The sequence below is a fragment of the Dermacentor variabilis genome, chromosome 6, assembly GCF_050947875.1.
Source record: "Dermacentor variabilis isolate Ectoservices chromosome 6, ASM5094787v1, whole genome shotgun sequence".
NCBI classification, from domain to species: domain Eukaryota; kingdom Metazoa; phylum Arthropoda; class Arachnida; order Ixodida; family Ixodidae; genus Dermacentor; species Dermacentor variabilis.
This window is the reverse complement of record NC_134573.1, coordinates 99,571,220-99,715,398: the sequence shown is the minus strand read 5'-3', so window position 1 is coordinate 99,715,398 and position 144,179 is coordinate 99,571,220. Positions and strand designations below refer to the sequence as shown.

Below are 144,179 nucleotides of genomic sequence, written 5' to 3'. Positions count from 1 at the left end.
GAATATGGCATAGGCAGTAGGAATAGCAGGGGAGAGTTATTAGTAGAGTTTGCGGAACAGAATAATATACGGATAATGAATACCTTCTTCCGCAAGCGGGATAGCCGAAAGTGGACGGGGAGGAGCCCGAACAGCGAGACTAGAAATAAAATAGACTTCATACTCTGCACTAGCCCTGGCTTCATACAAGATGTGGACGTGCTCAGCAAGGTACGCTGCAGTGGCCATAGGATGGTAAGAACTAGAATTAGCCTAGACCTCAGGAGGGAACGGAAGAAACTGGTACATAAGAAACCGATCAATGAGTTAACGGTAAGAGGGAAAATAGAGGAATTCCAGATCAAGCTACAGAACAGGTATTCGGCTTTAACTCAGGAAGAGCACCTTAGTGTTGGAGCAATGAACGACAATCTTGTGGGCATCATTAAGGAGTGTGCAATAGAAGTGGGTGGTAACTCCGTTAGACAGGATACCAGTAAGCAATCGCAGGAGACGAAAGAGCTGATCAAGAAACGCCAATGTATGAAAGCCTCTAACCCTACAGATAGAATAGAACTGGCAGAACTTTCGAGAAAGCGTTTGATTCTGTCGAAACCTCAGCAGTCATGGAGGCATTACGGTATCAGGGTGTAGATGAGCCGTATGTAAAAATACTGAAAGATATCTATAGCGGTTCCACAGCCACCGTAGTCCTCCATAAAAATTAAAGCAACAAAATCCCAATAAAGAAAGGCGTCAGACAGGGAGATACGATCTCTCCAATGCTCTTCACAGCGTGTTTACAGGAAGTATTCAGAGACGTGGATTGGGAAGAATTGGGGATAAAAATTAATGGAGAATACCTTCGTAACTTGCGATTCGCTGATGATATTGCCTTGCTTAGTAACTCAGGCGATCAATTGCAATGCATGCTCACTGACCTGGAGAGGCAAAGCAGAAGAGTGGGTCTAAAAATTAATCTGCAGAAAACTAATGTTTAACAGTCTCGGAAGAGAACAGCAATTTACAATAGGTAGCGAGGCACTGGAAGTGGTAAGGGAATACATCTACTTAGGGCAGGTAGTGACTGCGGATCCGGATCATGAGACGGAAATAATCAGAAGAATAAGAATGGGCTGGGGTACGTTTGGTAGGCATTTTCAGATCATGAACAGCAGGTTGCCATTATCCCTCAAGAGAAAGGTGTATAATAGCTGTGTCTTACCAGTACTCACCTACGGGGCAGAAACCTGGAGGCTTACGAAAAGGGTTTTACTTAAATTGAGGACGACGCAACCACCTATGGAAAGAAGAATGATGGGTGTAACGTTAAGGCATAAGAAAAGGGCAGATTGGCTAAGGGAACAAACGCGAGTTAATGACATCTTAGTTGAAATCTAGAAAAAGAAATGGGCATGGGCCGGACATGTAATGAGGAGGGAAGATAACCGATGGTCATTAAGGGTTACGGACTGGATTCCAAGGGAAGGGAAGCGTAGCAGGGTGCGGCAGAAAGTTAGGTGGGCGTATAAGGTTAAGAAGTTTGCAGGGACGACATGGCCACAATCAGTACATGACCGGGGTTGTTGGAGAAGTATGGGAGAGGCCTTTGCCCGGCAGTGGGCGTAACCAGGCTCATGATGATGATGACGATATAATATATCAATGATTGCCTAGTTACTGTGGCATACATGACAGTGATCGAGCAGACGCAGCTGCCCGATCTGCCCGTGACGGCGTCAACTGCGTTGCCGTTCGTCTTTCGAGAGCCGACGCAGCGAAAAAGCTTTCCGCGCTTGCGCTTGACCTAACATTAGCTCAATGAAATTCATACGAATTCACAAGTGCACGTCTTTCTTACCCTAGATCCTAATCTACAGCTCCATATTCCGCCAGACCTTCCACGACGTAACTGCACCCTTCTAGTCCGCCTATGGCTTGGAGTAGCATTTTCAAATGAGTACTCCTTTATTATCGGAATGGCCAACAGCCCACTTTGTGACTTCTGCGGGTGGAACAAAACAATCGTGCACCTTCTTTGTGAGTGCCCTCGTTTCAACCCGCAAGGAGCCGCCCGCTTTGCCACCCTAGACCAACTGGACGAACCCAATAATGGAAAACATACTTGGAAACTGGCCTACGCGAACATCGGCGCGAGCCGCTATGAAGGCGCTGCTACGTTATTTAAAAGACACGGGTCTTTGTGACAAATTGTGATTGTACACTGTGCGACGTAGGATGGGATGGTGATACTGTGTAGCACTAGGAACGCCTTCGCCGAATGCGCGACAGTGCCCACAGAAAAGTTCTGTATCGTGTATATGTGTGTGCGTGTGGGTTTTTAACAGCGGAGCTATTTAAGCTTTTAGTTCCGCCGTGCAGCGTTACCAGAAATCTCAGCCCAGCTGTGCGCCGCCTCGCGTTGCCTAGCAACTTCCTTCGTGTGCACCGAGCCAAGTAACCTCGTCGCACTCCACGGGCGTAGGGCGGAGTCGCACGTCACAGGAAAGTAAAAGCTCGGAACAGCCGGTGTGGCGACACACCTCTCAGTTCCTCTACTCCGTGCGTACGTGCTGCTTCCATAGGAAGACCGAAGAAAGTTCGGACGCCCGAAGAAGAAGCGGCTTACCAGGAAGAGTGCCGTACTGCTAAGCGAGAAGGGATGCGTCGCCGCCGAGCTGATCCGGAACAGTGTGCCGAAGCTGCGTGTGAGAGGAGGCGACGCCGAGTCGGGGATCCCGAGTTTCAGTCCAGGGAACGGGAGAGTAGTCGCCTCTCGACGTCGCCGAGAAGGCGATCAGGGTCTGCGACTGCTTGAAAACTTCCAGCGTCAAGCCCACCGACAAAACAACTTAGCAAAACCTAGCGCAACCTCGCAAAACCTAGAAACAACTTAGTCAAGCCTACCATAACCTCGGAAAACCTAGAAACGGCTTAGCCAAGCCTACCAACAACTTAGCAAAACCTAGTATAACCTCGCAAAACCTACAAATAACTTAGGAAAGCCACGTAAAAGCTAGGTGATCACAAGCTCCGCTGTTGACTCCAGCCTTGCACCACTAGTGCAATCTGCGGACGTTTTTTTATTATTTCATTCTCTCTCTCTCACCTATCGCATCCCTTTTCCCCTCCCCCGGTGCAGGGTAACCAACCGGAAGTTACCTCTAGTTAACTCTCTGTCTTTCCTTTGCCTTTCTCTCGCTCTCTCTTGTTCTGCAATTTACTTCGGTTATGCCTCGTCATCTGGCTCATTTTCTTTCAACGCTAGCTACCCACTATGGCAGCACAGTGGCTATGGAACTTGGCTACTGGGTATGAGACGGCAGGTTCAACCCTAACCGCGGAGGTCACTTTCCAGTTTGGATTCAAAAGCCCTCGTGTACCGTGCATTGTACCCCAGGAGGTTAAAATTAATCGTGAGTCCCCCACATCGGTGTGTCTCACAATGAGATCGTTCTTCTGGCTCGTAACACTCAGAAACTTAAATTTTAACTTCTACTCACATTGTCCATGATTATAATGTGCATCTTGACCGGACGAGCATAGAGAAAGAACACTACACATACATTGTAATCGCGAATCCGGACCAGCTAGCCCTCCAACGTGCTTTAGCGAACTCCCCTTGTACTAAAAATTTGATTCCATGATTAAGGTTGGTAGCACTCGCATCTGCTCCAAAAAGGCATTTCTGTGGGTTCACGAAGCGGCTATACTGTTGAAGGCAGTTGCCGGCCTGATCCTTTCCTATTCTCCCCCTCTCTTTCTTTGTGCACAAGTTTTCATATCAAATAATAATAATAATAATAATAATAATAATAATAATAATAATAATAATAATAATAATAATAATAATAATAATAATAATAATAATAATAATGTTGAAGGCGCTAAAAAAGTGGTGGCCTAGGGCTAAAACATGGCCGACAATGCCAACAATTCTCCGGACTCAAGCGCGTCAATCTCTCGTCTCCCCGATATCGTTGAGTTACGATTTCAGTGGCACTAAGTATGGTTTCTACAAGCCGAAGGCCAATTACACCTGCACCGGATGGCCCCAGAGATGACTCGGTACTACAAAGTGATCTCGTCACTCTCACCGCAGGTGGCCCGCGAGCTCACCGGCGTCCTTGTCCAGCCTTCAGGTCAAAAACCCCTCTAGCACCTCAAGGAAAAAAATATTAACGCATACTCTACCTTCGAAACGCAGACGCCTACAACAGCTTCTGACCAAAAAGCTCGGAGACAGACGTCATTCCCAAATGCTCCACCGGATGCGGTGGCGTTCCTGGGCGAGCACAACGTCATCACTCACGGTGCTCAGCTCTGGGAACGCTTCCTGCTGCGCCTACCCCAATCGGTTCCTCTAGTCCTTGCCGCCTCTGACGAAGCGACCTTGGGTGCTTCGCCAGAGATTCGTGCGAGGCTAACTGGAATGAGGGAACCAAAGTGCGACAGTTCAACGCCACTGTTCACCGACGTGAGATCGATGAGGTGGTCCTACCCCGCTCGGTGCACACAGCATCCGAGTCGACGGCACCCACCGTCCCAGACAGTGTCGGAGCACCCGGTGCCAGACCATAACACCAGACAGCCCGTATCAGCACCCGTGGCCCACGGCCACACGGCTCCCAGAGCGCCGACTTTCAGAGCGAGAGATAGAAGCTATTAACTTGAGAAACTCGAACCTCCCACGAGGCTTCCGTACTCATTCGCTTCAGGCTGGCCAATTCTCCGCGGGCGCTAGGCCTCACTCACCCAAGATGCAGACCACATGGCTCTCATACCGACGAATGTACTCAAAAATACTGCTCAAAAAATGTACTAAAAAAAATGTACTCAAAAAAAGGTCAAATACGCTGCAGCAGCTGTCGCCTCACTCAAGAAAGCACGCCGCCGACGCTAGCGATCACACCTACGCTTCGGGGTTAAAACAAAGGTCTCGGACGAAGCAAAACCTTTAAAGCTATCGTCCGATGCCCCAAGGGCCCCACGTTGGCTGCCAGATGTGCGGTCTCACCCGTGCAAGAGTCTTGGGACAAAGCAAAGAGAACACAGCAGTGCAAACATTCACAAAGGCATTCATTGTGCCTTTCATACGCCAATATAGCCAGCCGATAGAACATGCCGAAGGGCGCGCGACAAATCGAGGAAGTCCGCCTCGCCGCGACCGGAGGGCGAGTGAATATGTTCGCTCGCATGCTGGACACCAACACCTAATCGTTCGCGTGTACGGCCACGTGAACGGTGACACGTTCGAAAGATCGTGTTCGTCCATTCCGGTGTCCTGCTGTTGAGCCTTTCGCAGATCTGACCCATGCCTAAGAGGAACCGCCCACATACTGCCTTTTGCACCAGTGACCCCACCGTTAGGAGGCGTTAGCAGCGCAACGGTCGCGCCATCTCTCGAGCTAGTTTGCAACCACATAGACCGCCTCCGGCGCAAAGCGACGCGGTGAAGCCGGATTATAGGGGAGGGAAGCCATGCGGGGAATACAATATCAGGGGGCGCGTGAAAGTGATTCGCCCACTCTTTGGGCACAGCGGCGAAAAATTTTGGGCTACAATCTAGCATCTTCTTCCATGGATGAGATTTCAATTCTCTGTTAAGTAAAATGTTCCTTGATTGCCACCAGATTGAATTCTATTTGTTTTATTTTATGTTATTCAATTACCCTCTTTCATAAAATAATTATTTCCAATCTATTTCTTCAGATTCGGACTTACCTATTCTAATACTTCGATTTCTGATCTCCTACGTTTCCTATTTCTGACAATGCGTATTTCTTGGTATATTCAACAACTTGGTTCTTGGTGAATCCCCCATAGTGGGTATGTGCCACTAATTAGGCACCTATACATCTATTCGGATCAATAAGAGCGTGAAATGGCGCATTATGTATACCGCAGGTAACATTGGAGCCACAGATTATTTGTTTGGTAATACGGATGGAAATGGAACGCTTTGCAAAGAACACGAGGCAATTCAACACTCCTCTCTATGTCGTCACCGTTTCAATGTAGCAAAATAACAATAAAAAAAGAATTTCGGAGCTTGCCTCCCACAGACTCTCTGTATACTCGATAGATTACTCTCCTTTATTGCGGAGCCTAGCCGATTCAGCCACAGTGGGTCCACGGGGTGGCGGGGGATAAGCAGTCGGCACCCTCCCGCAACTTGCGATAATTGTATGCTACGGAGAACGTGTACTCCGGTAGTCAAAATGGTAACGTCTGGGCTGCTTTAAAAGTTGAAAATACCAATCTTTACTGATAGTCTCATTTTTGGCGCTTACATGTAATCTAGCCTTTTCACATCACTCTTTATTAGACCTAAAAGGTTATTTAGGATTATGCTTTGAAATAATATGCTATTCTTGGCCAAGCCACGGTAGCGGGAATGAACCCTACATTTAATGGGTAAGAAGAAGCTGAAGAAGAAGTGCGCAAACTCGTACAGGAAACCGAACCAACCAATCTTCTGTTTAAGTGACGTTGTCAGTGTTTTTCTAAGTGACCGCGATTGATTTTACGATGCGAGTGCGTTTCGGTGAGTAAAGCAGTCAACAACTGACAGTGAGTTGCCTCAATGGCTTTTCTTGGGTCTCTAATGAAAACTGTCGAACGAAAGCGCAACTTCAACGTAGGCACGGTAACGGTCACTTCTGTAAGACAACAGGTTATTGCCATAGTCTCACTTCTATAAATATAAAACCTACGAAGAAGGTGCGGACAACGTTTCACGTTGAGCGCATGCAGTGTTATTCGCGTTGCGTTCGCTTTCTCGACGTCCGCGGAACTATTTTAGCGCACTCTAACGAGAGTAAACCTCTCTCCACCTCGCCACCCTGAGCAACCCACTCTGCAATTTGCAGGTCACGTGTGCTTGCGCCTGCGGCGTAGAGTTTGGCGAAGGGTCGCCTTGTGCGCAGCAACTGGCATCCTGCTGCTATTGGTGTTAAACGGTAAGTTGTGCCCTTTTCTTCCGTGCAGTTTGGTCAGAAAAATGCCGTCCTTCGCTCTCCCCTCATATTTGACCGTACATGTTTTCTTAAAGGACTCTGACAACACTAACAAGCTGCAACAAACGCAGCTGACATAATACCTAACCTGGGTTTCATAAATCATCGCGCATCAAGATAGAAATTATTGCCGCTCCTTTCTCCGTCCAGAAAAAAAAGAAAAGGCCTGCGTACATCTCACCTATGGTGGGCCTATAAATTAAATTTATCGCTTTGAGTGGAATCAGATTACGTCATAAAAGTGATTCTCGCTATGGTGATGTAACCACCCGTCGGCAACAATCAACATCTGTAGCAGAAGGTTGCCATACTACGCGCATGGGTAGAAATTCAAACAAGACAAAAGTTGGAGGTTGGAAGCTGGTATTGGAAGTTGGAAAAGTGAGACAGAAGATGGAGGTCTGAAGTGATTAGGAACTTAGGGACATGGGATTTTCTTTCTTTCTTTCTTGTGCCTCACGAAGACATGTCTTCTCCGTGCCCAAACGCTGGCTTTAGCATGAATTTTTGTTTGACTGTACTGTTGATAACTTCAAGGCACCGCCTTCATATTAGCTTGTCTCTTGTTTAGAATACTACTTGTCATGTTTGTCGACATAAACATTTAAGTGTCCACGCCACGCCGCACTTCGCGAGCGCTCTGTGTAACAAGGGTACCCACGTTGTCCAAGAGCCTCTCAGCACAGAGAGAAATCAGAGTGACTGATACCAGTACTATTTGTCAAGTATACTCGGTGGCACAGCTAATGACTTGCCCAATGTTTACGTTTTGCCGCAGGGGCCGAGTTCAGAAAACTTTTCATTCGCGAGTGTTGTTTGCCGCTAGCCGGCCACTTTCACCAATATGTCCAACGCCCCGGTTGGATGGCATTACGAACAGCTATAGCTTAATGACTGTTTTCTGAAAACGAGCCCAACTCGCTGAAATGCGCGCGTCTTCTTCTACAAGTGGGAGTGGCTTGTAACAATATTGTCTTTGTTTCTGTCATTTTCTTTGAAACGTATCTCGAAACCATGCGTTTGTATACCGTCGTAGGCCTTCACTACTAGCGATACTTCACCAATAGCCGGGCCATCAAAGCAATGCTCTGAGCTTAAGCAGACCACACGCAAACACGAAAGAATGTATGGTTGACACCTCTTTCACAGGAATCAGTAGAACACGAAAGTGAAACGTGTTTTTACAGAAGCCGTTGCATGTTTATTGTACGCGTGGAATTAATTTGCACGTAGCCATCAGCGGCACCATAGCGCTGCACAGGAATCCTCCACAATGGACACGCAAGCGGAAGTGGTCGAACGACTCGCAAATCCAAGAAACATCCCCCGGAGATACTGCATTGCACGCGCCGCGGAGCGGTGCGCAAATATGCCATAAACCCCGGGCGTTCGCAAACCGAATGCAAGAGAAACCGAACGGGTTGTTAGCAAATCGCTTTGTGAACTCACGGTACGCTGCAGCGAAACGCGCACGATTCGCGGGTCGGCGACCGTGTTACAAGTCTACTCGGCGCTCGGCGTCGTGCTGCCAAGTCAATTCGGCGAAGGTACGAGCATTTCGATCCGTCTCCGTAGTGTGTTGGGCAGCCAGTTGAGTTGCGACGCCCTCAGCTTCAGGAAGACGCGCAAAGCTGCGTCACGCTAGCGTGTCTCTCGCCGGACCAAAGCGGGATTCGCCCGTCGACGTCGTTGGCTTTGTGCACCGTTTAGCGCAACAGTTTTCTTGGTTGGTTTCACCGCAACTGAAGCAGTAGGCGGAGTGGAACCACTGCTGATGCATGCTGAAGGTACACTCCGTAGGCGAGCAGGCTTCACAGGCTAATTCGACGCGAAAGACAAACCATGTGCGAAAACTGCGTCGTCGGTCTGCAGAAGGCCTACACCGCCTACACCAAGCTACACTGCATTGGAGCCTCCACTGCGCTGAAACTGGCGAAGCTTCGGAGGTTGGCAACTCTGGTCACATCTGTTACAGGAGGTAGATCGTGAACCCCGACATAAAACACTTTCGTGTTAGAAAAAAAATGCTGATAAATATAGTACCTGTTTTTATCAGCATTCTTTTTTATTTGTGCAGGCGACATTAATATGCAGGCGACAATAAATATGCAGGCGACAATAAAATCGTGCTGAATTTCATTGCAGGACATCTTATTCTTTCTGTCGCGACTTCAACAGTGCTGTCGTCTGCAGTGGCTACGGTAACCTTGCCATCGTCGCCGTCTTCCGAGACGGGAGTCTTCGAAGCCGTCGGTGCGCGCTCCTGTGTCGGGGGACCCACTGTGTACGTGGTGACACCGACATATCGGCGGGCCACCCAGGCCCCCGACCTGGTCAGGCTTTCACAGGCGCTCATGCTGGCAGAGGTTCGCATCTTCTGGGTCGTCGTCGAGGATGCCGAACGGCCGTCCACGTTGGTGAGCATCTTGCAAGAGTTGGATTCAGATGTGCGAAAGTTTGCTGTGTGCGGTTGTTCCTCTCCCCCGCTAGTGTATAGTAGCAGACCGCTAGAGCAATGGAAAGGGTATACTGTATAAAAGCAATGAATAGGAAACAAAATATGGGGCTATTCTGTACGGCAAAGAATAGCATTATAAAATAAGTGAATTCAAAGAACGATGCCTTGTTGTTAGAAGTGCAGTTTAGATGTTTGAAAGGCGTGGTTATAGCGAGAAAATTCGCTGTTGAAGACAATTGAGTATAGTGCTTGAAAATAGAACGGAGAACATTGAGGGAAATTTGTAAGCATGTCACGGTATCCGTCTACAGGTAAACGAAGACGTAGTTATCCTGTCTGAAGCGTTCAGCTTGAATATTACACATTAGGAGGAAGGTGAATGAATCTGACGGAGAATTCAGTAAAATACAGATGGCGGACTGATAAAGTGAATGTATAGGGAAGACAAAGAATTAAAAGAACATTGAACATTGGGAATATAAACCATTCCTTTTCGATGATTCGTGTGCGCGAGTCACGCATCAAAAATGTAATGCAACGTACTTGGGGACATCAATCACGTTTTAAAGGGTGCGGTAGAAAATCAACCCAGTCGTCAATCCATCCGTCCGTACCCGCACAAGTTTCTGATGCATGTGAAAAACTGTAGGTTTCGAAAACGTCTCTGGTATTTCTTCGTAGTATTATGGAGTTGAATGGGCAGGCGATAGCCGCTAGCTGAGCTGTCATGTGTTTTAAGTTCAATTGATGTTTCTGGAAGACCAAGCACACATACTCGCAAGGTGAAAATCTCCACCAAATCAAATTTAGTGACCTCGTCTGTCAAGTCGAATAAAGACGTATTCGCGGATAACGAGTATTTGGTCACTCGGCCTGTTCTGCCAAACGCTTAGGTGGTTTTCATTGCTTACACATGGGCGGCGATCGCGTCTGCCACTGCTCTTCGATTTTGTCGCTTTCGGATTGACTTTCGGACTGGATCGACTATGTGCATCCTGCGACTTTCAAGAGCCGAGAAGCCGTGTAAGAAGGGTATGAGCTCTAGTGTAGCGACAGGCAAGGGCCACTGCGGCATAATTTCAAGCGCTCTTTCGCCAATACGCCGGTTTCTTGGTAGAACAGCTTCTTCGCAACGTCACGGCTGTAGTCATGCGTACTAATATTCTGCCGTACGGAGATGTTGCAGATGTTCATTGAAGGGGAGGGTCCTAGCTGGGTGGTGGTGTCAATTAATCATGTACAAGCTTGGTCAGTGCACTGATAAATCCGGCGATAAGGCTGCTGGGACAGCCTCAAAATACGAGCGTTGTCAACGAGTTGGCTTTAGCAGTCGTACCGTGCACTCTTAAGGAAAAGTACACCCTTTGCAAAGGGTATATGTTTGCCACACAACAAGAATTGTCATCTGCCTTGCTTACGTTTCCTTTCTTGAAAACGCTGCGCCCGGTACTTTCCTGTCGAGAATGCTCTGTCATGCTCATAACGCGCATGCCGTTCGTGACTTGGAAGTGCCGGGCTCGCAGCGTTAAATAAAGGAAATGCGGACAAGACAGATGACGATTACTGTTGTGCGGCGAGATACGACTAAAGGGTGTAATTTTGCTTAAGAGTGTATGAAACGCCCGCATGACTGCCCTGCTGCCCATCAGGCCACGCAGTAGGAGTAGTATTGGATGGTAAAGAAAGAGAAAAAAAAATCACGGTAAATGTCTCACAAACTGCGGACACGTCAACCTCTTCTATGTGGCACTATGGAAGAGGAGAAGCGGCGAAAACAAGAAACCAAGAAAATAGACGTGAGAAAAGAGCTCTAAGCTTGAGTAAAATTATAGAAGAGCGCGTAGTGCGGATTTGTGCAGGGCTTGTGGACCTTCCGGGAAGCAAAGGCGTCGCGAAGTGTTGGATGGGAGCCCAAGGCGAAAATAAACACCCAGGAGTTTGAGTGTCTCGGTGGTATGTGGATGACATTGGTGGAGAATGTGTTCAGGAGTCTCTCCTTGCAGTCCAGACAGGATGGGGAGTCTACCCGACCGAAGCGGAAACATCGATCGGCCGTGTGCACAAAGCCGATGCATAATTTAACCGGGCAATATATTTCTGTGCTACAGTCTCTCGGAAGGCACGGGCTATGGCGGGTAACGTGCTGCCATTATCGGTCCAAGGTGATGGTTTATGATATGTGATGACGGATGATTTATTGAGCTTCGTCAAAAGGTGCGGCGACTTAGGATGTGAGTGTCGAATTGGGATCTTTGAGGCGCTTTGAGTAAGATATCTGCTTTCTTACTGGTGGAAATACTGGTGTGAGATTGGGTCGACTCGAGGTGGATATTCCGCCAGAAAGGGTGTGCAGCTTCGCCTATGCAGACAGGAGAGTCTGCAGCTTCACCAGTGTCTGGATGATGGATAGTGGGTGATGCACCGAGAGCTGGGTCATCTGGAAGGCCACTTTAGATACTGACAGGATAGTTGCGGAGGTCTTGTACAAATCGTCCAGGAGGAAGTTGACTGCTAGATGAATGGAATCCAGCTCTGCCATCGTGGAGGCAGCGGCAAATGTTTCACCATGGCAGCGGTGATGAAATGCGCATTGAACTTCGTGCTGCCTCTCGCTTCAACGCGAACTAAGTGGCCAGAACACAGCGTACACGAAGCTATCAGCACTCTGGACGCTGCGTCCCTATCGCCAAGCGCTTTTAAGATAGGGTACACCCGTCTCGCTTCAACGGGAACTAAGCGGTGAGAACACAGTGCACGAGAAGCTATCAGCACTCGGCGCACTCTGTCCACATCGCAGATCGCTTTCAAGAGAGCACCCGCGCGGCAGCGCCATACACGGCTACCGGCGGAGTACTGCTGATAATGATCCGACGCGGATGGATAATGCGATAAGCAACGATAACGGCTTGTAATGATGGGAGTGAGTGAGTGAAAACTTTACTGAGCTCTAGTAATTGTGTTTTTCTGCGGCTTAGACGGATTCTTCAAGAAAGTCTTCCTCCTTGTGTCTTCACTGGAGGTCTTCAACCGCTGCTTCGTCCGTCCTCTATCGCAATGGTCGGCTGCCCTCAGTCGAGGGCTCCGCTGGCTTCTGCTGTCCGTCGTGCGCGCCGCACTAGACCTAGCTGGTCTTCGCAGTGTTCGCTGAACAGCAGTTCCTCCCATTGCTCCGCGTTTGGGTGTGATATGATTGGGACTAAGCCAGGTGGTTGACATGCCCGTGTTATGTGGTATAATGTGTGTTTCTCATTGCACCATGAAGATTTGTCCTTATATAATGTGGGGTATATTACCAGCTGTGTCTTACCAGTACCCACGTACGGTGCAGAAACCTGGAGGCTTACGAAAAGGGTTCTACTTGAATTGAGGACAACGCAACGAGCTATGGAAAGAAGAATGATGGGTGTAACGTTAAGGGATAAGAAAAGAGTAGGATGGGTGAGGGAACAAACGCGAGTTAATGACATCTTAGTTGAAATCTAGAAAAAGAAATGGGCATGGGCAGGACATGTAATGAGGAGGGAAGATAACCGATGGCCATTAAGGGTTACGAACTGGGTTCCAAAAAAAAAAAGGGAATCGTAGCAGGGGGCGGCAGAAAGTTAGGGGGGCGGATGAGATTAAGAAGTTTGCAGGGACAACATGGCCACAATTTGTACATGACCGGGGTAGTTGGAGAAGTATGGGAGAGGTCCTTGCCCTGCAGTGGGCGTAACCAGGCTGACGATGATGATGATGAATGTGGGGTGCATTTTACTTCACACATTAAGTTTAGGGTACGACTCTATTTGTAGTTGTCTCGATGCGACAGCTTCTTCCCTGCTAAAACATTTGTGCGGCGGGGGGTACCGCTTCCTGCTGCCTTTGCAATTGTCGAAAATGGCCGAGTACTCTCGGCGGTACAGGCGTGGGTTCCTCGAGGCTGCCGACGTTGAACGCTCGGTAATTAGTGCACTCTCTAGCTATCCTGTCCGCCTCTTGGTTCCCTGCCACTCCCGTGGGTCCCGGTACCCATACGATCTTGTGTGTGATCGCGTCATGTGGTTTTGTGCATATCCTGTCCGCCTATTGGTTCCCTGCCACCCCCGCGTCCCGGTACCCATAAGATCTTGTGTGTGATCGCTTCATGTGGTTCTGTGCCTGTTTGTTGTTGTGTTTCACAGTCTACTGAACAGAGTATGCGGAGTGCTCGGTGACTGATTCTGTCATGCAAGTAGTTGCGCAGGCTGTTTGCGAGTCCGAGAGTAGTGTTAGCGATGGTCCGATCTGGTAGCCCTCCGCTGCCGCTAGAGCAACGGCCGCTTCTTCAGCCTCAGCTACCGTGCATTCTTGTAGCGATAATGATGGGAAAGTCATCAGAGCACCTGGCACCACCACCTGCAGTTTGTTTGCTTGCGTTATCAGTTCACCTTGCACCGCGGTCCGCAGTAGTTGGTGTCGCCGCAGCGCTGTCGTTTGTACTGGTCGGATAAAGTCATAACAATGTTTACAGAAAGAAATGAACCAACATTCCAACTATTACGAAAAAACATTTCTACACCATAACGCTGGAAAAATTACGCATGACGTCACCTGGGTAGCCTATCGGATAGCTCTCCCAACTGAGGTCAATTGCCCTAACTACCACGTAAATTGTAATGAAGTGGCTGAAAGCTCAGTGTAACACTGCACCCATGCGATCGATAACAATGCACCATGTTAAAGCCCTACAACAAATTACACGCGTTACAGGGGGCGTTTAAATGCGTCACTAAATCGTCAGAAGGACCAGCCCCAACGACTTGGCACTGTTTGAATCCCACCGATGGCAACGGTTGTTGTGGTCGCACCGCTGGTGCGATCTGTTGGGAACTCGGCGCTGACGCCCGTTGTTGCACCTGGGTCGCAAGCCCCAAGGGTAGCGTTGGCCTGGCGGCCTGGGGTACAACTGGAAGCATCCGAAGGTCCCGGCAAAGCATGAGTCGACTGGTAACAACAAAACAACTTGTTTATTTTAACATCGCAAAGAGTTGGCGGTCAGGTTGACCGAAGTAGAGAGACGGGAGAGCACTTTACTCAACAGAAGAAATCGGAGCCCTCCTTTTGGCGTCCGGGGGCAGCTGTTTTTATACTCTCGCAGTTGAGGGCAAGAAGGAACCCCTCAATAGACGAGCACGTGATTGTACAATGGGATAACGTGACGCATACTGTCGTAGTGCCGCCGGTCGGGCACAAAGACTGGGAGGAGAAGGTGACTTCTACTGTCGTATCGCCTCCGGTCGGGCACAATGGCTGGGAGGAGAAGGTGACTTCTACTGTCGTATCGCCTCCGGTCGGGCACAATGGCTGGGAGGAGAAGGTGACTTCTACTGTCGTAGCGCCTCCGGTCGGGCACAATGGCACATACACTCACACACGCACATGAAGACACGTGGCATCGGAACATGCCTGGACGCGCTTGGCGGGGAGCGTAGCGGCGACGCCGAACGGGCCAAAATGTCTGCCGCTTTGTTGCAGTCGCGCCGGCTAAACCGCGCGTCGTAGGCGAAACGTAACAGACCGCCCCGCCGGGGGAAGGAGATCCCGATGGACAGGGGACTGCATCCGCTGTCCGGAGGGATGTCGCTCGATGATGCTCATAACCGAAGTCGGGCGTCCCTCGACGTTTCTTGAGCGCAGCGCACAGAGAAGGCCTCGTTCTCTCGTTCAGGTTCGCACGGGACACTGCAAAGTGACTTCGGGAGAGTTCACATTTTTGTTCTCGTTCCCGGCAAGCGTTAGAACTGCGCTGAAACTCAACCGCTCAGTCAGCAAGCACGGCACAACCCTCACTAAGCCCTGCCAGGCTCTTTCCCCTTTTATACCACTGCCTAGTTCCTTACAGTAGTCTAGCATCACTCAGAACGCGTCCACAAATTGGAAAATTGCACTAGAAAGCATATCATCACTTTGAAACACTAAACAAAAGCAATATGTTAAAAAATCCTTCCTCAGGAAGAAAAACATCAGTAACAAACAATTTTGAGGCTGATTCCTACGTTAGGGGCTTCGACTTAAGCCATCGGCGTTACCGTTGAGACTCCCCTTTTTGTAACGCACCTCAAAGGAATATTGTTGCAAAGCGAGGCTCCAGCGCAGGAGGCGGCCATTTTTGGGAGAGATGGTCTGCAGCCATTGGAGAGGGCAGTGATCCGTCTCAATGATAAACCTCGAGCCGGCTAGATAGCATGACAATTTCTGAACGGCCCACACGAGACATGCACACTCTTTCTTGGTGGCGCTATACGCCTGCTCACGACTGGTCAGCTTACGACTAGCATACAGGACGGGGTGTTCTACTTCTCCATTTTCCCGTTGGCACAGTACAACGCCCATGCCTCGCTCACTAGCATCGCACTGAACAACGAACCCTTTTGTATAGTCTGGCGATCGTAGCACAGGCTGGCTTGTAAGGGCACTCTTTAGGGCGCTAAAAGCTCTTTCCTTTGTCTTGTCCCAGACGACTGTTTGAGGCTCTGTTTTTCTTAGAGCATCCGTCAGGGGAGCCGCGATATCAGAGTACCTGGGGATGTACCTCTGATAATAGCCGGCGACACCTAAGAACGACCGAATATCGGTCTTCGTGCGCGGTTGCGGAAAGTCTCGCACAGCGGCCACTTTTATTTCAGAGGGGCGGCGACGACCCTGACCAATCACGTGACCGAGGTAGACAACCTCGGCCTGTGCTAACTGGCACTTAGGAGCCTTTACTGTCAAGCCCGCTTCGCGCAGGCGGGTTAGCACTGCCCGCAAGTGTGCCATATGCTCAGACCAGGATGCGGAGAATATCGCTACGTCGTCTAGATACGGTAAAGCGAATTCTTGCTGTCCCCGCAACACTTTATCCATGAGGCTTGAAAAACAGTATGGCGCGTTCTTCAAACCAAAACTCAACACTTTAGGACGGAATGTTCCCATTGGTGAAATGAACGCCGCATACCTACTAGCCTCTTCTGTAAGTGGAACCTGCCAATAACCCCTGACAAGATCTAGGGTGGAAATAAACTGAGCGCTACTAACTTTCTCAAGGCGCTCCTCGATGTTAGGGATCGGATAAATTTGATCCTTAGTGATGGAATTAAGCCTGCGGTAGTCGACGCAAGGACGAGGTTCCTTGCCCGGTACCTCAACTAAAATCAAAGGGGAGGTATAATCACTCTCACCAGCCTCAATAACACCGAGCTGTAGCATTTTCTTTACCTCAGCCTCCATAATATCGCTCTGGCGGGGTGACACCCGATACGCCTTGGATCGTACTGGCTCTGGGGAGGTAAGTTCTATGTCATGAGTAAGGACAGAAGTCCTACCAGGCCTCTCAGAGAACAGACCTTGAAACTCTTGTAAGAGCTGGTGTAGTTCGGTTTTCTGCTCACGCGACAGCGATGCTCCACTGACTAAGTCACTAATGACTTGACCGGTGTCTTCCCTGTTCGTCACTGAGCCTAGTACCGGAAGCTCGACCGGGAGCTCTTTAGGAACGTTTACCATCATGCACACCACAGCTTCCCTTTGTCTATAAGGTTTGAGCAGATTACAGTGGTAAACTTGCTGTGCTTTCCGCTTTCCTGGCAGACTCACCACGTAGTTAAAGTCCGACAGTTTCTGAACAATTCGTGCTGGGCCCTCCCACTGCACGTCTAGTTTGTTGTTTAGCGATGTGCGCAATATCATGACCTCATCGCCCACCTCAAAACGACGGGCCCTGGTTGTCCGATCATAATAAACCTTGGCCCTCTGCAGGGCCTTTGCCATTGCTTCACCTGACAACTCCTGTGCCCTTCTTAAGCGTTCGAGGAGCTTAAGCACGTACTCCACCACGACTGGGTCGTCGCCCCTGCCTTCCCACGATTCTCGAAGCATGCGAAGCGGAGACCGAAGCGAGCGACCGTACACCAGCTCAGCTGGCGAAAACCCCGTAGCTGCATGCGGCGCGGTCCTTAATGCAAACATCACCCCAGGCAGACACAGCTCCCAGTCAGTTCGATGTTCAAAACACAATGCTCTCAACACGCGCTTCATGACGGAGTGGAGCTTCTCAACGGAATTCGACTGTGGGTGGTACACTGAGCTATGTAGCAGCTTTACCCCACACCTTTCGAGAAAAGTTGTCGTCAAAGCGCTAGTAAACACTGTGCCCTGATCTGATTGGATTTCCGCAGGAAAACCAACTCGTGCAAATATGGACAGTAGTGCATTGACTATCTCAACTGAGCTGAGTTCTTTAAGCGGCACTGCTTTAGGGAACTTTGTCGCTGGGCAGATCACAGTCAAAATGTGTCTGTACCCCGTGGCTGTTACCGGCAGAGGTCCCACTGTATCAATAACGAGCCGTCTAAAAGGCTCCGTAATGATAGGTACCAATTTCAACGGCGCCCTTGATTTGTCCCCTGGTTTGCCCACCCGCTGACAAGTGTCACATGTCCTCACGAAATGGTCTGCGTCCCGAAAACACCCTGGCCAATAGTACTCTTGCAAGAGACGGTCCTTAGTTTTCTTAACTCCTAGGTGTCCGGAGCACGAACCCCCGTGCGACAAGCGCAACAAATCCTCACGATAGCATTGAGGAACGATCAGCTGATCGAACTCCACTCCTCTGCGGTCTAGATACTTCCGGTACAGGACTCCACCTCTTTCCACCAAACGCGCATTTTTCCTGGCGATACCTTCCTTGACATTGCAGCGTATGTTTTCTAGGCTACCATCCTGCTTTTGCTCGGCTATCAAAGCCGACCGGCTGACTTTTAGCAACCTATCAAGTCCGTCTGACGTAGGCGCGATGAGCAAATCAGTAGATAGCTCTTCTAACTTTCCCGTGTCGGGCATTTCCTCTCCAGTATCTGGCGCCTTCAACGCTACAGACTCAATTTTATTCAGTTCAGGCGTGCTCTGAATATCGGCTTGCTGCGCCTCTGACCCTTTTTCATTGTTTGATAACGTCGGCCCTGCAACTACCGCCTTTGCAGCGAGCTCCCGAACCTTCGACCTGGTTAAGGCCTGAACGCTAGCCTCACCAAACAAAAGCCCCTTCTCGCGCAGGAGGTGATCGGACCTGTTTGAAAATAGGTACGGGTACTGGGGGGGCAGCATAGATGACACTGCGGCCTCCGTCTCAAGCGCTCCGAAAGGCCCTTCAATAAGCACTTTTGCTACCGGCAGACACACGCTATGAGCTTCCACGGCTTGCTTGATCCAGGCGCACTCGCCCGTGAACATATGGGGTTCTACGTAAGAGGGGTGAACTACATCCATTGTAGCTGCGGAATCGCGAAGCACACGGCACTCTTTCCCGTTCACGAGGAGGTCTCGCATGTAAGGCTCGAGAAGCTTCATGTTCTCGTCAGTGCTGCTTAATGAAAAAAACACAACTTTTGGTGTTGTTTCCGGACACTGCGCCGAAAATTGACCCGGCGTCTGGCACGTATAACAAACGCGCGCTCGCCTCATCTCGAACCGCTTTCTGCGTTTGGCTGCCGCCGTCTCCTTACGTTCTGTCGGACTGCTTTCACTCGCATCCGCACTACGTGTGTTCCCCTTTGCTCTCATGGGTGTGAACTTCGGCCTCTCAAACTTCGAGCCAAATTCACCCTTTTGACCGTCCTTAGCTCCGCGAGCCCGACGCGTCACAAACTCCTCGGCTAGCTCAGCGGCTTTAGCCACCGTACAAACGTCTGGCCTATCCAAGACCCAGTACCGCACGTTCTCAGGTAACCGACTATAAAACTGTTCTAGCCCGAAACACTGCAGAACTTTCTCGTGGTCACCAAACGCTTTCTCTTCTTTGAGCCACTCCTGCATGTTTGACATAAGCCTGTACGCAAACTCTGTGTATGACTCACTTCTGCCTTTCTCATTTTCCCAAAACTTCCGACGGAACGCCTCCGCTGACAGCCGGTACTTTTTTAGAAGACTCGATTTCACTGTGTCGAAATCCTCTGCCTCCTCTCTATCCAAGCGAGCGACTACGTCGGCCGCCTCGCCGGGTAACAAAGTGAGCAAGCGCTGTGGCCACGTTTCCCGAGAGAACCCCTGCTTCTCGCACGTTCGCTCAAAGTTAACCAGGAACAAACCGATGTCCTCTCCAAGCTTAAACGGCCGCATCAGGTCAGTCATTTTGAATAATACTCGTTCTCCTGCACCGTGTGCCTGACTTCCATTACGAGCGCGTTCCATCTCTATCTCGAGACGCTTCATTTCCAAAGCGTGTTGACGGTCGCGCTCTTCTTTTTTCTCTTGTTGCTCTCGCTCTTTTTGTTCTTTAAGTTCGCTCTCCTGTCTTTTTGCAGTCTCCCTCTCCTCAATGGTCTCAAGGCATTCCGACAGCTCGTCATCCTCAGCTTCTAACTCAAGAATAGCCTTTAGCAGTTCTGGTTTTCTGAGTTTGTCCGAGACATCCAGACCCAACTCTCTTGCAAGCTCCAACAATTTCGGTTTGCGCAACGACTTCAAATCCATGGCTGCTCTGAATGCTGCTTTCTCTACTGCTTACTATTGTCTTGCCGCAAACTAACCCGGCAGCAACGACAACCACAACTACCAGCTCTGTTTCTGACACTAACAAAAGCCTGGCAAAGCTCAGAAGAAGAAAGTCCCGCACTCACCAAACCTCGCAGCCAAGAGTTCAGCGCAGTCGTTCCGCTGCAGGCAACCAGTCATCACACAGGGCTCGTTGCACTGCTCCCGGATCGTCGTTGAGTTGCTCAGCATACAGTCAACTGCATATCTTCGCTGCTGGCCTCCGTTGTCGCGATCTCACCGCTGGCAGACAGTTATTTGAATCCCACCGATGGCAACGGTTGTTGTGGTCGCACCGCTGGTGCGATCTGTTGGCAACTCGGCGCTGACGCCCGTTGTTGCACCTGGGTCGCAAGCCCCAAGGGTAGCGTTGGCCTGGCGGCCTGGGGTACAACTGGAAGCATCCGAAGGTCCCGGCAAAGCATGAGTCGACTGGTAACAACAAAACAACTTGTTTATTTTAACATCGCAAAGAGTTGGCGGTCAGGTTGACCGAAGTAGAGAGACGGGAGAGCACTTTACTCAACAGAAGAAATCGGAGCCCTCCTTTTGGCGTCCGGGGGCAGCTGTTTTTATACTCTCGCAGTTGAGGGCAAGAAGGAACTCCTCAATAGACGAGCACGTGATTGTACAATGGGATAAGGTGACGCATACTGTCGTAGCGCCGCCGGTCGGGCACAAAGACTGGGAGGAGAAGGTGACTTCTACTGTCGTATCGCCTCCGGTCGGGCACAATGGCTGGGAGGAGAAGGTGACTTCTACTGTCGTATCGCCTCCGGTCGGGCACAATGGCTGGGAGGAGAAGGTGACTTCTACTGTCGTAGCGCCTCCGGTCGGGCACAATGGCACATACACTCACACACGCACATGAAGACACGTGGCATCGGAACATGCCTGGACGCGCTTGGCGGGGAGCGTAGCGGCGACGCCGAACGGGCCAAAATGTCTGCCGCTTTGTTGCAGTCGCGCCGGCTAAACCGCGCGTCGTAGGCGAAACGTAACAGCACGTTTGTAGAATATCGTCAAAATTGTTGCAGAGTATATTTAAGACTGGCCTTGACGGCTCCTAGCCCTTCCCAAATTTAACCAGGCTCAATCTGCGTTGGGCGAGAAGGTTAGATAGTTTTTAAATGACAGCAGCAGTAAGAGCGCAGAAGCCTTTGTTGGGCTATCTGACATTCCCGTCCGACATCTGCACCGCTTTAATAATGCTTCAAACTTCGGCATATGTTTATGAAGAAGTATTGTTTTGATTAATCTGTCCCAATAATACTTAGTGCGATGTCATATTTTCCCCTCCACTGGATTGCTTTTATTTGTTAGCGTTTGAACAACATACGTACATTGTATTATACGAAATACTTTTCGTCGTGTGGAGTCCTTCGTTCATGCAAGAACACTTAGTCAATCTCAGACCGACCTCTTACAGAAGCACGGCTAGTAATTAGCTTTCTGCAAGGATTGAAAACAAAACGCTCTCTGCGCAATAGGCGCGTATACCTGATCACATATTTTCGAAGCGATAACTATTCGGCATAGGATGGGCATCATTATGGCTAATAGTAGTGACATCAAGTCAACATGGACTCTTCTGGCGTAGCCTGTCGTGGAGCAGTTGAAAACCGGCAACATCTGTTTTGGAAATTTCATTTTTTGTACTTCCTGTACTTTTAAGGGGAAACGACATTTATTCTTTTCAATAACACCTTCTTGAGGGGCTCAGAAACGTCACGTAAGAATTCTCAGAAAGTTTATGATCAATTTATTCTGCTCTAAATTTTATCAAAATCCGAATAATTGGCCCGCAGTTCCATGCGTCACGTTGTATGCTGTAACTAATACATTGCGAAGTAAACCCAGAAGCCCAAAAGCACGAAAGAAATTATTGAATTTCTTTCGACACACAAACGGTTAATCAGGATGAAGACTATGAACAAATAATTGCATATCTGCAGGTTCAAAAAATAATGCGCCGGTCAGGACTTGCCGGCGTTCAGCTGGCCAGTCGGACTCCCCCGGAATTTCGTGCGCCGAAATATGGCATGGGCGTCGCCCCTCGCTTGAAGGCGATAGCGTGGCTGCGAGCCAACGCCGTGCTGCCCTCTGTGCTGTACTTCGCCGACGACGACAACTCGTACGACCGGCGCCTCTTCGCCCAGGTAAAGACGCCGCTCGCTGTGGTGGCACTTCAGATGATTGACTGTAGCATGTGCTGCAATTAGTACACTGCACTCCACAACTAAGTGCTATTGCAGGGGCGCTCCCATTTATAACGATAGCTATGCATCGACACTCCAAGCAGGCAAATTTTTACAGCGAAGCTGTGTATGACTCGGATCCCGGGATTTGTTCGTCTACGTCGATAGAACAATCGACGATTCCCCGAAATGAAGCGAAAATGGGCCTACCTCCATTGCAATTACGCATAAAATAAAAAAAAAAAACAAGACAATCGCCATATGTAACCATATTATGTAACCAGCTTATTATGAAACCAGCTTATGTAACCATATTATGGTTACATAAGCTGCAGTTGCCGGGAAGCGAAAGCGGCAACTGTAGCATACGAAGCAAAGAGTGACGTCACTACACTTTCATATGTAAAAGGAGAACCCGCCTAGCAAACGATTTCATTTGGTATTGCGATGGCGCTATGGGAAGACCACGCATAGTTAGTACTCCCGAAGAGAAGCGTGAACGTGACGACTGGCGACGGGAAAATTCACGTCAGTATGCCTACCAATGTCAGTATCAGGCTAGGCAGTACGCAGCGGTTGGTGGCCAAAGCAAGCCACGCACAGTCAGGACGCCTTTTACACTTTACCTTTTAGTTGGGTACAGTGCATTTAATTGTCTTGACGTCAATCACTTCATGTAGTCCATTGCTCAATCCCTCTAGGCTATGTCACATTGGTCCATGGAATCATGTGATGCCACAGCTTCGCTGGCGAACCACCTTCACAGCGTCGATTCAAGCCCATTTTTTTTCCGCCATCGTTGCTGTGATGTATCCCACCACCACCTAAGTAGATGTATTCCCTTACCAATTCCAGTGCCTCGCTACCTATCGTAAACTCCTGTTCTCCTCCGAGACTGTCAAACGTTACTGTAGGTTTCTGCAGATAATTTTTTAGACCCACCCTTCTGCTTTGCCTCTCCAGGTCAGTGAGCCTGCATAGCAGTTGGTCCCCAGAGTTACTAAGCAAGACAATATCATTAGCGAATCACAAGTTACTTAGGTGTTCTCCATTAACTCTTATCCCCAATTCTTCCCAATCCAGGTCTCTGAATACCTCCTGTAAACACGCTGTGAAAAGCATTGGAAAGATCGTATCTCCATGCCTGACGCCTTTCTTTATTGGGATTTTGTTGCTTTCTTTATGAAGGACGACGGTGCCTGTGGAGCCGCTTTATATATATTTCAGTATTTTTACATACGGCTCGTCTACATTTTGATTCCGTAATGCCTCGATGACTGCTGAGGTTTCGACTGAATCAAACGTTTTCTCGTAATCTATGAAAGCTATATGTAAGGGTTGGTTATATTCGGCACATTTCTCTATCACCTGATTGATAGTGTGAATATGGTCTATTGTTGAGTAGCCTTTACGGAATCCTGCCTGGTCCTTTGGTTGAGGGAAGTCCAAGGTGTTCCTGATTCTATTTGCGATTACCTTAGTAAATAGCTTGTAGGCAACGGACAGTAAGCTGATCGGTCTCTAATTTTTCAATTCTTTGGCGTCCCGTTTCTGATGGATTATGATAATGTTAGCGTTCTTCCAAGATTCCAATACGCTCGAGGTCATGAGGCATTGCGTATACAGGGTGGCCAGTTTTTCTAGAACAATCTGCTCACCATCCTTCAACAAATCTGCTGTTACCTGATCCTCCCCAGATGTCTTCCGCCATTGCATAGCTCCCAAGGCTTTCCTTACTTCTTCCGGCGTTATTTACGGGATTTCAAATTCCTCTAGGCTATTCTCTCTTCCATTATCGTAGTGGGTGCCACTGGTAATGTATAAATCTCTATAGAACTCCTGAGCCACTTGAACAATCTCATCCATATTAGTAATGATATTGCCGGCTTTGTCTCTTAACGCATATATCTGATTCTTGCCTATTCCTAGTTTCTTCTTCGGTCCTTTAAGCTTCCTCAATTCCTGAGAGCACGTTCAATTCTATCCATATTATACTTGCTTATGTCAGCTATCTTCGCTTGATGATTATCTTGGAAAGTTCTGCCAGTTCTATTCTACCTGTAGGGTTGGTTAGAGGCTTTCATACATTGGCAATTCTTGATCAGATCTTTCGTCTCCTGCGATAGCTTACTGGCATCCTGTCTAACGGAGTTACCACCGACTTCTATTGCACATTCCTTAATGATGCCCATAAGATTGTCGTTCCCATCTTCAACACTAAGGTCCTCTTCCTGAGGTAAAGCCGAGTACCTGTTCTGTAGGTTGATCCGGAATTACTCTATTTTCCTTCTTACCGCTGACTCGTTGATGGGCGTCTTGTGTACGAGTTTCTTCCGTTCTCTCCTCAAGTCTAGGCTAATTCGAGTTCTTACCATGCTATGGTCACTGCAGCGCATCTTGCCGAGCACGTCCACATCTTGTATGTTGCCAGGGTTACCGCAGAGTATAAAGTCGATTTCATTTCTAGCCTCGCCATTCGGGCTCCTCCACGTTCACTTTCGGCTATCTCGCTTGCAGAAGAAGGTATTCATTATCCGCATATTATTCTGTTCTGCAAACTCTACTAATAAATCTCCCCTGCTATTCCTAGTGCCTATGCCATATTCCCCTACTGACTTGTCTCCAGCCTGCTTCTTGCCTACCCTGGCATTGAAGTCGCCCATCAGTATGATGCATTTTGTTTTGACTTTACCCATCGCCGATTCCACGTCTTCATAGAATCTTCCGATTTCCTGGTCATTATGACTAGATGTAGGGGCGTAGACCTGTGCGACCTTCAATTTGTACTTCTTATTAAGTTTCACAACAAGACCTGCCACCCTCTCGTTAATGCTATAGAATTCCTGTATGTTACCAGCTATTTCCTTATTAATCAGGAATCCGACTCCTAGTTCTTGTCTCTCCGCTAAGCCTTGGTAGCACAGGACGTGCCCATTTTTCAGCACTGTATATGCTTCTTTCGTCCTCCTAACTTCACTGAGCCCTATTATATCCAATTTACTGCCCTCTAATTCCTCTAATAGCACTCCTAGACTCGCCTCACTAGATAACGTTCTAGCGTTAAACGTTGCCAGGTTCAGATTCCAATGGCGGCCTGTCCCTATCGTATGTATGTATGTATGTATGTATGTATGTATGTATGTATGTATGTATGTATGTATGTATGTATGTATGTATGTATGTATGTATGTATGTATGTATGTATGTATGTATGTATGTATGTATGTATGTATGTATGTATGTATGTATGTATGTATGTATGTATGTATGTATGTATGTATGTATGTATGTATGTATGTATGTATGTATGTATGTATGTATGTATGTATGTATGTATGTATGTATGTATGTATGTATGTATGTATGTATGTATGTATGTATGTATGTATGTATGTATGTATGTATGTACGCATCGTATACGAGTATAAGAAGGAGCGACCGCGCACCGTGTGCTGCGGGTGTGAGGGCAAGGTTGCGAGAGTGCGCCGATAATGATGGCGGCGTGATGCGCGCAGTGCTTGCGCGCACTCAATTTGAAGGCGTCGTGATCGAGCGCGCGGGCCTAGAGGGGAGACACCAGGTGCCACTGGGCAGGCGCCACTCTGTTATGAGCCTCTTTCACGCCAAATTGGGTGAATACAGCTTTCCCCCGTAAGCAGCTGCAGCAGCTCGAAGAATGCAAGCTTGCTGCACAGAACTACGACTAAGTGTGGCGTTCACTCGGCGCTGTCTGCACGTTATCGGCCGTAGAAACAGTTTCCGACTGCGAGGCGTGTGATGTTCCTGACACTACAGAACTAACTTTGCGCATGTGCCTGCGATATGCGCTGCAATGACTCTCACAGGCACAACAGTTGTCTAAGATACACAATCAACTTTTGTCTGAAGAGGTTTTCCTGGGAGTTTGACCTCACCCTTCTTATCGTCATATTCTTAAGGATCTCGTCAAATCTTTGCAAGAGAGTGGTGTTCATTTGCGACTTCGAGAGTATTCGCTGCTCAACTTCATTCACCGCCGTATTCGTTCCCATCATCCACGGTTTTTTTTTCTCTGCTATTTTTACGACAATTTTCCTTCTCCAATGCTGAATAGCAAGTCGAAACTTTGATTCATACCGACCTGCCAGCTTTTCTATCAGAATAAATGTGTCTCTGTCACTCACAGTGCTTGGCTGCAATACGGCTGTGCTGATGCTGCCTTAGCCGCTTTTCGCGCGCAGATTGCCCAGGTTCAGCGGGTTGGCGTGTTTCCCGTGGGAATGATAGACCACCAAAACTTAAGCTCTCCCGTGGTGTCATCCGACGGCCGGGTGGTAGGCTTTCACGACCAGTACCTGACTGCAAGGGCCTTCCGCGTGGACATGGCCGGGTTCGCCGTCAACATGTCACTGGTCCTGTCCAGCGCCAGCCCAACCATGCCCTACAAGCGAGGCTATCTCGAGAGCGCGTTCCTCGAGAGCCTTGGCGTCACTGTCAACGACTTGGAGCCACTGGCAAACAACTGCACCGAGGTATATTTTTCGGTTGCTGATTTTTCTTTTCGTTTTTCACTCTAAAAATAAAAAAAAGCTGATGTTGTAACCGCGCGCACTGTCACGTTAGCAAGCAGCTATAGTGCGCACGCCAGCACATCCTAATATGAGCGGCTACGTCCGATGGTAAAGAGCTCTTCTTTCCTTGAAACATGTCCGCGCACTGCGCATGTACGTGAAACTGTGAGGGGCTTTCTGCGCCCACGTTAGCTCTGGGGTTACGTAAGCTACACTGGTTCCGCGAGAAGTGCATTTTGGGGGAAACCGTTGTGAGGAAGTTTTAGTTAGGAGTCAACTCCGAATTACTTATTCAAATACGGATAACATTCAGGATTGCCTTTCAGAGATAACCACTGGACTGATTCGAATAAAATTTATTGCAGCTGAGATAAGAAAAAATTGAAATATCAAAACTTTAGCATGCAGAATATTGATTTAGCGGAAGTTGGTAAGTTAAAAATGCGGAAAAGAAATTCTAAAGGGGTGGGTGCGTAAATAATGAAAATTTCAAACACGTATCGAATAGCAGTGCTTATTCGATTCGTATTCTATTTGAGAATTTGCTAATTGGAGCGCTTGAATATTTGTTTCGTTTCGTATATAAGGAATAAGAACAAAAACATCATATTATTACCTCATGCACATTGTCTATCTGATAGCATTTAACCTTCGAGAAATCGTGATTGAACCTACACGCATACAAGACACAGTAAAAAAAAAAAAATTCTGGACCTTATTCTTTTAGGCTAACACTTCCCGCGAAGTGCTATCAAATCAAATATTATTCAAGACATCTCAGACCACGATATATCGATACGCACTTTACCACTTAGCAGCAGAATAACGAATCGCAGTGAAGTTTCTTTAATAATCAACTTTCACAGAGCCGATGACAGCAATGTGCTAACACACTTAGACCATGAGTTTCATAGCTTTTCATAGCTGGCGGCTGACGCATGCTATGTTATAAATGTTCTTTAGATTACGTTAAAATTGATTACATTTCTTTATATTGATAAGTATATTTCGAAAAAAATAATGAAACAGCAAAGCTGTTTCATTATTTTGGATCACATGAGAGGTTATTCAGTCGAAGTGCCGAGTTAATCGGCTTCGTAAAATGGCAAAGAATAATCCAAGCCAGTCGACAACTTAAAAACTTCTATACGCCACAGCAGACCTCAGGAGTAGAACCAAGGCAGTAAAAGATTATTATTTTAACCTAACTCTTCCCAATTTCCTTACAAATAATCCCCATTGGTTCTATAGAAGCGCTTCAGTAGAAACGTAGTAAAGACACAACTAGCTGCAGAATAAAAATTAATAAAGGCTGATTGATTTAATGATTTTTTTCCAGTCAGTATTCACAGTAAAAAATGAGACTATACCCTCGGTTGATTCATGCATTACTGTGAGCATCGATGACCTAAAGATCCCAGATGCTCGTATCTTGAACCTGCGGTTGAACATTGATTCTAAGAAATATAGTGGCTTCGATGACATTCCAAACGACTTTCTTAAAAGGTGCGCAGAATGGTGCCGAATATATGTCGGCTTAATTTTCAGGAAATCTTTCCAATCAACTAACTTGCCGTCAGACTGGAAAATAGACAATATCATGCCAGTACGTAAGTCCGGAGATAAAGGTATGGTATCAAATTATAGGCCCGCGTATCCCTCACTAGTACATTGGGTAAACACCTAGAACGCAAAATATTTAAACACATTTCAGTTTTCCTTGAATCAGTAAACTTCCTTCTTCTAAGCAGTACGAACTCCGAAATGGCTTATCAAATATTACTCCATTGACAGAAGTTGTACGTGGCCTTGCGCTTAGCCTGAATAACCGTAGCCGAACAGATATGATTCTACTATACCCATGGAAAGCATTCGACGGTGCATGCCATAACAAGTTCAGTGTGAAAGTAGAAGCTGTTTTATGTAACGGGGCCCATCACCTGCTAGATTAAAGATTGTTTGTTGAACGGGAAAGAATTTGCATTCTTCGAACATGCGACATCAAAGACTATTTCGTATCATCAGGAGCACCGCAAGGATCAGCCCTTGGGCCGTTGTTATTGCTAATCTTTACTACTGACATTGCAACGTACATCGATTTTAACATTAAGCTTTTCGCCGATGACTGTGCTATTTACCAAGAAATTAACAATCATGCAGACCGTCTTTCTCTGAGTGCGTCCCTTAACACAATATCTGAATGTTTTGAGCAGTGGCCGAGGTCATCTAACGTAAAAAAAAAAAAAAAAAAAAAAAATCCGCCATATTCACTGCGACAAGAAAAAAAAAAAAAGGACACTCACACTTTATTTACGCAATCAATGGCACAGAGCTAGCTAAATTAAATGAGCATAAATATGTACATAAATATCGCGCTTTCTGCGGCCCTCAAATGCAGCTCGCACATTGACAACATTACCGCACCAGCCCAACACGTCAATTACTCTTTCTTAAAAGGTGCCTAAAGCTAACGCCTATTCCCCTTAAATTGCTCATATACCATACATTCATAAGACCGATCTTGGAATATGCAAATGTGGTTTGATTCCCTCACACAAAGACTAACTTAGCAAACGCGGAAGGGTTGCAAAGGAAGCCATAAGATTTATACATAATAAGTACAGGCGCACTGGTTCACCCACTCATCTTCCAGCTGTGAATGACGCTGTGAGATGGAGCGAAAGAAGCGCGCCTAAAGTTTTTGTTTTAATACCGTCCAGGTAGGCTAATCGAATATTCCTAAAAAATGCATTTAAACATTTTTTTTAGTAATTAGGCCGACCAAATTAAGTGAGATCAATATAGTTTGGTATATACGAAAATATGTTTTTTTTGTGCGGCTGTATTTCACACTTGCCTGCCACTTATTTGTAATAATTCCGGGATGTCCGTTCAGCGACTTGCTAAATAAAAAGTCGGCCACGTTGGCCACAACTGATTATTTTATGTGCTCGATGGCGCCTGCTGAAACCATGCTGCTTTCCGGCCCTTTTCACGCAGGTACTGGTTTGGCACACGCATACTGCGCAAAGAGACTTTCCTTCGGGTGATGCAGTTCTTGGCCTTAACCTTACGTCACCGAACAATTTACCGCTACTGTACCAGAGCATTTTAGAAGGAGTTTAATATATGCGTGTATCTACGGTCTTGTTCCTCGTGTGAAGTTTTTCACTGACTTGTGTCGAGGGAAAGCGTGGGCAAGAAATGTCGACCGATGCTGTCAAGCGCCGACAAGAAAAAGAAAGCGCCACGTATACCTTTGGCTTTCTACTCTGCCCAGTCGCACCTCAGGGTATTTTTAAGCCTAACAGCCTTTGTTGCGCTCGCGTGGCTCGAATAATGTGGCGAACTCCGTTACGCCGCAAGTTCTACAATGCAAATTGACGCGCACCGGACCTAGATTCGCCGGGTGCGAAGTAGCATTCAAATATTGCGGGCAAATCCAAGCAAGCATTTCTGCAATTTCATTTCCACGGTCTGATTTCGGCACGCAAATGTGTTTGCGCAGGATGGCACCTTACATTAAATAAGGTGAGTTGTTTGCTTTTAATAAATTTAATTTTGACACGTGACACTCGTTCCTGTCTTAAGAAGCCAACAAACAGACACCAAGGACAACATAGGGGAATTACTTGTGCTTAATAAATGCAAATAAACAAACGATAAATTAATGGAAATTAAAGTGGATGAAAAAACAACTTGCCGCATGTGGGAACCGAGCCCAGAACCTTCGCATTTCGGGTGCGATGCTCGACCAATTGAGCTACCGCGGCGCCGTTTCCCCATGCACTTTTTTGGGTATTTATGTGTCCTAGTAGAACCCTGGGACTGTTAGCCAGCGCCACCACTCACAGATCTTGGCGGAGGACGTGGAACGTCCTTTTTGCCGCAGGCGTCACGAGAAAGTGATCTTTTTGGGTAAAGGCAACTAGTCAATAAACCCACATAAGCTACCTCAAGGCATCAATGTGGCCGGATTCGAGGCCCTCGTTATGTAATAAACGAGAAGAAAGGGTTCTACTAGGGTTCTACTAGGACACACAAATACCCAAGAAACTGGATGGGGAAATGGCGCCGTGGTAGCTCAATTGGTAGAGCATCGCACGCGAAATGCGAAGGTTGTGGGTTCGGTTCCCACCGGCGGCAAGTTGTTTTTTCATCCACTTTAATTTTCATTAATTTATCGTTTCTTTATTTCATTTATTAAGCACAAGTAATTTCCCCTATGTTGTCCTTGGTGTGAGTGTTTGTTGGCTTCTTATGATGCGACTAATAAATATCGGGCCTCTCGGTTAACCCCCTTCTCGTTCGTTCCTGTCGTTTCGCGTCTTTTTTGCACCACAGTCAAGCGCGAACCCGTTAGCCCGGCAACAGGAAGTGACGCCACCGAAGCTGCTTAGCACGGCCGTCTGGTCAGTAAGCACAAACTGAAACAAGCCTGCCTCTGTCGAAGAACGAAATATGCCCGGCGAAGGGAGCTTTCATGAATTCCACAAAACCGGGAGGCTTGTGGTCTCCATCGCGAAGTGGCGTTGCCGTATGTACTATCACTGAACTGTTACGTAGACGGGCCATATCACGAAAAAAAAGAAAACTTGGACACGGAGGTGAAGACAGGACGAAATCATTTTATCGCTATGTGCAGCTGCATCACGCAGTCGAACGAATTCGCCCAAGCTTTCGCACTTCAGTCTCCTAGTCGTTTTGATGTCCGCCGCCGCCGGTGTCTGTCGATGTAATACGAGAGTTTCTTTGTTTTTTTTGCCAGGGATTTGTAGCGAAAAAATTAATTTCCAGTTTCTCTCCCAGGAGGATTGTTTCATTGTTCGTTCAGACGATGACAGAAAAATAAAAATACATTTGTATTGACTAGGAGGCTGATGAAAAGGCACGAATGCAATGCAGAGTATCAGACCCCTTTTCGATACACACAATGCTCAGTGAACAGACAGTTTCATACAACAAGAGTTTGAAGCAAGTAGTATACCACACCAAAGATAGGAAATATATACACGATACTCACTTCAACGTATAATAATAATAATAATAATAATAATAATAATAATAATAATAATAATAATAATAATAATAATAATAATAATAATAATAATAATAATAATAATAATAATAATAATAATAATAATAATAATAATAATAATAATAATGAGAAGGAACATCGAGAGTTGGAACGGACAAAAGTGAAGGGGCCTTTCCCTATAGCCATAACACTATATTAACGGGTAAGAGCAGCCCATGCAGAACGCGTGTAATAGCGAACCTTTCCGTCTGGTTCGATGGCGTCTTTGCAGCTAGTAAAACAATGTTTAATTATCCCCTGGAACATCACAAAGACGACATTTAAGAGAAGGCACAAAGATTCCCTTTCTCTGTTGACATATCTTTACCGGTGAGGTTTCGCTGTGACGTTTATTACAGAATGTTTTTATGCATATTACGAACTCGCTTTAGTACATAGTGTCGTGGCCATTCAATGTGTAGTGATCGGCAAAATGGACGCGGAAATAACGTGGACAATAAATCTTTGTATAAAGTTTTTCGCGACACGGAGTACAAGTATTCAGTGGGAAACCGGATTTCTAGGAAACGAATCGCCGAGTAAACCTCTTGCGTGAACCCCCACAAGCATAAACGCGAAAATTTGAAGAAACAACAAAGACTTTGAAATCCAACCTCACACAGCGCGATATCTGTTGATGACCTCTGATAACGATATACCTTTTGGCATGTTCTTTTTTTCCTCATAAGAATGCACAGTTTGTGGAAAACACGACTGATGGATCTATAACGCCGAACTAATTTTACCTACAAAGGTGGCTTTCATCCAAGTGACTGCGCACCTAAAACATGTTTGTGATGAACTTGATATTTGACCGCACTGGCACCCCATTTTCATGAGGTACTTATCCTTACCACCCTTTTAAAGTGGAACCAGCATTTCCACGTGACGTATTAACAGTGTGTCTTCTGTGTGTGACTTTCATCGTGCCTGCCATTTAACGACGGTGCAGAAGTGCTGAGTGTTTCATTAGGTTACACGTTAGTGTAATAAATGCCATGAAAAAAAGAACGTTCGTTGGACTACATAGCATGTGTACACTTGTTTTTCGTGAGTATCTAAAGGTAATGCAATTTTTTCGTATGACATTACTCATAATTCTATGCAATAAAGAGGGGAAAAAAAGCGATGCTTACACAGCGCTGCGGAAAACCGTTGGATTCATGACTGTGGGCTCGTCTTCGAGTCGCATTGTGGGGAACTTCTTTTTAATATTGCTGCACTATTTTTTTTATTCTTGTTTGACTTCCATCGTGCTTGTTCTTTTGGCCTGCACTTCTCCACCAGGCCTGACAAGGGGGGCTCTTGCCAAGGGGAGCGAAGTGACCCGTTGCATGGCCTAAGAAGAGGGGGTGGGGGCCTTAGGTAGGTGCCGCTTTGGCGGCTGCAGATAAATGAATAAATTACGAGTTCTTACGTTGTTGCTGTGCGTCCCACTCCCCGCTCCTTATCCACTGACTAGCAAAACTCTGCGCGAATAACATGCTGCGGAATAAAAAGTGGCCCCCTCAATTCACCAACAATACGATCAGGGTCCCCCCTCACCGTAGCGATTGCCTAGATAGATAGGTGGAGGCACGTCACACGAAAGGGGGATCACTACTTGGAGCTCTACGCGGGAGCGCCATCTACGCAAACGTATGCGAGGCAGACCAGTGAAATCGCTGTGCAAAGTTGTCCTCCTGTTCTCAAAAGAAGGTTGCTTGCGCGTATTTTCGAAGGTTGTCCCGTTTGTAGCAATTTTCCCCGATTTAACCACCGATTTAACCAAAAAAAATCTATGGCACAGAAGAGGACTCGATGTAGCTATTAATAGACTAGGCTGTCGCATACCATATTAAAAACGTTATTAGCAGAAGGCTTGTCTGGCATCTTCGCCAATTTGTTTGTTTGTTTGTTTTAATAGGGAAGATGACCCGCCGCAGCTGCTTAGTGGCTATGGTGTTGGGCTGCTCAACGCACGCAGTCGCGGGATCGAATCTCGGCCACGGCAGCTGCATTTCGATGGGGGCGTAATGCGAAAACACCCGTGCACTTAGATTTAGCTGCACGTTAAAGAACCTGAGGTGGTACAAATTTCTGGAGTCCCCCACTACTGCACGCCTCATAATCAGATCGTGGTTCTGGGACGTAAAACATAAATTTACTTAAATACTTCAAACTTAAAATTTAGTAGGGAACATGAAATCGTAGGACATTAAAAAAGTTTTGTGGACTAATTATTACATTAAACACGCAAACCTTCAAACACCGCTCCGTCTCTTTAGACTAAATTTAACTGTTTCAAGTTTACCATCTTAGGTGGATCGCCTCTTGGGCACAGCAAAGGAAACGTTTGCGCTACGCTCCGGCATTTTCAACGAGGTTGCAACTTCACATTAAGTACCGTTTTCTTTCATTTCGACGAAATTTAGCCTTAACATTTGTTTTATGTTATTAATTTGTTTACTAATCTTCCTAAAATAATTATTTCCAATCCACTTGTTTAGATTCCAACCTACCTATTCTATATTTTGATTTCTGATTTCCTGTGCTGCATATTTCTTACATTGCCTATTTCTTAGTTTGCGCATGGAACTTTCTAGGTTCTTGGTCAATCCCCCCGAGTGGATATGTGCCACTAACTAGGCTATACATTTGCATCTATATGAATGCATGCCATGCGAGACGGTGCAGTATGTACTGCAGATAATATTGGGCCCACTGTTATGCCTATGCTTTGTAATATCGGTGAAACTACAACTTTTTGTAATGAGGACGCGTAAATTCAACATTTTTTTTTCTATCTCGTCACCGCTTCAATGTTGCAAAAAAAAAAAAAAGAAAATTTCGGAGTTTCCTTTTCACAGTATCAGTGTAGACTCGACAGATTGCTTTCCTTTCTTGTGGAGCCTCGGCTCGGGGATACCGTCATAGTGGATCCACTGTGTGGCGGATAAGCAGTCGGTATCCTTGTGAAACTTTCCATATTTGTAGACTACAGAGAGCGTGTACTACTCTAGTCATAATGCCCAACGCCCGAACTGCTTTTAAATGCGGAAGTACCAATTTTTACTGTTATTCCTTTTCTAGCCTTTCCACGTCACCTTTCATTAGTCCTAAAAGTTGACTGTGGATTCTGCTTTGAAATGATACGCTATTTTTGGCGGAGCCACTATAGTGGGAATGAGTCGTGCATTTACTGGGTAAGAACAAGCTGAAGAAGTACAAGAACTCGCAGAGAGAGAGAGAGAGAGAGAGAGAGAGAGAGAGAGAGAGAGAGAGAGATTTATTTGGACCATCGAGGTCGTTGTTCTTGAGGTCGAGTGGATGGCGTCCTCATTCCAGGACTGCACTGGCCATGGCTCCTCGACGTTTTTGCTGGACGAGAGCTTATTGTCCCGCCAGGGTGTCACCGGACAGCTGTCACCGGGATGGAATTTCGAAGTATTTTCTCGTAGAGAAAATACTTCGAAATTCGATCTCGAAAATTAGGCATTGCTATAAACACTGAAAAGATTCTCTCCTTTGCGGCAATAAAATTGAATTTTCGCCACAGGAACCTATGCAGGATCGAGTTGGATCGTATGCGAGTTCCTTGGTGACACAAGGAGAATACCTAGTTGATTTGCTGATTTGTTATTTATTATCTTACGAAGTCCATATTCCTGTTAATTTATTGATTTATTATTTGAGAAAATTTCAATCAAAATGATTAAAACATATTACCTTCTAGCTTGCTCTCCTTTCCAAAACACACGTTTTCCAGTTACCGTTTTTCGTTTAACGCCGGCTTCTTGGCCAATGCCCCGTAGTGGGTACGCGCCATGGTATAGGAAACAAGCACACAAACAAGACACGCCTTATCGGCCCGGTCCTTCCTGTTATACCAGTGACATCATATTATCGCGGTTGCTAGATTTTGGATATGGTCAATTGTGAAAGCCTTATCAAACCCAGTTCTGACTACTTCTCCAGATTCTGAGCACCTGACATTTTCCTAGCGTAGTGAATCCTGTAACACCAAGATGCTTGAGGTCCGTCTCACAAAATTACGTTGCCGCATTCCCTGCCTGAATTTCTACTTGCATGAGTCGGGTTTGGTTCCCTCCCCTTTCTGCTCATTTTGTAATGAGGAAGAGACAATCCATCGCTTGCTTTTGTGTTGTCGCCTTAGAAACGCAATGGCTGTTGCCGCTTTTCTGCAGCAAGAGAGAGAATATTGCAAATACCTTTTCCATGACTTCGCCTGGACTTCAACAGAACCTGTTATTCTTTCGTTCGAGCCTCCACTTCGGGATTCAGCCACAGGGACGCTTGCTCCGCTGTCCAAAACGTTCTTACAGAATCCAACCGAATGCCCGGCTAAATTCCATCTTTTTACTTTTTGTGTACTTTTAAGTTAACTGTTACTAATTGTTCCTGACTTTATTGATTGTATTTCAACAGATATTTCTACGTTCGGAACTTTATTAATTAAAATTGGAATAATGCATCCATACCTTGGCCAATCGACCATAGTGGGCAGGAGCCACATACGTGATAGGAAGAAGAAGAAGAAGAAGAAGAAGAAGACCAACCAACGCTCATTTATTGTGGTTTCCTCCTATTTTGCCAAAAATATAATTTCGGAGGCAAGACCTGCATAGAGCAGCTCCTATCAGGTATGGGCCTTCTTCTCTCGGTGGTTAACATTTTACCTTTTGGGGCAAAATACCATTGGCCGAGTCCGAAAGGAAGTGTGTCAGATGGTACATGAGTACGTCATTGCGACTGGGAGACTCTCATGTTAAGCACATTTTCCTCATTATTAACGCTCAGTCGCGTTGCTTTCATTATATAGCATCTTCGTCACATTCGTAATGACCTCTATTCAAGAAACGGAAACAGAAAATAATTTATTTTTACTAATAATTAAATGTGAATAGTACAGATCAATAAATTAACCGGAAGCAGGAAGTTCATATTATGTTTCCACTGAGGATCATGGCCAATCCCCACCTCGTGGGTACGTGCCAAAATGAAGGAAGAAGAAGAAGAAGAAGAAGAAGAATTGGGGTCCACTGACTTTGCCAGTGTTCTTTCTTTTTATACGTGACCGCGATTGACTTCACGATGCGGGTGCGTTGCGGTGAGTAAAGCAGGCAGCAAGTGACAGTGAGTTCCGTCAATGACTTTTCTTGCGTCTCTAATGAAAACCCGAGAACGAAAGTGCAGCTGCAGCATGGTAACGGTAACCGTAACATCTGCATGACACAAGGTTATTGCTATAGTCTTGTTTCCAAGCATGTGCACAAAAAAGTACGAAAGAATAATGTTTCGACAACGTTTCGCGTCCACCGTTCTCGACATTGTGTTCGCTCTCTCGATGTTTGTGAAACTTCTGTGGTATACTCTCGGCAAACTAAACTTCTCTTCGCGTCACCATCATCGATTAGTTGCATGCAGTGAATAAGTATGCATCATTTCCAACTCGCCCATCTTTCTACCCTACTGCGCAACCAAATCTGCACTTGCAGGCTACGTGTGCTCGCGCCTGTGGCGTAGAACGTCGCTCAGGATCGGTGTGGGCACAGGAACCGGCCTTTTCCTACTGCTGTTCTACGGTAAGCAGACCCATTTCCTTGCATGTAGTTTTATCTGAAAAATGCCATCCATACGAGCGGTAGAGAATTGTTGGGCAGATAGGTCGCTGAAGCAATATTCCTATCACCGAAAAAAATCGCAGTTTCGCCCAAAAGGCGAAACATTCACAGTGACAGCAAATTATTACGCAACTACAGGAAGAAAGGTTGGTTGTTTTACCGGCCGTATAAACCGCATTGAACATTAGCGTACTAATTCAGTAGGAAAGCATGGTGTCACTTCCGCACAGGCAAATATGAGCACACCTCATTCGATGACTCCGGCTGCTCGCGCTCACGACGCTGACGTCATGAGGAGCGGCAGCAGCGTCGAGCGAATTTCTCTTCGCGAGGCCTCTTGCTTTGACGTGAAGTAAGCTCGCGAGAACACAGCGCACACGAACTCTCTCTCCTAGCCTTTGTAGCGACCGCAGATTACTTCCAAGACAAGGCGCGGGCGGTCGCGGTCAGTCACACCATGCGCAGCCGCGGCCGGATTTGAAGAGGAGACGTACGCTAACCTGCTATCTACCCACCTCCCTACCCCCCACTCGCACGCGCAAGAAGACGCCGCGCATCAAGGCGCCGTCCTTGTCAGCTCATCCTCGCACGCTTTCTCTCACCCACACCATGCGGCTTGCGGCCACGATTTTATCGCACTTAGACTTTATACGGGACACCACGGCGACGCCGACGGCTGAATTTCGTCCGGAGTGTCGATACAGCTGCTATCGGAATAACATGCTAATTCTCTATAAAATGCAACGGATTCTTCCTTTGCAAGTCATTGTCGCCAGTGTTGTGGCGTGGTGCCCCTTCACAGCACGTCTGTAAACGTGAGTCATCGTCGTCAGTGCTTGTGTAAAATAATTGAACCTGTTCGACATAATCGAACACCAGGCATCTGCATCTGCCGTGCGTTGGTATTGCTATCAAGATAAGAAATAGCTGTTATTCACGGCTCATGATTTTGTTCACTTGACCTTAAGGAATTTTGTTGATTTGCATCAAGGCTGTCGTATCTTACAGCGATTTTCCGAATAAACGTTGACCTAACGGACTGCGCTCCTACCGTGATTTTCTCGTAGATCCCCTATGTTTTCGCACTGATCACTATGAGGCATTGTGCAGCACTCTTTCCGTCGTCACTCGAATGGTGCTCTGGCGTGCAGTGCCTTCGGTACGCTTGCCATCGCTGTGGTGCACCATGGGAGCCCTCGAAGTCGTCGGTGCGCGCATTTTCGCCCGAGGCCCGACGGTCTACGTGGTGACGCCGACGTACCGGCGCGCCAACCAGGCCCCCGTGTTGGTAAGGCTGTCACAGACGCTCATGCTGGCAGAGGTTCGCATCTTCTGGGTCGTCGTCGAGGAGGGCGAACGGCCGTCCACGTTGGTGAGCATCCTTGCAGGAGTTGCAGTCAGATGACCGAAAGGTCGCCATGTGCTGTTAGTTCCTCTCCGCCGCGTTATATATATATATATATATATATAATATTTGGGGTTTTACGTGCCAAAACCACTTTCTGATTATGAGGCACGCCGTAGTGGAGGACTCCGGAAATTTTGACCACCTGGGGTTCTTTAACGTGCACCTAAATCTAAGCACACGGGTGTTTCCGCATCTCGCCCCCATTGAAATGCGGCCGCCGTGCTATATATATATATATATATATATATATATATATATATATATATATATATATATATATATATATATATATATATATATATATATATATACATATATATATAAAGCCTGGCGCCGGAGCGCGAGGAGCGACGTTCAGGAAGCAGTCCGCTTGGTCTGGGGCGTCGGGCCGTAAAGGTTTTCTCTTGAATATATATATATATATATATATATATATATATATATATATATATATATATATATATATATATATATATATATATATATATATATATGAACGAGAAGAAAGGGGGTTAACCGAGGGGCTCGCTGGCTAACACTCCCAGGGTTCTACTAGTACACATAAATACTCAAGAAAGTGGATGGGGAAACAGCGCCGCGGTAGCTCAATTGGTAGAGCATCGCACGCGAAATGCGAAGGTTGTGGGTTCGGTTCCCACCTGCGGCAGGTTGTTTTTTCATCCACTTTAATTTCCGTTAATTTATCATTTCTTCATTCCATTTATTAAACACAATTAGGTAATTTCCCCTATGTTGTCCTTGGTGTCAGTGTCTGTTGACTTCTCATGATATGACTATATATATATATATATATATATATATATATATATATATATATGGTTTAGGATGGTTCGACGAACAGTCCTCTATTGTTCGGAGCGAAACTGATGTCTGAGAAGGCGGAGTTACTGAGAGATAATTCACGTATCAGGACAATATGTGCCTACATCATGTGCAAACAGCGCCCTGACAACTGAAGATGATTTGTGAGAATTTCACGGTAGCCATCCAGCGGTAAACGAGGGTGTAGCTAAAACAGTAAGACGCCTTCTGCCTTAATGGCAGTAGGGGGCAAGATGAACGAATCTGGGGAAAGGGGAGGGGTCGAGTTGGTTAAAAGACTTAGTAAAGGACGGCTGGAGCTGCTGGGCTTAAAAAGTATGGGAACAGAGGATGAGAAGAACATTGTGTTTTGGGCCAACACAATACATAAAGTTTCTGTGGTTCACCAGCACGAACACAGATTTTAAGAGCCAAAAATAGACACAGGCGGGACTGCATAAAAAACGAGCTTGGTGAGATCTCTGATCATCGTCTCGATTGAAAGGGGACGGCTAAAAATTGACCCATTCATCGATCCACCCCTCGGTCCCCAGAAAGCTTACTGATGTATGTCACTTGTGCTTGCAGTTTTGAGAAAGTCTTGTGTTTGTTCGCAGTAATACACCATTGCATGGAGCAGACGATTACCAATAGCTGAGACCTTGCAAGTTTGAAATTGGACCGGAGGTGCTGGACGCTGAAGCATACGCGCGCGCAGGATACCGAAATAGTTACAGCGGCCTTGTAAGTCAACTCGCTTACTGACGTAGCCATGGATAACAATTGTAAGGTCATTCAGTTTATTCTGCCAAATGGTGACGAAGTTTTCTATACCGTATCCACGCGCAATGATTGCGTCTGCCACTACTCTCCAATGTTGCCACTTTTGAGGCAACGTTCAAGAGCGCAAAATCTGCCTATGCAAGGAAGGCGTTGATTGGCAGTATGCTGTGGTGTTAAAGGCTTGTTTCGTAATTGCGCAGGCGTCTTGGTAGAAGAGCTCCTTTATGCCATCACGGACGTATGTGTGCGTGCTAATTTTCTGCCGTACGGAGACGTCGCTGGTATTCAGTAAAAAGTTGGGCCGCGTCTTGGGCTTGACCAATGAATAAATTATAGGCTTGGTCGCGGTCAAGATAAATCCGGCGATCAAGATGCACGAGCTGGAACCCGTCGATTAGTTTGTTTACAAAATGACTTGCACTACTGCACGATGAGCAATGCACCTGTCGTCGCTGTGCGCGTAAGGTTGGCCAGCGCATGCGCACACGAGTCAGTTCCTTAAGCCACGAGAATTCATTTCAACTGCTAAACGGCTGGCACCTTTGTTGCAAATCCACCGAAACAATGACACGTTGACATTGCACAGAATTAACTGTGTAACTCTGGGAGATGCCCTTCTACCGAATCTGGTAAAACCTTCCTTGCGGGAACATATAGGAAGTCGATCAACTTGATCAGCATCTTTTCGACAGGTTGTTGAACATTGCAGCCGGAACTCTTCCTCGAGCAACGTTGTACAGCGTATGAACCGAAGCCAGAACTTTTACTCTTGGGCTAATTTGACCATATTCGCCACATTCGCCACATTGTTGTGTCTCGAAGATAGAACAGTCCAATAGGAGGCATAGTTGATGCTGGCCGCCAGGGCTTCACGCACTTCCCAGATCAAGAAAAGCAAAATTCGCGTGATATATGGTTGTCTATAAAGCAAACATTTTGCATGCTCGAAAGTGTTGGCTTGTCCCGCTGCTAACATGCTGACAAGGTAATGGGTGAGACTGAATCGTTGATAGGGACAAATTAAAGCCTATTTTCCCTCGCTGCCTCTTCGTGGCAAGTCAACAGGATGCCGAATCAGACGACACGAGAACAGCACGAATCAGTAAACAAAATACAACGAAAGGAAGCAAACTGTAATAGCTATTGATGCCAAACTCTGATGTCAGTTATTTCGGTGTGCACCGTCAGAATGAGTGCGCACTTTTTTGGACTCTGGTTCCTCTGATCTCATTTGAGAAGTCGAGGCTTTCCCGCATAGGACAATGCATATACGTATTTTGCATTTGTCTGATCTTGTCTACTCCTCGTACTATCAGTAAAAATCGCAAATTAATACAACTTCAAACTAAAACGATTAATCATAAAGAAAAAACAAAAACAAGCATTTCCGGTAGTAAATAAAATCAATTGGGCTGATGATTATGACTAAATATTTGCGCACCGCAGGTGAGGGACATATTGCGCCGTTCGGGGCTGGCCGGTGTTCACCTGGCCAGTCGGACTCCCTCGAAATTTCGGCGAATCAAGCACGGCATGTTCGTTGCCCGTCGCATGAGGGCGATAGAGTGGCTGCGAGACAACGCCGTGCTGCCCTCTGTGCTGTACTTCGCCAAAGAGGACAACTCCTACGACCACCGCCTGTTCGCTCAGGTACATATAGGTGGCGCTCGTTGGGGTGCACTAGTATGATGGTGCTACAAATGTTCTTAGCAAACAAGCCAGACACACGCACATCATTTGATCGTGCATATCACTCACGTCATACTTTCCGTTTTAATCAAATATAAACAAGGAAATACCTTGGTTGCTACGCCGAGAAGACCAGGGAACCACACTCTACGCCTTCCATATGGTATAAAAACGGGAAAATGAGCATCCGGCAATTCTTTTGAAAACTCACATAGTTGCCTACAGAGCTCAAACTTCCACGCTTCACGTGAACCCTCATTACTTCGACGTATAAAATTGCTGTCACGTTTGACTCAGGACAGAGGGAAAACGTTGAACGTTGTAAACGTTTTGCATAATGCCTCTAAACAGGCAGGTAACGAGTGGTTTGAAAATTTTATTTAGCCTATATCAAATACGGATTCAGCAGCCATATAACGTGCCCTCAGTTCCTTTCAAACGTAAATTCGGTGAACGGTACAGTTCTTCCAGGACATTGTGAAAAAGTCGCGCATACCTAGTATTTCGAGTGCTTCTACTCTTTGTAAGAATACCTCCTCACTGAGGGAATCGACTACTAAGCTCGTCCGTACCAAATGAATTTGACCAGCAGATATTGCACACCTTGCAGCATTTCTAATTATGTATTTCTTTCACACGCGCCACATCCGCGGCTGAATGCAAATTTGAAATAACCATATGTGAAATACTAGTTAACGACAGTTGACGTAGATTTCATTGCTTTCAACTTCTTTCTTTTTTTTTCTGAAACGTTATTCATAATAGGGGACGCCTTGAGAGAGCCACTTAACCTGCTGGTCTTATTTCCATTATTAGTGTAACGAGCAGAGCAGAGCGTATCCATTCATATTTCGTTTTTTGCCTCATTCTTAAACCGCGAGACTGCTCCTCACCGGACCCTCACCTTGTAAAGGTTACAATATTAGCCACCCTCAGTGCATAATAATCCCCGCACCATTCCTCACCCTCAGTCACTAATAATGTGTTGTCTGCCCTCGCACTCAACTTCCTGGATTTAAATAATAATTTCGCTTCGCCACGAGTGAAAACTGACCCCATACGTTAGCAGTGGTTAACAATACACATTAATAAACCTTGTTTTTAATTCAGCAATTCTTTATCAACAGGCGGCGTTCATCTCTTAGCAGGAGCTGTCAAAGAGGAAGCACAGCCGATCGGTAGCTTGGCACTGTTATAGAGTGTAAAAGAGTTGCTCATTTTTGTGCATTAGCCATTATTTGAATCGCACCGATGGCGCGAGTTGTTGTGGTCGCACCCGCTGGTACGATTTGTTGGGAACTCGGCGCTGACGCCCGTGGTTGTACCTGGGTCGCAAGCCCCAAGGGTAGCGTTGGCCTGGCGGCCTGGGGTACAACTGGAAGCATCCGAAGGTCCCGGCAAAGCATGAGTCGACTGGTAACAACAAAACAACTTGTTTATTTTAACATTGCAAAGAGTTGGCGGTCAGGTTGACCGAAGTAGAGAGACGGGAGAGCACTTTTCTCAACAGAAGAAATCGGAGCCCTCCTTTTGGCGTCCGGGGGCAGCTGTTTTTATACTCTCGCAGTTGAGGGCAAGAAGGAACCCCTCAATAGACGAGCACGTGATTGTACAATGGGCTAAGGTGACGCACACTGTCGTAGCGCCGCCGGTCGGGCACAATGACTGGAAGGAGGAGGTAACCTCGGCTCTCGTAGCGCCTCTGGTCGGGCACAATGACTGGGAGGAGAAGGTGACCCCCTGCTGTCGCATTGCCGCCGGTCGGGCACAATGGCACATACACTCACACACGCACATGAAGACACGTGGCATCGGAACATGCCTGGAAACGCCTGGAAACGCCTGGAAACGCCTGGAAACGCCTGGCGGGGAGCGTAGCGGCGACGCCGAACGGGCCAAAATGTCTGCCGCTTTGTTGCAATCGCGCCGGCTAAACCGCGCGTCGTAGGCGAAACGTAACAGACCGCCCCGCCGGGGGAAGGAGATCCCGATGGACAGGGGACTGCATCCGCTGTCCGGAGGGATGTCGCTCGATGATGCTCATAACAGAAGTCGGGCGTCCCTCGACGTTTCTTGAGCGCAGCGCACAGAGAAGGCCTCGTTCTCTCGTTCAGGTTCGCACAGGACACTGCAAAGTGACTTCGGGAGAGTTCACATTCTTGTTCTCGTTCCCGGCAAGCGTTAGAACTACGCTGAAACTCAACCGCTCAGTCAGCAAGCACGGCACAACCCTCACTAAGCCCTGCCAGGCTCTTTCCCCTTTTTATACCACTGCCTAGTTCCTTACAGTAGTCTAGCATCACTCAGAACGCGTCCACAAATTGGAAAATTGCACTAGAAAGCATATCATCACTTTGAAACACTAAACAAAAGCAATATGTTAAACAATCCTGCCTCAGGAAGAAAAACATCAGTAACAAACAATTTTGAGGCTGATTCCTACGTTAGGGGCTTCGACTTAAGCCATCGGCGTTACCGTTGAGACTCCCCTTTTTGTAACGCACCTCAAAGGAATATTGTTGCAAAGCGAGGCTCCAGCGCAGGAGGCGGCCATTTTTGGGAGAGATGGTCTGCAGCCATTGGAGAGGGCAGTGATCCGTCTCAATGATAAACCTCGAGCCGGCTAGATAGCATGACAATTTCTGAACGGCCCACACGAGACATGCACACTCTTTCTCGGTGGCGCTATACGCCTGCTCACGACTGGTCAGCTTACGACTAGCATACAGGACGGGGTGTTCTACTTCTCCCTTTTCCCGTTGGCACAGTACAACGCCCATGCCTCGCTCACTAGCATCGCACTGAACAACGAACCCTTTTGTATAGTCTGGCGATCGTAGCACAGGCTGGCTTGTTAGGGCACTCTTTAGGGCGCTAAAAGCTCTTTCCTTTGTCTCGTCCCAGACGACTGTTTGAGGCTCTGACTTTCTTAGAGCATCCGTCAGGGGAGCCGCGATATCAGAGTAGCTGGGGATGTACCTCTGATAGTAGCCGGCGACACCTAAGAACGACCGAATATCGGTCTTCGTGCGCGGTTGCGGAAAGTCTCGCACAGCGCCCACTTTTATTTCAGAGGGGCGGCGACGACCCTGACCAATCACGTGACCGAGGTAGACAACCTCGGCCTGTGCTAACTGGCACTTAGGAGCCTTGACTGTCAAGCCCGCTTCGCGCAGGCGGGTTAGCACTGCCCGCAAGTGTGCCATATGCTCAGACCAGGATGCGGAGAATATCGCTACGTCGTCTAGATACGGTAAAGCGAATTCTTGCTGTCCCCGCAACACTTTATCCATGAGGCTTGAAAAACAGTATGGCGCGTTCTTCAAACCAAAACTCAACACTTTAGGACGGAATGTTCCCATTGGTGAAATGAACGCCGCATACCTACTAGCCTCTTCTGTAAGTGGAACCTGCCAATAACCCCTGACAAGATCTAGGGTAGAAATAAACTGAGCGCTACTAACTTTCTCAAGGCGCTCCTCGATGTTAGGGATCGGATAAATTTGATCCTTAGTGATGGAATTAAGCCTGCGGTAGTCGACGCAAGGACGAGGTTCCTTGCCCGGTACCTCAACTAAAATCAAAGGGGAGGTATAATCACTCTCACCTGCCTCAATAACACCGAGCTGTAGCATTTTCTTTACCTCAGCCTCCATAATATCGCTCTGGCGGGGTGACACCCGATACGCCTTGGATCGTACTGGCTCTGGGGAGGTAAGTTCTATATCATGAGTAAGTACAGAAGTCCTACCAGGCCTCTCAGAGAACAGACCTTGAAACTCTTGTAAGAGCTGGTGTAGTTCGGTTTTCTGCTCAGGCGACAGCGGTGCTTTACTGATAAGGTCACTAATGACTTGACCGGTGTCTTCCCTGTTCGTCACTGAGCCTAGTCCCGGAAGCTCGACCGGAAGCTCTTCAGGAACGTTTACCATCATGCACACCACTGCTTCCCTTTGTCTATAAGGTTTGAGCAGATTACAGTGGTAAACTTGCTGTGCTTTCCGCTTTCCTGGCAGACTTACCACGTAGTTAACGTCCGACAGTTTCTGAACAATTCGTGCTGGGCCCTCCCACTGCACGTCTAGTTTGTTGTTTAGCGATGTGCGCAATATCATGACCTCATCGCCCACCTCAAAACGACGGGCCCTGGCTGTCCGATCATAATAAACCTTGGCCCTCTGCTGGGCCTTTGCCATTGCTTCACCTGACAACTCCTGTGCCCTTCTTAAGCGTTCGAGGAGCTTAAGCACGTACTCCACCACGACTGGGTCGTCGCCCCTACCTTCCCATGATTCTCGAAGCATGCGAAGCGGAGACCGAAGCGAGCGACCGTACACCAGTTCAGCTGGCGAAAACCCCGTAGCTGCATGCGGCGCGGTCCTTAATGCAAACATCACCCCAGGCAGACACAGCTCACAGTCAGTTTGATGTTCAAAACACAAGGCTCTCAACACGCGCTTCATGACGGAGTGGAGCTTCTCAACGGAATTCGACTGTGGGTGGTACACTGAGCTGTGTAGCAGCTTTACCCCACACCTTTCGAGAAAAGTTGTCGTCAAAGCGCTAGTAAACACTGTGCCCTGATCTGATTGGATTTCTGCAGGAAAACCAACTCGCGCAAATATGGACAGTAGTGCATTGACTATCTCAACTGAGCTGAGTTCTTTAAGCGGCACTGCTTCAGGGAACTTTGTCGCTGGGCAGATCACAGTCAAAATGTGTCTGTACCCCGTGGCTGTTACCGGCAGAGGTCCCACTGTATCAATAACGAGCCGTCTAAAAGGCTCCGTAATGATAGGTACCAATTTCAACGGCGCCCTCGATTTGTCCCCTGGTTTGCCCACCCGCTGACAGGTGTCACATGACCTCACGAAGTGGTCTGCGTCCCGAAAACACCCTGGCCAATAGTACTCTTGCAAGAGACGGTCCTTAGTTTTCTTAACTCCTAGGTGTCCGGACCACGAACCCCCATGCGTCAAGCGCAACAGATCCTGACGATAGCATTGAGGCACGATCAGCTGATCGAACTCCACTCCTCTGCGGTCTAGATACTTCCGGTACAGGACTCCACCTCTTTCCACAAAACGCGCATTTTTCCTGGCGATACCTTCCTTGACATTGCAGCGTATGTTTTCTAGGCTACCATCCTTCTTTTGCTCGGCTATCAAGGCCGACCGGCTGACTTTTAGCAACCTATCAAGTCCGTCTGACGTAGGCGCGATGAGCAAATCAGTAGATAGCTCTTCTAACTTTCCCGTGTCGGGCGTTTCCTCTCCAGTATCTGGCGCCTTCAACGCTACAGGCTCAATTTTATTCAGTTCGGGCGTGCTCTGAATATCGGCTTGCTGCGCCTCTGACCCTTTTTCGTTGTTTGATAACATCGGCCCCGCAACTACCGCCTTTGCAGCGAGCTCCCGAACCTTCGATCTGGTTAAGGCCTGAACGCTAGCCTCACCAAACAAAAGCCCCTTCTCGCGCAGGAGGTGATCGGACCTGTTTGAAAATAGGTACGGGTACTGGGGGGGCAGCATAGATGACACTGCCGCCTCCGTCTCAAGCGCTCCGAAAGGTCCTTCAATAAGCACCTTTGCTACTGGCAGACACACGCTATGAGCTTCCACGGCTTGCTTGATCCATGCGCACTCGCCCGTGAACATATGGGGTTCTACATAAGACGGGTGAACTACATCCATTGTAGCTGCGGAATCGCGAAGCACTCGGCACTCTTTCCCGTTCGCGAGGAGGTCTCGCATGTAAGGCTCGAGAAGCTTCATGTTCTCGTCAGTGCTGCATATTGAAAAAAACACAACTTTTGGTGTTGTTTCCGGACACTGCGCCGAAAAGTGACCCGGCTTCTGACACGTATAACAAACGCGCGCTCGCCTCATCTCGAACCGCTTTCTGCCTTTGGCTGCCGCCGTCTCTTTACGTTTGGTCGGACTGCTTTCACTCGCATCCTCACTACGCGTGTCCCCCTTTAATCTCATGGGCGTGAATTTCGGCCTCTCAAACTTCGAGCCAAATTCACCCTTTTGACCGTCCTTAGCTCCGCGAGCTCGACGCGTCACAAACTCCTCGGCTAGCTCAGCGGCTTTAGCCACCGTACAAACGTCTGGCCTATCCAAGACCCAGTATCGCACGTTCTCCGGTAACCGACTATAAAACTGTTCTAGCCCGAAGCACTGCAGAACTTTATCGTGGTCACCAAACGCTTTCTCTTCTTTGAGCCACTCCTGCATGTTTGACATAAGCCTATACGCAAACTCTGTATATGACTCACTTTTGCCTTTCTCATTTTCCCGAAACTTCCGACGGAACGCCTCCGCAGACAGCCGGTACTTTTTTAGAAGACTCGATTTCACTGTGTCGAAATCCTCTGCCTCCTCTCTATCCAAGCGAGCGACTACGTCGGCCGCCTCGCCGGGTAACAAAGTGAGCAAGCGCTGTGGCCACGTTTCCCGAGAGAACCCCTGCTTCTCGCACGTTCGCTCAAAGTTAACCAGGAACAAACCAATGTCCTCTCCAAGCTTAAACGGCCGCATCAGGTCAGTCATTTTGAACAATACGGGTTCTCCTGCACCGTGTGCCTGACTTCCATTACGAGCGCGTTCTATCTCTATCTCGAGACGCTTCATTTCCAAAGCGTGTTGACGGTCGCGCTCTTCTTTTTCTTTCTCTTTTTGTTCTTTAAGTTCGCGCTCCTGTCTTTTTGCAGTCTCCCTTTCCTCAATGGTCTCAAGGCATTCCGACAGCTCGTCATCCTCAGCTTCTAACTCAAGAATAGCCCTTAGCAGTTCTGGTTTTCTGAGTTTGTCCGAGACATTCAGACCCAACTCTCTTGCAAGCTCCAGCAATTTCGGTTTGCGCAACGACTTCAAATCCATGGCTGCTCTGAATGCTGCTTTCTCTACTGCTTACTATTGTCTTGCCGCAAACTAACCCGGCAGCAACGACAACCACAATTACCAGCTCTGTTTCTAACACTAACAAAAGCCTGGCAAAGCTCAGAAGAAGAAAGTCCCGCACTCACCAAACCTCGCAGCCAAGAGTCCAGCGCAGTCGTTCCGCTGCAGGCAACCAGTCATCACACAGGGCTCGTTGCACTGCTCCCGGATCGTCGTTGAGCTGCTCAGCATACAGTCAACTGCATCTCTTCGCTGCTGGCCTCCGTTGTCGCGATCTCACCGCTGGCAGACAGTTATTTGGATCGCACCGATGGCGCGAGTTGTTGTGGTCGCACCGCTGGTGCGATCGGTTGGGAACTCGGCGCTGACGCCCGTGGTTGTACCTGGGTCGCAAGCCCCAAGGGTAGCGTTGGCCTTGCGGCCTGGGGTACAACTGGAAGCATCCGAAGGTCCCGGCAAAGCATGAGTCGACTGGTAACAACAAAACAACTTGTTTATTTTAACATTGCAAAGAGTTGGCGGTCAGGTTGACCGAAGTAGAGAGACGGGAGAGCACTTTACTCAACAGAAGAAATCGGAGCCCTCCTCTTGGCGTCCGGGGGCAGCTGTTTTTATACTCTCGCAGTTGAGGGCAAGAAGGAACCCCTCAATAGACGAGCACGTGATTGTACAATGGGCTAATGGTGACCCACACTGTCGTAGCGCCGCCGGTCGGGCACAAAGACTGGAAGGAGAGGGTAACCCCTGCTGTCGCATCGCCTGGTTCGGGCACAATGACTGGAAGGAGAGGGTGACCCCTGCTGTCGCATCGCCTGGTTTGGGCACAATGGCACATACACTCACACACGCACATGAAGACACGTGGCAACGGAACATGCCTGGAAACGCCTGGAAACGCCTGGAAACGCCTGGAAACGCCTGGCGGGGAGCGTAGCGGCGACGCCGAACGGGCCAAAATGTCTGCCGCTTTGTTGCAATCGCGCCGGCTAAACCGCGCGTCGTAGGCGAAACGTAACACCATGAAGTTCTGTTTTGCCGCTATTTGTGGGTGGACGGAGCAAGGAAATGTGAAAGGCAAACAATCACAGGGTTCATACTATACAGTCAGATATCTTGCAGTGTGCACGATTGATACAATTCTGCATATGTGTATTCATTGACAACCCCAATAAGGGTGCCCTGCATAGGTGGAGGAGCTAGCCGTCAGTTTGACGCTGAACAAACGTCCACCATGCTGAAGGCACCGAGATAAATCTGCGGCTTCCCGTAGAAGTTGCGACATGTGCTCGCTTCGGGAAATTCTCGCTTTCGCCTTGTTAATCGCGAGCGCCAAGTGCGGATATTTCTCGACGTGAGCCTTTAATGTGACATAGATGCATCGAAGGTAACGAGCACGGATTAGGGCGTTTTCATTCACGCCGCATTGCATGCTGGTATTATTAGTTTGCGTTTTAACAATACACCACTGTCGTTTCATTATCGTATACGTGGGGTCCTTCGTATACCCGGAAACGAAGGATCCTACGTGTATGTCCTGCTAATTTGCCTTGTTGCGCATGCGTACACTCGTGAGAAGACCTAGAAGACCCCCTAATAAGAAGTCCTTGGTGCGAGTCACGCAGACGGGTTTTGAGAAAATCACTGAACGGATTTAATGAGTTCCACCCCCTTCTCCCACCCACTCGCCTTTTATGATAAAAGGTATTCTCGATAAATGAAGAAGCTTTAACGCATCGGAGCGAAGAACTGCTCTGAAGGCTTTAGTAGCCCTCGAAGGAGGTAGTGACGCAGTAGAATGATTTATGTATACAAACAGCTAACCATAGCCTACTTTATATTTGGCGTCGATCGATGCTAGCAATTATATCATATATCGATCAATCAACACATTCACTCAATACTTTCAATAATCGATTTACCGGTATTTACGTGTCGCCAGCACGGACGCATTATAGTGTTCCTAACGAGCAGCTGTCTGAATGCAAAGACTTGAGCGGAACCGGCCGCAAACGTCTACTAATGCCCTGACTAATCTTATCACCGGGCGCTCACAAAAAGCCGTTGGATTTCCGTCGGCGTCACCTCGTGGACAATTGAAGTGCTACCATGCCGCCAGCGTTGTGAAATGGTCGCAGTAGCTGCCAAGGGCCCTGATTCTTTCTTTCAATAGCAGTCACGTCACATGTTGCATCGCGCCAAAGCATCGCCCTTCGCGCATTATTTAGAGTGCCTTGCGTGTAACGCGAGCGCAACGCAATCCCTTTCTGTCGCTTATAGCGATGTACTTACGAGGACACCAACTAGAGAAAAAAAAAAGAAAGAACACAATGACACAAGAGAGCATTAATATATTGCCCATCGAAAGAAAATGCCTATTCTCTTAGCCTGCAGTGTGCCCCTTTCTTTGCATACATGCAGTACTCGTATAAAGCAGTTTGTAGCAGAAGCCCGTAAATCGCTCTGCTTCCGGCCCAGTGAGTTCGGGAAGGCTTGTCACGTGTGCGGCAGGGTTCTTCCTCAGCAGCGCGTGCGTGGCGTTTTATAGGAGGCGTCGAACGTACTGAGCGTAACGCATTTCACAAAGAGCGCTGCAAACCTTTCAATTGCATGTTAAATTTTGCGACCGTTGGAAAGTTGTGCCCTCGGGTAATGGCCACAATACCTTTAACTGCAACTTTCTGCGCTAAATATATGCGAAAAAATTTTGCGTGCGCAGTTGAACGCCTCGCTATAACCGAGCTCAATTCTCCTGCATTATCCGCTACACCAGACGCACATTCCTGTACTCTACGCCGGCTCCACTTGCGCTGGCTTCACTTTGTGCAATGCCATTGTAATGCCCTTGCGCCTCTTCGATATCGACCGTGCGCGACGCCACACTTTGCCACTGCCACCGCACAAAAGCCGTCGTGCACTGCCCCATGCTGCTTGGCTGTGACACGTCATCGCTGTGCCCGTCCGGGCCGCTTTTTCGTACGCAGATCGCTCAGGTTCAGCGGGTCGGCGTGTTCCCCGTGGCACTGACGGGGGCGTACAACGTCAGTTCTCCCTTGGTGTCGCCCGACGGCCGCGTTGTGGGCTTCCACGAACCGAGCGAGCCGGAACGTCGCTTCGCCATGGACTTGGCCGGGTTCGCCGTCAACATGCGGCTTGTCCTGTCCAGCGCCAGCCCCAACATGAGCTTCGACTTGGACCAAGTCGCGACTGTGTTCCTCGAGAGCCTCGGCGTCACCGTCGACGACTTGGAGCCGCTGGCCAGCAAATGCACCGAGGTATTTGTATAAGCGAAACTGGGAGGGTTCTTCGCGCTCACAGCGGCTCCATAAAAGCATAACACACACACACCAGTGCTATAGGAATTAGTTTCTGGCAGAGAACCTAAACCGGCTCTCTGGGAAGTTGCGTCTGGCGGGAACCTTAGGGCAGGTCGCGCGCTAACCTAGAAAAAAGAAAAGAAAGAAGAAAAAAGGGGCTGAGATTTGAACAGAAGTTCTTGTGGCTGCGCGTACTTCAGGCACACACGCTACCCACAGCGTGACCGCCCAACTTTTATGTTCGGTAATCTTTGCGAGTCTTTGCGCTCCACAGAGACTCTGAGACTAGTGGTTTGCGTGCACATGTTTCGAAGGCAAGAGCAAGGATTAATGTAGAGGATGAGGGTGAGGCTGTGTGCATAAAAAAGAAGCCAAGAAGCTGCTGTATTCAGCAGTGAGAGCCAGTTGTGGTCACGGTATATAATTTCAGCGTCGGAAGAATACGTCCTTATTTTTTTTTTTTTTTTGACATGCGGGATTCCATGCAAACTTCTTTCTCATAAATGTGCACATATACGTTAGTATCGATGTGGTGAGGTGAAAAAAATGGAAGTACGCTGGCCTGGGTGTTCTGGCGTTACTTAAAATGTGATTAACTAGGCGGAATTTTTTTGCTAATGTTCGGCACTACATGGACTACTAGAGCTGATAAAGGCTCACAAGGACTGTGCCAAACAATAATGTGAGAAATTACAGGAGTATCGTTAAGTTATAAGACAACTTATCAATGTGGGAAGACGTAGACTTCAATATGTGAAGACGTAGAGGAGAACGGTACAACAATGCATTCAGACAAGTTAAACGCTGTGCACTCCGCGAAGACGTTCAAAGCTAAGTCGCAATAAAATATGTTTATGTGTTCGATGGTGTCTCTCGAAATCTGCTCATATTTATCACTTTATGCAGGTGCTGGTGTGGCGCACGAAGATGATCCAAGCAAAATTTCCCGATACAAATTTATTACGTTCCCTTAACATTACGCTGCCGAACAATATACCGCTGTTATTCAAGAACATCCGAGCAGAAGAAACATATAATGCGGAAAAATAACAATGAGCCGTCTCGTTCCTTGGTAAAGTGTGAGTTGCTGACGTGTGTTCACAAAAAACGGGGCCAAGGAATGTTGAGCATGTCGCCAACATGCCTGCAAAATAAAAATAAAAAAATGACAGCCTTGTTTGGCTCTCCGGTCTGTTCGGTCTGCCCTCAGCGAGGGGGTTTTTATTAAAGGGCCCCTAAATGACCTTTAATATTTCAACACAATTATGCATATCCAATGAAAATGTTGGAATATATCCGAAGCGAAGGTTTGAGGAGCGGTTATGCCTATTTGCTGCTACATAAAAATTGTTTTTCGGCGACTTTTATGTATACAGGAATATGTAGTGGAATATGCTCATTCTGAAGGATTGGCCAAAGAGTGAGAGGCCGAATCAAAGAAAATACGATAAATAAAAGAGTCCAATAAATATAATTTACAATTCCACTACCAGATCCGCGTTCTTTATACATGACTGGAAGCCGGAACTTCTTCAGGTTTTAAGTGGGAAGTTATCTTTTGATAACAAAAATGGGCATACTTGGTCAGCATACTAAGGTTATATAGCCCACTTCGTGGGTGCTTTCATACTACCTTTGTATATATACGCAAAAAAAAAAAATAATAACCGGAGAGATGGCAACGCGGTGAGGGGGAGAGCACAAACAGGAGGAGGACAGCGAAGACGAGAGAGTAACCGCTCACTGTCCTACAAACTCAGAATTGTTCAGGGGCCTCTCCAATGTAACACACTTTGTTATGAGCGCGTTGTTGTCTAAATAAAAAAAGTTGCGAAGGCCGTTGCACCATACGTTGTAAAATAAATGGTACGCAGAGAAATATCGATTCGCAGAGCAACAAGTGGTATTCGAATATAGCTGTGTAGTCAAAGAACATGATACAGAATCTGTAGGAGTCTAGCAGTACTGCTAAAAAACGAAACAAAATACCGGGAGACATAAAACAACCCTGTGTTCGATATTTGAGTCAGCCTTTGTAAGATAAGCATATATACTTCATAAAACTCGCTGTCCCCAAATTAAAGTTTTGTTCAACAGCCCTGTGATCAAGACAAATGTTTGCTTCGAGGCCAACTCTAATTTTCACAGTCAAACACACGTGTAACGCAGAAACACTATCATTAGACAATTCTCAATCAATTCGAATGAAATTTGTTGCACTGAAGAGAAAGAAAGCTGATTATCTAAAAACTTTTACGATTTTTTCAGAAATCGAAGGCATAAAAAAACCAAAGAAAGATATTTACGAATCCACAACTCAGTTTCAAAAACAGACACGGCAGTTCTCTAAATTGCCTCTATTACAGCATGTGAAGAAGACAAATGTTATATAGAAATATAGAGCTTTCGTGAGGTAACGGTAACGATTAAGGTGACGGTTACGAGGGTAATGCAATCGTACTGTCCACAAATAGGTGCTATATTTTATGCACTGGTGTACGACTCATCAAGTTTGCTCCCTTTAAATGTTTTGAGAAGTGCAGTTTAGAGAATTACGCAATCGCCTTTTTAGTTCTGAGTTAGAGCTGTAAACATTATACATGAATGAGGTAACTTATACATTCTGAAGGAGGGACTCTGTCCCTCATTCAGAACTCATTGATAAGTTGGTTCATCTTGGCATAAACTACAAAGTAACACAATGGGTTCGTGCATTCCTAACAGGCAGAACTCAGTACGTAGAAATTAATGGCTCCAAATCAGAATTATTAGACGTCACATTGGGTGTTCCACAGGGGTCTGTGTTGGGTCCAGTCTTATTTCTTGTTGATGTTAACGATATTGCGCAATGTATTAACAAAGACATAAGGGTGCGACTTTTCGTAGATAATTGCCTCCTTTATAAACAGATAAACAACCAGGACGATTCGAAAAGTCTTAACGAAGCTCTGCAGGTGGTTGAACAGTGGTGTGAAATTTCAAAAATGAAAATTAACAGAAATAAAACTTTTGTATTTTTTTGTACTCCATTGCGCGAGGCCTAGTCAACCGCGCCGGAGTCATTGGAGATGAGTTGGACACCAGGGACAGTCTGACAACTTATAACGATCTCGTTAAGGCCTTTTACCTCAGTCGCCGAATCTTCCCCCCGCCTCACCCAAAGTTCAGCCGGGCGCAGGCTACCACCCTGCATCTACTATAAACAAACACGTACCCTTCACCCGCCCGCCTCCACCTTATATTTCCGGACGTCTACACTACCCCCAACTGCCGGTGCTGTGGAATTCACCCGGCTACGATTCCGCATATGCTATGGGAGTGCCCAGCACAGTACACCCAGACTGACACCACGACACTCTCGTCGAGGTTGCATGAGGCTCTGCGGAGCTCCGCCCTCGACGACCAAACCTGGGCGACTCAGCACGCCCGCGAGGCGGCGGCGAGGCAAGCCCTCGACGTCCCTTCGTGGCAGGCTTAGGCCCGGCCATCATAAAGTGCTGGTTCTACAATAAAAGTTTATTCCTCCTCCTCCTCCTATTTCGTGTCACAAACAAGACAAAACATGTTGTTGACTTTAACTACACCCTGGGTTCATTTACACTTGCCGCAGTTGATAGCCTTAAATATTTAGGCGTAACTATCTCCAAGAATCTGAGTTGGAACGAGCACGTTAAAAACATTTGTTCGAAAGCAGAAATGAAACTCTGGTTTTTGCGTAGGAAGCTCAAGCTTGCTTCGAAAGACGCTAAATTAACTGCCTACCTATATCTGGTAAGACCCACACTGGAATACGCCAGCATTGTTTGGGACCCTTATGAAACAGGATTGATAAACATGATTGAAAGTGTCCAACGAAGAGCTGCTCGATTTATTCTGTCTCGGTACTCGCAAACTGATTCTGTTACAGAAATGCTGCAATTACTTAACTTACCCTCCTTAGCCGAACGACGCCATGTAGCCAGACTTAAGTTTCTTTTTTTACTTTGGAAAGGGCATTTCAACATAAATAACACTCCCTATTTAACACCAAAACAAGACAGAACCTCAAGAGGTACACATGAACATAATTTCCGGATATCTCAACTGCACATTAATGCATACGCCAATTCTTTCTTCCCCAGAGCAATAAACGTATGGAACAGACTACCAATAGCCATTATTCAATGTGATACCTTAACACAACTTGAAAACAATCTGAGGCAAATCATGTCCTAAACAAAATTATGTACATTATGTTAGATTAACACAGATTGTGTTTGTTGTTCCTGCATATTGCTTTTGTGTTTGTGCTGTTACTAGTTTCCTGGTTCTTTTTATGAATGTATGCTCAAAAAGAGTGTTTTATGTATAATTTGCGCGCATTGTGTATAACGTACATTATGTTTTTCATTTTCTGTGCTGCACCCCACCCCTGTAACGGCCTCCGGGCCAACAGTATGACTAAATAATAAATAATAATAAATAAAAGTACTTGAGATTTATGCTCAAACTTACAATGACGGCGTTGATTCGGAAAGTTACACACGGAAAAGGACCTATTGTAAAACAAATTTATCCAGTCAGGAATGCGGAAATGACAGCGCCAACAAACGCACACTGCACGAAACAATCGTTCAGTTACAACTGAATTTCGTCGCAGCAAACTACGCCATTACGTGTATAGTGCTCAGTGGTCGAAACGCGATGTTTGGAACGCATGTTGGCTGACGCTTCCTGCGCCGTCGGAGAGCGCTGGGCAGTCTTTAGAGTGTTTTAGCGGGTTCGGTATTCCGGTATAGAGAATGACCTTCTGCGTAATACTGGGTTACCCGACGCTGGTATCGACATCTTGTGACTCTTTGTCAAGCCACGAAGCCTCAAGGGTTATTCTTAGTCCGACGTAGCGTGAGCGCGCACACGTTACGTCACGTTGGCGAGAACAACAGCATCTATAGTTCAACCGATGGTTCGACGTACAGGCGCCGCCGACGTAACCGGACGCAGCCAACGTGCTCCGATGCGCATGGCGTCGAACCACGCTCGCGCGCGCTATAACCTCGGGCTGTATATGCGCGCTTACAAATAATGCTTCGTTTTCCATAAGTGTCCTTGCCGAAAAAAAGAAAGATATATTTCATGAGGCAACGTATTCCTGATCACGCCACTGCAGAAAGTTCACATCATCATCATCATCATCATCATCATCATCATGATCATCATGATCATGCTATTCTATGGCCTCCGCAGGACGAAGGCTTCTCCCTATGATCTCCAATAACCCCTGTACTGCGCCAACCGATTCCTGCTAGCGCCTGCGAATTTCTTAATTGCATCACCCACCTGGTCTTCTGCCGTCCTCGACTGCACTTCCCTTCTCTTGGCGCCCATTCTGTAACCCTAGTGGTGCAACGGTTATATAACCTACGCATTACGTGACCAGACCAGCTCCGTTTCTTTCTCTTAATATGAATTAGAATAACGGCTATCCCTGTTTGCTTTCTAATCCACACCGCTCTCTTCCTGTCTCTTCACGTTATGCCTAACATTCTTCGTTCCATTGCTCTTTGCGTGGCCTTTAACTTGTTTTCTGGTTTCTTTGTCAGTCTCCAAGTTTCTGCCCCCTATTTCAGCACCCGTAGAATGCCTTCATTGTGCATCTTTCTTTTTAATGATAATGGTAAGCTCCCAGTCAGGAGCTCACGATGTCTGCCGTATGCGATCCAATCCATTTTTATTCTTCTGTGAATTTCCTTCTCATGATCAGGGTTCCCTGTGATTAGCTGACCTAGGTAAACGTACACCTTCACAGACTCTAGAGGCTGACTTGTGATCCTGAACTCTTGTTCCTTCGCCCGGCTATTTATCATTATCTTTGTCGTCTGCATGTTAATCTTCCAAACCCCACTCTTATATTCTCTCTGTTAAGGTCCTTTATCATTTGTTGCAATTCGTCTGCATTGTTTGATGAACAGAACAATGTGATCGGCAAACCGAAGGTTGCTGAGATATTCGCCGTCGATCTTTACTCCTAAGCGTTCCCAGTTTAATAGCTTGAATACTTCTTCCAAACACGCAGTGAATAGCGTTGGAGAGATTGTCTCCCTGTCTGAGCCCCTTTCTTTATAGGTATCTTCCTACTTTTCTTGTGCAGAATTAAGCTAGCTGTAGAACCTCTGTAGATATTTTCCAAGGTATTTACGTAAGCATTCTGTACTCCTTGATTACGTAATGCCGCTACGACTGTTGGTATCTTTACTGAATGACATGCCTTTTCGTAATCTATGAAGGCTATATACAGAGGCTTGTTGTACTCTGCGGATTTCTCGATTACCTGATTAATGACATGAATGTGATCCATAGTAGAGTATCCCTTCCTGAAGCCAGCCTGTTCCCTTGGTTGACTAAATTCCAGTGTTGTCCTTATTATATTGGATATTCTTTTGGTAAATATTTTGTATAATACTGGGAGTAAGCTAATGTGCCCCTAATTTTTCAATTCTTTAACGTCTCATTTTGGTGGGTTAGTATAATATTTGCATTATTCTAGTTTTCTGGGGCCGTTGCAGTCGATAGACACTTCGTATGAAGAGCCGCCAGTTTTCCAAGCATTATGACTCCTCCATCTGTGATTAAATCGACTGGTAGTACATCTCCTGCCGCTTTCCCCCTTTTCAAGCCTTGCAAGGCCCTTCTGATCTCATCTGTAGTTATAGGAGGAGTTTCTGTACACTGTTCATTATTGTTTGGAATAAAGTACTCCTGAGTCCTCTGGGTACTGTACAGGTCAGTATAGAATTCTTCCGCTGCTTTTATTATACATTCGAGATTGCTGATGATATTACCCTGCTTATCTTTCAGTGCATACATCTTGCTTTGTCCTATGCCAAGTTTCCTTCTCACTGATTTCAAGCTGCGTCCATTCTTTATGGCTTCTTCAGTCTTTCTCACGTTATAATTTCTAATATAACTTATTTTCACTTTGTTGATCAGGTTTGACAGTTCCACGAATTCTATCTTATCTCTTGAGCTGGACACTTTCATTCTTTGCCGTTTCTTTATTAGGCTCTTTGTTACTTGGGAGAGCTTGCCTACTGGTTGCCTTGGTGCCTTGCCTCCCACTTCAATTGCTGCCTTAGAAAACAACGTAGTTACGGTTTCATTCATTAGCTCTATGTCATCATCATCTCTCTGTTCTGAGGCGGCATATTTGTTTGCAAGTACCAGCCCGAATTTGTCTGCTTTTACCCTTACTGCACCTAGGTTGACTTATATCTTCCTGATCACTTCTGCTCTTTCTCTGTTCAAATTGAGGTGAATCCTAGCCCTCACTAACCCATGATCACTGCACTTTACCCTACCTATCCCTTCTACATCCTGCGCTATGCTGGAATAGGCAGAAAGTATGAAATCAATTTCATTTCTTGTTTCACCATTAGGGCTTTTCCAGGTCCGACTTTCTGCTGCTACGTTTCCTGAAAAGGTGTTCATTATTCTCAGCTTATTCCTTTCTGCTAGTTCTACCAGCATCTCTCCTCTAGCGCTTGTAGAATCGACGCCGTAGGTGAAAATTGCCTGTTCACCCGCCTGCTTTTTCCTTACTTTTGCATTAAGGTCACCCATTACTACTGTATACCGAGTCTGCACTTTTCTCAATCTAATTCAACATCTTCATAAGACTGATCTACTTCCTCATCGTTGTGACTGAATGTTGGAGCGTACACTGTAAACGAAAATAAACCCACCTGGGAGTTTTTAAGAGGTGATGTGCCCTAAAACCTCCCCTCTCAAATATTTACTCCGATGTATGGGAGCAAAACAGCGCCATCCCCTCGTTTCACTCCGCTGGCTAGCTGCGGGAGTATTAAGGCCACATGACGCGATTTTACTCCGCTTAAAAATCTTGTTCTCCCGTGAAACTCCGACAGAGAGTTTTAAAAAAACTCCCATCGGCCGATACAGGGTGGTCACGTGGCGCTTCCCATGAGGCTGTGCGCCTCGCCAGCGACCGGGCGCGTTCGGCGGAGTGGGCAGTGCTCATGGCTGACGGTTTGTTTACGTCTGTGAAGTGTCGTTCCGCGACAGCGTTTCGTCAATTTGTTTCCCGTATTTCCTTCCAGAAAGTGTTTTTGGCATGCCTGAAGCTCACTGTATCTCAGCATCGAGTACATTAGCTGTGATCGCTTTGCTGACAACGATGATTGCAAGAACCACGTTTTCAAGTGCGGAAAAAGGCTTAGGTATACCTCGAAGCTGCTCACTGGCTCGTGATGTCGGCTCACGTTCTGGCTGTGTTTTCGTGCTGCGTCACCCTGTCTTGTGTTCTTCAGTACGTGAAATGCGACTTCTATGACCTTTTAGTACATGCTGACAACGTCCAGTGTAGTGTTTGAAAGGACCGCGTAGCAATGGCAACAGTAGCCACTGTTCGAGCGACGACATCCGTGCTAGTCGCGCATGAATGGCGTAACCCAAGTTCGTTGCGGTGCTGTGTTGCCAGTGAGAAAGACCGGAATGCAAGCAACTGTTTTTATGTATCTGTGAACGGATATCCTCGCCCGAAGAAAAACGGTAGGACATAAGTATGCGTACTGAAAATAAAGCTTCTTATTGAGCGATGTGAATCGAATTGTTATCGCGCATATATGTTTTGGTCACGTCGTTGCTTCCTATATTGCATTAACATTACGCTCTATCCGAGACATTGATTTAGACGCATGCCTGCTGGCTCCGAGTTTAGGGATTCACTCGACAGATCAGCGATGTAATAATAATAATATTTGGGGTTTTACGTGCCAAAACCACTTTCTGATTATGAGGCACGCCGTAGTGGAGGACTCCGGAAATTTCGACCACCTGGGGTTCTTTAACGTGCACCTAAATCTAAGCACACGGGTGTTTTCGCATTTCGCCCCCATCGAAATGCGGCCGCCGTGGCCGGGATTCGATCCCGCGACCTCGTGCTCAGCAGCCCAACACCATAGCCACTGAGCAACCACGGCGGGTAGATCAGCGATGTAGCTCCTTTTCGCAACCGAGACAGATTGCTCGGACGCAGAGCAAGTAGTGCGGTGTATAAAATGTATGACTGCGCATTTCTCGGTGTTAATTATGTCGTCTGCTGCGGGTAATGCTCAAACGTAATAATTTCTTGCTACGCTACCACTATATCGCAAAAATTTAATTTTGCTATGCAACACATGCACTTACATTTTTCTTGCTTACTGTAACTAACGCACTACTTTTTGGCCGCGAACGCCGGCAGTGTGCGAAGTCGCTTCAGCACTCACAGAATGGCATGATAATTTTGAAAAATTACGCCATTAACTTTTTCTCTCTCACTATTTTGAATTAACAGTTTTGTGTTGCTTAAGGTATTCTGTTAATTTCAGAGAGAGAGATCTCGTATGAACGAGCATGTGAGTCGTAATTCTGAAAACAGCACAGCTGCTCCCTAGGCGGTTTCGAGGCACACAATATCGTGGCTATATATACTGGCACCGTTGCTTCTTGAGTATCGCGTGTACGTGTGATGTCTTTCAAATTTCTGCATTGGGTGTTTTTGAAATGTTTATGTATGTCATGATATATGTGCTTTCATTGACTTGTTTCGTCGAATTCGACGCGGTCTCGTGTGCATATTTCGAAATTTGACCAGCAGCCTCTGCATGTAAACATGTTCGCGCAAACTCACGCGATGGCTCTTTTTATACTCCCATTGCACCTCGAAAGAACTCCGTCAATAGCAAAGCAAAAAATAAAGAAAAGGCAGAAAAAAAACTCCCATAATTCCACGCGAAAATTCCGCTCGTACGGAGTAAAAATTCTACTCCGATCATACGGAGCAAAAAAAAAAAAAAACTCCGAACCGGGGGGTCGCTATAGGACAAGCAGTATACTCCCACCTCGGAGTTATTTCCGTTTACAGTGTAGGCTCGTACTACCTTTAATCTATAGCTCTTATTGAGTTTGATTACGACTACTGCTACTCTCTCGTTAATGCTGCAGAATTTGTCAACGTTGCCCGCTACGTCCTTATGGATTAGGAATCCTACCCATATTACCTTCTTATCAGTGAGACTTCTATAGCAGAGGACATGACCGTTTTTTAGCAATGATTAAGCCTCACCAGTTCTTCAAATCTCACTAAGGCCGATAATATGCCAAACAGTATCTGATACTTCTTCAAAGATCCCTGCTAAGCTAGCCTCACTCGAGATGGTTCGGGTGTTAAATTTTGCAAGGGTCAGTTTTCATTGGCGGCTTGTCCGGATCCAGAGATTCTTAGTACCCTCTGCTGCGTTACAGGTCTGACCGCCGCCTTGGTCAGGTGCTCCGCAGCTGCAACAGGAAACTTCGAGAACACGAATATTCTCGTTCTGCTCCATGGAACGCGCAGTTGCTTTTTGCGTAAAGGCGGTGAAAACCAAGACACATCGCCGTTATGAAATATTCTGGCGAAATATAGGCTGAATTTAACTATCGCCGTGCATGGTCGGGCACCTTCAGCCAACCGTACACTGAGAGTTCACTTCCTCCAATCTCGCGTGAAGATGTCAGTGCGTAGAAACATTTGCGAGAACGAGGACTTGCTTTCTTTTTCTCACTTAGAATGACTCCTTAGCACTCGGAAGGAGGCGCTCTCAATCATAAAATCTTTCCGTCCATTGTTTAGTGGCAGCATAAGCACCCGGTTGGTTTTCCAGTACTGAGCATGATTTTGACCGTTTGCACAAGCATGCTGAAAAAGGAATTTTGTTTATTCGTAAAAGCATATAACAGGAATGCCTTGAACGCAACTCTTGTCTATAACCGCGCATCGTGCTAAAACGCATTGCATAAACGAAACAAACAGGAAATTAAAATGTGCACGCTGCATGCAAATTTGGAAATAAGAGTGTTGAAGGTAAAAAAAAATTCGCTTTCATTGATCTGCCGTTGACTGGAACCTTTGCTAGCTACGCAGGGACAAGATGAAAAAAAAAGGGACCCGGTTCGCTTTGAAATTGCGACTGGTTAACTGCTACATGCTCGTAACAGGGCGAACATGACTGAATGGGCACTTCCGTTTACGACCCGTACAAGGCAGACATTCACAGGAAGATGGATGACGAGAAAGTGTGCCCTCGTCGAAGTGTTGGCTTCAGCAACATCCCTTGTTAGACTGCCGCTGCTTATCACTTGGAAACCGCCGTGGTTGCTTAGTGACTATGGTGTTGGGCGACTAAGCACGAGCTCGCGGGATCGAATCCCGATGACGGCGGCCGCATTTCGACGAGAGGCGAAAACACCCGTGTACTTAATTTAGGTGCACGTTAAAGAACCGCAAGTGGTCCAAATTTCCGGAGTCCCCCACTATGGCGTGCCTCTTAATCAGAAAGTGGTTTTGGCACGTAAAACCCCACTCAGGCAGGAAATTATGCGGAACACTAAATAGCGTCTTCGAAGCCAGATGCACTTTTGATTTTTATTGATGATTTGGCCCTAAATACCAAACTAAAATTGTTTGAAAGAAAAGACATTTGATTACCATGAGCAGCAGCTTTTAACAACGTAGCCATGTGGTCAAATTGCCCGAAGCACTCGGTTTGGCATACAGGTGATCGCGATTGCAACTTTGGTGAACTCATCTAATAAGTTACAATTGTATACTCGAGCGGAAGGAACATAGGAAACGTCTCCACCTCTGGCACGTGTTTGCGAGCATACAGTGGCTACAATAGAATCGCTTCTCCAAGTGGCAACGCTTATGATGTCATCAGGGTGCTTATGTAAGGATCATTATTGCTCCTTTCGCACTCATGCGTAAAGCCAATCTTGCATCATATTCGTCATGACCATGAATAATGAATGAAAAGAAAGGAAATTCGCGCTGCGCTGTTTTATTCTTCGCATACCGCTTTTCACATAATTGCTTCCTAATCGTGGCAACGCTTTGAGCTGCAAATATAACTGCAATGTCACCTATAATTCTTTGATTTTGTTTCTCGAAAGAACTCATCTTTCCCGCAGTTTTCTTTTCTCTGTGTCAGACATCTACTGAGCAGAAAAAACAACAAAAGGCCTGCAGCGCTTTTCATTGACATCGCTCATTCTTTCATAACATGTCATCAGCAGCCAGGCGCGATGGAAATGCGGGTAATCTGCTTGAAGGAAGTTGCGCTACCTTGACAGTAGCTCAACGGTTCGTTGCGTATCACGAAGGAAAGCGCGCGCAGACGAAAAGGCGCGACAAAAGCACGGCCTTGGTCACGGTGGTCGGCAAAGTATATATACGGGTCTAAGGAAAACCATGTCCTGCAGGCGAAACCGCTCTGACGAACCGATAGACGCAATCGGCATCGACTTTTCGATGTACGAGCAAGTGTGTCTGGAATTTTCGAATTCCACCTGCAAGACAGCGCATCAAGAGTTTCGTTAGTAGCAACGCAGATCCTCGCTGCTGAACGAAGCTGTTCCTACTGGTACGTATCTACCTTGTTTCGTGACGGACCTGTGTAGGACTTCGACCACACGCGTTCACCGCAAGACATCGCTGCTTCTGCATTCGAACTTCAAGTCGTATCAACTGGACGCTTCGAGCATGTGGTAAGGCGAGTTGTCGCGAATAGTGCCCGAACTTCCGTTAAACACTCCCGCCAGCTTAGCGAAGCTCTGTCTTGCTTCGAACCACAAAGCCATACGAACGACCACTGTTTCGGCCCACTTCAAAGCCGTGGGTCGACTCCAGCTAGCCGGATCGCGTGCTCCTTGAATTGGAACGAGTGGCTTCACTCGAGAGCTTGTCACCGAAAATGTGCTCGAAAACCGTGCTATTCGTCTGCCTCACCACGCTGCTACTTTCGTCGGGGCCACTGAGCGCGGCTCCGGCTCTAGAAACTGACGAGCTTGTGGGAAAAATACCCGTGTCCGCTCTCCGGTCACCGACTGACATTGACATCCGGATCCCGGAGAGGTTCAACATGAAGCTCCTCGCAGGCCGCGGCGGCACGGACCTGAACATCGACATCCCGGCCATCTTGAACCTTCGGCTGGACCGTTCGCGGGGCAGAAATGGAGGAATGCTGCTCGATCTGTTCGGCTCTTCCAACAGAGCTCAGAGTGCGTAGTTCCTGTGGGTGTTCGACGTGGCGATTAATCGCAATGAGTCCAAGCTCGTACGTTCGGAATGTGGGATTCTGTGCAGGCGGCGCACTGCACATGATGTGCTCATCACATGTAATGACAGGCAATGCGTGCTGCGATCTAATGACGAGAGGTACGAGTGGCAAATTTATGCGTTATTTGAAAATATTCTTTGTGTCATACCGCTTTTCAGGACGTTGTTGCTATCGACTAAGGAGGACAACTAACAACGCGTACCTTCGCAAACACTGAGAATGAACTTTCGTGCACTTTCCCGTTTTCATTCCACATGTGTTTGATTTGAGAAAATTATGAGCCGATAACAATCGTGTGTATGGGGGGGGGGGAGCGTCGGGGGGGGGGAAGGAGTGGGAAGTTGGAAGGGTACGAGCTGGTGGATACAATTCTCGAAGCAGTGGCGCAAGCAGCATGCCACAGAAGAGAAGCAGACGACACATGCATGAGCTAAATTACTTTCTCAGTTTTTTCTTCGGCGTGCCGTATTCACCTGACTATCTTTTCGCGCACAAATAATGCCGATTATTTTTGTCTATACGAGGTTGAGGTCAAAACTATCATCAGGTTTGATTGGTTTGTGTACTGCTGATTTTGTGCGTAACGCGGAAAATGCATGTGTTATGATTCCATTCGAGTACAGAGTGCTTCTTTTGTTTGGCACCTTTTTCTTTACAATATTCTTTTTTGTAGCCTGACCTACAACTTGTTACCAATAAATACGGTGATTCATTTATTTCACAATTTATTTCAGGAAAAAGTGGTACAGGTATGAAGGAATACAGCTTAATGTCTTTCAAAATAATCGACTTCTATGGTTGCGCACTTTTGAGAGAGGGTGTAGAAGCCTCGCACACTTTCAGTGAAGATAGCCTGCGGGATGCTGTCGGGCTGGGCGTTAGCATTGCGTTGGATGTTGGCAAAGTCCGAAAAGCGTTGTCCTTTCAAGCGTTTCTTCAAGCGAGGGAAAATGAACTATTCGGCAGGGGCCAGATCTGATGAATAGGGGGTCGCTCAGTTGCACCGGAAGTGCTGGATGGCTTTGGTGGTAAGGGGCATGCTTTACCGTGCAGGAGACGCCAGAATAAATTTTTGGTGTATCGGGAACGCACAAGTCTGATTATCTTCAGGAGGCGATACAACATGTTGACGTAGGGTCCGCATTCGATGACGTGCCTTCTGGTAGGTATCCTTTACGGATGACCTGTTCAGCACACACACACACACACACACACACACACAAAAGAAAAAAAAACGCGATGAGTATTGTCTTGATGCATGGCATCTCGCACCCAGTCATTTCGGATTTCGATGACCCTGGTCATGCCATTTCATGCTTTAATTCCTCTTAGATTCTGGGTCTTACTTCATATACCACGACTCGCTGCCCGTAATTTCGTTCAGGAATGGTGGGGCCACTATCCATCTTGTCGATAAGGTAGCCGCTCGCCTCCGGCCTGCGTTGTTTCTGATCAGGAGTCTCGTCTTGAGGCACTGACCACGCACACAGTTTACGCTGTCCCCGTTTTTTTTATCGTAGTTGCATTAGCACTCTAGTGACCTCCGCCAACGTTCGAACCGTTAGTAGACCGTCTTCGGTTAAGAAGTGGCGACGTATACCAATCTTCAGAGCGACAGCTCTCCTACTTCACATACAAACTCAGAAAACGCCTGTTTCCGTAAACCTGACCTTCAAGCTCAGCCAAGGTAAAACTGAGACTTAGTCTGCCAATACCGGCGGCGGCTGGGTACGCCGCTTGGCCGCCCATATCTTGAAATCGGTCTACGGTGTGGACAAATTGCGCCGCGTGCTGGTAGCTTCGTATGCGCTGTGCTTTCGACGCCTTACTTCGCGTTGAAGTGAGACGCAGCATGAAGGTCAATTCTCTCGCCGCTGCTGCCGCGCCGAGCAGCGTCTGTGTGTTGTATTGCGGTGCAGTTGTAGACGCGGTATATAGTTGCTGACGGCGCCGAGCAGCGTCTGCCTTCTTTCCCAAAGCAAGCAACACCGCGCTATCGCTCGGCATACTTGGTTTAACCGCATTCGACCACGACAATTTTTTGGCCACTGCACGGAATCACGGGCCAAAGTGGTCATTCCATGTCTTTCACGCTGTCCGGACCGTCACGGAAACGTTTGTGCCACTCGCACACACACTTTGTTCCATAACGCACTGTTTCGATACAGCTGGTGCCGCATGCCGTGACATTCCTTTGGCATCCTCCCAAGCTTGAAGCGGAATTTCACGTTCGTACGCAGCTTCATTTGAGGAGTAACAGCGACGCTGCACTACGTCTTACCGCATCTCTGCACGTTTCTACAACTGCAAGTATGTCCAGACGTGTCAGTCATCGTTCGCCAATCGGCATGGTTGTCCAACCACGCCGATTCGCGAACGATGACTGACAGAACTTGGGCTTCGGGGACGAGACTGCCAACGAGTAGTGGCAACTACACCCGCAGTCAGCAATTCATTCACCGCATTAATTGATCACAGGTTGTATTTTGCTCGATGAAGACGCTGCGGAACACTGACTTGCGCCTTGCGGCATATCGACACGCCACTAATATGTTATCCTTATTATGATATATTTCGTGACATTGGCGCTGTGTTCTTTCCCCCTTCTTGTCAACCTCTTTTTTTCCTCATGGCCTATCAACTACCTCAACAGTTTCCTCTCGCACGACTTCGTTTTGAATAGTCGTACATTTTATTTTGCTAAATCCCGTAGTTCAGACATTGTCTACATGAGGCCTACATGCAGTCACTCTTGCGCATGCATGCATAGTTCGAACGGTTCCTCTACAGAACTGCTTCCATGAAGTCGTCGCACATTATTTGCATCTCGTACCGACTATATTTTATACGTGTGGTGGTAAAACAACACAGAATGACAAAGCCACTCCGAATAGGGTATTTATATGATTTATTTGAATAAACTTTGCTTCAGCCATGTTATTCAACCAATTTCCTTGGTAGATGTTACTAAGAAAAAAGGAAATGATGTTTGCGAAAACAGTCGGAGCATAGTTCCGATAGGTCAGTGAGTAGCCAGAACACATTGCATTCTGCACTATGGACTGTTTGCTGCTTTTATAGATCAGCTCTAAGGCACCCCTTCCTGCGGCGAGCGTCGGCGTCAGTGGCGTAGCTGAGCCAACGAGCACAGCGAAAGTTTAAAGAGCAAACGCGGAGCGGTATATGAAGGACGCGAGCCGCGAATGGCGGAGACCAATGAAGTGGCCCCTTCAGTGACGTGCGGAAAACTGGTGTCATGCAGACCTGCCGCACCACTCGATGCGTTTTCGTAACTGGTCTCAGTCGGACCCCTTGTTATTATTTCCCGTTATCACTTGCAATAATTGATCCTATTCTTGGGCTTTGTTTCAATACTCGCCGTAGACGGCAAAGTAGACCGCTAAGCGGTCAGAGACCATTTTAAGTCTAGTTCCAGTTCTCACGAAGACGACAAAGTAGGCAGTTTCGCGAAGACAACATCGAAGTCAAGAACGATGCATGCTACTTTCATGTCCAAACAAAATGGCGGCTGAGCTGAACGCTTGGAAACTCGATGGGAAGGTAGACTGCGCACAAGAAAACGCAGTAAGGCTTTCCTCTAGCCTTAATGTAAGTCACATCTTGTTTTTCATAGCTTCGCAGGCGAAATTACAGAAATAATGTGTGTTTTTCTCACCTTTTTCTTGTCGCCGTGAGATGGCGTCACGTCGCAGAAGTGTCTTCCGTACGCCTTCTAGGCGGTTAGAAATGTTCGAAACGGGTTCCATTACTTCCCTAGAAGCTGTTACCGCTGTCACTTTAAATGTCTACGTAGACTGTTTCCGATGCTGGCCAGAATTTGAACACACCCTTGGACAAGGTTGCATAGCTGGTGTGAGTCATGTATCTATTAGATTAATACAACGGCAGCAACGAACGTGATAATGACGACGATGGTGGTGATGACAGCTTTCTTGTGGAATAGCACAAATCCGCGGGGTGGGGAATAGGCCACAAATGGGTGGTATTGCCATAACAAAGCAAAAAGGAAAATAAAACTAACCGATTGATGATGTAATGCGTAAAATAATAGGCAGCCTTGTGAAAAGAAGAAATAAAAAAAGTGAAATCTAATTAGAGAAATAAAAAAAATCAACATTCTTTCCGAAACCTAGGTATTTCTTTAAATGCTAAAATATTCTCTACTTCGGGGCTTCTTTATTGGGATGTAGCCACAGGAACATCGGCATGGCCATTTGCAATTATCTTTGTGACCCCGGGCGGCTATCATGTTAATTCTTGGAACCAATAATTCGATAGCCCGCCAAATCATTGTGCGTGTGTTCGAAATTAGTCTAATGCCACCAAACTTAATCAATATACATAATTTTTATTAATTTTGAATAACTCTCTTCTATATTTCTCTATTTCTGAATTTTCAAAAATTTCTGCCCTACTCTGACTTACTTCTTATTTTAGTTTCCTTTTCTCTCTTCCCCTTCCCGTTAACCGGCGACTTCTCGGCCAGTCACCGTAGTGGGTAAGCACCATGATATACGGAACAAGCGAGCAAGCAAAGGACAGCAATAAAAAAGATACCAGAAGACGAAGAGGAAGTGAGAGCCGCTGCCAACGGTGTGATTCCCGAAGAGAAACAGCATGTTCAAGCGCAGCCCAGCATACGAAGGTACGCGAACCGCGCGTCTATCCCTGATCCTATTACAGAATGTCACGATGAAACCACAGAACACAGTTCAGCGGTGCTAGTGTGTGTATTGGTTCGTCGTGTGCAGTCACAAGAACGTTATTCTGGGCTCTTAATGTTCAGTGGGCTATTGAAGCGGCTGCACAGGGCAGTGATGTCGACGAGATATTTTTCTTCTCGTATTTGCCCGATAAAAACAGTCCCCAGAGAGAAATCTGGGGACTTTTGTTTTTTTCAATATTTACTTTTGTACTGTGCAGGACGGGGCTGCCTTGCTCCCTTTAAACCGCCGCTTTAACTCAGGTTTCGTAAATTGTTTGCCTGTGAAGAAGACTTACATTGCATCCTAAAATGAAGGAAGGACCAGACCTAGAAAGTTTTATGAACTCTTGCTGAGGAGAAAGGAGCCTGCAGGGGTTGCCAAATATGGTGGTGATGAGTAATACCATTTTCTCCTTCAGTCACTGTGCTCATTGTCCATTGTCTGTCCATTGGTGGCAAAGAAAAAAAAAATGTCAGGGATATTTGGCCGAGGGCTTTCAATCAATTAACTTGTGCATGTCTTTTCAGTCGGGCGTTCAATTTTTCTCATAAATAAAGCGCAACATGATTGCCTGCTCGCAAATTCGAGATTTAAATAAGGTATTATTTTGCGATACCTTCTATAAACAAATACAAACGATAACTCTTTCTGTCGTTGAGATTTTGCAATCGAGTTTGCTGCGCCTTACCAGCGCATCATGATGTGTGACTGAATGGCTTATGGTACCGCACACAGCGTTCTGGCGAGCGACCTATTAATTATGCACCCTGCAGTGTGTAGCATCCGTAGTCTATGAATGACGTCAACAAGAGTTAATTTATTTGTCAGCTGTGTTTTTGGTGTGGTATTTGGGGGCAATGTTGAATTTAGCTCCAGTAATGAACCTTTCTGTTACCGTAGCTATACTGCGGTAGGCAGAAAGGCCTCAATACTCATGTGCTACTTTTTTTCGTAGGCATGGAGGACGTGAGCTCGTCTTCCATCTTGACTCAGGACACAGAGACGACGTCGTTGACGGAAACTACCAGTACAACAGGCACGATGCGATTTGCACAAATATTCTCTTGCGACTCGAAACATGCGCATGCGCATTTACATTTCTGTCGGTATACCGGCAACAATGCTGTTGAAGCTGACAAAAAAAAATTTTTGAACCAGGGACGGTGAGAATGAACGGTGAAGTCCAGAATTAACTGTTGTATCGGAATTTGGCATGGATCAATACTGGGAATCCTAAAAATAAAAAGAACTCTATTAGCATTTTTCCTGCACCAGGAGTAACGCGAGCCTTAAATGTGAATTTTTATCCTTTGCAGTAATGAGGTAAGTACACGCACTGACTGTAAACACATCACCTCAGTCGCAATAGCAGAGACCTCAGCTGCCTTAACTCCAAACATTAAATAGAGATGGTCCACTCCTAAAGAGTCCCAGCGGAACTAGTATATAAGTTGTATCGCGATGAAAACGGCGTGTGAAACTGCGGAGGCTAATTTTGGAAGCGATTGCTGCTGAATACGATTTGCTTAGAGTTCCTTGCTGCGTAAGTGTTTCCTGCTTTGAAGTAGTGCTGCTTGTTATTGGTGAGCTGCGTTTATTCTTAAGGTCCTTGTGCCTTGCCCTCGACCATTTGCAGTACGCTGCGAATAAGCCACGCACCGAACAAATACGAAGAAACTCGTGTAAATCGAACCCATTCTTAGCAGCATCACTGGGCATAAACTGTTCTTATTCCTGTCATGCGCGAACGTGGCTAGAATTAGGATTAATAGAGTTCGCTGAACGATTCTGGCAGCTAACCTTAGATCAGGGCGAAATCGATAAAGGTTTTTAGCAAAGCTCCTACCAGAGTCTTTCAATCCTCCAAGAGCAAAAAAAAAAAAAAAAGAACTAGTGATTAAAGATTGTGGTAGTATTCCTTACGCCCATTACAAAAAAAAAAAAATAAACGCTACCCAAGTCGTAGGCGCCGGTAGAAACGCTGGCCGCGACATTTTTATTGTTAATTGTAAAGCTAGCGTTCATGCAAGGCTGTTTACCCGACTAGTGGTGCCGTGTTTATTTTTGCAAACAGTCCGTACGTGAAGTTTGCTGACATTGTAGCATAAAAAAACAACGCAGACGTGGCTCGCGTGATGAAACCATGCACGAGCCCCAGCATGTGCCGCTCGCGCTTAGTCTTCATTTGAGCGATGGCTGATGTCGTCATTACTTGTACAGTTGTGCACTTCAGGAGGATGCGCACTTGCGAATGAGGAAAAATATTCAACTACAGCTTGCTCGAAATGCATCTGCGTTACGCATCTGTTCTCGTCCAGTAAAATTACAAGAACTGAATGTTAACAATGATGCCGCTGTACCGACACTTTACAGCGGCAATTAGGAAAACTGTGGTTACACGCGGCTGCAATAATAGTTCTGCATCCTCTCCGGTTGAAGATTGTGCCAAGAGATGGCGCCACCGACGATGCTTCTCACGAAAGCCCCTTCGGTGACCAACCAGTATGGTAAGGTCAATGTGTAAGGTCAGCATTTTTTTTCTTTTTCTCAAGTTTAGCCACGGAAGCCAGTCTACCGTAAAGTTCAACTGACTGTTCCCGAAAGGTGCTCAGAGTACGTACACACGATCAAGGAGGGCGTAATGGCATCTTTAATTCGACCCGCAGGTCGAACGCCAAATGCTACGCGCTTGGCATCGTCGTCCTGGTAGCGGTGCTGTCGAGCCTGCTGCTCTACCTGGCCTTCGGCGCTGAAAAAGGCGAGCCAGTCGCACTTACCGCGGCAACTGTTCTGAGTTTGTCGCTCGTCTTCAACAAGCGCGCTTCGGTGTCAACATTACGCAGCGAACGTGGGCTCAAAGAAGGGTCCCAGAGGAGCTGAATACGTATTTATTTACGGAGAGACGCAGAAAACCAAGCATCTATGCCCTCATAACCAGTTGCCTTACACTGAGGTTATACCGTCCCCTACCCGTGGACCTGCGCAGAAATTCCTCCTGTGCGAAACTGCCTTTGCCCTCGATAGTTATAAAACGAATCGAAATGGAAGAACAGAGGCTGAAGACGCAGCCGGTGGTGGTGCTCAACAAAAGTCCTCCACGGTTTCGGCCACCCCGTGAAATGGGAAGGCGCGAGCTGGCTACGAAAAATAGAATTACGTTTACTTGCAATAGTAAATTACACTTCTACAATATTATCGTGAGAAGAGGTTTGGTGAGTTAGGAAAGATGCGAGAACTAGAGACTGGTGGTCCACGCCACACTGTAGATCCTGCATTAGCTCGCCGGGACATCATAAATTTTGAAAACGTCTGCTGGCGCCTGCTTCGTTGTTTATCTGTAAAGATGGACCACAGTACATTTTACGAAGGCCTACGCAAATGTGGGCCATAATTTTCTGAAAGGCGTTAAACAGCTGAATGTCCGACACAATAAGCCAAAAGATGTTCAGCGTTGAGGACGCGAACCCGTATGCAGGCAGTTACGTTACGATAGGAGAGAGACCTATAGGAACGTGGCAATGAGGTGCTAATTTGAACTTTTCTGCAAACTGTGCGTTAGTACTTCAGGTATTTTACATTCAGTGTTAGTCACTTGTTCTTCTCCTTTCTTGAAGCAGCCTTTTGCTTGTACGTATCATTTTCCTAAGCGAGATGGTGCAGCTGGCATTGCTCACGGTTCCACCCTCGCTTTTAAGCACCCAAATTTAAAGATAGTAAGAAAATAGGGTCGCAATACGCACTGCAATGGCGCAGACATCATGCGGTGAGCAGGGCGCAGACCCTGCATGACGTCGACAAATAGTTTCCTGTGAACCGTGCAGTTTCCGCGTAAGCACTGGAAACAGTGCTCTCGCGAGAGGTCGCGCTTGTCTCGCCGGCAGCACAGTGCCAGCGCAATCGTTGAACGGAGCGCTTACGGTGGACTTAAATGCACTCGTTCTTTCCGCGCGAAGAGCCTATGAGACAAGCTGCTCGCGACATGCGCAGAATGTAGTTGTGTTTCGCTTAAGTTGGCTCAGTGATTATACGATTTACTGCGACGCCTACAAAGCGCGAGTTCTTCGAGCTCGCTGCGCTGAGCGCGCGTGAGCTGAATATTTCCATGAATCGTCTTGTGCGTGAATGACTAAGCTATTCCTGACCTGCGATTCATGCAGTGCTATTTTTCGTGATAAATCGAGAAGACGTAGACTGTTACTAACCATTCCTTTTTTTTTACGCCTTAACCAACGCACCTAGCCATGCTGATCTAGAATGTTACCTAATCTATATGTTTTGTCCATTTTGACTGCGGCGAACATTCGGTTAATCGATTAATTCGTTTTTGGAGCCCCTAGAATTCTCGAGCCAACACAATATATCCCACGCGGCAGTTATTTCTGGCGTCGACATGTAAGCCCGTTTGTGAACACCGCATTAGACTAACACATTTATTTTATGTATTCATTCAAGATGTCATTGATCCCTCAAAGGACCAAGACGCAAGTAGGACAAAGATCGTATACAACTCAATATTATTAAACCTGCGTTACTGAGAAAGTTATCGCGATCACAAGATGAGAGAGAGAGAGAGAGAATCAACTTTTGTGCTGAGCCCTTAGTGACGGTTGGTGCGCGCTGGCACCAGATGGGGTGGAACCTTCTTCTCAGGTCCCATATGCGTCCAGCAGTTCCTGGCCCCTAGCCGCCAGCGCGAGCTGGGTCGGTAGGTCGGGGCTGGACAACAAGGTCTCCCATCGCTCGGGGGGGTTGGGACTGAGGAGGGTGGGGGTAGGGATGGTGGGGGGTTCTTGAGCTTAGTGCACTCTGCAAGGATGTGTGCTAGAGTGCCTTTTGACCGTCTGCAAAAAGGGCATGAAGTGTCATGCTCTGTTGGGAACATCTTGTGCAAGAGCACGGGATGCGCTAGCGACCCCGCTTGCGTGCGTCGCACGATCGTTTGCTGCATTCGGTTGAGTTGCGGATGCGGACGGGGAAGCCTACATCTGCCGCTTCTGTACATTTGCGTGATTTCTTTGTAGCTTGTCACGGGGTGCGGTAGCTCTGGCTCGTCCTCGGCCCGGATTGAAAGTTCTCGGGCATAGTGGTCGGCGAGTGCGTTGCCTTCCACGTGCGAGTGAGCCGGGACCCACACGAGCTCAACGGCCCGTCCCGGTGATTTGCATTTGGTGAGGATCGCTAGTGCCGCGGGAGAGATGTTCCCCTTGCGGTAGCTTGCGTAAGCGGTCTGGGAGTCTGTGACCACGGTCCTCACTCCCGGTTGTGCGAGTGCGAGGGCCACGGCCACTTCTTCTGCTTCGGCTGTATTCGTCGTCCGTATCGACGCGCCTGTGACCAGTTTATCAACGGTGGTGACGACCGCCGTTGCTCTGGTTCCGTGCTTGGGAAGCGAGGCGTCCGCGTAGAGGACCTCGGGGTCCTCTTCCAGCTGTCGAGCCAGTGCCTTGGCCCGCGCAGAGCGTCTCTCGTTGTTCCTCCCCGGCTGCATGTTCCGGGGGAGGGGCTTGGTTTTAATAATGTCTCTCCACGTTGTGGGGAGCGGCTCCGTTGTCGGTAGCTGTTCAATTTGCCATCCTATCTTGCGTAGGATGGCCCGACCGTGCTCTGTCCGGCTCAGCCTTACTCTCTGCTGGGATAGGTGTGCTTCGACCAGCTCTTCCACCGTGTTGTGGGCACCCATTTCCAGCAGCTTCTGCGTTGACGAGTAGACTGGGATGCCCATGGCGAGTTTGACTGCTTTCCTTATCGTCGTGTTCAGCGTCTCGCGGTTCACCTTCGCAAGTTGGAGGTACGGGGCGGAGTACGTTACGCGTGACACGACGAATGCCTGCACCAGGCGCAGTGCGTCTTCTTCTTTGATTCCTCTGTTCCGGTTGGTGACTCTCCGGATCATGCTCAAGACTTGCTCGGATGTGGTCTTGATTTTGTTGACGGCTGCGTGCGCCCTGCCGTCGCTGCGCAACAGCAGGCCCAGTATCCGGATCTGCTGCGTTGGTTTGATCTCTGTGCCGTCGATGGTGATGATTATGTTCGGCGGCGGCTCTTTCTTTGGTCTTCAGGGCTGTACCATGAGCAGCTCCGATTTCTGTGGAGCGCAGCTCAGGCCGCAGGTCCTGGCATACTCGTGGACGGTCGTTGCCGCTCTCTGCAGGGCTTCCTCCGCCCAGGCATCGGATCCCGCGCGGTTCGTCCACACCGTTATATCGTCGGCATAGAACGCGTGGTCCACGATGAGCCTATAATGCTGGCGGACCAGCTGCTTTCGATGGCAACGTTGCGGAGGCGAGAGCAAACGACTGTTCACTGCTTTTTGATGAGAGATTCTAGATTGCCTGCTGCGTGCCGTGCAATAATATATGGCTCACATGTTCACAGGAGCATCGTTAACAGGGTGGCCACGTTTTTCTTTTTCTACCTTGTCCCAAAAGCGTTTGAGGGCCCCTTTATGCAGTCCATATTAAGCCACAATTCAGTTATACGTCTTTTATGTTTATTCCGCGTTATCCTAGATGGATTTCATTTATGCAAACATTCTTGTTAACAAGACCATGTTGCTCATGATACTGCAAAATCCCAGTGTGATGAGGTAGTGGATTGGGGTGATGACATCCGTGACATATATCTCACCGTATACAAAATCGCTGTGGGAGGATTCAGTTACCTTCGCGCAACTCAAAGACTGATACCTGTGTGCATCGGGTTCTACCTGACCTTCTTACAATCACAGCCTGGCTGACCAGCATGGTGTCGAATGAAATGGTGCCCAGACCTGCGATGGCGGAGAAGCCGGTACCAGTGGCGGCAGAACCCAAGGTTACTACACCTGCAAAGAACAGCCGCACTCAGCGTGAGCATTTCTTCTGTCTTTCGTATCTGTGACGCAACTAGGGTGTAATATACTGAGTGTAGAATAAATCGTAACGCGAGATAAGACTTCCATCTCACCGCTGGCCGAATGATGCCCAACTTTTGCACAAATGTGGCGTTTTGCCGTGGGTTCAGCCGACTATACCGCGTTTATTATTTATTCACAATACCTTTCAGGCTCCTCGAAGGGCATTGATTAAGGGGAGCAACACCATAAAAAGCAAAAAGAAGTTAAAGAATTAGACACCCACCATATACGAAATTAACGAATGTACGTATAGAAAGGCCGGAAACTAATTCATAATACAGCGAAACATCATTGTATCATATTAGGAGGACAGCGTGTTGAGGTTATTGCAAAATTTTTCGCGGTTCACTGTGGTTGCCGTATGGTCCGGGATATCGTTCCAGTGGGCAGTATACATGCAAGGAAATGCTGATAAGTTAAATGCTTGTGTTTGACCGTGTATGCGCATGAAAGTGAGCTGTTATAAAGGCGTAGTGATGTGCGCTCTGGTGGATAAAGCGGCAGATGGAGAACTTCATTGATTATACGTACCTGTGAAAAATACATCAGTGGAGTAATAGCCGCCAAAGTTTAGAATGACCGAAGTCAAATGTGTTGTTTTATTTGGATAATAGTGGAAAAATGGTCGTGCTTGCGCAAAATGAATCTGGTTGCTCTATTCTGAACGGCTTAGTTTCAACGTGCGAATAAGATCATTTTGATAAGGTGACTAAGTGGATTCCAGGTGCGGACGAACAAGGGTCTACCAGCATTACTTGCATGCTTCACTCGCAGCAAAGACGAAGGGAGTGTCGCCTGCGACGACGGCACTGCCAAAAATGTCTATTTCGTTGCAACAGAGCAGTCGCGCCATCTGTCACCACGGCTGTGAAATGCACATTGCGCTAACGGAAGGAAGTACTGACAGACAGACCGGGGGCGTACAAATGGACACAAGGGGATGAATTACGCCCTATAGCGTTGTCCGTGCTTTGCTCCCGTGCGTCACTAATACAGCGAATACCGGACCACCACAGCGTAAACGCTAGCGCGGTTACATACTGTTGTCATGCACAAAGATTACAGCGATAGTTACGAGAGGGAACTCTGGCGCTTGCGTCCACGGGAGTTGCGAGTGTAGCAGTTAAGACAGCGTGGTAATGACGGACAGTACATTGATTTGCCTAAACTTCATCCTTCTGACAACACACGGCTTTGTGTAATTGCAAATTGATCATCTTCAACAGCATATTACGTTATGAATAGAGCGATTCGGAATGATTACGCATTCCTGTAGAGCGTTATTGCGTTGCTGCATTTAGAAAAAAAAGACACGAGTTCTTGGAAATTTAGTAAGGCAAACCGTAATAAATAACGTGACTATACCGTTTGAAGACACAAATCAGCGTGAACATCAGACTATATTCCATGTGTTAACAATCGTTCCATGTGGTAACTGAACGAACACATTGCCTCTAGGCTTCCACCCACCGTGTTAGTCTAGCCAGTATGACGATGAGCTGTTGAGCTCGAAGTCACGGGTACGAACGCGGCCGCGGCGGCTGCATTCCCCGATGGGAGCTGAATGCGAAAAGCGCTCGCGTACCGCGTATGAGGTGCACGTTAAAGAACCCAGGTGGTCAAAATTAATCCGGATTCCCCTACACTACGGCGTGCCTTTTAATGAGATAGCGGTTTCGGCACGTGTTACACCAGCATTTATTTAGAAATTATCGAAACGGTAGCAGACTTGCGGTAACTCAGTTGAGTCACTGCCGCGTTCCCTCGCAGGCGGCGACACAATGCCCGTAGCGTGCGTGACAGGCGAGAACACAAAGGAGGCGGCGGTGCCACCTGACGGCGTCTGCGACTACCTCGTGTTCGCGCACGTTGCACTGGACGAGTCGAACAGCCACTTCGTCGACACCGGCCGCAACGGTAAAGCTGGATCGTAGGAGAAACTGCGAATCGGTCGGACGCTAACGCCCGTTGGTTGAAGCCACGTGCTTATGGATGCAAAGAACGCGCGCGTTGCGCAACTTTTGCTCTCCTCGGCTTCGTGTCGGTTAGGTTAATTAATTTTGTTCGTTTAATTAAAGTTGATTAGCAGTTACTCGAGTGTTCTATGTACTTCGATACACCTGCAGTTATTTGCGCGGGACTATCGCACGGGTTGGTGAGAGCATATCATCTAACAGTTATTACAGAGTTACTTGTAGTGAATGAACGCCGTTCAACACCAATGCAGACCGAAATATAAATATCATAAAAGGTAATTTAAACACCCCGCCTTCCCTCTACACCGCCTCCCCTGCCCCCCCCCCCCCCCCCCCACCCACACACACAACAACTGTGAATAAGTGAGAGCTTGATGTGGGCGAGGTGGGGTAACATATGTGTAGAAAAAAAAAGTGCAAAAGAGACGAGCACGAAAAGAAGACACGTACAATGGATTATGAATAATGGAAATTTTGATAAAAACGTAGCTTCGCTAAATGAAGTGCCGGACGTGTTTCTCATTCTCGGTTCCACTCGACCGCCTAAAACAGATGCGATCGCTCGCGCACGTGCAGACGAGGCGTTCCAGGCCTTCATGAAGGCCGCTGCGGGGAGCTCGGCCACCAGGTTCCTGCTGTCGGTGAACCAGCGCGACAGCGCCGACTTTGCCTTTCAGCTCCGGGACGAGGCCCGGGCGGCCAGGGTGCTGGGCCGCTACCGCGCCACGCGCATCCGCGGCTACGGGTTCGCGCACTACGACCTCCGCTACACGGACGCCGACCGGACGAAGCTCAACACGCTGCACAAACTGCTCGTGGTACGCGGCGAGCGATAAGCCGCGGAGGTGCTGCTTTTCCCGATACGAAAAGAAATGTGGCAGCGGCGCCCGAAGTGCGAAGCACTACTGGCCGCGATCGCGAGGTTTAGCGTTGCGCTGAAACTTCTCGGACGGTGTTCTCTCACTTAACGCGACTACGGCTAGCGCGGGTGAGCCAAATTTCCGGCACCTTTCAAAACTCTTAACGCATCGGGGAGGGCCTGTAACGACGTCGCACAGGCGCCACTACGCTGCCAGTAGAACGTCGCGCCAGCAAATTACTTAACTTTCTGGTTTTAGCACTGCTATCGTTTGGCATAATTAATATTTCATAGCTTGAAAATATTTAAGATAGAAAGCATGCGCTGCGAGCGTTCTGTTTCATGACACTTGTTTGCGGCTGCCATTCTGAATATTCCGAGTAATAATTTATAGTAAAAGAATGTAAAACCTGTTGTGGGCAAGTGTAGTGATTGAATAGTGTAGCAATGTGACTCGCATATATGGCACTGATTTGCATAAACCATACATATGCCTAAATACATGGTGTTTTTCCTTAGCTGCAGCAAACTTTTAAAACTAGAAAGATATAAATCACGGTAACGTCATGTTTACCATTCGACAGTGCGGATTGGCAGCCTCTAGATACAGAGCAATTACCGCAATTACGAGCGTAATTAGCAAAGTTACGGGGATTAACTTTCTAATTATCAACAATAGGTGGCTCCAGCAAATGAGTACTTTGGGGCCCGTCCACGACACTGCCTATCCCAACGATTAAATTTTGAATAGCGCATTTCATGTGGGAGCTACGCGAACAATTAGTTCCCCTTGGCAGGCTCCTTGAAACCGAAACTGGCTGGAAAAAGAGCGCCTGTGTCGTCCATGTCGCCCCCCCCCTCCCCCCCCCCCGGCCTTTCGTCACGTCTCCGAGGTGACCGCCGGTCCCGCCCGCGAGCTGCTTGCGTTATCTCCTTGCTGTCTGCGGCGTTGGCCTAGCGCTTCAATGCCGGCAGTCCGCCAAATTCGTCGTTCCGTTGGATGCCACGTGTCCACTTCCACCGACGAAATGCCGTTTCAGGGGCCCTACGGAATGACGAAGCAAATTTGGCGGCGCGCCGGCATTGAACAGCTAGGCCAACGCCGCAGACAGCAAGGAAATAACGGAAGCTGCTGGCGGGGCTGGACCTGTGATGACCCCGGAGACGTGAAGAAATGCGGCAAGGGGGGGGGGGGGGGCGACATCGACGACACAGACGCTCTTTTTCCAGCTGGTTTCGGTTTCGAGGAGCCTGCCAAGCGCAACTAATTGTTCGCGTAGCTTCCACATGAAATACGCTATTCAAAATTTAATCGTTGGGATCGGTAGTGTCGAGAACGGGCCCCAAAGTACTCATTTGCTGGAGCCACCTATAGTTGATAAGTAGAAAGTTAATCACCGTAACCTCGCTAATTGCGCACGTAATTGTGGAAATTGCTATGTATCTAGAGGCTGCCAATCCGCACACTCGAATGGTAAGCATAACGTTACCGTGATTTATATCTTTCGAATTTTAAAAATTTGGTGCAGCTAAAAAAAACACCCTGTGCATGCGGAGCCCTACGGCGACAATGACGGCGGAAACTCGCTCAGATTGTCCATAAAACTGCTATCGAAATAAAAGGAAACTCCGTTCGATATCATATTCATCACCGTTTTAATCACAGATACCAGTTTCCATCTTTATATCAGGTTGTGGAGAGTATATATGTAAAAAAATTCAATGTTAGGTAAAAAATATATGATTGACAACAGAAATCTGAGGCCATAGTGACAAAGGTTCTCGTTCGTAAAGGGCGCTTGCTATTGGCCGACCGCCTACCCTAACAATATGTCCGCTATCACGGTAGGCTGTCATCTGGCCTTACAAAAAATTTATTGAGTAAGAACTTTTTTGTGAATACGGTCCCCGGGTCCCCATTCATGAAAAGCTTTACTTAAACTGAAATTGCTCGTAACCCAGGTAGCACACAAAGTCATGAAAACGTCGTATTAAGGGATTCAACGTCTGAAACGGATTTTTGACCAAAATCGACGCATCAAAGACGTTCCAAACAAGATAGCTTAAGAACGAGGGGTGAATACGTTTTGATAACGTTGGAAGCCAGACAGCTTAAAAACGAGGGGTGAATACGTTTTGCAAACGACTCAAAACGCCACCGACACGCCACGGCACGTCAGCCTCTTTAGCGGCTTCTACAATATTCAACAACCCATCAGCGCGATCCAACCTTGCGCAAGGTGGCGATACCGTCGTCAAATCATGTGACCAAGGCGGCCACGTGATTCGTGATGCCGCGCAGCCGGGCGAGCCGGGCGTAGTCGCGTCGTCATGGCGTCGTCGCGTCACCGCACTCGCATTGCGCTGTGGTGTGTTTGCGGCTGTTCTGAACGTGCTGCCGCTGCCCTTTGCTATGTAAGTGTTGCAGTGTTTTGCTGTCAAGAAAACGATATTCTGTGATCGGTTTGGGTTGTGCGATATGTTTGTGTGGTTTTAATTTGGAAATCAGTAGTGTTTTCAATTGTTATGTGATCAAGGCGGCCACGTTATTCGTGAAGCCGGGCATAGTTACGTTATCGCACTCGCATGGCACTATGGTCTGTTTGCGACTGTTCTGAATGTGCTGCCGCTGCCCTTTGTCATGTAAGTGTTGCAGTGCTTTGCTGTCAAGAAAACGACGTTCTGTGATTATTTTGGGTTGTGCGATCTGTTTGTGTAGTTTAATTTGGAAATCAGTAGTGTTTTCAATTGGAGGGCGCGGAGTGGAGGGCACTAATCAGCTCTTCAAGTTCATTGTCATGTTATGTGAGGCGCCTTTTCACTGACGCTGTAATTAAGGCGTTAAGGGCAGTATAAGGACGAAAGTTAGAGGGACGAAATCGTGCCTGTGTGTCCCTAGCGTCGGGGTCGGCCGCTATGCGTGATCCTAACAAGAAAGCATTTTGCAGAATGCGAAGAAAGGCGGCAAAATTTCTGTCTGTGCGCACCTTGCCGATCTCCGCAATAGAGCCATCATCGTGGTATTTTAGTCTCCCGTTTAGCAAGAGTGTTGCAGACAAGGGAACTGGTTCAAACAGGCTTTTTTTTTAATGATTCACTACTAGTGCGGTATCCCAAAAGGTGAGGTCAAGTGCTCGCCCTATTTTCTTCCCTCGCGCTACAGCGCACTGACAGAATTTTGCGTGCACCATACCGTGCTTTTATCGTTTGCGCTTCAGGTTCTCGATTGTGTTTTCGCCCCCTTTACCCACGTGATGGGTATTTCATGGTCTTACCGGGTACCACATGTGTCCATATATTCTGTCCAATATATGAAACGGCCAAATTCGATTTTATTTGACGCCTCAAATGGTAGTAATGTATTGAGTCCCTTGTAGCTTTGTGCTTGTTATCAATTTTACTATTTGGCGAATGGATAAAGCATGTACGCTGCATAACTAGCTTGTGCATACTGCATACGTGAGTCGAGTATGCCCTTGGTATAAAATAACTTGTATGCTTTAGGTAGTACGATTGCTTGCAGTTTGGGACATGTGTCGGAATGTACGCTGTGCGCCCTTCGCGCTTTACGGCGGCCTGCCGAGTTCGTGCGGGTGCCATGTGTGCGCATGGAGTTCGCGAAGCGCTCTCGCAGTTTTTTTTAATATATATATACATGTGTTCTGTTCGCGCGGTTCGCACAACAGGGCATGTCGCAGTTCTTTTTCCTTGTGCAACACATTTTCCTAGCGTACGTCTGTGCATTATTTGATACCGGTTTCACACGGGGCTCTTTTAGCCGCTATCCAGTCCGTTACAAATCGAATTTCTCGGTCGTGATGGCTCCTCTGCGCAAGCTACGAGAGTGAGCCAGTCGCATCGATAATTTCGATCCGGATCGGGCTTGATCGCGATCGAGAGTGGTCGTGTGACACCGGTTTTACACATGGCTCCCACATAGGGAACACTTTAAGTTCAATGCTACTGAGTGAAGAGCAAGTGCATATATATGCCAGTGGTGGTATGTGGGCAAGTCTCTCTGGTGAAGCCAATACTTGTGCATTCGAAACATTTCGATTACCAGCGTAGTGCATCAATGTGTCTCTTCGACAAAATAGAGCACCAGTGCAGATATCTGAACATACCTGTCCAGGGCAGCAAGTGTGTCTAGATTGAAACCACTACCAGCATGTGCGGCAGTTCTATTTCCAGCAGCGGGACTGCACAATAATCAGTAGGGTGCTCTCAAGCTGTTTATCTATGAAGCTCTGCTTGGACTGTGTGCCAAATATTTTTGGACGTGAAAGTGGGGGTGAATTGGTAAACATCAGTGGAACTGTGCCTGGACTTTGTGGCAAATGTTTTTGGATGTGAAAGTGTGAGTGAACTGGCAAAGAATTTGCTCTGGGCTACACGTGTTAAACGTTTTTCTCATTCAGAGTGCTTTTTTTTACTTTAGGAGACTGGAGATGTGCGCAAAGTGTGACATGTCAGTGTGCTAATTAATGTATTTGCTGGTTTGCAAATTATTCGTTGCAACTTTATTTTTGCCAGAGAGGTACAACTTTGCCTCTTGTAAAGGGCTTTTTAGATAAAACACTTACTATTTATTATGACCATTGCTTCCTTTGTCACACAAATGCAGCTTCCAGTGCATTCCAGTTTATTTCCATGTTTATGTAAGTTACTAACATGAGGCTTGCATATTCATTTCTCACCTTCTGGAGTGGCAAGATGCAGCATTACTGTCTCATCGTTCGCTGTACTACAGTAGTGTTCACTTGTTACACTGAATCCCCCGTTTAAGTATTCTGTACTAATTTCACTTTATTGCTTTTTTGTTGTATGGTTATTTTTCTCGCCATTACCTTCTTTGATATATCCTAAAGGCAATATTTCCAATTTTGCATTGTTCCCATTTTTTTTATTTCTGTCACAGGATTGTTTTATGATGGTATGCGGTGGTATTTCTTTTTGTGCTCTTTTCAAGCTTCTAGATGATTGGTAACATTGCTTGGAGGCAGTTACCATCCGATTCATACTCTTGCATTTTTCAGTCTACTTCTTCCATTCGCTCCGATGTCACTTCTGCATAATTCTAGTCCATCTAATAGCACGCGCACTTTACTATGATAAATTAGACACTTTAGTACACTCCAGGTTTTTCTGTTCATTTTTGTATGTGTACTTGGAATTTTGTTTATGTGCTAGTGAATGTTCACTTTCGAGTTCATTACGAATCCTTTCTGCGACTTTTGTCATTGTTGATGTACTTTTATTTCTATTTGCATTTCTCACACAGTTTGTTCGAACCTTGCATAAGCATTACATTTTAATAAAGTGTTCTTGCTTTGTCACAATGTTCTCATTTCATGCGCTCTTGGCATGAAGGGCTTGGTCTGGCCACCTGCCAAGACGTGGCCATTTGTTCTTTGCAGGATGTCATTCCCATTGTGGTTGTAAGCATCGTAGCTTACTAAAGGCGGTATTAAGGATTTATTATTCCTAACAGGCTCATTTTCGTGCGACTTGGTAGACGATGCGCCGGCCATGCGGGGAACAGTGCTTGGCACTGCGCCATGGCTCTTACAGTCAACAACGACGCTTCTACTCATCTGGGGCGCGATTGAAGATCGTTGTTCGAAACGCCCGATCAGTTTCACCTCACGCGATCGGCCTAGGCCGTGCGGGTGCGGCTGACGACGTCTGCGCGGCATAGGGCAGTCGCGTGAGGCGAAAATAAACGCGTGTTTTGAACAACGATGTCTGATCGCGCCCGTCACCCGCGAAAATTAGCTTCAGATGATCGTAAACCTTTCAAGACCGCTTCTAGACCAGCTTTTTGATAACGTCCTAAAAACGTTTAGAAATTGGTTACGAATAGTTTTGGCAAAGGGATTACTTGTGTCTTTCCCAATCCCATTTCTAGACCAGCTTTTCGAATACGTCTTGCAGACCTGTTCTAGATCGTCTCAAGAAAGTAATTAAGCCGGACATTAGCAGAAATATCCGACGTTTTCCCGCCGAAGTTCTCTCATTCGTGTCTTCTTTAACCCGTTTTTATCGTCTTGGATAAACGCTACGAAAACGTTACGTATCTCTTTTGTGCTACCTGGGAAGGGAGGATGTAGGTCAATCCTAATGCGGGATATATTATTATCGAATGCAGCCGGCCAATGGTAGACAGCACTTACGAAGTCCTTGTGAATTCGGCCTCTGATTCGCCGACTTGGCACAACGAGGCACCACTGTCACCGGAGTGCACAGTCCATTTCAAATAAAGAATCATTCATTCATTCCGTGCCTTGTTCCGGCATTAAACGAAGTTCCCCGTTGAAACTGGCCGCCGATTGAAAACCAGCTGTGCTGTTCTGGTCATCATCGGATTTGATTATGTTTGCCCAGTTCAGCGGATTAGAATCATTATGACTCTCAGACCCTTCTCTTCAGCCATGAAGGCAAGGTTGCAGAATTCTACAATACGTAAAAATTCGACAGGGACCAGAATTTAGCAGTCTGATTTTTTATGCTGTGCGATTAGTTACTGCAGGGTCGTCAGTATAGTGTATGGGGCATTGAGAGGGGAAAGGGTGGCTGAGCAGCCTCACTTGCCGTTAATGAACTGTAACCTGCCCCAAGTATTTGCAGCCCTCTCCCCTCAACATGCTATACTTTACGTTGAACAACGTCGCAGAACGTCGCATTGGGTTAGTGTGTACAGATTGAAGATAATGCACTGTAGAGCAACAGTGGAGACACAATGCTTAGTCTGTGTGTTGCCTTCGTCTTTTGTTACGTCTTTCCTGCTTAACAACTATACTATATTTTTCTGATGAAGGCAGCGATGTACGGCTGTCAAAGCATTGGCATTAAGGGGGAAAAAATGTCGTGTACCAGACTGTAGCACGCAGTTACAATGTAAAACCGCACGAGTTTCTCAAAAAGTTTTGCCGTTGAAGAAAATTTTTTTCCTAGTCCGGGTATTAACCCGCGAACTAGCGCCTTCCCGTGTTGGTCGCTCTGCCGTTTCAGCTAAAATAGCGAGCAGCTTTCAGAGCGATGGTGATTTACTCGGCAACTCGAAGGGCAATTGCCCAGCGTTTTCCATGAAAAGCCCGTACGCGTTCCCTTGGCAGCTTCGAGTATATCTTGTGTGGGCGACAATTTTTTCTCTTTCATGAAACTTACTCCATGATGCGAATTTTCACATTACTCGTTTGCCAAGATATTGGCCACCGTTTCGTTATTTGTACAGAAGGAAGAGTTGTTCGTGAAACAAGCTCTACAAAAGAGATAATTCAGCGCAGACACGGCGTATTGATTTCACAAAGTGAAGGCCACAGAAAAAGAAAAAAGAAAAACACGAATCGGTGAACAGCGGACGAAAGAAAGGAAACCTTACCAAAACTGTTTGTTTTAGTGAAGACAATAGATCAGTGTGAATGATTTGTTGCATAATGATAGCCCGTTAACGTGACAAGGCGAGCAAGCATAAAATAACGACAGCAAATGCTTTTGTCTTCCTCTGTGTCTCGCGATCAGTTCGCGTCGGTTGTTTCCAGATAAATGACGCCTTTTCTCGCAAACTATCGTACACAGACTTTGCGGCGCCTGGAAGGCGGCGAGGAGCTCGCAGTCTTCATGGGTGTCCGTTTCGTCCTCGATCCACCTAAGCGCCAGAACCGCCTCAAGGAGCTGATCAAAGACGTGTCCAAGTATGTAGTGAATTGGACAGATCTTCTTCCCTGGAAAATGGCGAACGAAAAACAAGGGTGTGGGAATGTGCGAAGTTTCGAATTTCGTATTGAATTCGAGAATTCACTACTCGATGTTGTCTACTACTTATTTCTGTTCGCATACAAGGGATAACAGCCAGTACCCGAGCGTACACAGGCCGATAGACGCAAGTGGTATTTTCTTCGAATAACGGTTCAGAAGAGCCACGTGGTTGCTGCACAGAGGTACCTGTTACTGCAGCACTGAGTAGCTCACTCATGCAGAATCATTTTCGCTAATTCAGTAATAATGCCTCGCCGCAGCGCTATTTCCATTTAGGCACTCCTATGACGTTTGCATTCCTTCAAAACAACGTGCACTGCCACGCCGTTATATACACTTCGCTTATTCAACGAACACAGCAATCTGTGCGCATTGATGATGACATTCCATTCCCGTGTTTCATTACTGTGGTTCTGATGGAGTGCCAGATACGACAACTTTTTGATTGTTTCTTATTTATGAGCACTTCAGTAATCGGGCTTAAATCTTAAACGGCATTACACGTATCAAATCATGTTTGTAAACTTTTATTTTCACCCAGCGCAGGCCACGTAACCGTTATACATCTCTTTGTTGAAGAATGTAAAAAAAAGAAGAAAAATTGTATTCTATAGAATATTGGGAGGCTGTTTCTATTGAAATATTTGATCTCATTCCGAAATCTAGCTATTCTAAAAAAGAAAACCGCTTGCGCATGAGCCACCTGTTTCCTGAAATGTTAGCTGGTTGTCAGCACGAGCAAGAGACGAAAATAAAGAACAAGACAGGATGACCGCTTTCATTGTGCTTCATTTATTTTTGCTCACACCGCTAATCAGTTACAGTGAGTTTCCATGCAATTAGCCAGCACCAACACTTTACATGCCTGAAATGCGCGGATAAATTGTGTTAGGAAGCTTCTAAGCGGTCGCGCAACTATGTAATAACTAAAAGCGTACACTTTTATTACATATAGGGTGCGATCTTGTACGCATTACTAAATGGAACGGAGGCGGTCCGTTCTTTATGTCACGAAATAGGCGGTCTGTTCCGTTGCGTTCGTCCGATAGCAGACGACACGGAAAGATTGACAGCAGATATCACGTCACAATTGACGTCAGGGCGTTCGGCACGGTTCAATTCGAGCAATCGTGTGCGGCGCGGTGGAACGGACCGCCTCCGTTCGATTTTGGAACGCGTACAAGATCGCACTTATAATATCTGAACGACAGCAGTGAAACATGTATGCACGCACACAAATGCGTCTTTCAAGTACGTTCTAACAAAGCCGTAAAGCGCAGTCGCCAACAGAATTTGCATTGGTAGCAGTACTTATCTACCGCACTGCCGTACTTATCGGTTTCTTACTTAAGGACACTTATATACGGTAACACGTGCCTCGACGCGTGCGGTACGTTCTACATGCGAAACTTCGATGACAACTTCATCGCATCGTAACCAGTATAGGTGAAAGTTCATACATAAAAAAAACATTTCAGCAGAACCAAAATTCGGTACCATTCGTTATGATCACCGTCAATCGATTAAGCCAAAACGACGGTGCTGAGGCCGTATAACGTAAAAATATTCCAATATGTTTTTATTCCAATCTCCTGATGTCATATTTGCGTAACCGCCGATGCAAGCATCGGGTGCTCACCCGCACGGCTGTCTGAACAAATCATACAAATGCTCCCCTCGTTCATAGGAGGTCACTTTTGTTTGTTTGAAAAAACGAATAACATTGCCTGCACTGAGTGGCTTGTCTTATCTAATTGGTTCACAAGAGGCGAGGAGCATGCTCAAGCGGAGAGGGATTCGATGGGGCCGAGCCACTGCACTAAATATCGATAACTGGATGAAGAGGGTGGTGCTGGCGTCTGCGATTGGTCCGCTTTCTCTTAGTTAGCTTGCGGTGGTCCTTCGACAATCGCGGCGGTATGCAACGGAAGCTTAAGAAGGACGCTAAAACAGATCCTCAACAAACAAGAGTTCGCAGAACGTGGTCGTAAACATGCCGAAAGTTCTCGAAAACGTTACACGGCCACGCAAAAAGTTTTGTTGCACGCAAATAAACCCATGCTCTCCGGCAGCGGCGAGTAGCCAGTGCCGGAGCGATCGGCGGCCGCCATCTTTTATTCCTTTCGGAACGGAGCAGCCTGCGGCTTCTGAGAAGAACATTCAGTTTTGTTCAGCATAATAATGCATTTGTAACGCGCACGCATCACTTTGACGCGGTAAGGTTTTGCAGATTTGTGACGTCGCGTGAGAATCAGGTGAAGTGGGTGCAGCCCGACAACTTTTGACCAATAGCCGAGGGCTAATGGCAAAAAGGCGTCAAATCAGAAATAACTATTTTCGTTTTGTTCGGTCAAATTATGCATAGCCAGTGAGTACACGTCATCTCAGAAATGGAGCTATCGCGGTTTTCGTGACGTCGCGTGACAGACAGGTGAAGTGCGGGTGGTCCAAACAAGTTTTTCACCAATCGCGGTGGGCTGATTGCAGAACTGGAATAGAAAATCTTGGAATATTTTACGTTATAGCGGTCCTGGTTGCAACCTTGACTGCTTCATCGACGGCGCCGCCATTTTGCGGTCACAGCGCCGCCTATTGTCCGGCGCTGGTATGTGCGATCGCGCTGGATGGTGCACAGCGAAAGTGCCGTTGGCGACGAGTGGCAAGTTTTGGCGTTTTCCCGAGAGGTCTTGACAAGTTTTTGCCTTTGGGGAACTTAGCGAGTCATCACTAAGCTTTGAGCTTCGGTGTAGCTGCAATTTCGAACGGCGACGGGCTTAGAGCCGTTGCCACAGCTCTTCGCGCGATCAAAACAGGAGGGGAACCACTTGAGTCTGAACATTGTCGGTAGGTAACATACGTGCAGCGTGTTAGTTATTGTATTTCTAGCGCTGAACTTTATTAGGGTGTCACTCAGGTGACAACATTCAGAGGTGTAGCCATATGTGCCATGCGGTGTGTGTTCTAGCGAAGCGCCGCGGAAACATACATGCAAACATGCAATTTTAGGTGCACGCAAGCATGCACTTAAAATTGACAGTCATCGGAGTTGGGGACATAATATTACCTTCCGTTGCTTACAACTGTCTCTTGAACTCGTTGCAGAGCGAAAAAAATTAAGAATTGGGAATCCGCAGATTACAGGGTTATTATTTTAGGCAAACGTTAATAATAGCTGCAGGCAAGGAATTAGGTTCTCAGTGTTTAAAAGTCGAATGAATTCATGCGTACAAACTCGCTGGAGCGTGCCGTTGACCTTCACAGGCGGCGTCACGCCGGCTGGATAAATTAGCCACCACGTCCTTTAAACGGAAGCTACAAGCACAAAGGTGCGCAGTCGTTTCCTGTAGCGTGAGCCACTGCTCGCTTTCTATTTTGAGCTGGTGTTATACGTACATCTTGGGGGTGTTGTCCTTACTTTTTTCTTCATGTTATGATCAAGTTATTATGGCGTGCAGTTAGCCCGGGATACCGCGGACTAGTCTTCGCTTGCGTTGGAATAGAAGCAGAACCACATTCACTTAGCCTTACATGAACTGCTCGACAGCGGCGGACTGCTTTGGCCAAATGTTGACTAACCCCACTGACGAAATGCTAAGCGTACAAAATGATTTGTGGATCCGGTCTGCCAAAATCTGTTGCAATATAGCACAGGCCAAGTGCCAATCGTTGTCTGCGTGGGGACCAATTTCTCCGACGTTTCGTTTTAAGTTCGCACGTATATCCTTACAGGTCGCTCACATTCCTGGTGCTTATCACGCACGTGACCCCAAGCCACACGGCAGCGAAGGAACCGTGCATCGTGGACCCCATCGGCAGCTGGACCAGCTCCTCCTTCAACAACCAGAGCCACTTGTCCATGGTGCGAGCTGCGCACCCTTCACGCTTCGGAGACGTATACGTTGGAACGCGTTATCACACAGGGGTGTGATAACGCGTTCCAACGCTATTTCTCACAGGTTATCACAGAGGGGTGTGATAACCTGTGAGAAATAGCGTGACTCCAGACAAAAAGATCTGACTGAAACTGCCTCACGATGAACGTCCACGTTAGTGCGACTAGCACTGAAGCAATGTGTCGGCACAACGCGTGTTACCCCCGCCGAAAGGCGTCATGCGAGTATGCAGCGGGACTCCTCTCCAGCGTTTCGCTTTAGTAACGCTGCGGCATCTAGCGCCATCTAGCGCCACCGTGTGTTCGTGTGCGAATATATATTGAGTCGAGATTGTCGGAATATATGCGACACGAGTTCGACTCCGCACGGCACAGGAAAAATTTAAAGGACTTTTCTTGCCATTGAGGAGCCGCACTTATCTATAGCGGCACTTATCTAGTAACCCAAGTCGGAGACAAAGAAGTTCACTTAACAGCGGCACATAGTGTCATGCACATACTCAGTAATGCAAGTTGGCGTAAGCTGGTTATCTGACGACAGGCACATACCTAATGTCGCATGCCCAATGACCCAAGCTGGCCCGACGATCGGTTTCAAGCACGGTCGCCTTAGCTCAGCAAGGCGATACCTTAACTATTAGACCACGAACTTTGGCGGGAAAAAAAGGGCATGCCGAATTAATTTTGACTACCTGGGGTTCTTTAACGTGCACCTAATGCACGCTACGCAGGCGTTTTTGCATTTTTGTTCCCCGTCAAAATGCTGCCACAGCGGATGGGATTCGATCCCACGCCCTCGGGTCTAGAAACGTAACGGCAAAGCCACTATGCCACTGTGGTGGGTAATGGGCAAGTTTGAAAGTTTCCTAATGAGTCAGGGGCCTAAATGAGATTTTCCTGAAAACCTGCTGCACCAGAAGGGTCCGATGAAAAAAAAAGACATAGTTTGACATCCTGGCCCCCTTCTGAAGCACTGGCGCTGGAGTTTAGGCGCGAAATTTATAAAATGAACGTTCGTGCTTCATTTTCTTTCCACTCATCTTACCGAAAGATTAACTAAAATAGAGTTTTGAAAGAATAGATTACCAAGACAAAAATATTTGTTTCTCCTTTATGTCTATTTAACTCAGCAGGAACGAACCAAATCGAGTCGTTTAGCAGAGCGAGGTTTTGTTAGAGCAAGGACGGCCTATACCAGACATCTGGATAATGTCTTCATGCTTTGCACTAGCTCACCTTCTCCCTCTGCTCCCCACCTTCCAGGAGCACTTCACGCTCTCATTTGATGAAAAGTGAAAGAAATTGCACTTTTGCCCGACAGCGGCAAGAAAATTTAGTGTTGCGCTTGAACTTCTCAGGCAGTGTTCTAACTTTACGTAGGTGCGACTACACGTTAAAGTGACATACGAGGGTGCGCCAAACTTTGTAGCACAGTCGGAAGCTATAACCCCCCTTGTATTACCTCCGATTGTATCGCACAGACGCCCCCGGGCTGCCTGTGAAAAGCGGCGCCAGTGAAATTACACAACTTTCATATTTTTTCGTACTAATATTGTTTGGCCGGTTTTAATAGACTGAGAAGACTTAAGACAAAAGGCACGCGCTGCGAAGGAAATGTCTTATTACTTTTGTTTGCGCGTTGCGATTCCCAAAAGTTCTGAGAAATAACTCAGTCTAGAAGACACCTTGTTTGAAAAAAACAACTTCGGCAGTTGAATACTATAGCATCTGCCATTCACATAATAGATGAACGTATGGCATCGTACATCTAAACACATACGGAACATCACGGAGACGGTGATGGCAACGATGATGATTTGCCTAAAGTGTCCATATAATTGCTATCGGAATAAAAAGGGTTCAGCTTGAGCAACGAATTGAATTGAATTCTGGGGTTCTACGTGCCGAAACCACAATTTCATTATGAGGCACTCCGTGGTGTGAGACTCCGGAATAATTTTGACCACCAGGGGATCTTTAACGTGACCCACAATGCTCGAGACCCGGGGTTCTTCCATTTAGCCCCCATCGAAATGCGGACGCCACGGCCGGGATTTAAAACCGCGACCTCGTACTCACATAGCCGCTAGGCACCCTAGCCGCCAAGCCACCGCGGAGGGTGCTTGAGCAACGAGATGGCTCCATTGGTTAAAGCCGAAATCGTTCTCCTAAATCGAGCTGTTCCGCTGTTCACACAGCGCGAGGCGGCCGAGCTGGTGCGGCGGCAGACGGGCGACGCGCAGCGCCAGCAGTCCTTCCTGTTGTCGTCGTCAATGGCGGTCGTGTATTACGACATCGACGAGGACGCCGACAGGAAAGCCGAGCTCAAGGACGTCCCATGCACGGGCGCCGTCGTCTCCTCGTACGCCACGGTGAGCGATTTCGCACTGCACCTTTAAGAGTCAAGCTCGTACTCGGAAACTCTAGCTCAGAGACTTTAGAGTTCGCGTTTCAAAAAAGGTACACTTGTCTCCGTCAGGATAGGCCCTCTCGCTTTCAGGTGTAAATATTCATTTTCTGGATTTTTACGCCTGCGAACAAAAGAGCCTGCCACGAGGAAGACAAAGGGTCGCTTATCGAAGCGTTGGTTCCAGTGACATCCTTTGTTCGACTAATGTTGATCGGACAGTCAGGATCTTGGACAAAAGTTTACGCGCGGGAAGGCTTGTGACGTCAAATGCGTACGCAGGATGATTACAGAGAACGAGCAGGACACTCTCCCTGTGTATTTCATTGCTCTTCGTTTGTTTATCGAGCAGCTTACCACAATCAGTTTTAGACACACGTGATTAGATGCATATGACGGGAAACGTTCGAAAAATTGGTCTCTTCTCATAAAGTCCAGAGGCCCCCTTGCCCATTCCTCTGTTTTGGGTAAACAATAGCACTCAAAAAATAATTGGAGCGGCACTGCGTATAGAAAGACCGTTATTTTCCCTGAACGGGAGTCCGCAATAAGCGGCGATCATCCCTAGCAAACGCGACAGTAAGGTGTCGGATACCTAGATCGCAGAAAATAACGGGATATAACATACTAGCTCAGTTACTTCCGACGCGTGTGGGTTTTGTCTTGCACCAGTTTGATCACGTGTTCTATAACATTCGCATGGCGTTGGCAGGTGTGCAACGTCGAGATGGGCTGGAAGGTGGGCGCAGAGGGCATCGGCGACCATGTCCGCTACGAGCAGTTTGCCGAAATGGGCAAGTGGCGAACGTACAAGACGAGGCCGCACCTGGCAGCAGAAGTGAGTACCCTTTCCCCACCCCTCTTTTTATCTCTTTCTCTCTTTCCGACTAAGGTGTCGGGATGATTCTGCTATGTCGAAGTTTAACGCAAGCAATACCACGAATGGGGTATGTCAGGGAGCGCGCTCTTTAATCTGTTAATTCACTTCCTCGTGTGTGATGCACTGTTTGAATTATTTCATTTACGTCGGATTTTGGAATCTGCTTCTACATGCCTGTAAACTACAACCTCGAAACTTCTGCTCACTCTACAGGTTTCAGGGCGCTCCCAAAGATTGTCTGCGACATCTTCTCGGCCCAGGGACCTCCGAATCAATGTTGACTTGGCCTTAATTTCACTTTACTTGACTTGACCATGTATGGGTATGGGCCCAAAATTTTTGCCTCTATAGGTCTTCAGTACCTCGAGAGAGACTTGTAAGTGCCGCGTTGCATATCGAATGCCTTGAAGTCCGAGTGATAGCACAAGAATTAAGCTCAACTTCCGAATGAAACCAGCTGTTAACTCTTAGTAAACTTAGGCTACCATAAGGAGGAGCAGGTCCGCACATGCAGAATCTCGAGAATATTACATGGTATTTGCGATGTGAAGCCCGAAGCGGCACGGCACCTCAGCCGTCGTATCTCCCCGGTGATACCTGGAGATACCAGAATTTCAGTCAGTTAGGTTAGATCGTTATACTCTGGATCGGTTCAGCAGAATTTCTTTGGTCACAGCATTAATTTTCTCCGTGTGCTGCGGACGTGAAGTAACTAGGCTGGAGACCTGTCTTCTGATCAACAGTTTTCGTAAAATGTAGTGCACCCACGAGCTCGCTAGAGACAGTCGTCCAGAAAAACCGGGAAGCTGCATCATAACGCATTTGTTACTTTGTTCACAACTTTTAAGTTGTAAGGGAGAAGTGACAATTATTAGACCCATAAAAACTAAGTCCCCAGTCCGGGCCTCCTTTTAGGCTGAGACCTTCGGGCCCAGCACATATTTGATGGGCTGGACCAAAAGTGGCAACCGCGCTTCTGCTAACTCCGGTGCTTTTTCGAAGTTTCTTGGGGAGTCTACAACTCCTCTCCGCTGCCGGCACGCTTCTTTGGAGGTAACATTGAAAGCACTAAGCTTTTGGAAGTAGAAGCCGCGAGCAATTTCACAAGGTGTGTTTCATGGAGGGATAGGTTACGCAAGGCCTGCAAGTTGGGTAGCCTGGGTCCCAGTTAATATAATGCGGGTAGTGTGGCATGAGCAACGCGTATACTACGCTTTTCGTATGATTGAGGCGTTCTCTGTTGACTGCGTGTAGGATGGTGTGTGCACAGTTATTGATGCGACCCTTAGAAACCTTAAAATCTGCTGTCTTTCTTTACACTACATCTCCCGTCATTTTGTGGCGTCGTAATTGTTGTATACAGGCTAAAGAATGAAGGTCTTGGGTTATATGCGTAGGAGAGCCGGTGCGGAGAACCACTTTGGTGCATTTTTGCAGTTTGTCAGTAAGGGAAAGGTGCATTGCGCGTTGCACGCATTGTGCAACGGCACAGTTCATGACATCCTCACGAAAGTAGTGCACTGAAGAAAGCTGTGAAACACACCACTGATTCTCCTCGTATGCGATGTGCACATACAATGGCAGCACTTTTATTATTTGATAATAATTGTATTAAACAATTGAAATATGTACAAATAGCTAGGATGTGAAACTTTCCCATGTTTTTGAAAGCGACTGAATTAGTACTTTCAGAACAATCCGCGATCAACTATTAACCATCATAGTTCTCAGGATTCCAGGACTCAGCCCCCCTGGCTGAGTCCTGGAGGAGGGGGGACAGGGGGCTTAGGTGACATCGAAGTAGCACCGCAGCTTTTGCCTCCTTCTCCGACGGCTAGTGGCATACCACCACTACTATATAGTTAGATATGTCACATGTGCTGTATCGACTGGAGCGATATATCACCGTGGATGCGTTCACTTAAACCATGCATTCAGTAGTGCCATACTGATAGTATGCTTTATCCATGTTTTCCTATAATAGAGCGCAGTCAAAATGAGGTAATCTTTTACGATTTATCTGGGAACAAAGAAAGGAACGAAGCTACAGAGTAAATACAAAGGCAATAACTTGGAAGCGAGTTCCATCTTTTTAAAGTATTTCGTCGTTCACATATAAAGAGGGAGCATCCATTAAAGTGTATACTATAACTCACATGCACTATGCGACCTTGCTGTTCACTTTCTGCAGAAGGAGAAGCAGCAGTCTCTTGGTCACAAATAAATTTCTAGGCAGTAACCCGGACTTGATAGACGAGAGAGCCAATGACTGTGTTCAAGTGCTGGTGCCACTCTTGATCGAGAGACCCCTCCTAATAGGAGTGGCGGGACAAAATTCCTTGGGCGGAATATCTACGACGGATAAACTGTGAGAGCTTGTTTCACTCTTGTCCCGAACGGTTTTATTTGGAAGAGTCGCGGCGAAGTCACAAGAACAGAAAGACAGAACTCCGGTGCAGAATTGGCTTGGAACATCTAGCCGGAGCTTGAACTGCGCATTTCCTCATGGCACTACGTGGCTGATAACTGGATCGCGGTTAAATACATATGGGTATAGTTTTGTGTGTGCCGAATATTTGATACAGGTTCGTGCTCACAGTACTGTTGCTATAATTACCTTGCTTCGTATTAAGGTCCGCTGGGCCACCCTTGCGGGTATAGGTTCATATCCTGCTGCGGCCAGGGGGCAAATGTCGCCCTCTACATAGTTCCCTACAGCACTCGTGCAGTGGATGATTCGTAAACATTTTTCTTTGTTTTCTGGCATATTCCTTCTCTTTCCAAACTGCGTGATGTGTTGCCTTTGGGGATATGGGCTCTGATGCTTTGTGAAACACTTGTTTGCATTTGTCAGTCCCCTTGACCTTGTATATATGTGGGCAAAATAAACTTGTGTAATATTTTAAGGAGGGATACTTTCTTACACATCAAGAAAAATCTGTCTTGGCGACTCATTCCCGCTTTCATGTATCGGGTACGTATGCTTTTAGCCTTTTGTAGACGTATTCTGGATATAGCCCAGTATAGAAATGTAAAAAAAGATTAAATTCTGGAAAATAGTGGGAAAATAGTGTGCCAGAACCATGATGTGATAGTCAGCCACGCCGTAGTGGGGTCTGCAGATTATTTTTTGACGACCTGGGGTTCATTACCTTGAACCCGATGCACGGTACACTGTCGATTTTTTGTATTTCGCCCCAATCAAAATGCGGCCGCCGTTTTCGGGATTCTATCCCACGCCCTCGGACTTAGCAATGCAACGCAAAAGCCTCTGCATGCACCACCACGGCGAGGTCTAAAAACGCATGCCGACCCCGAATGTATATAGATCTGGTGTCGGTGGTATAACTCGCTACTCCCGGTGGTATCACTGTGTGGTACCAGCGCTCTGTGTAGTATATTGGTACTGGTGGTATAACCTTGTGGTACCAGTGCTCCTCGTGATATCACTAGCTGTAGTAACACTATTCGGTACCGGTGGTAGCATCTTGCGGTCGTTAGTAGCAGTGGCACCACCATGCAGTACCACGACGCTGTGGCGGTACCGTCGTGTGGTGATACCATTAGTAAAGGGAACGTTCACGCATTCTGCCCTCGTGGCACAAGCGTTTCGAGAAGCTGTTGTTGAGACGCCGCGCCTCTGGCTGCTGACGCAGACGTGGTCGTTGAAGCGAGACTGCCGGACTTGCATGCCTGGCTCCATCCTACTTCTGAACCGAATGTGCTGATGCAGTTCTTTAAAGCTCATTGTTTTATATACGTAAAAGCAACCTCGGACACCTTATTTAGCGTTCGGTGGCGCTTTCCCCTTTTCCTTTCGCCGATGTGATTTCAGTCAAGGGACGATCGTATCCTTAAATAAAAAAAGTTGCAGTTTCACCGTAAAGGCGAAGCATCGATTGCGATGGCGATACAGTAGAAAGCTATGCGAAGTAATGATAGTAGTTTATCGGCCGTGTAAACATGGCAACATTCGGTTACTGACTAATTTACCAAGCGTGTCAGCGTGCACAGGCAAATATGAACACATCACACTCGATGACCGCGGACATCGCTCTCAATACGCTGGCGTGAGCAAGCACGGCAGCAGCAGCGAGCGCAGTGACCTTCGTGTTGTCTATTGCTCCGACGGAAACATCGGCGAGAAAACAGCGCACACAGTGGTGTGAGCCGTCTGCAGATCGCTTACAAGATACGGCGCCTGCGATCCCGCGCGGCGGCGCAAAGTACGCAGTTGCTGGCGAAGTATAGAAGTCGCCCCCCGCGCTTCCTCTCCACTTTCCTCCGTTTCGCGTACTAGATTCAGCGCGGTCGTAAGTTCCCTTTGCACCCGATCGAGAAATACGCAGCTGCTGCCGGTGCTCAACGGACCACTCTTCCCTTCCTAACTTGCCCTCCGCCCTTATGCGCGACGGAGGACGACGTGTTTGCTCTCCCCCTTCCTCCCTCCCCTTGCCCCTGTGCCTCGTGCACGACGAAAGACGGTGCGCTTCCTCCGCGCTCTCCTCCCTTTCGCGCGGGCGAGACCGAGCCGCGATCGTCGGCTACCCTCGCCTGCTTTCACTCGCACATACAGCATACGGTGCGTGGTGACGGCGTTATGGCCCTTGAACTTTGTACAGAATCTCCCGGTGACGCCGACGGCGATGGAAAAAATGCGCCTGGAGTGCCCATAAAATTATAATTGCTAAAGCAATAAAAATAAACGTTGCCCTCACCAGCAACCCCGAGGGCATCTCACAATAAATTGTGTGGTCCACCATATCCCATTCTCACCCTAAACTCTTTCAGGAAGTGTTTCTTTTTTTTTTGAACAACGTCAACTAAACTTTGAATCGTCTTCGAGCGTTTTTATTGTGTTTTAACGGCAAAATCCAAACTAGGGGGCCCATATTATTGTGACGCAGAAACAAAGACTTAGCAGGAGAGAACAAAGAGCTAAGTCTTGGCTTGCACGTCACGCTATTATGTACCCCTATATGTAACTACGCAATTAAATATTATATCATAATTTGGTAAACAGCATCTCATAATGCACCCAAAAGGGCCAAAATTGATGTATTAGGCACAGCGCTGGAACATACTAACTACATGTCAGCAGGACTACTGGAAATCATTCGTGAACGTTGTAACGCACTCACCTAGGATGTAAATTCATATATCAAATTTGTCCACTTTAGATGTTCTAAAGGATGCCGTTTACAGAACTGCTATATCTGCTCTTGGTGCAGAATTATGGATTTGTAAACTTCGCCCTCCTATTTTCTTCCAATCTACTACACTTCGTAATCTTTATAAAGGAAAGTGTTGCCTAAAACAATATTAAGTTTCCTGCAGTCGCTAGAATTTAGCTTTCTTTCTCAAGTGCACAAAACTTTGTCGGAATTGGTCAGGCGGTCACCTCATAAAAGCATCTTTTTTTACGTTTTACATCTATCTCAATAGGCGGCATCGGGGCTGATACCGAGCTAGAGCTCCCTCTTGAGCATCGAGCACTCTTCAATCAAAATTCTAAGGCATCATAGCAACGCAGCATATGGGTTACGTTGTCCATTACAGGACTCTACACATAAAAACGCCACGATTCAATCGAGACAAGCTTAACGCCCTTGTCTTGCGCATGCGCAGATGCGAGCCGCACTGGACATGCAGTTGGGCTCTCGTAGCCAGGGGCTGGGCTGGGCCTTCTACGACGTCGACCTGGACGACGGCGACGGCCGCTGCGCCCACACGTGGAAAGTGCGCTCTTCGCACGAGGCTCGCTTCTTCCGCCTCAAGGAAGCGGCGGCCAACTTCCGCGAGTACAAGAACGACTTCCGCCAGTCCGCAACACGATACGGGTTCCACTGAACACGCCGCCCAAGTCAAACTACGAGCCGCGGAACACCTGGTGCCGTGTAGCGAGTTTTATTGCGTTGTGCAAGGAAATATAACTGCGGCGTTTCATTGCTTCGTGACGCTGTTACTGTGAGATACACGTGCAGTGGTTCTTCAAGCTATGTGCTCGATTGACCTGTCTTTGTGCGTGCCGTCTTGTCATGTAGTGAGTGATACGCTGTAGAACGGGGCCCGTGCTCACAAAAAGATCTCAGGCCAGAAATGTTCCTAAGAGAAAGCTTCAGCCAGTCGCGATGCTGGACATATCATTAGCCAAGCTGGCCGACTTGTGGCAAAAAGATGCTACAGATGGAAAGCTTGGTGAATTCGGCCCCACCGAATTCCCACTCTTCTTTCGTATAGGTGCACTTTCGCCGATGGGCGGTCACCTTCCTAAATGATACGTACCGCGTCAGTATTGGCTGGAATTTTATCTTACGAACAATTATTCCGTGAGAGCTTTCTGTGAATACGTGCTCCATTATTTTTTCTTCTAATTGAACTAAAGATATAATGCGCAAAAGGGAGAAATGTAAGTTGCAGAAAAAAGCTAGCCCCCGTTGAAGTCAAATCGACATCTTCTCATTAAGCGTGTGATGCTACCACATGAGTTCAGGCGACGGCTGCCTTCTGATCCCATATCTTGGATATTCGTGTAGCTATAAATGACACATGCTTGAGTGGCTATGCATACCACTCAAGGCCATGGTGGAGGAAGCGAGACATCCTTTGCATCCTAGACGTGGCTTAGTACGTGAACTCAGAAGATAACTGGGCAATAACCCTTTGTACGCTTGGCTTCATTATCTATCGGCTTTCTATGTTTGTTGGAAGTAGAAAAAAAAGTAAATCGGCAGTCCTATCATCATGTTTGCAAGTGGCCACCAGGACAGAAGCTCCGTGTCACCTTTAACAGCAGTATAGTGGACGGACCAAGGTTGGGGGGGGGGGGGGCACCAGTAGGCTGCGCATGTTGAAGTGAAACGTGCTATATATATATATATATATATATATATATATATATATATATATATATATATATATATATACACACACACACATATAGGGGAGGAGCGAGAATGAATGACGTAAGGGACCCAAACGACACATGAACAACCAACGCGAAATCCTTCTTCCTGCATCTTCAGGTATCGTGTGTGTCCTTTACGTCGTTCTTTGTTGCGACACGATAGCGCGTTTCGCATCAAGCAGCATAGAACCTGCCCATTTAGGCTTGCAGCAGCATGTTTATGGCTAATTGCTATCACCTGCCGATAAGATTACACAGTCGCTATATCAAAATTACCTGTAGTTCGAAGCCCAAAGTGTGAAAACGACTTCTGCTGTTTTAAGGAAGGTTTGAAAAAAATATTAAATTGGGGACTTTAACGTCCCGAAACTGGTGCTGTGGCCATGTGGGGAAGACCCCGTGATGGTGAGCTCCGGACTAATAACGACCAGTTGGGGTTCGCTGAGCTGCGTGCGTGCGTGCGTGTGCGCATGTGTGTGTATGTGTATGTTTCTACGCATGTATAAGTATGCGTGCGTGATTACGTATGCAAGAGCATCAGCCTGTATGAGCACATGCTACATTGGCAGAATGCTAAGTGGGGCAACTTTCCTTTGGTAATAAACATATTTCCCACCTAACGAGTTGCTTTGTACGAGGTTGCTTCTCTTGCTTCATTCTAGTAGCGGTCACCATGGCGTTGTACGAGAGTTTTGGGTGTTATAACATTTCTTACATTGTTTTTGCTTCCTCTTACATTCTTTGTAGATGTGGTAATATGACTTAAACATATGTGATAGATTATGTGTATGGCATGTCAACATAAAACACTGCTATAATTTCTTGCGTTATTTTGTGTCAGAATGCATGGATATGCACATTTTGCATCACAAGGTATTTGCGGCAGTAGTATAGAATAACGCTGTAGCGAGGGCATCGTGACCGCACTGGCTGAAAATTTGAAAAAAAAAAATTATTAAGGCGGTATGAGGAGCGATTGGAGGGTGCTTGAAAACTTCGTTCAAAAACATTATCGCAGATCGACTTGGAGCAATAAAAGCGTCTGGGTGGCAAAACTATGACTAGCCAGACCTCAGCCCCATACCAATGACGGGCCAGACAACATGTAATGAGGATTCTTGATCTTGGAATGAGAGCCAGGATAGTCTGAAAAATTTTGTGATGGTTGGCTGAAAAAAAAAAAACAGAAATGTAGCTCACGCGCGGTTTGCGCTTTGCACTGTACGCAATTGTGCAAGTTTATCTGTTCCTCTGGCATGAGATTTCTCACTAATATATTTTCGTCGCGAATATATTTTGGTGATATGGCCTGGCGGCCGGGCTTGTACGGTGAAATAACTAATTGTGAAAGCGTATACGTAGTTGCCACGGTTGCTACGAATATATGGCTATTGAAGCTGCCGGCTCCAAGCAAATTGTATTGCTTCAAAATAGGATTCATACGACGTTTGCAAGTCATCCGTCACGTTCGCGCGTAGTTTTCTCTCTTTTTGTTTTTTTGCTAAAACAGTACCTCTTGGTCTTCGAGGTTGCTTTTTCTTGTAATTGACGTCAATTTAGGCTCCTTAATGCACTGCACAGGTTTAGAAGCCACGATTTAGTCTCAAATATATGCAACGTACATATTGGAACCTGCGCGAAGCGAGGTTTTAAGGAAGTGGTTACTTAAGCCCCATACAACTGAACTAAATGTGTGCGCATGCAGAAAAATGCATTTAAGGATTCTGTACTCTTTGTGTGACAGTGTCACATACACAATGGGGAAGATTGACCAAAGGATGGGCACACACTATGTGGCTATGTGGCGAAAGTTGCCGGCATCGTCAATTTTTCTTGCCGTGTCTCACATCCCATATATATTCCTTCAGATATTCCTCGGTCAAATAGGAGTCACTATAGCCTTAATATTAAGCCTTGCTTTGCTCGATGTAATAAATTTAAATACAGCCTTTTCCCAGGTACTATTGAATTCTAGAACTTAATTCCCGGAACAATTAGGTCACTGCCATTAAACGATTTCTTGGTAAAAGTTAACTACACCTGATTTTATGTATTTTCATGTTGTTACAGTATATTGACTCATTCTCGTTTTTGCGCTGACTCTCAGTGTTGCTGTTATTTTGATTTTCATTTGTGCCATCTGCCTTATTTCTCGTGAACTTTTAAACGTTATTGTTTACTTGTTTTTTGTATGACTTCGTTTTGGCTAACCCTCTCCTGCAATAGCCCCATAAAGGGGCTGCAGTATGTGTAAATAATAGTAGTAATACATCGAATGATCAAAAAAATAGGCCGGCCCAAATAGGATGCATTTGTTAAAAAATCCAAGAAACCATTGCAGAACATGCGCTATTAAGAGGTGTCTCAGTTTTAGATATGTCTGTCAGCTATTTATTCAACAATGCTACCTTGGAGGCTGTTCGTATAAATTAGTACCTTGCCGTTCATATGTTTGACGCATTGGCATGGCAAAATCACGTTAACTTTGCGGCTAAGTAATCTAATTGCAGGTTAGGGTCCCGCCGCCGAAACTTTGCGCGAGCACCTGGGTCGTTAGAACTAGAAATGTATAACACTTGTTGGTTTCAAAGTGAAATACGCCGGCTGTATACCTGGGATCCTCATTATGGCTTGCTTACGTCGTCCCTCGAAGCTATCCGAAGCCGAGCCACCCGTTTCCTCCTTTCTAATTACGATCGCGCAGCTAGTGTAACTGCAATGGAATCTCACCTCGACCTCGCTAACCTTGCCAGAAAGAAGGAAACAACACGACTAGTGCTATTCCGCAACTTATACTACGCCAATCGTCATATTAAGAACGCACTGCCTCGCTGCTCCTCATTACATTTCAGCAACCACTCAGCACAACTTAAAAGAGCACGTTACAAGTTCGCGTACAACTCTGCACGTTTATTCGTTTATGCTATGGACAGCGACCACCTGGAACGGCTTCCCTACTTCCATTGCCCTTCACCTAGTTCCATCATCGTTCACAACCGCGATCATTGCGTTTTGTACCGATCACATTACTCATTGTAGCGCCTCGCGTGGAATTTAGAGTAAATAAATAAATAAATAAATAAATAAATAAATAAATAAATAAATAAATAAATAAATAGATAAAGAAAACGCGTTTCGTATAGCGATGCGTTGTTCGATTACACAGAACAAACGTGTGCTCGCTGGCACAATTTTTTTACCTGAAAATTAAGTGCGAGACAAGTAGCGCACTCAGTGAGAAACATTGCTTACACCAAACCCCTCGGAGAATATGGACCAAAAAAAAAAAAGAAAGAAGTTTCGCCTTAATATTGGCCCCGCTTTTCGAGTACAAGCCTCGTTTTTATTGACGGCCACTAGTCGAATGTCATGGTGGCTTGTTGTGCCTCGCGTCAAAGTGATGCCCTCCGGCCCAGCTGCGCAACATTCTCCCAGCGCGTAATACGCGATGTCGCAACCGTTTCCTAGAGCAGCGCCAGAACCCCGGCGGTTTCGGCGCTCCAGCCCAGAAAAACCACACAACGCGAGTTTCCACCGAGCACGAGTTATCTCTGCGCGTGCGTATAATTTGAGCAAGGCTATACGAGGTACACAGGCGGCGACTGGCGCAAGCGCCCTTGCAGTGCATTACTTGCCGGCGTCTGGGGTGGGCCACGCCCAGCCGCGTCTGTAGAACAACAAAAAAATAAAAGTCCCTCGACCCTCCCCATCACCTTCGGTACACGTCGGAGGAGGCGAGCGCGCACCACACCTACAACACGCTGCACTGCGCGCTGCGGTGGTGTCCTTGTCCAATTAGCGGTAGCTGTGTTTTCAGGGGCTTAGAAACGCCGCGCTCGAGCGATTTTCTTTCCAATTCTCTCTTTCTTTTCTCTTTTCTTTTTTCTTCGCTTTCTTTTCGCTTCAGCGACATGCATTTACTCCGGAGTGATTGAAATTCAAACCGGCGGGTGGCGGCGCGCTCCCGGCATCAGACCCCGTCTGACGAGTTGAAAGCCAGAAAGCTAGCACTTCCACTCCGGATTTGTCGCTTTGCTTCGCCTCTTTTTTTTTTTTTTCTTGAGCGGGAGAAAGACGCCTGTATACACGCACTACTTGCACCACTTGTCGGAGTTGCAGGTGCAATTTTTTTTGCAAGCCCTCCCGTATGTACTTTTCCTCTCGAGCTTTCTGCGTGTCGATGTAGTGCGCGAAGTGGCGCTATCATGTTCTCGGCTGCACACTTTTCTGTTTTTCTTTTCACTCGCTTACTCCCCCCCCCCCCCCCCCCGTCTTCTTCGTATACATTTGCACTTTCGTCCTCGTTCACTCTTCTTTTTTTTTCTATCGCGCATTTGAGCTAAATTTACGCTTCTCACTTCACTTCTTCATTCCCGCCTTCTTTCCCGCGACTCGGTGCACAATTTTATAGCGCATTTCAAGCATTTAGTTTTAGTTACCGCGCTTTAGCTTTTAGCTTCGTTCTTTCGAGCGCGTGTGTGTATCAACTTGCCTATTTTCGTATAAACAAGTCCTTGGCGTTAAGTTGATTTTTTTGTTTGTTTTTCTTCCTGTTTTCGAGCTCCGACTTCTGAACCCTTTACGTCAGAAGTGGCCAACGTCGCTGGCTGGAAGTGTCGCCGACCTCCGGCGCCACGTACCGAGACGTTTACGACCAGGCAAGCACTTTGCCAGAAATAGGAGAGCGCGGTTGTTACGGGTCGCCGGCAGAAATGTTCTCGGCTGGCGCCATACATGCAGCCGCCGTCAAGTTTTGAGTCGCTGCGCTGTCGCGCGTAGGATGCCGGACGGGATACGACTGCGTTTTAGGGACAGTGTACGCATTAAACGAGCTTGCGCATTAGCTTTCTCAGTATCGTCCGTCACTGGTGTGGGAAATTCGAACCTCGATACAGCGATCATCTTATGCCCGGAGTGGTTCTCCGACGTGCTGTAGGCTATACATGTGGTCTTAGAGATCACGTCTAGAAGTTACCAGCCTGGTCTGTTGACGCAAGGGCATGAGCTTTTATTTCTCGGCATTAGGACCAACTATTGCTAAGACTCCAAACTGACCTTAAAAAGTGGATGTGAATAAGCGCTAGCCTGGCCTTGATGTCGAGACTACTGAGTAAAGTGTCTCTTTTGTTTTGTGTTGTCGTGATTGCAGTGTACAAGGACAACGACACAACACGTGTCGTCGAGTGTTTCTTTTTTAAATGCATGGCTACCGGATAAACTGTGGTAAAAGAATAAGCTATAACACCCAGCCTTGCTTTTAATGTGCGTCGCAGTCAAGGTGAATTTTAGCTGTAGGATATCGCGGTACACTATTTCATTTGGTTCTAGTTCGATGTATGTTTCCTTCACTTAAAATTTCCGGAAATTTCTCCGAAAAGAGTTGCGAGACCTCGAAGAAGACCTAAAAAAAAAGGCACTCTTCTAATTGTCGGCTTCGACCTCGCGCAACTTTCTTCCTAGAATAAGCAAACGAGGAAGTTTGTTCTCATTGGATTTCTTGAGTCCCGCAGGAGCCATTTATGTGCTGTTTAGCGAAATGTGAGGGAATTCTCGGCATATTTCTTTTTGAAGTTCAGTAGAGCAAACTTGCGTGAACTTGTAAAACAAAATGAAAAAAGAAAAATGACGTCAGATTTGGAGGAAGCTCGTAGCGTTACATGTATCTTCAAGTTCAAGTGTCTCCCTTGACACCGCACCCACGCGTATTTCGCAGACTCTCGCTCTCTCCAAAGTGAAGGTCTTGGCAGATGCATCCAGTTGCGACAGAGCCGGCTCTTTTACTGTCGAGCCAACCAGCCTCTGTTCCGGCATCACGGCAACAAACGGTTGCTTGTGAGCCAAGATGGAATGGGCCTCAAAACAGTATTTACTTTCTATTTCGACTTTCTTTACTTGCGAGACCGGAAGTGACCGGCCCTACTGTGTGTGACCTATACGGTGTGTGTTTGTGCTTAATTCTTGGAGATTTGTCATCGTGCTCTTTTCTTCCTCTTCCCTCCCCTTCTTCCTGGCGTTGTGCCCCTTCCGGTGGCAGTTGCCAGCCCGCTCCTGGCTTTCCCTTTCCTGTCTAGTGTATATACGTTTTCGAAACAAATACTACTACTACTACTACTACTACTACTACTACTACTACTACTACTACTACTACTACTACTACTACTAATAATAATAATAATAATAATAATAATAGCAATAACAATAATAACAATAATAATATATACTTTCGGAAAATCAAGCAGTCTGTCTTACGTCTTTCGTAAGTGCGTAGGACAACTGAATACTTCCTAAAATCTTCTTCGTATTTTGCATTGGCGCGAGAATTCCTGAAGTTCTGGCATATAAACTTTGGTGTCTAAAAATAAAGAAAGTTGCAATTAGGAGTCGTATCGTGTTCTTGCCCTCTTTTTGTTTTCCCCAATTAAGTGTGCAGAAATGGAAGCTTCGTTCCCCTCGGTCTCTCGTCCTTTGCATGCCTCTTTTGTACTCTGTACAATCGTATATGTATTGCGAATGTCATGTTCACATTGCTTTTTCTGTCTTTCCACTTGCCGCACTTACCCCAGTGAGGGCTAGCTAGCAGGCCAGGAACATGCTCTTCCGGCCGCCAACTTCTTTTTTCACTCACCCCTCCTTCCACGCCCAACAGTCACTTCCCTTCGCATGGGAGCGCCGATGTACCAGGAGTGTACCGGAACGCGTTGTTGTACCGCAGAAAAAAAGTGGTCATCACATGGAAGTTATTTCCGACAGCTTCTCAGCGTCGCATCGCCAGACGCTGTCTAAATGCGTTCCCTGCGGAACGCTCCAGACGCTTTCCACGCATCACGTCGCATTACGTAACTTTACGTCACTTTATACGTCGCTTAGGGATTCGCGGGCGCTTACGACGCCCGCTTGGTCGTTTGTTCCAGCATTCGCTCATGCCAAGCCACAAGCTTTAAGGGATTAAATTTGATGGTGCTCTTCTTTTGCGATGGATTTCATCCCCAGAAGTAGGCGCTCCTGCATCTCTGACCACAGCGGAATGCGACCACAGTATGCCTCAAAACACGGCATTTGAAATTCTATTGTGTCACGTGTTGTGCGCGCAATAGCGCGCCGCCGCTATTATCCTGGAAGTTGCAGACAGCGACTGAACATGCTGATCTTCGTTTTACAAAGCTGGAAACGGCTTATAGTAAGATACGAATAATGCCAATGCGTCGTTTTCTGAAACCTCGTGTTACCAAGTGCTGCTCGCCATCTCCTCCTACATTCTTTTCTTTTTTGGTCGTTTTCGAGTGCAATCGGTTCGCGTTACAGGAAGAAGCCGGAAAGTACTCGTAGTGATTCGGACGCGAACTTTCAAAGTTGGTACTACGCGGGTGCGCTTTTCGCCCACGCTCACAGTAGTGTTATTGCGCGACAGACGCGTGGACGCCAGGCAGAGCCTAGCCGAAAGTACGTCGGTACTACGCCACATGTAGTTGCCGCTTGAGGGTTGACTGAGCTGTCGTCGACGGGAGAGAACAGACGTAGTCTAGAAACGCAGAGCGCTGCCAGGAGTCTCGGAAGCTTGGTATAAGAGCTTCTTCGATTGTGCATTCAGATGGACGCGCGGATGTATACACACGCTACAGCCTTAAAGTGCTCGCACAGTTTCTCGCGGCGTGCGCATTTATCAGATGATTCGCCCATCCCGCCAACTGGTCTTGCGGCCTTCAGAGCAGTGCCTGCTCAGAGGTCGTGGGAACTCCTGGTGCCGTTCTGGCAATGCCACTCTTTCAAATGATGGAGCGCCTGCTGTTTCGTTCTCGGCGGGAATGTTGCGCAACAGCTCGACTGATATGTACCGCGTAGCAATTTCATTTCGTGAAGCAGTTTCTCCGCATTTTTTTTTAGTGAGCACCTTGCAAGACGTGCACGTACTATCTGCGTATTTTCGGTAATTCGATCTTAGCTGTGCTCGCATGTGCACGCAAACGCCCGCGCAGGTTTATGCGCTTGCCCGAGCTTACTTTAGAACGACCAGTGTAGGAGCTTTGGCTCTATTTAGTCTGCGTCGAGAACGAGTCTCTGTGTCATTTATAGGCAGCACGAAATTCGTGTGAAGACCTCAAATAGCCTAATTTGTCGCGTGCACGAGTTTTCACGTGCTATACACTCTATCTCTTCATTTCGATTCATTGCACCTGTCATTGATTCCTTCCCCCCTCCCCCTCCATGTATTTTCCACAGCGCGATGCAGAAATTTGCCCCTGGACCCATCACTGTACGCATTTTTGTGTAAATGATAGCCTTCTTTACATACGCATAAAAAAGCGTTGATGGTGAGGCAAATAAAATTTGCGATACATCATATTTGTTATCCTCTTGTTGCCACGTGTCATTTCAGTTTGAGTAAAGAAATTTTAGACTGCTGCACATTGGCATACGCTGCGCGTCTACGGCGCTAGCGTTGGCACGTGACGTATGGAAAGTATACGTACTCCAACGTATATACAAAAAATGGCCCCTTCCACGCGTGATTCCACGTGGAATGGACTTGCCACAATGCCACGGAGAACCAAGCTTATGTCCACCAAGAAGCGCAAGAGTATCCTTGACGCGTACACCATTTTTGCTCGGAAGCATAGGACTGTTCAGAGCGTGTGCGAGATGTTGAGGACCTGATCTATACGTACAGTAAACGGTAAACGATAAAATGGAATGCGTAACCAATGACCTAACATTCAACACTTATTCATTCGCGCCAGTTCAGGAACTCCCCTTCAAACTCTGCACATACACCGGTGCCTCTCCTCGGCGGGTTAATTGACTGAGTAATTATGCATGATGATGATGGTGATGATAAATTAGTGTTTTGTGGCGCAAGAGCCAAATATGGCCAAAGAGCTCCAGGCAAATGTTAGGTGAGTTGACACCGTAGACAGACCATCAAAGAGCGCGCCGATATATGAAATACTTCATTATCCGTCTACTGCTAAAAGCTTCTTGAAATATCACTAATTCGATTGAAAAAATGATGCTCATTCAAAATACTCTATATCTAGCTTTATCTTACTTCGAGGCTGTACTCAAAAAGTGACATATTGAAGTTAGGTCTGCTATTTTGAAAATTATTTATTAAACGTGCAACTAAAGACTTTCTACCCAGATATATACGAGAGCGATATGTGCAAGCTATGCAAGTCTGTTAGAGCCACCCTTCAACACATGTTGTGGGGATGTGAAATGTACCAAAATAAAATGGCGGTCTCCCCAGAAAATCTACGGGCGCGGTGGTCGGCCGTGCTGCTCAGCTCAGAACTCGAAGACCAACTCTGGGCCGTCCAGCGAGCCAAGGAAGCCGCACGGGAGCAGCAGCTCCCAGTGGCCATCTAGGCGGCCCCAGGCCCGGGCCTCCCAATCCCCGTATTCCAAATAAAGTTATCACATCATCATAGAGTTTTACGTGCCAGAAGTACAGTCTGATTATGGGGCACGCCATAGTGAAGGACTCCAGAATAACTTGGCTACTTGGGACTCCTTAAATCACTCCCACTGCACATCACGCGGCCGTTTGTGTGTATTCTGGCGCTATCGAAAAGAAAAAGGCTGGGATTCAACCTGCGTCCTCGAAATTGGCAGCGCACGCACGCTATATATCCACTGGGCTACCGCGGTGGGTATAGTTAAGTTTATCGTACAAAGGAGACGCCACCGTCAACGTGCGCCTGCGCTTTTCGCCAATCATTGTGTCCGGGTTTCGAAATTCACTTACACCAATTCAGAAACCGGCATAGTTGAGTAACTCTGGTTGCCATGGCTAGAGTGTTGGAGCGCCCATCCTTAGAGCAACCATGCTGGTGCCGATGCTGTTCAAAGTCGACAGATAGCCTTGGGCTGCCGAAAGTTTTCCGTACAGCGTCGCTACACGGCAGGTCTGTAACTGGTAGGACTGCGGACTCCCTTTTCCTAAGGATGGAACACCTTCATTGTGTTCTTTCTCCTGAAATATATGGGAGCACTAGAGCTCTCGAAAGTGGAGTGAAAATGGGTCAAACAGTTAACCCGATAAACGGAAAGCTGCATGCACACCACGTGTTCGTGGAACCAACAGATGGCAAACTATAATTTGCTATAAGCCAGTTCCGGCGACACGTCAGCTGTTCCACGTGCATATTTTTTGAAGGTCCGCGCATTAGCGATAAATGAGAAATTGTCCACCAAAGCAGTATCTGTCGACCGGGCCACGAGTATTCATATGGTTTACGCACTAATTAGGTATTTAACTAGGTGCGTTTCACAAGTGAATTCTTTATCCTCTTTCTCCGAACAGGTACTGGAGCAATATTTCTAATTCAGAAGAGCGCAAGTGTACACACACACACACACACACACACACACACACACACACACACACACACACACACACACACACACACACACACACACACACGCACACGCACACGCACACGCACACACACACACACACACGCACACACACACACACACACACACACTCTCTCTCTCTCTCGCGCGCGCGCACGTTTTCGATATGTATAATACGAAGTAATATAATCATGTTTGTTTGTTGGTTTGTTTGCGGTGTGTCCAAAGTAAATTGCTTCAGATAAAAACCTATACCATCTTTACTTCGCATTAAAAAAATTTGACGCTTGAACTCGAATACGTAGCATAAAATTGGAACGGGGCTCGCGCGCACTCATTATTCGGCTTACATGAGGTAATGTACATACAGGGGTATTACTATGAGCTGTATATACGCAGATTATGAAATATACGCGGATATGTAATTTGCGTAACTCTAGCGAGACTCAAAACCATGGGAAATGGCTCGCAGCCATGCTCTCGCCAATTAACAGTTCTATATGAGCCTCTATTCTGCTTTTCCAACTCAGCTGCCCACGTTTGTCGATCATTAGCCGTCAGGTAATGACACCATGGTCCAGAATAGATGTGAGAAGCGTACGGCACTCAAACAGCTGGAAGCACCGCGCCGGTGTTCTTTTGCTGACTGTTGCGAGGGTGAGGAACGAACATGTCCGTATCTATAAAATCGCGTTCGTCTACATGGCATCTTGAAGATTCCGCTGACGTCTAAACAGCTCCCTACAAACTATTCCCAGGGCACATACAAACGTGACCTATCAGAAGGAATTTAGAAGCACTCCCAATCGAGCAATATTGACCGCACCGGTTACCTAACAGCCGTCTCGGTCAGCCGCAGGGCGCACAACTCCGACGTTCTCTTCAGCGTGCGGATTAGTATTCACGCCGGAAGTGGCTTTCCGGTTTCGCGCGCTCGTATTCTCACCCCAGCGAACTTCCTTCCCATCCGCTTCTTTCGGACAGGTTTCCCGGTTTTAATTCATCGGGACGTTCTCACGCGCGCTTCGAACACGAGCGCAGCGCGCACGTGCACGCAGGCACGCACTCACGCAAATCACGGAGGGGCAATCCAACGAGCCAGGCTCGCACACGTCGACGCCAGGCGGAAACGAAAGCCAACAACGACGGGGCGTCGGGTGGCCGGGAGAGGGGATCCGAGAGGCGCGCAGAACAACCGGCAAAACGGCGCCGTGATCGGCGTGATGGCCCGCAGGCTTCCTGCATGCCCCGGCGGGATTCGAACTGCTTCGTTCACGCGCGCAGAGCCGGCATAAAAAAATAATAAAAGAAGGCCACCAGAAGACGAAGAAATCAAAAACCGCTCCGCGTAGCAAGCAGCTAGTCGTTTTTTTTTTAATCGAGCCGTCGGTTGTTTCTTCTTGTTTCGTCTTTGGCCCGTCCCTCGGCTTCGCCCGAAAGGCAAGCGGGAACACCGCAGTGCGCTGAGCCAGCGGGCGCGAACTGGGCGACCTTGCCCGGGCCGTCGCGGCGGATCGGATCAGCTGTTGAGAGCGCGCGCGCACGCTCGGCTAAGCTAAGCGCACGCGGGGTGCCGAGCCGAACCACGTGGTTTCCTCGGTGCGAGGAAACTGGAATGCGCCCCTCGCAGCTGCCGCCGCCGCTGAAAGCGCGGCCAGTGGCCGACGCTCTCCTTTTTCTTCAGCTACCGCACCGCCTGGCAGCAGCGACGCATCGCGCCGCGCGGGTACCCCCTCCAGGAGCCCAAGGCCTCCTTTGGAGCAGCCGCCCTTCCACCAAGACACCCCACCCCTGAACTTCTCCACGAAACCTCTGGACGACCGTTACCCACCGAGCAGGCGTCTCTATACCCCCAACATCCTCTTTCAAGATACAACCTCTTCTCCGGCGCACTTCCAGAAGAAAGCTCCGGCACCCCCCGCAGGTGTCCTCCGGATATCCTAGCCGCCGTAGCGCGGATGAGTTTCGCTTTCTCACTGGGGCGTGGTTCCGAGTGCCGGCAGTCATTCTTCGACGAGTGTTGGCCGTAGAGCAGTCTTCCGTTTGCATCTACGTGCGCGTTCCGAGTGTGAAGAAGTGTGTTCGTCGTCTGTCGTGGGCGTGTGTCCCTGACAAGGACACAGCGCTGGGCTCGTTCTAATTGCCGTCCTGTCCCACTTCGACGGTCCACATACGTAGAAGCATCATCCTGACAGTGCGCGCCTGACTCTCCTGCCGTCGTTTGACTGATAAGCAGCGAAGCCTCGTTCGGGCGTAAAAGACCTCTTCCTCAGAGGCCGGTGAAAGTTGTCGCCGCTTGGAAGCTGACGACGCCGAAGTAGGGGCTCTGCTCCCCGTAGTGGTATCGCAGTGCGACAACTAGTTGCGTACCATATCGCCGCAGAGGACATCAAGGACTGAGGATATTCTGGACCGAGGACCTCCAGGACAGAAGGACGTCGAGACAAAGGACCTGCTCTGCTGCGACAACTGCGTGCTGGGCGTCGTGTGGTAACGCGCGCACTGCGATGCTATTCGGTCTCTGATAGCGGTGGCGCCAACGCGTCTTGCTGTCCTTCCATGGCCGACTTCGGGATGCTGCTCCGTACTGCCCAGGTGACCTTGCCTTACATTACGCGACGGTGGGTCGCCTGATATGCGAGAGATAGGCGCTATAGGCATACGACCAGAGTCTTCGGTGACAATTTCTTTGTCGTTTGCAGTTGGTGCAAGAGTACCATATACGCGATAGCGAAACGCCGCGTAGAGAATGGATGTCTTTAAAAGCCCTTGTTCACGACGTCACTGTGCATTCGCAGCATGTGATTTGACGCACACGAGAAGGAGAGAGATATATTTGATGCTAGTAAGCACAACATTGGTTGACACTGTTGCAGTGTTTAGTAAACTTTTCTGTTTCCTCTGCCTTGATCGATCGCTTGGAATAGCTCCTCTCACAAACACAATATGGTGACGCAGACACAATAATGTGTTATCAACGAAGAAACCGCTCAGTGCTTCACAAAAAAAAAATGTTAGGAAAAGTCTCACTGCTTCGAAATGACCGCTGCGCAACTTATAGTACTGCTACGGAACCGGCTCTCTGATTTTGTGCATGGTGTAATGGTTGACGAAAGCCAGATAAGCGTTGATAAAAAACGAAATACAAAATGAAATGTGTGTGAAGCAATAGCAACCGATACGTGCAGCTGTTTGGTCGGCACGCAAAAAAAAAAAAAAACGATGATTGAACAAGTTAACTTCTGGGTCTCTATGTGCGAGAACCGTGATCTCATTATGAGGCACGACGGCTACTCCGAATTAATTTTCACTACCTGGTGTTCTTTAACGAGCGCTTAAACCTGATTACACGAGAGTATCGCTCGCATCGAAATACGCCCTCCGCGGCCGGCGTTCAACCTGCGGCCTCGCGCTCAGCAGCGCAACGCCGTAGCCGCTAAGCTACCGCAGGGGCTGATGGAGACGTAATAAAGTGGTATATGTTCGTCACGCACAAGACCACCGCGCAACACTTCTATCATGCGATTTTTACATGTTACAGAGAAAAGCTGGAATCACACAGCATGCAGCGGCAGAAAAGAAATCAAGAACCAGGTACATGAAAAAGAACACAAATAGTGACGCAATACGAAACGAAAGCAGCCGTCAGAGGTTTCGTTTCGTCAAAGACTCGTCAAAACAAGTAGAGATAAGTGTTTATTCAGAAAGACAGCTCCGATGTACTGTTACGTTGCAAGGGGAGATGAATATTGAACAGCGATTAATGCAACATTATAGTGCCATTTGCATTTCTTCGATGTCTCCTCGTTCGGCAATGCAAAGAGGCCGCGAAAGAAAGGGAGTAACGCCCAATGTTCCACTATGACGACATACGCCGCACGACTGCATAAATAATTCTAAGCGTGCGATCCAGGCACTGGTTGCTCGTCCGCTGTACACTCCGCATTTGTAGCTGCGGAGAGGGCGACATTCCATCGGGAAAATTTTCGTTCCCGTCTTTAGCCCTTACGCTTGTCTCCCGTCTGCTAATCTTTTGCATTTTTTTATGTGACGAGCGCTATCCATGCTTTGAAATTGTCGTAGGCTGATGTATTCCGCGGTGTTTACGTGAAAACCATTATTTAATTATGAGGCACGCCGTAGTGGGATACTCCGAATTAATTTTGACCGCGAGGGGACCTTTAACGGGCCACCAATGCACCGGACACGGGAGTTTTTGCATTTCGTCCCCATCGAAATGCGGCCGCAGCGGCCGGGATTCGATCCCGTGACCTCGCGCTTAGCAGCGCAACACCAACAGCCGCTAAGCTACTGCGACGGGCTGTAGGACGATGAATGAACCGAACAAGTGCCTCCCAGAAAAAGTTCTAAAGGCGTTACACCACGTGAGCCAGTTAGAACGGTTACACGTGCTAACTAATCTCCGCGTGCGCTTGACAGCACAAAGGCGTTAAAAGGAAGCTTTATCTCTGGAGTTCTTATTTCAATACATAGGAGCGGAGAAATCGTTTCTTTCACCAATAACTTCGTAAAGTTTGACGAGTTTTGTTGTATTTAAAGGAAGAGACGTAATATCCAGTGATTGTAGCAAGAAGATTTTAAAGTAGACAGCCAATTTTTTAGATAAATTCTTGAACTTAGAAGAACAACAGCAATACCTAAACACTCAGGTTCTCGATTCCATACCGCACGCGCGCGCGCGCGCGCGTGTGCGCGCACTAAAATATGTGCCACTAATTTGAGAGTCGCATTTTGGAAAGCCCTCGAAAAAAATGTAACGAATTCCCGTATTCTGTAAATTGAGTAGTAAAAGCTTTCCGCTTTATATGCTTTAACGGATGTTGTTCAGATAACTACAATACCTGTTCTTGGTGCAGAATTAGCAGTTTTTAAACTTTGTGCTTGGATGCTTCTACACCAACTTGTGGAGATTTTTGTGAGAAATTCCAAGCCCTCAATCGAAATCTGCCCCTCAGCCACTAGAATTCGCATTTTTCTCTTAACTAGAGCAAAGTTAATTTAAATCAGTCGAGTGGCTGTCTCATAACAGCATTTGAGCGTTTTGCGTTTGTTTGTATAGAGTAATCTGATTTGGCTTGGAGCTAAACCTTCCTCTGGAAAAGGGGCACTGAAGCGCTTCTTGAACACAATGAGGAAACGTTGACCTGAAGACGAGGCGGCATCTGTGGCCGTGCGAGTCAAACATCATTGCATTGCATAAGGCAGGGAATTCGCAACCTCTTGTCAAAAACGGTGGAAAATCGCTTACTTTCTGCGTCGCAATGTCATCATGCAGTGAAGCCCACCATCAGCTTTTGGGGGATTTTGGGATCGCGAGAACATTCTCAGTAATACTATAAAAGCTGATTTTGAGGTAAATAAATGAAAAAAACACGCATGTCTGCAATCTCAAAATGAAAAATAAAAGCATGCAGAAACTCCACTGGAGTTGTCTAAATATGCGTAGGGATATGCCCAATTTCAGTTGGCTTACCCCGATATCCAATTTGGCCCACATCCAAACTTCACATTTGCCCACCTCCAAATTTCAATTAGTCCCACCTCCAAATAAAAAAAAAGAATATTTTGAGTGGGGCCTTGCGCCCTTTGCCATTGCCCCCTTGCAGCTTTCAGCGCGGAAGGGGAGACGGAAGGAGAGAGAAAGCCGAACATTGGTTCGATAACTACCTGTGTTGAAGAATTCGAAAAAGTTTTTCGGCTGTCGATTAGTGAAGCGACGTCTTACAATAACGAGGCCATTCTAATGGTCCGTTAGAGAAGTGTGTCAAGGCACCTTTAAGGGTAGATGGTGACACCAGGGCGGTAACGCTGTGCCATATAGTCTGCCGAGGACTGCTTACGTTTGCGCGTGCCTATGCAGTCGCCAAAGAGTAGCTAATAAATGTTGGCTGAAGAGGAGAAATTACGAATTTGAATGCCCTCTGCCGTGGAAACCGAACTAAGGTTTCTTTCTTGCGACCACTTTGCCATTGTCCAGTCGCTTCGTTTCAAAGTCCGCATGTGTGCTTGCATGTACGTGATGTTGGCAGATTATAAATATGTATATAAGCTCTTTACAAGGAGAGAAAAATGTGGCTTTCGCAAGAGAGAAAGGGAGAGAGCTCTTTATTTAAGAGCTGATGGGTTTGCCGGAGAAGACCTACTCGCCTACATAATACTCTGCAAGCGAAGGGGAAGGGAAAGGGCCTAGTAGGAGGGCAGATGAATATGCAAGAGGAAACAAAATAACGAAATGAATGAATAGCATGAAAAGCAAAGATGCGGCGTGTGTTGATCTGCGTGCGTGAGTACAAGATTAAGCGAAAACGAGAGTGCGTGAACCGCTGCGATCGGGCGGCATTGTGGCTGTTCTCGCGAGATAGTGGCCCAGTCAGCGCCGGATTACAGAGGTCTCGGAGTGCAGCAGTAGCGGTCAGTGGGGCACTTGCGTGGGAAGTCCTGTGTTCGACCAAGCCACGCGTGTGGCGAGGGGGCCTCAATTACCGAGTGAATCGCGTCTAGGCACGAAAAAAAATTCGTTTCGCGCACGGGAGGCACACAGCGAGACTCGGCGGTCGACACGGTTACCACGGCAGTCGCGGCAGCGTTCGTTTACGAAGTGTCAACTGCAAATCTTTTTGATGGTAATGATTAGTTACGGGTTGCTGCTTTCAAAATATGCGACTCTTCTACGAGTGAAGCCGCACTGGAGAACTCCGGATAGATTTGGACCACAGCGACCACCTTTAGCGTTCGCTGAAAAGCAAGTCAGCGCCGCGTAAGCGTTTGAAGCCTCGCTCCCGTCGCAATTTCAATCGCGTGCTCCACACGTTCAGCTCTTGCACAACTGTAGAGGAAGAGAATAAACGTCCCCTTACCATGAATACTGACGTGTCCAACGTGCCCACTGAAGCGCGGTCTAAACATAAGCCTGCATCAAATGTAACCCAAGCTTTGTTAGCTGCCGTAGATTCAAGAGACATCCTTCTCGAGGTCCTGGGTTTGATACCAGCCGTTATAGTGGTCTCATTACGATGGGGGCGAAACGAAAACAAGAAAAATACTCGTGCGCTTACATTCACGTGCACGTTAGGAATCACCCTCCTGGCCGACATCATCCGAAGTCCCCGGCTACACGACATGCCTCACGACGAGATTCTGCTTTTGATGCGTAATATCCCCGAAAAATTATCGAAGAGAAATCCTTGTGTGTCTCGTCCTTGACATTTTATTTCATGTTTTCTTTTGTTGTGACGTTCGCAGCGGTATTAGACGATGTTTCATTAAGGCATAACTGCTTTAAGAAGACGACGTCACAGACGACGTGGAGTGCCCTTACTTGACGTTCTGGTTTATATTAGCGGCTGTCACATGTTTGCCAATGATTTGTGCTGGCGTCCTTGATGCTCCCGAAAGACAATATCTTTGACGGAAATACAGCTTTAATTCCGTACTTGCAAAGTTTTTTTTACAAATCAGGGCCCGCATTCGCAAAATTGTTCTTACGCTAAAAGCATTCGTGCCAGCTAATAGTGAGGTGGGACATATTATTAGCGAAGGTTATCAGCCACTGATAAACAGCACGTACGAACGAAAAACTTTGTGAATTCGGCTTCCGTTTCCCGTCTCATGAACGACAACAATATACGTATTTGCAGGTTTGTTTGTATTTGTTCTTTGTTTTTTCGTCCGTCCTAACGCATTTATCTTCAGGTATACGGGACAAGCAGCTGGATGGATTCTTGGGCTAATTGGTATTTGATCATTGGGAATACAGAGTGCCGGAACGCGGAGACAAGATGAAAGAGGGCACACAGAAGCGCTGGTTTGCGCCTTTGTGTCTCGTTGCCTCACGTTATACAATTACTCAATGATAGATAGATAGATAGATAGATAGATAGATAGATAGATAGATAGATAGATAGATAGATAGATAGATAGATAGATAGATAGATAGATAGATAGATAGATAGATAGATAGATAGATAGATAGATAGATAGATAGATAGATAGATAGATAGATAGATAGATAGATAGATAGATAAAAGTCATAAGCGTACGCAATGATGAAGAACAATCTCACAAAGGACCACACTGCTTTTTGGCCGGCTTCGTATAATATAGGCACATGAATGTCCGAACAGTTGTCACTGACGCAGCGACCTTCAGCATCGGTTGCACGGTGATTAAATGCGGTGAGAATCCCATTAGGAAATATCAGTTCCAGTCGGACACTGGGGGAAGGCCCCAGAGCAAGCTCCCGATGAAGCGTGATCATCGTTACCGAGCGCTTGAAGAATTTTAAACGCTTCCTTGTGGTAAACCACAGCCTCTCGGGGACTTCCCCGGAGAGTTTCATTTGAAGATTGTAGAAATTATAGCTCAGCTAACCTTGAACTAGATTCTTCCACACGCCTTGGCAATACCAGCGACTGGCATAACTATACGTGAGGCCACGGTTCTAATCGTTTATAGCAGAGTCGATGTCGCGGCAGGGGAGGAGGGGGTTATACTAGCACAACTGGACAGTTATTCTACGCATCAGAACTAACCGGTCGTTCTGCAACTTGAAGGACGTCAATGGCACTTCGGAAGAAACTATGGACCAGCCATAGAACGGGGAATGGTTGGCGTATAACGCTAAACCACGGAAACAATGCAGAACGGATTAGAGAATCAACGGGTGTGCAGCACATTCTGTAGTTTACACTACAGAGGGACAACTCTTGTTAAACAGTCAGTCATCCTTCGTTTCCCGCCCTTTGTTGCATTTTTGTATTCTGCGGATTCTTTCCTGAGCGTGGGCGGGAAATTCGCATGCGTCGAATTTCTCGCGCGTTTCGTCATGAAGTGAATAAGTTAGAGGCGTTTTTTTTTCTTTCGTATTGTCTCCCAAAGCGATGCCACGCCGATACACACATGCTATCTCAACTAGCCCGAACACAAGCCTTAAGCGACATAAGGGAGGTTACGCAGCCTGCGCGCGCGAAGTGCAGATAAACGACGGTTTCTTGTAGAATGACACCAAAGTAAGGGAAGCACATCCGTGAATGGCAGAGACTAATATAAGGTGTAATGATATACAAATCGCATGCATAGGGAGTGAAGTCGGCTGAAGAGAGACAGGGGCAATCGGTGATCGCTGCGAGAGGTCGTCGATCTTTAGTCCATGCATGAAATGAGCTGATGACGATGATAATGAAACGTGAACAGATGGTGTTAGCGCAGGGGCATTAGTCGAAGGTCGTCAACGCCGAATATGAGCTTAAATCCGGGCATTTGCTGCTGATTGCGCATAGTCGGAAGTTATGAAAAGATGTCCCTTTGAGATGCGTAGCATGCTGATCACACGAAATCATTCAGTCAAATTGCGAAGGCCGGCTGCACACGTGAAATGATAGATAGATAGATAGATAGATAGATAGATAGATAGATAGATAGATAGATAGATAGATAGATAGATAGATAGATAGATAGATAGATAGATAGAGAACAAAGGAAAGACAAACAGGTTAGCCACTGTAAGTACCGGCTGGCTACCCTGTACAGGGGAAAGGGGTAAAGGGAACAAAAGGTGAAAGAAGGAACAAATAACAGATATACTATAGGTCGCACAGTTACCTGCTTCTTTGGTTTGCTAGAGAGGTGGAAATAGGGCTGAAGAAGGTACCAGCCACACCACTCACGACGATATCATATGAATAGAGTCAGGAATGAACCTGTTAGCTCAAAGTGGTCTTTTCGGTAGCTCTGTGGCGTTTATTTCGCCCTGTGTAGGTTCTGGCCCTGCCCTTCTTTACGTGAATTAGAAACAACTTGTCCATTTTACAATCCTCCTCAAAGAAACAAACAAAAGAAAGTGCAAGGAAGCCAAGGCCGCTTGGGGCGGGGAGTAAGGGTGACAAGGGGCAAGCTGGTCAAGAGTGCACGTAAGATGACACTGGCTTTGCTAATACCTTCACCCGCCGTGGTTGTTTAGTGGCTATGATGTTAGGCTGCTAAGTACAAGGCCGTGGGATCGAATCCCGGCCACGGCGGCCATATTTCGATGGGGAGAAAACACCCGTGTACTTACATTTAGGTGCCAGTCAAAGAACACTAGGTGGTCGAAATTTTCCCGAGTCCCCCACTACGGCGTGCCTCATAATCAGATTGGGGTTTTGACACGTAAAACCCCATAATTTAATTTTAATTTTTGCTGCTATCTTCATTAGTGCACAATGCCAGCGACGAAAAATAAGAAAGCAACATTCCGTTTGTACGAAATACGCGGGTGTCCACAGAAATGCGCGCATCAGGTGGCGCAAACCCAAGCGCGCCTTTGGAGCAGTAACCAGTCCAAAGACGTGCAACACACGGCCTGCAAAGCGGTTGCTCGCCTTTGTAGGCGAAGACGGGCCACACAGCGCTGCCTGTCAATTCGGTGCACATTCTGGAACGTTCTTCAGGTGGCTCAAGGTAGCACGGATGCCGTTTTGCCTCCGCGCGGAAGGTCCCCTTTCTCACGCCGGGGCAGTCGACGTGCCGGCGCCACAGCATTTGGAATCTAGCCACGGAAAATAAAAATGAAAAATAAAGCGGCGTGACATGCGGAGTCGATCGTCAGTGCGGCCTCCCAAACAGCCGTCTGGCTCGTGGCTGTTCGATTGAACCGTGCCGCGGTTTGGCCTACGGAAGGAACGAGAGAGAGAGAGAGAAAAAAAAAAAACCTCCAGTGCGAATATGTATGCCCGCGTTTTGCGGCCTTGAGTCGGCCGTGCGCGCTTTCGGACACGACGATTATTTTCGCGCTGTTCTGCCACTTGCTTTCTCTTTTCTTTTTTCTTTTTTTTGCAGAGTGCTCTGTATATATCTGAATGGAGGCCAAGTTTCTGCCATTAAGCGCGTAGGCTAACGGGGTGTTTATGTGATAGGTTATGCAGTTTGTCCGAAAATTCCTTTGTCGCGCAATAGCTACAATGCGAATGGTGAGCCGTGTCGGGTCAATGAGGAATGGATCGCGCGCAGCCTGTTGTCCCCCCCGGTTGCAAATCCATCATCGCCATTGTAGTGTTTCCTAACGTTAACTGACGCCGTTGCGTTACCACGTGGAACGTGACCGGGCTCCGCGCTTGGTAACTGTGGATCGGGTGGAGAAGTTGGCAGCAACTTTTGCAAGGTTACATGTCCTCCTGCAACGAGGAACCCAACTTCTCCTCTTCCATTAAACATAAAGATAACGCGAAATAGTGCTCACTGCGGTAGTTTCGGATCCTGTATACGAAACAGAATGAGAATGCTAAAGTGTGAAGTTATGAAAACTGAACCGCTCGGAAAAGCAAAGAAGAAAAGGGAATCGACGCATGCCACACACACAAAAAAATAGTCGTGAATGCTAGACGCTGCAGAGAGAGAGAGAGAGAGAGAGAGAGAGAGAGAGAGAGAGAGAGAGAGAGCGAGCAATAACTAATAAGGAGTCGCGAAGTGAAAACAAATTGCGGCGAGCGGAACAGCGCCTCAGGCAGTGCCGCGGCAACGGCTTTTGACCGCGTGCGCATTCTGAGCGCGTCACAGGGACGAATTTCGTAACGCCCGCCCGTCACTCGCGGAACAGCAAAATGAATGCGCGGCGTGCTCGCATTAGAGCGCGTGGCCGCGGGGAGCGTGATTGAAGCATTAGGAATGGAAATATCCGAACGGAGACACACGGCTCAGCGAGTCGGCGTTCCCTTTTAACACTTACGCATTACATCGGCTTCGACAGCGGGAAGGAGCGTCGCTTTATCCCGCTGGTCCAAGGTTGAGTACCCTTTCGATTGCACGTTGAATGTGAGCGGCTCTCGCTCCGCATGCCGACGAGTTTCTTTTTCTACGATCTCCTCGAAACAGCGCTGGTGAAGAGGGTTGACGAAGAAGCGTCTGCATATGTAGGATTACTCGATCGTATATTCGTTTGTCCTATCTCGTCGCTGCCTGCTCGATGTCAACTCGTGGCACTGTGCCGAAAAAATTTGACGCTATACAACGCGACAGCCACTGCGCACCTCTCGATGACAGTTGCAGTTCGACTAGCGTGTAACCTGGCGGGAAGAGACGACGTTAACGCCGATATGTCATGTGGCAACGCAAATGACTCTTTTAGCGAAACCCTCGTCGTCAACATCCAGGTGACTCTTAGCCCCGTATTCAGAAAGGCGTTTTAACTTGAATCACACGCTTGAGTCGATCTAAGTGACGCTCGACGTGAAGGTGCCCAAGTCACTCAATGCGCTTCCTTCGGCGCGCGCGTTCACGACAGGCGTCATTTAAATGAATCAAGCACGGACTTGAAACTGAAGTGTGTTTCTGAATACGGGGGTCAATGTAGAAATGGGCGTAGGCCCCTTTTCATTACTATTTTATAGCCATCGGCTACACATCATTAGTTACACATTAGTTTTATGTGATTTTACAGTATAAAGAAAACAGCTGCCATAGAAGTGGTTTTTCCTAATAACAGTCGGTAGGGACCCTTTAACAAATTTTTTGGGGGACAAACGTGTGTACTTTGCAATTGTATACGTTGATTATGCTAAATAATCTTTCAAACTTAAAAAATAAGAAAGCGACCTTCTGAAAAACACAGTGTAAGGTAAGAACAAATACTGCTGAACATGAGGAATAATTTCCTCTTGAACATTATTTTAGTGCCCGTTCGCGTTTTGTCTGAGCGAAGGGGCCGCTGAAATACGACTAGAAGAAGGTAAAACTACATTGGAGATGGTATTTTTTTTTTTTCATTGTAGTACACGCGACCAGTTTCGCGGCTTTAATGTCCTTTTAGCTGCACAGTGCGTTTTGCCGGACGCCTTAGTGCAGGGCTCCAGATTAACTTTGACGACTCCGTGTTCTGTCAGTGCGTAGCTGCGTATACGAGCGTTTCCATTTGTTTTATTTCAATTCAGTATTGCCTTTCTTAAATACATTTGCACCGAGATGCGGAAACAACGTGCTCAGCAACATGAGCGCCGTAGCCAGTTAGCCAGTGTGGCGGGTGTTTGCCGCCTTCTGAGACACTGGGAAATCGCGCAAGAAAATAAGCAAAGTGTAGCCACATGAACTGCACTTCGGCCACTGGCCTTGAAAGCTGCCTTGGCTCCATTTGCAACGGGCGCTGATGCGCATTTCACCGAAAATGCGGACTCCGTGTCTTTGAGCCAATCCGTCCACTACTGCACCTCGCGAGAGCACTAAATGACACGGGGGCTTGTTGCATAATGTAGCGTCAAAGTTTGCCTTAACCAACGCCAAGATGGCGGTAAAACAAAATTTTTCACTGGCGCAGAAGAATCGGATGCTGTATAGAAGAACGACCTCTCTGCTTGCTTCAAGTTGAAGAGTACCTCGTTTTGTTGTATGGTGAAAATATTTTTTTACGCAACTCAACGCAAAGGCGAAAGAGTTCTTGCATTAGAGGAGTACACATTTGATGTTCAAATCTTGTTATCCTTGCTGACTCGAAATATCGGACACACTGCAGAAAGTCCACAACGGCATTTAACAGCTCCTGTATCGGGCTATTTCTTGTCCAGGAAAATTATTTTTAAGTCCTTGTCTTCAGATCTGGCTCTTTAAGGAAAATTGCGTATGCGGAGGCGTCGTATAGACAGACAGACAAATAACTTTATTTACGAGGTCCCGGGAAGCCTTGCCCTTGGGCAAAGCTACGGCCGCTCCCACGTGGGGACTGGTTGGCCGGGCGAAAAATGTTTTCACGCGAGTTTTTCACGGTCCCCTTAATGAGCATTGTGCTAAGCCAGACGCGTATTCGAGAATCTACGTTCTTTCGTTTTCGTTGGTCACACGAATGGTCATTGGACAATCACTAAGGAAGAGGGTTTAAAAGCGAAAACCGCGACCACTTGGACTAATGTTTCCCGAACTAAGAGCTCATTGAATTAAATCGCTTCGCTTTACTTGCTTCAACTTAATATGATATGCTCTTTCTTTGACATTTTAGATCGCGCCCTTTGCGGTATGTCTGAGTCCAGACTCAGAAATCGAACTCAAGCCGAATCGGACACATCTTGCTCATGTATAGTACAATACGTCCTTGAGCTATGCAACGGCATCCTACTTTTATGAAGTGCTTTTCAGCTTTGAAACGTTCCGCCGAAGCAACGCAAATTCATCGGTTTTGCAGGAACTCCGTTATGGCGAGACGCTGCTCGGGCTGTTCTACGCATAACACGCGACATAAGCTCGAGCGCGACGATTTCGGTAGAGTGCGATCGCGATCGCTTGACCTATAGATAAGTGCAACATCTTTTCAAGATTCGAGATACATCGTAAAAGCAAAGTTTCTTCTAATGCGTAGACTGCTGGACATCATCGAATCTCATTAATATTTGCACACAAGAAGACACAATAAGACGCCAGGCAGTTTAGGAAAACGACCTGGAGTTAAATGTGCTTAGCTGCCACTGCTAGCAAAAGTGATTCCTGTTTCCTGGAGCAATCAGCCAGTCGGGCGCGTTTGTGGGCTAACATCGCCGAAATCAAACAGCGCTAAAGGAATGAAGGACAACAGACACAGACAACACGGGCGTTGACTCACAGCTAGACATTTAGTTACACTGACGAGATACATAAGCGCATACAAAGGCCCGTTGTGTATGCTTGATGCGCAAGGCTCGTCGAGAAATCGTGGCACCCAGTAAATCGCATATCATGTTCGTTTTTCCTCATGATGCAGGCGTGCTGGCCCGCGCTGTTGGCGGTGCTTCTCCTGAGTGCCGCCCTCCTGCATTGCGCCCCCGTAGGAGTGGCGCCGCTCTCGGAGCTGCCGCAGGACCTGCAGCAGCTGCAACAGCAGCACTCCGCTTTGCCCGTCGCCTCGCGAGCCGTCGTCAGCACCGTGAGCAGCGTCATCGCCATCAGCACCACAACCAGCACCAACAGCGCGGGCGCCACCACGCGGTCGCCAACCTCCTCCTCCACCTCGAAGCCGGACACCGGCGGAGCCCTGGAAGGCTCGGCCTCGTCCACCTTCCACCTGCTGGACGAGTTCATGGACTACAACGGCAGCGGCCAGAACCTGACCGAACCTGCCGGCAGCGGCAGCAGCTACCGCCTCGGCTACACGGTGGACACCGGCGGAAGCCTGCGCAAGTTTCGCTACGAGGAGCGCACGCCAGAGGGCGCCATCGTGGGCGAGTTCGGCTTCCACAAGAACGACGGCGTCATACGCGGCGTGCGTTACACGGCCGAGCCGGGAGTGCATCCGAAAGTGCTCTACGAGGCACTCGTCAAGTTCTTCTCCTTGTGAGGCCAGGACAGAGAACGGCGGCTGCCAGCGAGAGTTCCGTGTTTGCAGCCTCCCCCAACCTCCCTCGCGAGTGTTAGGGGACCTGGTTTCACAGCATGAGCATTGCATGCGCATCCATGTGAGCTCCACGCAGTGTTGAGCTTTCGCTTGCGAATGTCGGAGAGTGTCAGTATTTTTTTCTTGTTCCCCAATCGTCAGTGCTGCGTGACGATGACAGATCAGTGCTTTGCAAGAAAACGAAAGGACTGTGTCAAGCCGTGTCGAATGTGGAGCGAAGTGGAGCAGAGACAATGGAGTTGACCCAAAATTGTATTTAATGAGACGAACAGGGGGTTATGAGGTTGCTTACACCGCTGTCGTTCTTGCTGTGTGGATGTATTGTTGTCGCATTGGGTTCTCGCATGCGCATGAGGACATTGCAGCAGACCATCCGCCGACCCAGTCTGAAGGGGTGAATTTATACTCCCTCTGCTATGATAAAAGCTTCACTCCGCGAAAACAAGTTGCTGATGGGTTGGCGCCCAGGTGTATTCTGCATTTACCATGGTTGTGAGCAACGGCTTTGTCTCGGTTCTAGCAAGACTGGAAATGAGCTTCAGAAAGCGAGCGACTGAGACGAAACGATGCAGATTCCCTTTTTCTCTTACAAGAGATGAATGGTTTGGGTAATAATGACCACGAACGTTTCGGTAGTTTCGGTTAGCCATTCAGCCTAGCGGTGTCAGCGGTTAGCCACTACTTGTGCCGTGGGCACAAACTATCATAATTTCGTTCCGCGCAACTGCAACTTGAGGGAAGCGTCGCACTGTGCATGAACGAAGACGCAACGGAAAGTTTCCTCACAGTTGACGAGACGCGAGCCGATAGCTTACACTAGCGCTCACGGTCACTGTTAAGGTTACCGTCATTGTGACCAAAGTGAGAGTAAGATCGCCCAAGCATTCCTTCGGCGATCTTACTCTCACTTGGGTGACTACGAGGGCAACCTATCCGCCTCTTCCTAACGAAGAGGCTGGATAGCGTTTAATATTTCTTTGCGGTTGCCATTGTGTTGATTCTTTGTGGCGCTTCTAATTTGATGAGTAAGGGCGTAACTCGGCATTGCCTGCGCAAGATAACAGGAAGGGTCGTAGATTCATTCCGCACATTTTTGAGAACATTGCGAATGGTAAATAGTTGCGTCTCATAAAGCGGATTTTATCAGTTGTCTTGACCAATGTTCCCGCAGCTAAAAGTTTTTGTTTTGTTGTTGCTGAATAGCAGACAAAAGTCGGGTTCTGCCTTTAAGCTGACGAATAGTCGAAGGTATCCATGAATATTGAATTTCGTTAAAATTATTCGTGATGAATTACAGCTTAAAATTATTAGTGATGAGACGAGACTACTAAGGTCGAGCACATGAAAGCTAGGCTAACGCGGAGTGTTCTGTGGATATGTTTACTGTAACATGTCCAATGCTCGTCCATTTTGATCAAGCTTGTTGTGTAAGATGCAGGCACAATGTTTACTTTGGTAGTGAGATATTTATTCTTATTATAGCCTGCTAAGAAGAACGGCGTTTAATTGCAATAAAGAAAAGAAAGAAAGAAAGTGAAAAGCGCCCAGTACAGATTGCTGACTTATATGTAACGACGGCTGTTATTTTTAAAGAAAAGTATGCATCTGCGATTTTATGAGATAAATAAAGGTTATCACACGTACGCCTGATTCTCGCAACACAACTGTTGTTCAAAACAAAATGGATTGAGTGTGCTGGTGCTGTACACCGTGTATAAGGTAAGTATAGACTCACCTTTATCACCCAAAGCGCCTTTCGCTAGTTTATTCGGTCGTGGTTTCCTTTCAAGGGACCACAAGAAGCGATAAAATATGGAAATCTTAGCGGAAGCCCAATCTCGAGGCTAAACCGTGATCTCCCCATTTAAGTGCATTTAGAACGCGTAAATGCTCTAGGTATATACAATGTGGAACCACCAATGTGACCCACTTACAATATATATATATATATATATATATATATATCTGCATAGTAGCCCCAACCGATATGACCACAGTTAATATCCCTGCGGTTCCTTACAGCCATTTCGTTGGCGTATTCTAGCTTCAAGTTCGGGTGGATGGCCGTACACATAAGTTACGCGTTGTGTTTCATTAGCCCATATATATATATATATATATATATATATATATATACGTACGAACGGCACAGTGCCACTCTGTTGTGACATTTAATTCGATTCTTAGGCTGGCAGCATGGTGTTTGTTGTCTATCTATTTTTTTTTATTTTACTGGAGATAGCTTGAGGGACTTAGGTAACGCTGCCGTTGGAAGGGTCAAGCCGAGAGCCTTCGAAACGAAACAAACAAAGATGTTACGCGTATTTTGGTAATATAAGTCGAACAAGAAAGTCACCGCACCTTCCAGTATACGTGAAGATGGTGTAACAGCGAAGCTGTCTAAGTTACACCGAGTGTTACACCATGCAAGTCAAACTTAGCAAGCAGTGTATATTGTAAATCTTTTGTTTCACCGTTCTTTCCCCTCAGTTGAGCTTCTGCGTGCTTCGTGAGGTGACCATGCTTTAGCAGTGCTTTCTTTTTATTGCGGTTCTCCCAGTGTCGTTCTTTTTTTTTTTTGCGCTTGAGATTTATGTGCACGTTCTGCCGCGCTTTTCTTTCGCGTGCAAGTTGCTCCGCCCCTTTCTTGCGCGCCAGTAATGCGATCAAGGTTTGGCAGATTGGCCGGATTGATTTCAATCGCGGGGCGCTGTTCGTTGGCCGCAAACTGCCAACATAACGATTGTTTCTTTCGCGGCAGGGTCGAATCAATCGTCGATAAATTCGATGCCGATCTGGCTCGATCGCCGAATATGCACCGCGCGACAACAGTATATAAGATTAGAGTATAAGATACCGTTCTCACACAGGGAAAGGGGTCAATCCAAACCCTTTCCATCCGTGGAGCTCTTCGTTTCATCTACCGCTAGGTCACGTGGCCCCTTTTTAGCGAAGTCCAACAAAGACGGCACAGGGTCCACATAAACAGCTTCACTGTAAATTAAAGCTGCCTGTCACGTACGCCAATGAATGGCTCACACCCCGTTAAGCAATGGCTCATACACCCGTAAACGCGGCCTCCCCGTTACGACGACAGAAGAGAAGCGAAATTCTACGCTGGAATGACGAGCGGCAAGGGAACCAGCTGTGAAGAAGACGATGACGCTCGAGCCATTGCTGATGATGATAGCTTTAATGAAATCCGGCAACCACGGCACAGGATCCGCATAAACAGCTTCGCTGTTAAAAGATTTTGGGGTTTTACGTGCCAAAACCACTTTATGATTTTCAAAGCACGCCGTAGTGGGGGACTCCAGAAACTTGGACCACCTGGGGTTCTTTAACGTGCACCTAAAGCTAAGTACACGGGTGTTTACGCATTTCTCCCCCATCGAAATACGGCCGCCGTGATTGGGATTTGATCCCGCGACGTCGTGCTTAGCAGCCCAACACCGTAGCCACTATGCAATCACGGTGGGTGACAGGTTCGCTATAATCATAAATATGGTACTGTACGACAACTGCGAGTTGGGCAAGTCGGAACAGATTCAATATAAATAATGCGCGAACGGAACGAGGACACACGCAAGCGACGACGCAGCCTTTCCAGGATTGGAAAAAGCATATTTGGGCCCCAGCGCCAGCGTGTAAATGGGCAACTTGTGTCTCCGCTGTTTAGCGCTTTGTTTGTAATAAAGTACGGCTATGGGGTAGATGTGAGACCCTTATATATAAGTATATATGGGGTGTTCGAAAAGTAACTGTACTGGGAGAAAATGAACAAAAATAGGACAGTAACTCTTACTGGAATCTCTGTTTTACGTGCGATGTGATAGTTCGCACCCTGTGGTTCGTCCAATAACGTCCGCGGGGTTCACTCAGAGGACGGGCTCACGAAAACTATATCGCCATGTACTGCGAGAGCAACAGGCACCACACTGCACAGATAACTCCAGCAATACCTCAGCGAGTGTCCAAAAAAATGTGCATCGTGACGTGCAGACATGTGGTGGACATTTTCAGCGTCTCCCGTAGTAATACACTTGCCCCGCCGTAAGTAGAGTTTCAAACTTTAAGACCGCAATTTTCACTCCCCAGTTACTTCTTCGGACAGTCTGTACTGCTAGTATAACAAGCATGGTTTTCCATATTCCGAAAGTAAAGTAGAAAAAGAAGGCTTAGCTGAAATACATGACGGATTTGGCAATGGTGCGAAACAATTAGTTAGCAGCGCCAAGTATTGGAACGCAATATCTTCTAGAGATGGAACCACCGTCGTGGCTCAGGGGCTGCAATGTTTTGCTGCTGAGCACGAGGTCCCGAGTTCGATTCCCGCCTGCGATATGCAAAAAAAAAAAAACACTCTATGTGCACGCTAGGGAAATCCGAATGGTGAAAATTAACGCAGAGTCCTCCACTACGTCATCTTTTATATCGCATCTTTTCAGTTTCTGCACGCTGAACACTTCAGTTTAAGGACTCGACAAGGAACGAGTCCGTGTGCTATGTCGAGTCCAATATTTCTTCCTCCACCGGCCTCTTACGCGTATATGGGACGTGGACATCCGGTTACGGTAAAACTGCTGCTTTAACATTTCTGAGGGCTCTCTATGAAATTCAGTATTGCATTATTGTTGTGTGTCTGCCATGTCACTTGCCGAAAGTGCATTCGACTTATCCTCCGCAATGGAAAGACATGAATCGGATTTATAGGTGCCAGCAGTGTTCCATAATGTGGGGTATGGAGGTGCAACGCTGGCTCTGCATACGGCACATTTCTTTTTTGTTTTTTTGCAAGTCACTTCTGCAGAAGTCCGCAAATTGAAGCTAAAGAATATTTCGGTTGTCCAGCCCTTTCCCGATAGACAACCATGTTCGCCCAGTTTCTGTATTGCCTGTAGGCTTGGGTTTATTTATTTGCTGTTGTGCCAAACCCCTCTAGAGGATACAGTAAACACGGGGATTGTCGGAGATTTCCAATTGCAAGCAAAAATAGACATATTATCGCTATTTGAGTCCTCAATCAAACTTTGTTACCTCCAAGGGCGGTGAGCGCTGCCTGCTGGAACACTGCAACTAATAACCAAGGGTCGTGCACATTGCATTAGTTGGCGATGGTGCCAGTCTGCGTGACTAGCGCGGCAACATCGTTCTTTGTTTTGTTCGTTTCGAATGCTCGTTTCGAAGGCCTGACGCTTTCATTGGCGGTGTTACCTAACTCGGTCCGTTGAACTCTCGGCCGTTGATGAGTCGCCTTCTCACGGCGGATCCGCGGCGTGCCGCCAAGAAACACTATTAAACTGGGTGCCTCCCTGCGGCCTGGAAATCAGAAATCTAAACTCAAACTCTGTTGTTTCTCCAGCCCCGCTGAGGGTTCTCAAGGCCGACCGCTAAGGATGCGTTCAGGAGCCTAGGAGCAAGCATATGAGCGTTCTGGCACTTTCTTGCGATTGTATTCTTCAACGAGTGTTTCAGTTGTTTCAAGGCGCAAGTTATCGGGAACGAAGAACAGTGTAGGATGTCTAAAGTCAAGGCAACCAATCGAAGCCACTGAAACGGCGAGCCGCCTGTGTCTTGACTTGACGCTGAGGTACCGTGGGCAAATCTCTAGAAGCCGTTTACAGCGCGGGATCGGCTTATTAGCTACCACGACATCTGCACACACTACCGATTAGACCGCTTAACCTTTCCGCCACTCATGAGCAAATCCCCGCGTAGGTGTGAAGTTCTGTGGCGACAGCTGCAGACTCGCACCTTTCCATCTCCTTCCGTCCTCCAGCGCATTCATCCCGCCATTTACCTTTCTCCCTCTTGTAAATTCTGTGTCTCTCCCAAAGCAGACTTAAACCACATCATGTGGATCTACCCTAAGCACCCCCTTCACCCTTTCCTCAAGCAATTAATAGCTAGTGATGAGCAGTGGGGGGCTGCCTTGTGCAGCTCCAGGCCCGATCTTTAGGAGGCCATCCTGGAGAGGGCTGAGAGCATAAAGGAGGCCTACTTCAAGTAGTTCCTCCACCCACCCTCTATTCCATTGCCCCCTTCCCTTTAAATAGGGATAAATAAAGTTTTTCACCATCATCTAGAAGAGCGCCAAGATAACGCCCGAACTTTGCTACTGTGTTGAGATGACGGGCAGGGAATAGTGTACAGTATGCTATTCTAAGCCGCGTCATCGTATTTATGCGTTTACAGAATTAAAAAAAATGGCTTGCGACAGATAGCATACTTCATGTTGAGTTGGATTATTCGAAGGGGGCAGATATTACTAGCATGCGAAATTACAAAACATATTAAACTAATTAACAAAAATGCAACAATCACCTTCTTGAATAATTAAGTATGACACAAATTGCAATTTATGCATTGTAGCAGGTTAGTAGCAGGTTAGTTTGCACGACGTATCCGCTTGAAACGAATAATCAGGATGAAACCAGTTTCGAGATGTTGTTTCCCAAAGTGCGGGACGAAATACATGCGTGTTCCATTTTATTCTGTGCTTCAATGCATATAGGGGGGGTGTTTTGTTAAGAAAGTAAGTACAACAACACTGCATTTTTACGGCCAGTTTGATGGCAGACATCTCCAAACTAGCGTTATTCTGGAAATTTATTCTAAGTGAATGCGCCTTGCAAGCTAACCGCTTACAATTCTTTAATTGCAGTGTGCGAGTTCCTTAAAATAATTGTGTAAGAAGATAATTAGGATTCTTTCCATTATTTGAAGATGTGTTTCGATTTATTGTGCAATCTCTCTGAATAATCCAGCTAAACGAATAGAATTATGTTGTCCGCAACACGCAATTTTTAAAAATTCCGCGAATGTTAAAAATGATCAAGCCGTAATTATACAATAGTAAAGAGAACGGTAGTAGCATACAGTAGTAGAGATAACGAGAGAGATAACGAGAGAGAGAGAGAGTGGGAAGGCAGGGAGGTTAACCACGGGCGAGTTTCCAGTTCGCTACCTTGCACTAGGGTGGGCTATATAGGAGTTCTAAAGAGAGCAGGGAGGGAGAAAAAGAATCGAAAAAAAGAATATAAAGAGAAAGAAAAGGAAGAAAACAGGAACAGGAACAGGTAACAAAAAATGTGCTCCTATCACCGACGTGGGAGCGGCCCGCATCAGTCCCAGACTGATCCCTCAGGACCTAAATAAAGTTCTTCATACCATACCATACGGGCGTTCACAAAGGCCAGTCGATCTCAAGGAGCGCAGTAGCGCTTGCACTGCCTTCTGATGCGGTGTTAAGTCACGTCGGTGTTTCAGAATTCTTACTTCCGACAGAGGCTGGAAGTCGAACTGGTTCAGCGCGACGGAAAGCGATGGTCTCAGCAGTAGTGTACAGTATACCGTAAAGAAAGTACGGTATACTGACCATCGCCATGTACCGTACACCGGGCAGTAAGCACGTACTGACCACCGCGAATATCGGACCGGGACGTGAACGTAGCTTCTGTTCAATTGAGATACCGGATGTCTGCGGAAAACCGACTTCTGGGGCAAAACTGGGGCAAACTTCTGGGGCAAAACAGCGAAATATGTGTGCAGTCTGCTGCAATAATATAAAGGCTGCCGCCGCCGTTGCGTAACATCCCCTTTACGCTAACACTGCGGTCACTGGCCTATGCTGGAAGCAATACCTCGCAGCAGGATAACTGCACACGAGAGTTGGGGATAGCAGCGCCAATACACAGCGCCGACGACAAGAGTAACTGCTTTTACCCTGAGGCCAAAAAGTGTAGATGCGTATAAGGCATGTCTCTATATAATTGCGAATTAACGTGTTACACGAACGGACGGAAATACTTTCTAAAACTAATTTGAATGCGCCAAGTTCCTTTGCGAGTAAAGGCAATTGTAATATGTAGTACATTAGGCAACATTGGCGAGGAAAGAAAGGCGTGTAGGTTTGCCGCGATGTCGTCAGCATCTAAAGACGCTGCAATGCCGAGGAGCAGGGTGAGCATTTCTGTTTCTCTTTTCTTTCGGTGTTGTTGCTTTTCGAATTGAAATTAATAAAAGAACGCCGTGCAGCGTTCCTCGGTAAACTTCAAGGCAGTCTGGTCATACCTAACGCAACCATCTCGCAAAGCGTGTCTGCACCGTAAATCTCGAGTAGTGTACACCGGGCATTATTGACCCGCTGGCAGCGATCTTCGTTAGCGCGCCCCGCACAGAGGGCTGATTTGCATTTAACTACACTCTTACTGCGCGAGCCCGCGTATTATGCGTCTGGCGCCGATAAGAGGCCTCGCATCCATCCGGCGACTTCGAGGCGCGCCACGGAAACTGCTGGCGCGGCTGCAGTCCAAAGGTCGGCGCAGTCCCGCCTGGCAACAGTGGTTTTGTCTGCGCCACGCACCGCATTCACTCGCGCCGCCGTAACCTCCCGTAAGGAGTACGAGCGGGCGTGCGCGAGGCGATAAGGTTTCGCGATTGGGGGCCCTTGCATGGGCGGCTTGGCCCGTGCGGAGATCTCCGAGTCGATATGCAAAGCTCGCTCCGCGTCACAGCTGGCTGCTCGAGCTTTCGATTTTCTTTTTGCCGCGAGCACCGTGCAAGGCTCCTTCCGGCGACGTCCCAACGTGCACGGTTCGCCCACGCCCGAGATGGAAGGGCGCTCGAGTAGGCGCAGTCAATTACGGCGTGGTGTTGGGGACTTGGCGCTCTCTAACGAAATTGGGATACGTAGGAGTCCCGCGCGGCTGCCGGGCGGCTGTAATAATGAATTCGTTAAGAACAAAACGGCGTCTTGTGGCTAGCCGCGGATACCGTATATTATACCGTAAGAGAAATCCTAGAAAGGGTTATTTCGAGGTCCCGAAGGTGGCGGCGAGACGAGACCTGCCCATTTGTACTTGTCGTATACAATTAACTGGCATTTGCTTTAGAAATAGATAAACGTTTGCATTATTTCGTTATCTGCTTTATTGAAGATTTACGGTATGCAACCTGGTACTTCAATTTCGAAATTTTCTCACGCGCTAGAGCCGAGAGGCGTCGACGAGCCAGCTGTGGAAGAAAACGACGACAGCCATTGCTGTTGGTGATAGTTTTAGCGAACTCCGACAGGGTCCGCAAAACAGCTGGGCTGTAGAATGCAAAGGTGCACTAAATGGGACGACTGCCTCACTGAAGTATGAAGATGTCGACACATCTTCATGTTTGTTTCATATAGGCTGCAAAGTCCTCGGACGCGCTAGACATGCCGTTTGAACGTACTGACGGTGGCATATGCTTAGAGCGTACTATGGCGATGACCGGTGCTATAGTTCGAGGCTTGAGCAGGGGCTTTCAGGCGGAAACCAGGAAGTGTATGCGTTTCCAGTCACTACCAGGGCGTTCGTATTTTCTATTTCTTCTGTTGGCCCAAAACTGGGAGCGGACAGTTTTCGGTCGCGGTTTCGTCGATGGCCGGCAACTTCCTGCTGAAGCACGGGTGAAACTTGGGGTGTGTTCCACTTCTGGCCAGCATCCGAGACAGTCTACGTAGACAGCTAATGAGACAACCGAGGCAGCTTCGAGTCCAAGTAATGGAACGTGTTTCGAGCCGTCTGGAAGACGTATGGAAGGCGTTTCGGCGACGTGACGCTACCTCGCGACGGCAATGAAAAGTTGAGAAAACACACTTTATCTCTGTATTTTAAGTCCTTGCACCTGCGAACCTATAAAAAACAAGATGTGACTTACATTAAGGGCTTAGGAAAGCCTTACTACGTTTTCTTGTGCGCAGACTACCTTCCTGTCGAGTTTCCAACCGTCCTGCTCGGCCGCCATCTTGTTTGGACAGGAAAGTAGCCTGCGTCGTTCTTGACTTCGATGTTATCTTCGTTACAAAGCTGCCTATTTTGACGCCTTCGTGAGAATTGAAATGAGGCTTAAGATAGCTGCTATCCACTTACTTAGCCGTCTGCTTTGCCGCCTACAGCGATTATTGGAACACAGCCTTAGCATCTGGGAGTATCTGAACAGAATGCGTATTGTTGGGGAGGATTGGTGGATGAAGTGGTGGTGCGGGCACGTTTGAAACCCCTGATGCGGCTTACAGTAAACTTCAACGCGGCTTTGCACTTTGGCGTTCGCTTTATGCAGTGCTCGTGCCAGAGCGCTGCGATCAGAGCTCAGACCACAAGAAATGTAGGATTACGCCTTGAAAGAAGCAGCACCACGAACGCCGCCGCATGCACTGGGACAACCACGCGTGAATGTTGGAGACGCCCAAAACCCCGCCCACTCAATGGGTCATCGTGAGATACTCTCGAGAGTGCTTATTGCGCGTTAACTTCACAAGCATGGTCAAAAGTGATAACGCTCTAGCATGTGAAGTACACAATGTATATGCAAAAGTGATCGAACTTTAATCATAAAATTTTATTTCAGCTAGTGTTCAGTCGATGTGGAATTCCAGGCAACGGTGTCGCTGACAATTTTCCACACGAGGTGCACTGAAAAGGTCAAGTTTGATACCGTTTTAACAAAGCGATGCACGCAACAGTTGGTGCAAGAACATCGGTCAGGATATTCTAGACGTAGTTCGTTTGGTAAAGGGGGTCGAAACTCCGCTCTATTTAAGATGGATCAGAAAACACAGTTCAATATTCCAGTAAGGGTCAGACATACTGTGAGCCCAGTAATAAACAGTAATGCGCAGACTGGTGCCTAGGCACTGCGCACAGAAAGCGTTTTATATTTTGCTTTATTTCTTACAGTCTGTCATTTCATACTCTGCAAATTACGTGTTGTGACTGGCCTTTTTTCTGTTTCCATTTTAGTTCATTATTCTGTCTTGCTTGGCTAGTTTCGAATGGAGTTGAACAGCGCAAGGAACAGGACGTATTCTGGATGACAGAGACATAGTGACGACCCGTCTTTATTGCACGTGTAAGAAAGACAATCTGCACAAGAAAGAACACCAGTTCACCACAGGCGACTGCTGTCGGCAGGCTATCACACAATCGATAAGTATGGCATTTCACTGCTATGTAGAGGCAGCCTAACACAGAAGCCACCTTTTCGGTATACGTGAAAATCTTCGCTAATCTCACCGACACGTTGCTCCCTGTAGCGTCCTATGAAAGGGGACTTTTTAGATGGGTTACAATCAAAATTTTTTTTTGCAATATAATCAGCCAAATGAATGACAAATGAGGCTAAAGCGAGTACTCATGCTCCCGTAAACGATGATCAATGCACCGGCCAATTTGCCTGATGTAACAGCGCACGTACAAAACGGGTATCTGATTTTAAAAAAAACTGCGCATGTGCATTTCACAAAGCATCGCGCTTGTTTCTTTTCGCAGTTTTGCATTTTCAGACCTACTTTGCTTAATGTGTGGCACAGAGCAGAGAGGCTACCCCGTGCGCAGAGGAAAACCGTAACTCACATTTTCCCCGCGCTTCTTTTAAGCCTTCCGACGCCTAATGTACGTGGGGAATAACTGACGTGCAAGAATGAGGACTGTTTCATTCGTTTTTATAAATTTCTTTCTTCATTTTGCCGTCCCATGGTGGCTTAGCGGATCAGCTTTAAAAGTCACCAGTGGAAGAGGAGAGCCCACTTGCTGCAGCTCTTGCACTTGCTGTGCAATGCTGCTTGTCGCCTGGTAATGGCCCGACCGACTTGTTGTTTGTTCGTTTAAGCCTTTGCCTTTAAATCTTTGCTGTCATGTTTGCCTACGCCATAAGGAGTAGCCTGCCTCAGTCCATGATGCCAACCGCTCCGAATTCCACATTTCAAAACAACTAGTCGTGCGTTTGTTTTTAACATAGCATATATATTCTTGCGAATGACCATTTGGGTTGCGAAACGATTAAAAAAATAATTCGCTTGATAAGGTGAAGTTATCATTGTCATGTGTATGATTACGAGAACTTAAAGTTATCTGCCTTGCTTCACGCGTTGTATAGCCTCATCTGAAAGGTTAATATAACAGCACTATAACAATTACAGGAAGCGGCGTTCATTTGCGGAAGAGATTTTCGACTTGAAAGCCAATGATATAACAACTGAGTGGGACGAAACTGCTGTACATAAGCATGCCTTAAAATCTAAAATATACACGCCAAACACACTTGAACTGAAAGCGACAAGCACCTCTGCGCTCGCCGTTTCTCTAGACGAAAGATATGACGGGCCACTGCATTGAGCTTCAGTAAAACTGTGATAGCGCGACCCCAATGGCCGTGGAAGCTCCTCCTGCGAGGCCTGTCCAGCTTTCAAATGACGACGGACACGTGTGAACTCAAGTCAACACTTTCACGGACTTGCGGCCGACATGTCAAGGCCATTGGTGACCGATATAACACTGGGCCCGCGCACATAATTATTTGCCACCAGTTTCGCAAGCAGCGTCTGGAATCAAACTTTACTTCTGAGAGCGAGTAAAAAAAAAAAAAAAGAATAGCCTTGAAGAGGGTCGTTTTCTTGTTTCTGAGAGATTGGTTGCTCTACGAGCTTAAAGAATCCGAGCGAAGTTAAAATTTGATGCGCGCCAGGTCGTAAGGAATCATTGCTTGCTAGCTGGTTCGTGTGAGTCTTTGTGATGTATCGTTCGATCTGCAGTAGTGCTAAAACCAGTAACGCCTAGCAGACATCCACCATCGACAGGACGGGAACGCATGATAGTGACGATCGGAACAGATGGTCTGCGCGCGGCAACGACTTGCTTATTCGATGTAAATAGGAGCGATTCTGCGACGCGAATTTGATAAAGGTAAGCGCCTGCCTAAACAAATCGCTGCCTGGTCAAATATCTGCAGTCAAAGAATGCGGGCGACACGGCTTCTAGGTGAACGTGCGGCATCTGTGCGACAGAAGTCCCAATCGGAGCGCCTTATTTTTCTTTACCCGTGGCGATCGTATCGCGCGACTTCTTGGTTGCCCCAAGGACGTTGCTGTTCTTTGATCGCTGTGACCTCCGAGACGTGCTTTGACTTTGCCGCGGCTTTTTACCCGTGGAACATTTGTATTGCCCCGCTATCGGCAGTTTTTATTTTCCCTTTAGGGGCGCTATTATTAGTTCATAGTCGAATGACAGCCGCCGCTTTGGCAACTTCTTTTCGCTCTTTAGGCTGCGACTGAATCCCGACCGAGTTTGCTTCGAAGCTTCTCCATTCATTCACCGTCCACAACAGCTTGTCATTACGGTCGGCGGACTTGTCACGACGTTGTACGTTATTGTGCATAATCAACTGCGTCGTTTAAGTTGCGAGCTACACTAAACAAGCTAACCTAAATTGTTGCTTCGAGGTATCGATAACGGCCCGAGCTTCGTCCGCTGAAACCGCCGTGTCCCCGCCTTTTATTGGTTTCTTTAGAGAACGGGACAGGGACCTGTCTGGGCGACAACTGCGCCTGGATTTGCGAAGAACGATTCGATCGTTGCTACTTTCCTAAATTCCTTATCGCTTAGTGCAAGCACGGTCCTTCGTAAACAAACGGTCGCTCGATCGCCGCCTAAACGAGGCGGCATGCCCCGCGTACAGAAAACCACGTGCCCGAGCAATAATGACTCTTCCACGGTGTTGCAGGTCAGAGACAGGAGTCCTAAATGATCCGGAGTTGCGGTTGCAATATAGCTCGATGTTGGTGTTGCGTTGTTCAGCGAATAATGTCGCTCAATTTTGCGGAGGCTCGATGGCAACGTGGGCTCCGGTTGGACGGCCTAGTAGGTTATTGCCGGAGAGTTCTGCTGCGGAGTTTTGATGAGCACGAAGACGATTCTACTATTACTGCCACTAGAATTACAGGCTGGTACTTTGCCTTACGCGGAAGCTTTATACCTCAGGGCTCCTATCTGAATACATTGGAACGGAGAAATATTGTTTTCTCGGCAGCTACTGCAGCGAACTTGACTAGGTTGGTTGCATTTAAAAGGAAAAGGAAAGTTGCGATCTATCGACGCTGGGCCGTAATATAATTTAAACGTGTATAGTTCTTTCCCCAAATATTGTTGAATATGGGAAAAAAATTAGAAACTGAAATGTTAAGGATATGACTCTGTATCTGAACTGCATATAATCAGAAGCCCAAGATACAGAAATTATGAGAAGTGTCGAATGAATGATTTTAGAAAAGAATGGGATTTGAAAATGCAAGACTCTTTAGTGGAAGTCAAGCAAGTCAATATAGGTAGAAAACTCTGCAAAATTATGCGACTGATGGGATGGCAAACAATGGGTGGTTTGCCTTGTGAAACACAAAAGGAATAATTCAGTATCGAGCTATGGCACTCGCCGCATAGATGTGGGGTGCCTTGCACCAATAGTGATAGGTATACCACTGCATTTAGAAATTGAAAGCATTCATGCAGACAAGCATGATTCTTTATATTTTTAGGTGCCACTTCAAATGCCTCCACCAAGTGTTGCAATGCTACCCGCAGCCATACTAAGGATCTCACAGCAACACCTGTAGGCAAAAAGCAAAGGAAGTCAAAGTGCTGGTGTATTGCGGACACTATGTTTAAAAACTTTTAGGCAAGAAGAGTACAAGAAGCAGACATAAGAACTGCATTTATTTCCATAATTCCCCATTTCAATGACCTTGTCATTTTGCTTAGACAATGCCTACAGCCACAGCAGCTCCCTCATGCAGACTCTGCAAGCCAAGAGGCCGTGGAGGCAAATGCAGGTAAGATGCAAGTAGCAATAGCACTGTTATTGACATTAATTTAATTTCTTTCTTTTTCTTACATTTAGGCAGCCAGCACACCTCGAACAGCCACTTTGATTGCGGGTGTGTCACCCTAGTCACCAAGGAAGCATTTGAGGGAAAGCGACAGGCAATGTGAAGAGCTACTTCTCCATGTAAACGATACTCTTTCTCTCGGATGACTCCTACGCCTCGCCCCGCCAGCTCAATTGTGCAGACTCCACCAACAAAGATGCCGCGGAGGCACGTGCAGGTCAGAGGCAAGAAGCAGTGGCACTAGTATCGACATTCATCCGATTTCTTTCTTTTTCTCACACTGAGGCAGCCAGCACACCTCGAACAGCCACCTTGACTGCGGGTGTGTCACCCTAGTCACCAAGGAAGCATTTGAGGGAAAGCGACAGGCAATGTGAAGAGCTACTTCTCCATGTAAACGATACTCTTTCTCTCGGATGACTCCTACGCCTCGCCCCGCCAGCTCAATTGTGCAGACTCCACCAACAAAGATGCCGCGGAGGCACGTGCAGGTCAGAGGCAAGAAGCAGTGGCACTAGTATCGACATTCATCCGATTTCTTTCTTTTTCTTACACTGAGGCAGCCAGCACACCTCGAACAGCCACCTTGACTGCGGGTGTGTCACCCTAGTCACCAAGGAAGCATTTGAGGGAAAGCGACAGGCAATGTGAAGAGCTACTTCTCCATGTAAACGATACTCTTTCTCTCGGATGACTCCTACGCCTCGCCCCGCCAGCTCAATTGTGCAGACTCCACCAACAAAGATGCCGCGGAGGCACGTGCAGGTCAGAGGCAAGAAGCAGTGGCACTAGTATCGACATTCATCCGATTTCTTTCTTTTTCTTACACTGAGGCAGCCAGCACACCTCGAACAGCCACCTTGACTGCGGGTGTGTCACCCTAGTCACCAAGGAAGCATTTGAGGGAAAGCGACAGGCAATGTGAAGAGCTACTTCTCCATGTAAACGATACTCTTTCTCTCGGATGACTCCTACGCCTCGCCCCGCCAGCTCAATTGTGCAGACTCCACCAACAAAGATGCCGCGGAGGCACGTGCAGGTCAGAGGCAAGAAGCAGTGGCACTAGTATCGACATTCATCCGATTTCTTTCTTTTTCTTACACTGAGGCAGCCAGCACACCTCGAACAGCCACCTTGACTGCGGGTGTGTCAGCAGATTTATCTTGTGCATATGCTCACAATAAACTTCAGTAAACTTTAACTTGATAACAAACTTGCAGGCAAATGGGACATTGATGCATTGCTTTTTTGAACATTTAGTGTACACGTACAATATATGTTATACTTTGCACTGCTACAGAGCGTATTTTGAGGTTTCCCTCTATATTTTGCACCTTTAATTACGCATGCGTTGTGTGGCCCTCAATGTAGTCCACGTTGTAGCGGCTGCTTTCTCTGTGTATTGCACATTGGATTAAGGTTTTGATATCCACAATTGCAAAAGGCCTATACTACTCTCACATATACAAAATAAGGTCCTATGTAGTTCTCAGTGTTACAATAAAATAAAAGTAAACGATCCAATCGTGGAATTGTGTTTATTGCAGTAATTCCTATGGCAGTAATTGACAAGTTGACAATTTGAACTGCTAAATCCGTCATGGGAAGGAATTGTATGTATGCATATAGAAAGAAGAGGGGTATGTGTGTGTGTGTTTGTACGGGGGGGGGGTATAGGATTAGGGCAGTACGAAAAAAACGTACCAACACCGTCCTCTACACCCATTCCTTTAAGATATACCGTAACAAAGCGTATTATGCATAAAGTTCATACAACTAACTACATTACTACATATGCAATGACTCGCATTCGCGACTGCACCGGATGCCCTCCATATTATTCTGGTTAATCGTGCTCACTGCACCGAGGCAAAAGAAAAATCATGGGCGCAGGTGCATTTAAAGTATCTCGACAGTGCGAGGCACCGCTGCGCGTGCTAGGGGAGCTGTCCGTGCGAACACTCCCTGGCAGACACCTGCTTCGGCGGCCCCAACCTA

At 47.2% G+C, this 144,179-nt stretch overlaps 3 protein-coding genes across 4 annotated transcripts; all 3 read left to right on the top strand.

Annotated features, from left to right (window-relative positions):
• Positions 1 to 4,039: 4,039 nt before the first annotated feature.
• On the top strand, positions 4,040 to 29,860 carry LOC142586229 (galactosylgalactosylxylosylprotein 3-beta-glucuronosyltransferase S-like). The gene is made up of 6 exons (XM_075697481.1): positions 4,040 to 4,121; positions 6,852 to 6,941; positions 9,144 to 9,415; positions 21,942 to 22,145; positions 26,405 to 26,695; positions 29,735 to 29,860. Exons 1-6 carry the CDS (start codon positions 4,040 to 4,042, stop codon positions 29,858 to 29,860), a joined length of 1,065 nt encoding a protein of 354 aa, XP_075553596.1.
• A 6,980-nt stretch (positions 29,861 to 36,840) lies between these two features.
• On the top strand, positions 36,841 to 53,520 carry LOC142584286 (galactosylgalactosylxylosylprotein 3-beta-glucuronosyltransferase S-like). The gene is made up of 6 exons (XM_075694425.1): positions 36,841 to 36,921; positions 37,310 to 37,396; positions 38,587 to 38,807; positions 41,895 to 42,098; positions 52,024 to 52,314; positions 53,263 to 53,520. Exons 1-6 carry the CDS (start codon positions 36,906 to 36,908, stop codon positions 53,404 to 53,406), a joined length of 963 nt encoding a protein of 320 aa, XP_075550540.1. The 5' UTR covers positions 36,841 to 36,905; the 3' UTR covers positions 53,407 to 53,520.
• A 16,374-nt stretch (positions 53,521 to 69,894) lies between these two features.
• Positions 69,895 to 129,132, top strand: LOC142584945 (uncharacterized). Of its 2 annotated transcripts, XM_075695309.1 has the most exons (11): positions 69,895 to 70,158; positions 71,175 to 71,255; positions 72,886 to 72,977; positions 76,947 to 77,066; positions 78,885 to 79,031; positions 79,667 to 79,908; positions 87,528 to 87,643; positions 91,437 to 91,566; positions 93,798 to 93,971; positions 94,719 to 94,844; positions 126,860 to 129,132. In XM_075695309.1, the coding sequence occupies exons 4-11, from the start codon at positions 76,961 to 76,963 to the stop codon at positions 127,430 to 127,432; spliced, it is 1,614 nt and encodes a 537-aa protein (XP_075551424.1). In that variant the 5' UTR covers positions 69,895 to 70,158; positions 71,175 to 71,255; positions 72,886 to 72,977; positions 76,947 to 76,960; the 3' UTR covers positions 127,433 to 129,132. The 2 variants fall into 2 exon arrangements, with proteins under 2 accessions (XP_075551424.1, XP_075551425.1); XM_075695310.1 differs by lacking the exon at positions 78,885 to 79,031.
• Positions 129,133 to 144,179: the final 15,047 nt, after the last annotated feature.

What these genes read in the sequence shown, in the direction of transcription:
- LOC142584286 (XM_075694425.1), top strand. An exon ending in ACCACCGCCTGTTCGCTCAG is followed by an intron (nt 42,099 to 52,023) that starts GTACATATAGGT and finishes TTTCGTACGCAG; the next exon opens with ATCGCTCAGGTTCAGCGGGT. An exon ending in TGGCCAGCAAATGCACCGAG is followed by an intron (nt 52,315 to 53,262) that starts GTATTTGTATAA and finishes CACTTTATGCAG; the next exon opens with GTGCTGGTGTGGCGCACGAA.
- LOC142586229 (XM_075697481.1), top strand. Translation starts at nt 4,040, where the DNA reads ATGACTCGGTACTACAAAGTGATCTCGTCACTCTCACCGCAGGTGGCC. An exon ending in CCGAACGGCCGTCCACGTTG is followed by an intron (nt 9,416 to 21,941) that starts GTGAGCATCTTG and finishes GCATATCTGCAG; the next exon opens with GTTCAAAAAATAATGCGCCG. An exon ending in ACCGGCGCCTCTTCGCCCAG is followed by an intron (nt 22,146 to 26,404) that starts GTAAAGACGCCG and finishes TTTCGCGCGCAG; the next exon opens with ATTGCCCAGGTTCAGCGGGT.
- LOC142584945 (XM_075695309.1), top strand. Translation starts at nt 76,961, where the DNA reads ATGGTGTCGAATGAAATGGTGCCCAGACCTGCGATGGCGGAGAAGCCG. An exon ending in CGTCGACACCGGCCGCAACG is followed by an intron (nt 79,032 to 79,666) that starts GTAAAGCTGGAT and finishes GCGCACGTGCAG; the next exon opens with ACGAGGCGTTCCAGGCCTTC. An exon ending in CGCTGCACAAACTGCTCGTG is followed by an intron (nt 79,909 to 87,527) that starts GTACGCGGCGAG and finishes TATCGTACACAG; the next exon opens with ACTTTGCGGCGCCTGGAAGG.